Consider the following 136,194-nt stretch of genomic DNA (forward strand, 5'->3'; position numbering starts at 1 on the left):
TGTACCACTATAAGAGCAGTTCACAGGCAAATGTGCCATATCTTAAGGGTCATATGCTTCTATTACCACAAAATTACTAATTGCCACCTGTAGCTAGTGGGAGACATTGGTTTTATGACTGTTAGCGATCATGAACAACTAAGAATTACAGCTTAATACTGAGTGCTTAGAAGAATTCATGTGGAAGCACATGTGAAGATGTCAGAATGCCATCATGAGTATGGACTAAAAGGAGACACAAAGGTTGCCAGATATCCACTGCAGAGGATCTGTAAAGCCATCAATGTGTACCGGGACCTGCAGCACTTCTTCCTTTTTATGACAGTTCCTAGACATGGTACTTTTAATAGCAGTGTAAACATGTATCTAAACACATACAGTGAGTACCCACCTCTAATTCTGCCTGGAGCAGAAATACTAAGAAATAAGCAGTATAAACAGTATGCTATACTCCATCACAACCTTGATGAAACAGCTGAAATTTTCTCTAAAGCTATCTTATGTGAAAATCTCAATGACCTTGCGGAAAACAAGAAACAACGTGACTTCTCAAACTACTTCATTATGTAATTAGGATACATTTACTCTAACTTCTTTATTATATTCTTTTTCATAAATAATATTATCTGCTGCTTATGTTAGTTGTTGACCAGAGTATAAAACTAAAGTCGTCTTCAGCAGGCCACATTGACCTCCATCTGAGACAGCAGTGCAAAGATGTTGCAAAATGGCTTCTCCTACCTTAGCTCCCTGTGCTTGGACAGTGATTGCAAGTCCATTTCAGACTGGTTCCATTATGCTCTGAAAAAGTATGCATATGTGAAAGATTCACACCTACACAGAACACAGGTCTAGTGATGACATAATCTCAGGCTTCCCCAGTCACAAAAGAATTTGGAGTTTTTCTTCAGTTTACTGAGTCTTATTACAATGTCATTCTTGCTCCTTTTCTGGTCTCCTTGTACCAGAATTGAACAAAGCAATTAAAAATGTTCAGAACTCTGTATAATTCATTTATAAAACAGGAGTGTTCTGTTCTTTTCTAACACAGGCATATGCATGGATTACTGACTTGTTTTACAAGCATTATGTAGCACACAATTCCCTTGTTCCAGAAGTTAAGACCTCAGCTACAGACATGTTCTTTGGGACTGAAATTTGGCATGCATTGCCTCATTCATAAGCATAATTCTTTTGGCAAATTGCCTTTTATACTTCAACAAGTCTTCTTTATGAATGTGGCTTTTTACTCTCTGCATTTCTCCTTCACTTTTTTTTGTTGCTAAAAAGCCTTTTATATATATAATATAAAAGGAAAATACTCAAGTTGATACTTTTTACTTCATAGAAAGTAAAGCAAAGCCTCTAATTTATTCTTGCTCAAGAGAAAATGTTTTGCCTTGTTTCTAATCATTCTCAATCTATGCAATACTTCCTTCCAACTCTGAAATAAAGGCAGTAAAAAAATCTGCATTTAAATAGTACACATCAATGTTTAATCCTTCTGTGCATTTCAGGATAAAAATTAAATATTAATAAAACATTAACCTTTAATAAAAACCAAACTGCAAATGCAGTTGGACTGTATGTCAGACTGTCTATTTTAATAGAGACTCACAAAACGGATTCTGAAAAATCCACAGGTAAGTGAAGTTAGGATTGTCAAGAATCCTGTGTTGTACATTGTAGACATATGGGATTTTTTTTATTTTTATTTTTATTTATTTTTTCTTTTTTGAGTGCTTTGGTCTTTCTTGAGCCAAAGAATACTCTGTGTTAGATAGTCTCTTTATCCCACAGATGGACTGATGCTGGTTCTTTGCAGAACAAAAGCATTTTTATTAAAAGATCTGTTAACATCAACATCTAAACATCTACAAAATTTTAGAAACAACATACTGCCTCTTTGTTGGATGGGACAATCAGTAACTGGGCCTAGTGGGTGATAGCCCTGCCTATAGCAGAGGGCTGGAGCTAGATGATCTTAAAGACCTCTTCCAACCCAAGTCATTCTATGATTCAAGCAAAAAATGTAATGAATGTAATTCCTGGAGGAAATCAGGAGTCGTGCATGGGATGATGCACATTTCCATCCCATCTAAGTGATGACCATAGTGTCACATAAGGGTCCAAAGCCATGGCTCAGATGCTTTTTCAGGCATGGACTGTATACAAATTACAGTACAAAACAGTGAGGTTGGGAACTGTCTGAAACATCTAAGTTGGACAGCAGTAAAGAGATTTCACTCCAGCCTGTCAGTTTCTCCCTAGCCATTGCAGACAAAGTCCAAACAGATACTGTCTATCTTTTGTTCATGCACAGTATAAGCCACTTGCATAAATGGGAGGTACATAGTGATTCAGAATCACGTATACCCTGAGCAATAAAAGGGTTTTCTCTCCACACCAGGATGACGGGATAAATCAAGTCAGGATTCTGGGAAATACACAGAAATAATGTGTCCACAAAATAATCTTAGGAAAGATGGATACAAACTGGAATATTTTCCATAACACAGTAGTTTGTCCTTCAGCAACTTTTAATGCACTCATTGTGGCTTGAGATTTACAGAAGCATTCATATTTGGAGATCAAAAGCAGATATCAATAAAGTAACAAGAGCAAGAAATTGTGCGGCGTTTTTTCTTTTTGTCAGGAAGTATCCTTTCTGTCAGATTTCAAAGACAGTTATAATTACTCTGTGTTACCTAGAAGCGGATTTAAAGAACAAAAGGGAAAATTAATCTAACCTTAAGCCATCTAGAATTTAGATACATGTATCTGAGCTAGTTAATCTGGGTTTCCTTTAAAATCACTGGGAAAAAATAAATGAACTTCAGATATAAATTCAACCAGTGCCTGTACAAACAAAACAAAACAAACTAAAATGTTCTATGTTATCTTGAGATAGTCCATCCTGTGGAGGAACTCACTTCCCAGCTTGGACTCAGACTTCTAACTTGTAAATAATAACAGAGTAGAAAACCTGCTTTGGATTAAAATTTTCCATGAAGTTTCATACAATATTCTTCCCCACCATTTTGCTTCCCAAATGTATTTACACAAGGGAATGAACAAATTGTTCTCTTAGCCTATGAATGCTACTTGACTTGACCTGAGATGTTATTTTAATTTTGCACAAGGCCAGCTGATAAAATTTGAAAATCTTGTATCGAGTGTGAAATTACTCATATAACTCCAGGTTTTACTGCTTCTCATGCCATTTTTAATCAAATCCCCTTTACATATTTATTATCATCTTCACTTGGTGACATGACTCAAAGAATAGAAATCATTGCAGAACTGTGGACTAATTTCACCAAACACTTATATGAAGTTTGATCCGACATCATAAAAGCAGAACATGCTTTAAAGTAAAGAAATAGGGGAAGGTAATCAGATCTAGCATCTCTTAATGTGGACCTCAGCTTCATGTGTATCTTTAAAAATACTAATTTTTATAAAAAGAAATTACAAATATTTCAAATGTTAGCCATTAAATTTGATCCCCTTCTTAAGCTATTTATTTGTCTATCCTCACTCTTTTTACTTTGTTGCAGGTTATAAGCACATATACCATAGCTTTTATCCCATATATATTTACTTTCATATCACTGACAGATCATGAAGCGAACCTCTCTTCTACTCATCATTGGCATCTCAAGCCATGGCAGGCAGTTGAAACTTTAAGGTTCTCTCCAATTCTAAAATAACACTGAACTTCTTTCTGAACAGAAGTATCATACTCTAATGCTGGATGGTTTGTGTAATGAAAGAAATCAATCTATATTGAATATTACTTAGATATAATTGCTGAAAAGGAGTGTCACAATTGCATAGAAGATCTTTCAGGTTAATTGTGTGGCAATTCAATAACCTGTAAATTATTTTTCTGTGTTATTTTCTTCTTCATATTTCAAACTCCTGCCAATAAGCATTCAGATAAATGAAAGAATAATATTTAGGCGGGTACTGTGGTAAAATAGGAAAATATTATAAACAAATGAAATATCCAGAAGACTGAGTCAAACACACAGTGTACCTGATGCCATGAAGGACCAAAGAAGACAACTGACTTCAAATCCTACCCCAGATCTTCTACTAAAGTTATTGACAGCACTTGAGAAGCAAGAAGGATCTAACAATTTAAAATAGTGTTGAAAGGCTTGAAAAGGCTTGAAAAGAGTTTAACCCTGCTGTATCTAAGAGCCAGTGGAATCTTGCAGATTTCCACAGGAATAAATATCTATCCAGGTACATTGAAACTAACACTAAAAAATCTCTAAGAACTATCCTTAAATCTCCTAATGTTTAAATCAAAAAGTATTACCCAAAGAATGACTATCTGATGACTATTCTTTTTCTTCTTGGAGGAAAATGATATGAATTTAAATAATTATATACCTATATACAGAGTAGCTCTGAAAGTAATGCCTCCTGTTTATTTCCACAGAAACTACAGCAGACACAAATAACACAGTAATACTATCTCATAGAGAAAATTCTCAGTTACAAAACACTATTTTTCAACACAGTCACCACCATCAGCTATGCATTTTCACCAGCAGTGATAAAAAGTCTGCAAGCCACGCTTGTAAAAATTTGCATCAGTGGAGACGACCAATTGTCACTGTCACCACTGCTGAAACACACCACCCACTGCCTGACTGCTCACATCCACTGCTTGGTCTCCAGAAACATTCAACAAGTGTTTATGAATGTCAGTGGGTATCATTTTTTCTGCATGGAGGAATTAAGTGACACACCTTTGCTTCATATGCACTTGCCTGTCAGATATTACTTTGTAAACTGCCTATCTGCTGCCATCTGTCACAAGGCAACAGCGTGTAAGAGAATATTAGTGGAATCGTTCACTCTCTACCACCATCCCACCAACATCCATTTCTGGCATCATGGACCAACATAATAACATAAGAGGCATTACTTTCTGAGCAGCCCGCATAAATTCATATACTCCCCAGTTACCTACAAGCTTATAAAAAATATCCATTTAATTAAAAAAACAATATAAAGTAGATTTTTGCTTTTGATATAATTAAAACATATGACACCTCGATAAGAGAGAAAAAATCTCAAATGTTATCCAGCTTGTATGGAGAATTCTGCAGGATTTATGTTTGCTCTTGCCTAGGCTTCCAACTTCCCTGTTTTCTCCTGCAGCTGTTCTGCTGAGGATCATCAGACAGTGGTAGCTACCACAGCTTTAATCTCAATATTAATTCTTTTTAGAATAAGATGTCAGAGCAGCTAAACTCTCACTTGGAGCCATTAGTTTCACATAACTTTGTGAAGTAAGATACATGAGGTAGGGGAAGCATAGGCAAACAGCTGATTTAATGATTTCGGGAGGAAAAAAGAATAAATTAGGGAATGAGCCAAAATGAAGAGCTTTGTATCAGATTTAAGAAATCAAACCATTTCAGTAATGATGCTTTGCCTTTTTGAAGCCTTCTGGATTGGCAGATTTTGGAGTTGGAATTGGGTAGGAAGATTACAATGGAAACTAAGCAAATCTAGCAGGGCTGCCAGGATTGTAAATGCCAAGTCTCTTAATCCAAACAGCTCTGCAGCATTTGGCAACAATCAATTCCATTTGCAAAACAGGAGAGAAAAATAAAAATAGAAGAACTGAGCCATTATATAATTACTATTGAAGACTCAGTTCATAGAAGAGCTGAAAGAAGGTCACACCAAACTAGAGGCCAAAACTCACTGCTCTTGATCTTCTGAGCACCTCTAATTTACAGAGTTGGAAACACCTTGCAAATTCTCCATGTCCTTGCTGAGAACAGGATCATGCATTTTTGTTTCAGTGGTATTTGGGAGTATTTTCTTGGAACACCAATTCCTAGTATTGCTAAAAAGAACCATAGGTAATATTGAAAGCAATTTGGCTACAGTTTAGAAAACAGTTATACCATTTCCAAGGAGAATGGAAACTAGAGATCTCAATCATCTAAATTAATAGGCACTTTGGAAAGGAGTTGAAAAAGAGGTTAGCCAAGACCTTTGCTGTTAGAAAACATGGAATTTATGGTTTGATATAACCAGCTGTGTATGTCTTTAAGGCTTTATGATGTAGTCCAAAGCCAAGTGTTGATTTGTTGTAAATTTAAATGTTAAGAAGGCAGATTCAGGATGAATATACCACACACATATAAAAGAGACACCTGCTTTAGCTTGCTAAAGAAATAACTGAATATTTATTCCTAGGATTACATGGGCTAGGTGTTAGGGGAAAGAACAGAAAAAAAGCTGATTGGGAACATTTGCTATAGGTAAAATTTATTGCAGTATTAATAAGTATTAAAGTGTGTACCAATATTATATCACATACAGGACATTCCACGACATATCTACTAAATCAGTGTTCCTATTTGCCTAGTAAATATAATAACCAACCCTAGATACTTTGTCACTTGTGTATGTTGAAATAAACCTTTTCTCCTTAGCCTTGTTTAAGGGAAGTCTATTTGAAGTGTCCGCCGAAGATAAATCCTGGGTCAGATCTACAGCTGTGGTTACAGATGAATAGTCTTTTCAATTCCCTTCTCTGCCCCTCTCAGTTCATTCTGATGCTCTTTAGTTTAAATTGGTAACTGGGAACTTTCCAAATACTGATAGAAAGTTTGCTGAGACAACATTGTGAGCATTTGGCTGCTTATCTAAATGGTGTCCCAGTTTCCTCTGAATAGAAGAAATCTTACAAGGAAGGGATTCAAGAGCTGAACACGTTTCATTTCCTGAAAAGGCAGTTAAGAGGATATTAAATCACTGTTACTTACGAGGGATATGAGGTACTAGATATTGCATTTTTATATTGCAGAATGCATGGGTAACTACTTCTGTGAACTACCTTCTGATTGTATTAAAATATAAGTAGAAGGTCTATGTGAGCAGTCAGAAAAGGCATGATAGGGAAATTGCTACTATCATTTATAAAGCTCTTCAGACATACATGAAATAAAATCTTTCAGTATATAATTTATATAATCAAATAGATAAATAAGATAGCAGCAGAGAGTGAAATCGGAGAAAGTTATTTGCCAGTGTTCAGCCCATCTAATTAGTGATTTGAAATAGAAAGAATAGAACTTACAACAAAATGGTTTACTTTCACTTCCCGGCCATTGGCACTACATTGAGAACAGGATTTGATGCATAGAGTTTGAAAAGTATCTGTTGTGTCCCTTTACCAGTTAAAGACTATCTTCACACACCTGCAATAAGTAAATGAACCACCTATGAATAATTCTGCAAGGAGAAAACACTTTAAAGGCACAGGACAATATTTCAGAAACTCTATGCCACCAGCACCTAAGTCAATTTTACAAGCAATGAAAGAGCCAAAGGGTTTGCAAATGGCTGTGTGGCTATGCTTGTAGCCCTAAAAACGATATATAAAATGCCTGCTGAAAGACAAGAGCAGTGCTTGGTGTTGTACATCCCCTAAACCCGTCCACCTTCTCTCATCTGCTACAATCTGTGCTGCAGGGCTGCATTTATAGCACTGTGTTTTATTGCTGTTGGGGGAACTTCATTTCACAAATGTGATTTTGAACCCACCTATGCAGCTGACCCTATAAAAATCCTGTGGCATGGAATTCTGCAATGTAATAATATACTTCACTTTATTAGCTTCAGACCTTCTTATTCTTGTTGCTTTGATTTGGTTTCATTTAGTTTTATTTTCTTCTGAGAAAGAATAATACAAGAAATTCCCTCTGATCATTCCTCAGTCTCCTTTTCCATGCAGCTCATAATTTTGCATCTCTACATGAAACTCTGCCTGCCTTTTCTCATCTGAAAAGTCCTAAACAACATTCTGGCTCTTTATAGAGAAGATATTTCATTTTCTCATATCTGTCTTTTCCTTTTTTCTTTGTTGTATCTTTTTCTTTTTTTTCCTTTTCTTTTTGTTTTCTTCATTTTTCTTTTTTCTTTTTTTTTTTTCAGATGAAGAAGTGGAACTCTACACAAGCACAAAATATGATCCCACTACAGATTATTATTCTTTTTACTTCGGCTTAATGCTTTTCATGTTTTATTCACTGCTGGTTTTAACCATAATGTTCTATTTACCTTCATGACAGCTCTTGACAGCTGAGTGGAAATTCTAAAAAGATTGTGAACAGTGACTCTTAGATCACTTTCCAGAGTGGCAAAATCTAATTTAGAGGTTGCCTCTGTTTATGTGCAGTTAAAATTTCTTTCCCATGTGTTTGCTTTACATTTAACTAGAATTGCCTTCCATCTGCCATTGTATCTTCTTGTCACTCAGCACTGTGAGAACCTTTTGCAACTTTTTACTATGAATTTCAGACTGGAATGTCCTGCGAATCATTCTCTGTCATCTGCAAATTTTGTCACTTCACTACTTGTTCCCTTGTTCCCTTTTGTGGATCACTTATGAATATTTCAAACAACACGAATCTTGTACTGATTCCTTTGGTGACAGCTATGAATAATGGGCTTTTTTTCTCAACTCTTGAATCTGTTATTCCTCTTTCTCTCTTATTTTAACATTTTTGTTTTTAAGATCTTCAAGTAAACATTGGATTGGGATTTTTTTATACTTGCTGAATACTAACAGAGGTATGAGAAATAATGTGTGCTGAATCTTTTAACTCTTTACCACAATAGCATAGTTAGGCTAATTCCCATTAATTCTACTCTTTATGATGCATTTTTAACAATTCACCCAACTGATACCTTAACATATAATAATATAAATTGCACACCTACAAATCCATGGCCTTGCTAATTTTCTACTTTTTTCTGTTATGGTCTTTTTGGACTTTCCTAATGATTCAAAGATCTAATGCAAGAATAACTTTTGTGGCACACTCTAAATAGCTATACAGACAAAATATTTCTACGTATTAGGAACTCAATATACGTCTTTTGCTTCTTCCAATATTTACTCCATGATAACCTGTTTGCTTTTTGAAATTAAAGGAGCCATCTCATTCCACAGCTTGGCATTGCTCCTCCACCTGATGTTATTACCCACTTGCTGGCTCACTCTCTGGTGTTACATCTGCAACCACTGGCTCTGAAAATCTAAATGCGTGCTAGGACTTTTTCCTTGCTCAAGGAGATAAGCTAATAATGACACGCTCAATAGATGCTGTGGGAACAGCACTCTTTGCACACACATATGTTGCTGAGTGTGAGCTGAGTAGCTGATTGTGACATCTACAAGGAATCAAGACAAGTCAGGAGCTGAAGGAGGTGCTTCTTCTACAATAGCTGCTGCCAGCAGTTCAGGAGCTGCCCTCAGTACTGCCAGAGAAAATTCTGAAATTCTAGGGGCTGACCCTTCTGCTTTTCTACATCTTTTACAGAGTAGAATCAATTTAATGCACTGTGCATTTTGTTCATTATTTTTATGTATGCAGTGAGCTAAGCTTTCTTCTACAACAGGAACAAAAAAAAAAATTGTAAAGTGGTGTATCTTTGATTTTTCCTCATTAGTTTTCTTTCCTGTTTTTCATTCTACAGCTTGTGCATCTCCCAGCTCACTGCCATTATCCAGCTCTTGTGTCCAAAGAACTCTGAAATATTTTCATTCCAAAAAGAGTATTGATTACTTTCTTTCCTTACAACCTTTTTCTTTTATATCCACCAACTGATTTTGGAATTTGAGGAAAACATCCTCATGTTGAATAATATTTTGTTCCACTAAGAGAGAAGGTATATTGTTCTGTATAGTCATGTCAGCATAAGGAGGGAATAGAATCTGTCCAGAACTGTAGAGAATAGCAACACGTTACATTTATGTAGGAATTAAGTTGATCTTCAGCAGCTGGAAATTCTAGTATTTATAGTCTTAAATATGCCTTATCTCAGAAGCAAGTTCTCTTCAAGATTACTTCTTGATCTCTTCAAAGATTGTGTTTTTGTTTTTGTTTAATTCTCTGTGTCAAGATAATACAGATGAAATCATTCACTGAGATTATGTTCACTGTGGACATCATCAGCATGGAAATATAAAAGACAAAGTGCACAAATGTTAAGAACCATTACTTTCATTTGAAAATGAGGATTCCTACTGGGATGAAATATTCATTATGAAGTGTTTTTTTTTCTTTTTGTTATTAAATGAGATGGTAATAGTAAGTGCAGATCTCAGACGTGAAAAAAATATGTGAATAACATGGATCGTTCATTGAATCAGAGAATATCCCTAGTTGAAAGGAACCTAACAAGGATCACGAAGTCCAACTCCTGGCTCCACACAGGACCACCTCACATCCATATCCTATGTCTGAGAGCTGTGTAAAAATATTTCCTGAACTCCAGCAGCTCGGTGCTATGCCCACTGCCCTGGGCAGCCTGTTCCATGCTCTGCCCTCTGGGGTAGACACTTCCATACCCCCAGCTGCCCCTCCCTTGTAACAGCTCCATGCCATTCCTTCAGGCCCTGTTGCTCTCACGGAAAGCAGAGCTCAGTGCTGCCCTTCCACTCCCTGTGAGGAGCTGTAGCTGCCATGAGGCCTCCACTCAGCTCTTCTGCTCTGGACCCAACAAAACAATTTCCACCTAGACCCATCATAATTTCTGTAGCCCTACTTTATATGCAAATAGTTTTATGTCCTTCTTATGATGTGGTGCCCAGTTCTCGAGGTGAGGTTGCACAGTGCATAGCAGAGTGGGACAACCCCTCATGCACAGTGACAGTGATTGGTCTGGTGCACCCCAGGGTACAGGAAGCCCTTCTGGCTGCCAGAGCACACTGTTGACTCACATTCAACTTGTTGTCAGACAGAACTTCCAGGTCCCTTTCTGTCAGGCTACTCTCCAGCTTCTCATCCTCCAGACTGTATGTGTAACCAGGGTTGTCTCATTCCAGGCACAGAGTTTGGCACTTGCTCTTGTTAAACTTCATGCATTTGGTGATTGCCCAGCCCTCTGTTTTGTCAAGATTTCTCTGCAAGGCATCTTTACCCTTAGGGGAGTCAACAGTTCCATATCAGTGTTGACCTCACACCTACTTAGAATACTTTTATGTCCTACAGCCAAGTAATTAATGAAAACATTAAATAGAACTGGTCCTAAAATGAAGCCCTGTGAAACAGCACCAGTAATTGGCTGCCAGCCTGATGTAACCCCATATGCTATAATTTTTTGAGCCTGATCCATCAGCCAATTGTTCACCCATTGCACTGTGTATTTGTTTAACTGTATGCCAGACATCATGTCCAGAAGGATGATGTGAAAAGCAGTATCAGAAGCTTTGTTGAAATCTTGAAAGATTACATCAACTGACTTCTTTGTCTTCTGTGAGGGTAACCTTGTCATAACCTTGCCATATATGTAGAAACTACTCTGGAATTTTGTAGTTCCTCATCTGTATTTGTTCTTTCTTTTTCAATTAGCATGTATCTCAGATGGACTATTGTCTACATTAAAGATGAATTTTCTTTTGAAATGATGGAGTAGTTTGCTTTCATGATCTAGGTTACCCTATTTTAAATGAGGTCAATTATACTACGTACCTATTATAAGCAGTGTACTAAATAGCAGCCAAACATCACACAATAGGAATATCAGGAGACATTTCAGACCACGTTTTATCCACCTTCCCAAATGAGCCAACAAATTAGAAATAATCACTTCTTTGGGATGACTGATTGATCCTCTTATTCCAAATTTTATTAACAAGAAAATTAAGCTATTTTTGGAGCACAGTACATATATATTTAGGATAATTCAGGCATCAAAAAAGCAAGACAGCTATGGCACTTAAAAATGAAAAAGTAAAATCTATGAAATAGCATACCTAAGAAGAGTAAAGAAGAATTAAGCTAACTGAAATAAAGAATTTAATGGGTTGACCATTAGTAAGGAAGAAAATGAGATGTCAAATCCCAGCTCCTTAGGTGAGAAACAAAGAAAGAAAAGAGAAAATGAAATCATTATACATTTCAAGAAGTCTGAGAAAACATGAGCAAAATTTCAATGGAAATAACCAACTTTCCCACCCAAAACTGGGGAGGCCTTTTATTCCCACCCTGGAAAGATGACAAGAAATGATAACAATGACAAGAAGGAAAAAAATCTCAGTGGGGTACATCAAGACATATTTCATATCTCTATTGCAGCAATGTTTACCTTATTTCTTTCCTGTCTGCCTTTCTACTCCTGGGGGGTCAAGTGTGAACTTTGAATATCTTATTATTCTCTTCAAAATATTGTTAAGGGCGTTTCGTACCATAAATGCATAATGTTTCCAAATCCTCCATATCTTTTTTCTGATTTTTTAAAATTTTTATCAGTCTTTCAAGCTTGGTGAAGCTGGTCAACAGATGCAGAAGTTACTAGCTAAGCTAAGAATTGGCAAATGAACATCCAACACAATCATCCCAGCAAAATTTTTTCAAGAAAGAAACCCAAAAGCAGTAAAAATCTTCTAGCAATAAATTAATGGCAGTAATTTTAGACGCCAAAATGAGAAACTGTAGCAAGATATTTTGCTGAAGCTGATCCAGTTTTAATGAAAGAATTAAAGATTCATCAGGCCACAGGGAAAGAGCAAAAAGAATTATCACTCTGTCAAGTGGTTAGGGTACATGCTGGATGAGGAAGGATGATGCAGTTCCTTGAAAAACATCAGTGCTCAGAAAATAAGTGATGAGATTTACCCTCAGTCTGGATTGGTTGCAGTATTCATCTGTGATGTGTGGTTTGTCCTGCAGGCGAGGACAAAATTGAGTTTGAATTTCCTCAGTATTCATAAGAATTTTCCTCATTTAACTGCTGGCACTGCAGCACAGCTTGGTTTTGGTCAAGTTCCTATGTATTGACATCCTCCAAATCTTCCCTCTGAATCAAGTTCTGAAGATGAAGTGAAGGGGAATGTGATGGGGAAGTGATGGCAAACTGGGAGTGTAGGCAGGTCTTTAGCAGGATTCAAAACTGCTGTGAAGATGAGGCTTTCTCAGAAACAAGTAAGGAGTCTGCAAGCAAAGTGTAAAAGGTGGTTCACAAAAACAAATAGTAAAAGATGGTTTACAGAAGTAAATGTGCAGAGGATGTAAAAGAATGAGGATTGCAACAAGCTGGGATTAGAACAATGTGGGGGTGGAAGACAAAGATAAAAGTTTTGAGAACAAATCAAGGACATTTGGTAAGTAAGTGATAAGATGTCCACAAGACAAGTTAGAACTGGACTGGGGGCTACCCCTCCTGCAGGATCAAGAGTTTACAGTGAGGAAGAAGCAAGCCTTTACAAGTAGGACGATGAGCCCTCATCCCACAACCACCAGGAGGACACCCCCACTGCTCACACACACACAAGAGGGAGGGACCATATGCTGATGGGTTCTTGGAAATGTAAATGAATATGTATGTGAATTCCAGGAAAATCATTGATTATGTATTAGTTTGGCCTATATCTGTACCACACTTTTGCCCTACAGTGTGTAAGTTAAGTGGAGACATCCCCCTCGCACCAGGGCGTATGCACATTGCTAATAAACATACCTGCTCTATATTCTTAATCTGGCTATAGGGTCACATGTCCCTATATTTTCACGTCACAAGGAAAATCTTTATTGCATCATAGTCATGGAAAACCAGCTTTGATGACTTTGTCTGCATTGCCTATTTGTAGCTGGAGTTCAAACAAGTTAAATGCCTTTACTGTTTCGTGAATGTTTATTCCTAATTAATTGGGCTACAGAAGGTTCTACCAGCTGTAAGATCACATATGTTTCTGCAAGATAGATTCCCACTGGACTGCAATCAAATAATATTACTACTAATAATACTAATTTATAATTACATATAGACTACTAATGATTCTTAGCCATCACTTATTTGGATTGCTTTTCCACAAGAAGCGAGGTGGAAAATAGAATGCACTGCTTGCTTACGGCAAAAGAAAATATTACCTAGTGTGAATTTCTTCCCCATTTTCACATATATATGTATATTATAAATTATACCCATATGACATGATTAAATAAAATTTCTAGCTACAGATATATGGGTGAAAAACTTGAATGTATCCCTATGTAAAACAGAATTAAAATCTATATTTCAATTATGGATATATCTTCATGTGATAAGTCAGAAATCCCTATTACTCATTAGACCATAATTAATTGTGTACCTCTGGTAGAACATTGGGATTCTTGGACCGCTAAGTCAGACAAATTTGCCCCCCTAGCTACACAAAGATTTAAACCCAAATGGATTTGTACCATCACACATTATAAAATCATTGTTTATAATTGATTGATACTGTTGAGCATTTCTGAATATTACTCACTTTCCCCACAGCAGCACACAACGCCAAAATCAGATTACAGCAGGTCAGTGAAGAGTGCAAAGAATGACTGAAAAAATTCAATATAAACCACTCAGGGCCTTCCTGTCACCTATTTATTCATTAAGACAGTCTGTAGTAATATTAGAATAGACAATCTCATTGAAAGTTTGGTGGCCAGCGCTGTAGCCTTCCTTGTGCCTTTTAGTCCACTTAGGATTTAGGTGGGAATATAGTTCTTTATGCAGATTTAAGCAGATTCATAGAAATAATGTCGTAAGAACAGTGCTTTGCTTTTAAGTCACTGCACACTCTGAATTTCAGGATGTTGGTGAGAAATGGAGTACCTCCTCTATGAAGACAGGCTGAGGGAGCTGGGCTTGTTCAGTATGTGGAAAAGAAGGCTGCGCAGTGACCTCATTGCAGCCTAAAGGGAGCCTACAAACTGGGGGGGAATCAACACTTTGAAAGGGTTGATAACTGCAGAACAAGGGGAAATGATTTCAAGTTGAAGGAGGAAACATTTAGGTTGGATTTCAGGGGGAAATTCTTTACTATGAGTGTGGTGATTGCTGGAACAGGCTGCCCAGAGAGGCTGGGATGCCCCATCCCTGGAGGTGTTCAAGGCCAGGTTGGATGGGGCTCTGGGCAGCCTGGTCTAGTATTAAATGTGGAGGTTGGTGGCTCTGTGTGTGGCAGAGGAGTTGGAGATTCATGATCCTTGATGGCCCTTCCAACCCTGGCCATTCTGTGATTCTATGTGTGATTCTGTGAAGTGGGCTTGTAGAAGACAAAAGCGTCAAGGAGATTAAAATGCAGTCATAAAAGGAGAGCTCACTAAGTAGTCAAAAGAGCAAAAAAAGAAAACAGACAATCTTGGCTTCAACATGTGCCAATTCAGATGGCACACCAAAATGAACATCTGGCCAGAGATGGACGCAAGATGAAGCAATCCCCTTAATAAGTTTAGCTTGAGCATCTACCTGTGTAATAAAATTCCAGCAGGGAGGAGAATATGACCCTCTGATCCCTTTTTATCAAGGGCAACAGCTTTGCAAGGTGATGGTGTTTCACAGGAAAAGCAGTGTCAGCTTGTGAGTCTGTTTCATTACCAACATGCCTGTTAGCTGCTGGAACAGAGAAGCCTATCTTTGATCTGCAAGAAGTTGACTGGGAACACTGTCTGCTCATCTCATTTTAATTTTGCAAAATTACGGCAGGTAACTCCAATTTCACACCCTGCTTCCCTCACAACTTCTCAGTGAAGGTCACAGTCTGCTCTGGATGCTCAGAATGGATTTCTCCTCTAATCTCACCATCAACAACAAAGGAAATTCAGAACAGGTAGTTTCAGTACAAAACCTGTCTCTCCAGGACTGGGTTTTGCAGGGTGCCCAGGCTAGCTTTAAATTAGCTGGCTTAAATCCCCTACACACCGTAGATAGTGGACTGTGCAGTTGAGGCTAGAAAACCCTCTTTCTACTCTTGGATTGCACTGATGTACTGACTTGTTCTGAGCTCCAGGTAATTCTCCAGCAATCAGTACCAAAATGTGACCATGAAGGCTAGCAGGGGTATATAGCTGGATTCCTTTCAGTGTGCCAAAATCAGAGACACATTCTCTATGCAAAACCAAGCTCTGTACTATGTATACTATACAAACTCCCTGAAATTGCCCTGCTGCTACTTTTGTCTCTCTCCCTCTCTCTTTTTTTGTTTTTTAATATATACACATATATATTCCATGGCAACGATGACCTCTAGAAGCAAGACACATCATGAGGTATCCAATCTTAGGGTTTGAAGAATAGCTTTCTAGTCTTAACAGACTTTGTTTATTGATAGTGAAAGCAAATAGCTTACATATAGTCATCTCTTGTCATTTTAAGGCTTATGGAATATCCCTCCTGACTGTTGCTGCATCTGCTTCTCAGAAGTGCAAATAGCCCAAGGTATTCTCTTAACTATAATTATATTAATTATTAAAACATAACTAAGATTACATACTGGAACAGTTTCCTTCACTGATAGAATTCTTGTCTAACTCTCAAGGTCCCTAACAGGGAGACAAGCCAATAAATTCTGAGGCAATAATTGAAAACATCTAACCACAACATTCAGTGCAATTATATTGGCTCTCTGGATGACAGAATCGATTCATTGGATCAGTGGGTGAGTTTTTCCAGGTACTTCGTACTTCTTGTGTTCTCATAGAGAGCAATGTGTGCTGCAAATATTTTACCATTAAAAAAACGAGAGTGAGCAGATAAGTCAGAGCTACCCCTAGCATTTCTTTGCCACGGTAAAGGACAAAGGGAACCCATTACTTGCTCATGGTTCCCTTTAGGATGTAGATACACTGTTTCGGAAAGGACTAGTCAGTTTAGAGGACAGTGGAGTCATAGAAAATATCAGGGTTTATCATGGAACTGAGGCTAAGCAGAGCATAATTGCTGTCATTGCTGAGAACATGAGAACACTTTTCTCCATAAATGACATTTTAGCAAATTTACTATTTGTGCACTGACCTTACTTTCTCAAAGAAAATTAGAGACATTTGTTGAATAAGACCCGATATCCAGCTTAGAGTCCATGAGTGACATACGTTCTAACATATACAAGAGGAGGTGGTGATGGAGCCACTACAAAGGTCACCGAGTACATTTACAAACAAAGAAAGGCATCTACTAGATTGGAGCCCTAAGACTTTTCCATAATCTCAGACAAAACCTCAATAATGAGGTGTAGACAGCAGGACAAAGAAACCTTGATGGGTTCAGAAGGAAGAAACCATAAAAAGCTGTTATGTGATCAGCTGATCTGCGACCCAGTCTCCTGCACTCACTTTATACAACAACGGTATAAAAGCTGACTTTTTATCCAAAATGTTCTTCATGGTATGAACTTCCCTGCATGAGACATTCTGGACAGACTGGATCCCTGCTGGGAAAGCTTGGCTGACTCCATGATGTGGATTATCTACGAATAGAGAATTTTCTGTACTTACTTGTAGTAAATAGTTGCCTTATTCTAGAAATATATATTTGTTTTAGTGGTGCAAATTTTATAGTAGTTTTGTTTCACTTGTAATTATTCGTAGTAAAAAAGAAATTCACGGAAACAAATTTTCCATGTCCTTGTCTATTTCAGAATGGCACAAAATCACAGCTAAGATCTTTACACATCTGTGGGTTGAATAACACACATAGATTGTGGCCATGATTGAGAGTTATTATCTTTGAATTATTTACAGCAATATCATCTGAGGGTACAACTATGCAACTTTCTATTTCAAAAAACTTTACAGTGAGAACAACCCCTGAAGAGATTTCTTCTTTGGAAGCATTGAACTAAAAAAGATGTTTTAAGACCATATTAGACCTCACCAGAATGCCACAAAAATGGCTGGTGTTGAAGCATATGTTCCATGAAGGGAAAATGAGGAAACAGTGTTTGTTGAGTTTGGGAAGAGATGTCTTTGGGTAGATCTGCCAGCAGCTGAGTCTATGAGAAGACATCAGATTTCACAGGGGTGTCTGGTGGGAGAATGGGATAATAAACTGAACCTAAACTGAAACCACAGGCTAAGGCTGGGTATAGGAAAAAAAAATTAATGGAGAACAACCTCATAGAAGGTGAGGTTGCCCAGGGAAGCTGTGCAATCTTCATCCTTGGAGGTTTTCAAACCGCAGCTGGATAAAACCCCGAGAAATTTGGTTTGATCTCAGAGTTGACCTCACTTCAAGCAGGAGACTGAACTCAAGAACTCTTGAGATTCCCTTCAACATAAATTAAGCTGTGATCGTATGATTCTTTGAGGGGAAAAAAAAAGAAAGAAAAAAAAAGAGAGAGAAATGCTGTTCCTGTCGTTTCTCCTGCAGATTGCCTACCATTTTTTTCCAGAACTTGCCCCTGAATTAGAATCATGACTGATAAAACTGAAAATAAAACTCTGAAAATAAAAATCAGATGTGGCATGAGACATGACAGAAGAAAGAGATCCTCAGAGTTGGAACTATAGATAAAGAAACCTTGATATAGAAGCAAAATTGATCTATTGCAAGAAAGAGAAGAGATTCTGATTTCCTAAAGAGTTTTGTGTTCAACTGAATCACTGTGTTGTTTTGTGGTGAAAAAATAACTATTATCTTAGATTAGATTAAACAATGTAAATTTTTTTTGGTAGTGTAGCATAAGAGAAGATTTTATCAGTCATGTACAACACACAGAAGTTAGTAGCATGAATAGGATCCAAAATAAAAATATACTGCTTCTAAGAATTACTCTTACACTGCATCTTTTGCAGAAATTTCATTCTTGCAAGACAGTATGTACTCATTCTGAAATATGAATTTCAGAAAATTTTGTAGCTGAAAATTTTGATAAGTATGTAATTTACATTTCTAGCAAGCACAGATGCAAGAAAGAAATGAGGTTTAAATGAATTTCGTTCAAGAACATTGTCTTAAATTAGTACGAGACTACTGAATGTCAGTTACCTACCATAACTTATTTTCCAAAGAACTCAGCATCCAAAATATCGAACAAAAACATTGCCAGAGGTCTTACATTCTCTTTAACATTGTGATTAAAAATTAAATCCCCAATAAAGCATGAAAGAAAAAAAATACACATATTTTTTAGAGTAACCCTTAAACCTAGTATATGTTCAGATCATTCATAAGAAGATAACAGTTATAATTGTTTTCTCTGTCACAGTTGGATGCAGTAGGCAGGGAAACATTCTCACACTTCTTTAAATGTGAAAGTTAGCCACCTGTTTTCAGTTTAATAGCATCAAATTTTCACATTTTTGGACAAAACGCTTGATCTCCATTATCTGATTATTTATTATAATTCTGTGTATACTTAAGAAAAGAAATGTAATTTCACCTCTCTATCTGACGCTTTCATTATTTAAAATATTTTTATTATTTTTACTTTCTGTGTATTTCTAATTTCATCAAGAATAGTTATATAGTTGAATATCTACAGCTGATATCTCAGGATACTTACAGTGCAGTCGTGACCCTACACTAATTTACAGCTGCTGAAATTATGTCATTTTAATTGTAAAATCACTCTAACACCTACTTCTGCAATAGGCTTAGCAGCTCCAGGTACTACACCAAGTGAAGAACAAAAGACAATCCTGACTTGGCAGAGAAGAAAGAAATTCTTTTCCTACAGCTATCTCAAATACAGTTGACATGTCATAGTAATTAACAAGGTAATTAAGTCTTCATTTCACAATAATTAACTCTTTGTGGTAAAGGATTCTTCTGAAGAACTAGCCTGAGAATTCTTTGAGAAACCTGGTCTAGTAGGAGGTGCCCTTGACTGTAGCGTTGGTGTTAGAAATAGATGATCTAAAAGGTCCCTTCCAACCCAAACCATTTTATTGTTCTGTGATTCTATGAATATTTGCTATTAGCAGCAAAAGAGAATAGCAGTCATCAAGTATAAATACCATACCTTGCTGACAACGTGGTTAGTGTATAATTAATCACAATGAAATTTTTAATAGATAAAAAACAGAAAATCTTCTTCTTTTGAGACTAGTAGATTTTTAATGACTAAAAGTGACTAACATTTTGGTGTTGTATCTGAACAAAACTCATGCTTCCAGCAGAAAAATGTTCCACTTAAAAATCAGTCAAGTCCAAAAACTCAAACAAAAGTTTTGGTCAAATTTATAGGGTTGAATCAGAACACCCTATTCCAAGTTGCTTTTTGGCTTTGTTATTTATTAACTTTGAACAAGAAGGGTTAATATATACACATTAATTTGATAACTATGGCAGGACCACAGTTTTTTCCAGGGGACATTCTTAATGAAAAGTAAATATATCACCATAAGATAATTTAGTATTCTTTCAACTAACATTATATCATCAAAATTGTTCTGCATTTTCTTGGAGTCTAAGACTCAAAATTCCTGACTTCATAGGTCTCTGTCATTAATAACTGCTTGGCCTGACTAGTGATTCTCTGCTCTCCGTCCAAGGGGCTTGTAGGTAAATATTACCTAAATGTCAAGTTTATGAACAATTTCAGGATTAGGAACCTCAGTGAATTTATTTTTTTAATTAAAAAAAAAAAAAAGTAACCCTGATCTATGTTTCATGTCTAGCCCTTGATGTCATGAAATTATGTAGTTTCGTACAATAAGAACATGGATCTTGTGGATGTATTCACTGCTTGATCTTAAGGACTGGAAAGGCCAAACACTGTGTATCTGCAGGTCAGATGTTTTCCCATCTTTAATCTATCCTCCCTCAACTGGATACCTTTATTCTTCTGATTTTAGCACTTTCACATTCAAATTATCGAATTAGACCTAGACATTTTTAATTCCCATATGCTATTTTAATTAAAATTGATCAGCTGGTTGAATACATTTTATTCATTTAAGGCTACAGAACAATCATAAAAAATAATTATCTAAGAACAAGAAGTATTGTGGAAAATAAAAGAAAATGGTAACACCAGATTGTATTTTATTTATTTAAAGTGATCTGTAACAAATAGATGACATATCTTTGAAAATAAACCTTAACTACCCGTGAAATTGTTGAATATTTCTCTACAGTATTGCTGCATATTTCACTACAGTAATTCCAGCAGTGACCTTCAATTGATCCACAGCCATTTCTGACTCCCTGCTCTTGGCACATGAATATGTCCCATGATTAACTTCTTACTTTGTTCCTCACCTTTGTGTTTTCCTAAGCATTTCAGTTCTGCAGCTTTATAATCTTTGTTCTGACCTTGTTCTGACCTGTCAAGATACACTGAAGCCTGTAAGCGTGATGGTTGATGCATAGCATAACTGCTAATTATTGCCTAGACAAGCTTCTTGAAATGGGGACATCGTTGATATATCCTGCCATTTCCCTAGGATTATCCTAAATGCTGTACATGACTGACCATCATTTGCATCAAACTGACATTTTATACATTGTTCTACCATGAGAGTCTGCATACATTCTTCATTTTGCAACAGATCGTACCATGTGTTTCTCTTAATAATTCAAAGAAAGAACAAAGATGGTCCTATCTGCCTGATACAGACTGTATAATTATGGGGGCTGTTCCAAAAGTAATGCCTCCTATTTTATTGAGTTGGCCCAAGACGTCAGAGGCGAATATCAGTGGAATGGCAGTAGAGGTTGAACATTCCACCCAATATTCTGTTTCATTTTGTTGCTGTAGGACCAATGGCAGCAGTGGGGCAGTGGGGCTGTCTAACAAAATGGCATCCAACATGAAAGTGCATATGAAGCAATTCCTCCATGCAGAGAAAAAAGGCACTTATTGACATTCATTGACACTTGCTCAATATTCATGGTGACAGAGCAGTAGATGACAGCACAGTGAGGTGGTGGGTTTCAGCAGTGGCAACAGTGACATGAAAGACAAACCTCATTCTGAATCCCATGCAGATTTTTATGACTGCAGCATGCAGGCTCTTCTTCATCCCTAGTGAACATGCATACGTGGAAAAGCACAGTTAAAGGTGGTGACTACGTTGAAAAATAGGAAGCATTACTTTTGGAGGGACTTAATTAGTGATAATTGTTATATGTTTCTAGTCTCAGATACAGAATCAGAGCACAGCGTCAGTCAATGCCGTAAAATTAGGTTCTCCTAACACAGAAAATATTGTAGAATCACTGGAAATACTAAGCATTTTTTATTTATTTGAAAGGTACATGTAAAATCATCATCTTTGCTGTTTAGGGATTTAGACTTTTAAGGATACAGCTGTCTTAAGAGATTCTTCCACTTTCTTACTAAAATGAAAGTATCTTGTTGGACAATCATAGCTAAACATAACACGTTTTTTAAATGTTTTAAAACAAATGTAAGGCTTCCTTTGTCTACAATGAGTTCTTAGGTGGCAGACATTTTCAACTTCAGCATGTAATACTCTGACTTGTTATTATCACTAAAAAGACTTCTTCTATATAAAAATGAGGAATTAAATTATGCTGTCAGCCTCGCCTACAGAAGTCTAGTAGCATCAGTAAGATGGCACCAGAAGAATCTGGCACTACTTCTGTTCTCTGAATTCAACAGCCCTAGAAGCATGCAGCTCTTTTTAAGATGAGGATGGTTTTCTCTGTCATATTCAATAATTCAGATGTTTTGAACTTAACTAAACAGCATGTAGGGAATTTACTGTTGATGCTTACAGTACTGGAAAGAACCCTCTGGCAGAAAAGTTTGCTTTGCTGGCCATTTTATTAGCAGTTAGTAATTTGGAGGACAATTTCTGTTGGTATTTTATTTTGTCAGCTGCCCATGCAACTGATGTGTATTTGTTTACTAAGTCAAGAAAGTAGATGACTTTTTACTGCCTTCCTTTTCCTACTTCATGAAAGTGGAAATATCCAGTCAGGACAAAGATAAAACAAAATTCAATTTTTGGTACTGGAAATCCCCAAGACTGTACTTTCCCCATCTTTACAACAGCAATACAAATAAAATAGTTACAGTATTTTGTAAATACATTTGTGAGCAGTTATACAGTTGACCTTCCCAATCCATTCTCAGCTGTTTCCAACATCTGATGTTTAAAACTCTTTTAGATCCTTAGTTTCCAATAATTTTTCTGAAGGTACTATAAACTTGTACTCCTTCTAGATTATTTATACACATTCTAGACTATTGACGTGACAGATGTTCATCCAACAATACAGAAGTTAGAGTACTGTGTTGGTACATAATATAAGGGAAGTCCTTTACCTTTGAGAACTTGAAATTGTGTTTGAAATTAATCTTTCAACTGTTCCCTTAAGTTCAAGCCAGCCTAGATTTGTCTGGGCAATCATTTCTTGCAATAAAACTTCCTCCATGAAAAAGGATATACTGGGAGATACAGCACTGAAGCTGGGGACAGATTTCTCAGTTAGACTTTTACTATCCAATTAATGATAGAATTTCAGAAACTCATTTGCCAGACAGACTCCTGTTGTGCTGACAACTTGTTCTTACAAAAAGCAAACTGAAGATGATGGGTACACTGGGACAGGTGAACTACTAACCCAATTGCTTGTGCAATAGTTTTTACTAGAATTACGAACACATACTCCACCTACTAAGCTAACACTTTTTGAGAGCTTGCAATTCCTATGGTAAATAATTGTCTATATGACTGAATCTTACAGGCTTCTTTTCCTGTGTTTCAAGTTGATAAACCAAACGCTACCCAAAACACGACATCTATGCCTAGATTTAACATTCATCAAACAGTGGATATTTAGCACAGTGAGGTGGTGCCCCTTATAATTATTATTTTAATTGAAAGTACCATTTTTTTTCTTTTCTCTTTTGTATTTTTCCAGAACATGAATAGAGAGCTTCCATGTCTAAAGTTTTTAACTCTTCAGGATCATTGCTAATCCTTCTCATCTTTCAAATCACTGTTTGTGCAGGGAGAAGACACCAAATTCATTCACTTATATAGAAACTCATTAATCTCACTTCTTTCCTACTCTGACAAACAGTCTAATTTTCAAAAGTAAACTTCAATGCAAGCATGACACAGTTGTGTAAATGTGCCCTTCTTGGAAAGCATTACTAAGAAATGGTTATTTTCTGTGATAGCAACTACATGGGATAGGAGCACCCATTTTCCTGATTCTGCATTAGTATTCTGACTGACATGGAAAAGTCCTCAATCACTGATCAGAATCTATTCCCTAGTTGAGGTAAAGATATTTAAACCACATTTTGTAGCCACAAATTAATGGTTAGTGCAATACCGCTGAATAAGTGTTCAAGGTGTTCAAGGAAAGGCTGGATGTTGTGTTGAGGGACATGGTTTAGTGGGAGCTACTGGGAATAGGTGAACGGTTGGACTGGATGATCTTGAAGGTCTTTTCCAACCTTGGTGATTCTATGATTCTATGATTCTAAGGATAGAAATAGCGTAGGATATAACTTGCATGTCAGGCAAGGTTAGAAGTTTTAAAATGTAAATCACAAAATGTCTTATTCTCCTCAAAATAATGTTTTAATGTGGGCCCTAGTACTGTTGTGTACTGAGTGGAAAGAAAGTAATGAGCCTTGAAAATCAAAAGGGATGTCATGATGAAGGGAAAAATATTACTTGTTTAGGCTTGTTTTCCATTTTTTTAATTTTAATTTTTATTTTTATTTGCCTTAAGAAAGGAAAATGGAGAAAGGATATTGTGGATTTTCATGCAATTGGAGGGGAACACGAACATATACTTTCTTATGCAGATATTTTGGATTGAATATACTGAATCTTTCCATAATTCGGAAGATGAAGAGTCCTGTTCTTTTTATCAGTTTCATATTACATCACCTGAAAAAATTTTGTTTCCCACAAACAAAATATCTGGAATAACTGAAAACCCTTATTTGAACCTATGTACCAATTGGCCTTTAGAAAAAGTAAATGATTGGAAGAAATGTGGTGTGTTAGCTATCACCTGACACAGAGGTCATTAACCTTCATGAGCTCAGACAAGTAGAATGGAGAAAGAAAGGAAGAGAGGTTCTTTGACTACATTGATGTTATTCGGTGTTTCTACACTGCAGAAGTGGTACTAAAGCTCCACTAAAGTAGAATTGCTCTATTCAGAGAGAGAGAGAGGAGTCTGCAACACCCAGTGGAGTTGCAGATATATAAAAGCTGAACATAAGAGGAATCAGGTCTGGTCTCATTCATTTACTGAAAATGTACTATTCCCAAAGCACTGAGAATTAGATGCAAGTATTAGATGGAATTTAATGTGTCCTTCTCTAAAAGGTGGCCGAGATATTCTGAAAAAACATTGACACAGTACCCTGAGTCTTTGTATAAATATTTGCTGAAGACTCAGAAGTCAGCCAGAGAGGAAGATTGGAAGGCTCACATTTTCCAGTGCAATCAAAGAGAGGTTCAGAATTTTAGTTCTGAACAATCCTCACCTCCTCAATAAATTATACAATAGAAGATGGATATTCTCTGAATACTGGGAGTGGGTGAAATGTAGCATAAATCTAACTTTATTTTCAGACTACCTATAGTCAGATAAGTTGGTTTTCCACTGTGGTCTGTTAAACTGCTTTTTACGTGAGCATACAAACTGAGATCTAGTGATATTGGGAGTAGGCTAGTAAATTGAACTGAACCCTCACTAGCTTCCCATGGAGCCATTTTAAGAATCTTAACAGCTAATGTAGACTGTTTTCATAAACCAAATAATGTCCCAGTTAATACCTGCTAGCACTTTGCTTTCAGGATTTTTTCAGTCCGTTGTGATTCATAGAAAAAAAAATATAGGAAAAAAATAATAATCATTATGTAAGAATATCTTCACTCAACAAAAATGAGTAAGAAATAGATAGCGGTTTCATATATCCATGGATCTATAAAAAGATACAGATTGTTTTCAGAGCTGTTTACTTAAAAATGTTCTAGTGATCCAAAGAAATACACTTTGATTATTTCATACTACAAGCAAGTTCCCTTGGTATTATGGTGCGATGATTCAGCATATCTGATAAGATCAATGCCAATATGTCTACAATAAAGAAGGTAAAGGTGGCATATTCTTTGCTGAGAGATTAGTATTCATTTTGCAGACTACATTCTAAATAGAAAATATCATGGCATTTAAGATTTAGTACCTGTTGTGGCATCATAACGGATGCATCAAAAATCTATTAAAAAGAATTATAGTACTGTTTTTGTCTAATAGAAAAAACATAATTCACTTTATCACTACAAATTAACAAATTATTCCGTAGAAGGTTTCATTAAAATACCTTAAGTCAACTTTCACACTTTTCCAATTACTCGTCTTAAAAGTTTTCATCTCATAACTTACACCCACAGATTATTTGGATTAATGCACTAATGTCATTGGTGAGAGGCTTCTTTGAATGCTCTTCAGATGTAACAGGATTCTGTACATGTGTTCTCATTCTAAAAGACCTGCTCCTCCCATAGCACCTCCTTTGAAGTCTACATATATAGTTATTCCATCACTTATCCACAGAGAGCCCACAAAAAGGAGAAGAGCTTTACATGCAAGCATCAGTGTTAAAAATATCAAGTAAGTTTTCATGGAGCTGATAGTTGTCAGTCCAGTCACTTGTTTTAAGAGTGCATTCTGTATCTAGATCTGGAAACACACTGGTTATCCACTGATATTTTTCTAGATGTTTTATCATTTTGCCTTCACTGAGATTCTGTATGTCCCTGTACAGGTCCATGATTGACAGAATTCCCAGTGATCTCCTACCACAAAGCTACCCTCATGCTGATGCTGTTAACCTACCTGCCCAGCAGCAACTTCAGTCTTATTGCAAGATGAAGATGTGAAGGCTTTCCATCTTGAATCCCAGTGCTTCCTTGGCAACATTAATGTGAATTCTATCCTGTAGTATATAGCTTACTGCACTGAATAGCTGGAGCTAGCTTATGCTCAGCTACTGCCAAATATGTACAATTAACACCTTGTGATTTTAGCAGGGATAGATTTTACTTTACTTATACAATGCACGGTTTTGATTTTTGATGAAAATAGTGGCAGTAACACACTGATGTTTTAGCTGTTGCAGAGCTGTGCTGTTTGGAGTCAAGGATGTTTCAGATTCTCATGCTGTCCTGCTGATGGGAAGTAGTGAATGAATTTGTTGTTTGGCTTTGCTTGCAGATTCATCTTTTGCTTTACTCAGTAAGCTGTTCTTATCTAAATCCAGAGTTCTCACATTTTCATCTTCCTGATTCTCTACACCATTCCAAATGAGGAGAATGAGCAGCCATGTGCTTCATAGCTGCCTGCCAGGCTTAAACCACAGCTTCACAATAGGTTTTATTTCAATGAAATTTCATTTAAATCTTTTTACTCTGAATGCAGAAGAGTTGAAGTACATTGCATATTTTGGACAAACAAGGACCAAGTAACAAGAAGTAGCAGGAAAAGACAAGTACTAAAACTGAAATTTGAGTTCTAACTTCTGATCTCCAAACACAAAAGAGCATCACAGTCATTTAATCTCTCATTAAAGCTTAGTCCAACTCTCAGCACTTTAATGACTTGAGTCCCACTGTCTAAAACCTAGTAGAAACAAGGATGTATTATGTTTTTCAACTAGAAAAAAACATGAACTGGTTTCACTTCAGCTAAAGATTCTTTTTAAAACTTCTTGCATTTAGAAATCTCCTTCTGACAAAGATATGAAGAATTATTAATACTACACTTGGAAAAATAAATGATTTTTTCTCTCATTTTACTTATTTGAGGAATTTCAGACTTCCCTGTTGAACTGTAAACACTCTGCCAAGCTCTTTTAAACTTTCAGAGGTCAGATGACAAAATTATGAACCCTCCTATCCATGACACTGAGGAATATCTTTCAAAATTTATTTCCAGCTTGCTGCCCCTCGCAGTCTGTCTGGTGCTTAAGTTGATGTCAAATATATGCAATTGAAGTATACTTAACCTGTAAGTTTCTGTTAGGTCTGAGACTGTTATAATGAAACATTTAAGGCTAGGAAATTCCTTCCTTCCTTTAAGGAAGACCTTCTCACCAAAGGAGAAACATGCTAATGACCAAAATGGATACCTATTAACTCCGACATAGAATTTGCTGCTCCCATTTCTCCTTACTCTGTGCCATTTCTCAATTGCAACATAACAAGTGCATCCAGTTATATTCTTGCAAGAGAAGACTGGTGTCTATTTCCTCCTTCCTTGTCACTTGTGACTGTCAGACTTGAGTTGTGCATTCATGTTTCCTACCCAAAGTGCAGAACAAATCATAGCAGAATCCTCTAGGTCAGATAAGACTTTCAGGATCCCGACGTCCAACCATCAAGCTAATCTACCAAGTCCTGTCATTAAACCATTTCCCTTGGTGTCACTTACACACATCTTAAATACTCCTAGGGATAGGGGCTTGTAACAAGTTGTGGATCTGGGTGAAAAGCTGCACAATGAAGGAGTAAAATGAAGAGGACAACAAAAGCGTTGGAAGCTTAACTGAATGACCTAAACAGGCTCTCCATGGAATACACTGACATTTTTCGATGCCAGAATAAATTGTCACAGAATTATTTTCTCTTCTCACATTTCCACTTTGTGAAAGAGTTATTTGGCTTCGTCACACTGCAATGACAGAAATTCTTCTTGATGAACTTTGGTACTGACATTATAGACATAGCTGGAATTGCTTTAGTGCCAAGGACTTCCAGCAATAACAGATCTGCAGACCTGTGGGTGCTCATATTTTCCAAAGTTTCCCCAGGGGGTTCAGTCTTTTCAAGTCACAGTGAAACTAATCTACTTGCCCTTCTTAGGTTGTTGTTGGCTTTTATTTAGTTTTAACTCATTCTCATTTGTCTTCAAAGGAAGGAGTAACACTTGAAAAGAACATACACAATCTGTTGGACAACTTGATTTCCATTTAGGATAAATATGTATATTTACTGAAAGACTTTGTTACCTTTTGAATGTGGAAATGTTTTTGTTTTGTTTTAAAGTATTAAATGAATAAAAATCAAAGAGCTGGGGGCCTTCATAGTCATCTCAAAGAGTAGAACACATATGTCATTGCTCTCTTATTTATAATGGTTTCTTCACAAGGAAATACTAAGAGATGGAAAATAAACATTATTTTAACTGACAGATTGATCTTCTCAATAGCTATAATTAATCACAGTTACTGCTATAAAGTCACTGAGAGCTCTCTCTTAAGGAGGTTATATGGTAATGAAACAAAGTTATTCTCCCTCATGTTTCTTTCATAAATCATCAGCAAATATATATGTATATGAGTTGTCTTCCAGCTGAGCTTTTCAGGAGTTCATAAGCCATTTAAAACTATTTAAAGCTGGGGAAGCAAAAAAAAAAAAAAAAAAAAAAAAAATTTTGGCCTTTGAACCCTGCAAGGACATTTTCTCTTTGAGCAATTTATTCTTTGCTTAAAAATGGTTCAGAGTCATATGCAGAGAATAACATTTCACTACTGAATGCCATCTTAGGCATGAGTAGAATCCAGGAATTCCTGTCATATGAATCTGCTTTAGGTTATGTTTCAGCAATAGGTGCAGTATGTTACCATAAAAAAGTAGTGGCAGAGGGCAGTATGGTACAATAATAAAGATATTTTACCATCTGACTTGACAGCATAGAGCCAATGACACAACAGAGTTTTTATTTAATGTAAAATAGTTCAGGTGTGGCAAAGCTTTTCCAAGTACTGGCATCTGACCTCTGGTCTGAAGGACTGTTTGGAAACTTCTTACTGTTACGTTATCTTATACCTGCAATAAGAACAAAGAGTAGAGCCACTAAAGCTTGTCATCTGATTTTAGAGTATGGCCCATATTCAAAACACTAAACGGTAAATTATTTCTCCAAATACTCATCAGTTACCCTAAACATAGCCACACTTCACTCATCAGTATGACCCCAGAAAAAAATTATGAGTGGAAAAGAGAACAGTCTTCCCACTGTTGAGGATCTGGACAGCAAAGGTGAAGGTCTTACAGAGACACAATATGTACTGAAGCTATCTTTGCTCTTCTCCTGTTTCCTTGTGTGATCACATACAGTCTTGATACTGCAAAGTACTCTCTTTTTTTCCAGAACTCTTAAACTTGGTAAATGCACTTCTAAAATTAATTTATGCCTGCTTTACAGGAGCTTCAATGCCAGGAAAAGGAGAAGATAAAGTGTTAAATAATGGACTGAATAGAGTTCCCTGAGATACTTCTCTAATCTCTGCAAGTGTTGCACAACTGTAGTTGACTGCTATAGTCATAAAGGAAGATTCTTCTGAGTTATTGGTTGTTCTTGGTGATTATAATCTATCAGTGGTGCTGAAGCACTGTTTGAAGAATACTTGTTCTTATAGCAAATATGTACTCAGGATTAATCTCTGAGCAGCAATACAACAAGATTTAATCGTTTATTGCTCAATTTTCAAAGTAAACACAGCCATATCTTTCTTTCCCTTTGAAAACCTTTCCTATCTAGTTATTCAGCTGAAATATAAAAATCATAGGTTGCTATTTGCTGACAGGGCAGTGCTACATTTTCATTCTAAACAACAAAGGTCAGTGTTATGTTTGTCACATTCAGGTAAAATATACTGTATTATCTTTTTCTGAATTTCTGCTGTCAAGAAGAGAGTGTGGGATCATCTTTTTGTGTATATGAATGCTGAAAATTACCACTTTATATACAGAGAGAATAATTCTTGATGCTCCAAGAGGCAGGATACAGAATTACTGTTAACTTCCACTTGCCCTGACAGCATGCAAAGGAAAATAGAATAGATATATTTGTTTTAAGTACCTGAAAATAACTTCAGAAATTCCGGGTTTTGTTTTCTTCGTTTCTCCCCAAGATCTGACAAGGTCAGCATTTCATGGCTTTGCAAATGTTTTTCTAGTAAAATATATACATATCCATATATATCTATGGATAGAAATGAGGGAGTGAAAGAAATAGTATTGCAAGTTTAGAACTACACCCATATATCTATGGATAGAAATGAGGGAGTGAAAGAAATAGTATTGCAAGTTTAGAACTACACCCATAATTGAAGTAAAAGTACTTTTGAGAGATTACTGTTGACAGATCACAGAGTGATCTCACATCAAATAAACAAAGTTGTCAAAAGGCAGGTAGAGAACCTGTGGGCATCAAATATTTGTTTTTAACAAGATTCGACTTACTGGCAGAGTGGAAAATCCTGTTCTGACAGTCCTATGCACAAATGCACTGACCAGATGATAGCTATACCCTGTTCATCACCATTTGCATTCCTGGAATAGTCATGAGATCCAGGAGAGCCTGCACAGACATATTAAACAGATTGCAGCTGCATCTACAAACAGACTGATCTAAAAACAGTTGCAAAATGTGTCTCTACAAAGTTCCAAACTGATAACTTGGAATGTGACTGCACTCTTGGAGAGTAAAGAATGATTAAAGCTTTTCCTTATAGAGCACACAGGGACAATCACATTCCTGCTTTGGCGTCTGCAGCATTCAGAAAGAAGGAACAGCTGGAATCACCAGAAGTCATTCAGGCTGGATGGGGCTCTGAAAACCTGATGGAGCTGTAGGTGTCCCTGTTCATTTCACAAGACTTGGACAACATGGTCTTTAATTGTCTCTTCACACTCAAATGATCATAGGAGTCCAAATAGGAACTGAACATGGGGCTCCTAGGCTTCCAATACAATGAGGAAAAGCCTGGAAGCCTTGTTATCGTCTGTTTCCTTGGCACTACATACACTGGAAGCCTCTGATGCCCAGATTTTCCAGAGATATTCTACCTCACAAACTCATTTAAGAGCCACAGACTGAGACCCTTTTCCAGGACAGCCTGTTCTGGAAGCTGAACCTGTCTGCAAACTCTAGATTGCCTACTGGGTATAATTTATCTCTAATCTAGATCAGTTTGAACTGGAATTACATATTAAAAAAAATCATCTATAATACCATAACCTAATTGACATTGTTTTCTGAAAAAAGATTACTTTCATTTGAGTATTTTCATTCCTTAAAGCTTCTCATTGTCTGCAATGACATCAGTATTACTGCATTTTATCAAGCTCTTAACTCCCAAGTTATATGGGAGTTAATCTCATATGAAAGTCTCTGCTTTCTTTCCACTTTCCCTATCACTCAGCCTACAGCTCTTAATTAGAGCAGATATGGAGATATGGCTTATGGTAAAGAAGCTCTTTACTATGGTTTATAGTGACAGTTGCAAGAAAATGTCTATGTCCACCACAGGTGATTCTGGGAAGTAATTTGCCATCATGCAAATCAACTTGCTTACATCCTTATGTGGCAGACAGAGATAAAAACGCTTCATTGCCTTTTACTCATGTTTGTCAGCTGAATTTTATTGCCAGAGACTAAGTTATACAGGATTTGTCTATTTACTTATGTATTTTCTAGCATTTAACTCAGCTGTGCAAGTTTTGAAGATAGTAGTTCAAAGGTTTCATTCTCTATTATCCAGACTCTTGGTTATTCATTTACCCTTAAGTGAAGAAAGTGTTGTATTCTGATCTAGAAGCTATTTGTAATTACCTTCCACTGTTGTGAATACAAATTAAAAGCCTCTTTTTTGATGTTTACAGCCTGTTGGTTACAGATTAGAGATATCAAGATGTCGTTCACCTTAACAAAGAAACTCAGAGCATACTTAGTGACAAGAAAAGAAAACATTCATAAAGCTTGTAAGACTAACAATAGATGCTTATCTTCCTTGTGCAATTAGATAAGAAAACATTTCCAGTCAGATAATATGAATAGATGAAGGGACAAGTCTATCATTCTGTGTTTAATTGTCCATGGCATAATGTAATAAGTTTATATTCCAAGGAAAGCTTTGCAATGAGTTCACTGAATATATTTCAGAGCTCTGAAATTATTATTGATTCAAGGATGTTTTTACCGAATTGTACATCTGCAAAGAACATTTCGCATCAGAAAGCATCTGCAGAACAGTATCAATACTACACTTTAAGGCTACCTTACCATAATTACAAAGATATGTCACATTTGCAGTCAGATTATTTTTTTACATTTTATTTCTCAATTATTTATGCAGACATGCATAAATGAATATTTGTTCCCTTTCTTTCTTTTAGAAGTGGACCTTTATTTTGCTTCAGAGATGTTGTGAAAGATGCTGCTGTGACTTAATTCACTGTATCTCAATGTCACTGAAATTTGTTTGGGTTTGGTTTCACACTGGAGTATTAGAGCAGGCAGTAGCATTTAAATCCAGAAAAGTAATTTTGATGTCTCTTTCCTAGATTGGTCATTAATTTGGATTCTCCGGAGTGCCTTTCCCAACAGCATAACTCTGCCCAGGAACCACAGCAAAATATCCAGGACTGAGAGTGGTCGTGATGATCACTTCAGTTATTCAGAATACTTGTTGTCTACATCTTTTCTTCTAAGCTGTTTCAAGGATTTCCCAACTTTCTCTTTTCTCCAGCCCTCCCTCCGGGAGTCTTCCTCACTTGTCTCAAGAAATCCTTTTTAGTAATTGCAGTGTATCTTAGCACTACCCATGCTATGTTTTAGATTGATCACATCAACTCAATCCATGTAGGCAATCAAACAGCTATCTGATGGCAACAACTTTTTTAATCACTCATGACCTGGACTGCATTCAATCTCTTAAATTTGTGACACTTTGGAACTTATTACTGACATCCTGAAAAACACAGAGTAGTTCAAACTGTTGTGTGCGTGACTGTAAATGTAGCCTCTTTGTTTCTACAGCTAAAATTGCCACAGTTTCCAGAGGTGCTCTTTGGATCTGATCAGAAGTATGTTTTTTAAAGTAAATTTGTTCAAGGAAATATTTTGAATAAGAGAATTTTCTACTTAAATGGTTAACAACTGAAAGTTTTATGAAGATACTATTTTAATCACAAATATCATTAAAAACTAATAGGCTGGAGTATAGTGTGTCTAAGATGGTTGAATTCTTTCCAATGAATTGATCAAAATACATTAGTTTGACTTAAAACCATTGTTTATAACAGAAACAGATCTGCTAGCACTACATTTCAGTCTTCTGGAAACAATAATTAAAGAGATGTGTAATATTTCCCATAATTCCTATTGGATTCTTAAAATGTTGTGGAATCTTTCTACAGAAAGAACTTTTTGGGATGAAATAGAGAAAGAAAACCAGACCAGAACTGCTTCACTTTTCCCCAAAGGAAATTCAATTAGGGATCATATTGTTTCAGCTTGTTGCAAACAGAATTGCCACATTATCTTATTTGATGTCTACACATCAACATGCTCTTCTCAGCTGCCAAAAGATTCCATGTCAGATTTTTTTTTAAGAAGTCATTTTGTTGGCTTTTCACCTACATTACTTTTAAGCCAGAACAATGTTCATAGTAAAACAATGATTGTTCTCTTCTGCATCTTGATATTTTCCTGCTTAAAAATAGTGTAAATAACTTTATGATGTTGAACAAAGTGGCATATCCACTATTGCAAGGATGTTGCATAAGAATCATCTTTTTGCTGAATATAAGAATACATATGATGATGAATGCAAACAGTCTGTAATGTATTTGTAATTTATTTTTATTTAAAATTTATTTGTAATTTGATGAGGAATTTAGTAAACTGTTGACAGAACTCCAGCTATAGCATCCATTAACATCTTTTCTCTATTAACACTTCTTTTTATAAGTAAAACAGACAAATGTTTTAGATTATGTTTCTCCAATTATAATGTCTTCTATGGGCAGCTGTACATAGCCCAATCTGAACTTGTCTCCCAACAATTTAGTCTTATAACATTTAGAACAATATTAGAAAAATCTCACATTATTTTCATGTCTGATTCCAAACTGCCCTCAGTACATCAATACCTTTTTGATGTGTCTCTAGGCAAAGATAACCACATGTCTGAGTTTCAGAACAGGGGCAAAATGAACAAAATACATGCTCATTCAACTAAAACTCTATTGGTTAAAGTTTATATATATATATATGTATATATATTATAATATATATACATATATATATATAATATATAATATATAAACAACTAAGAAACATCTTCTGTAAGGAAAAAAAAAAAAAAATCACACTTCAGCACAAATGTAAACGTGTTTATTAATGACTTTTACTCCTAAATATCTATGTTATCTAGAGACAGCAAAGAGCATTTGCAGTTAAAATATGTTCTAGACAGATAAGGATGAATGTCACCCAGTGATTTACAGGTCCAAAGCTAAGCACTGGTCTAATGTGTGAACCACCCTTACTCAATTCTTTCTGTGAGGAGCTTATCAGTTCATAGCCTACACCATGTCTATACGAAAGAGTTGTTGATGAACATATGTTGAGAAATCATTGCAAATTGTTCACACATGATTAATTGCATGGAAGAAAAATGGTCTTAATCTACTGTAACAATTTATCACTCCATTTTCCTCATGGGTAGTGGCAAATCATCCTACCAGGGATTGCTAATATAAATAGTGAATATGAAATATTCTATTCCAGGTATTGACAAAGTTTTAGAACAGATGCTTCAGCCATTAGGTTACACAGGGGAAATTAAAATTGTTCAATAGTCCTCAACTTCATATTTTTACCAATGATAGTGAAAATGTGTTGGAGTGTAATTTAGCCATCTGGGGAAACTCAGTGCAAGAGGCAGATCTTATTTCTCTAGAGCTTCCTGCTCCCATATGTAATCATATTCCATTTACATATACACTACAGTGGAAGATAATAATGGTCCTAAGTCACCAAGAGGTTAAATCCACTGAGTACATCTCAGGAATCCTAACCATGAAAACTTCAAATAGATAGTCCCATTGAAGGAACTAAAATTAACACAGGGTTGTAGATATAATGAAGATAAGCATTGTTACAGATGAAGTAGTATAAAGGATTGAGCCTTTCAGATTAACAATTGATCTCCGTGGTCATTTATATTAAATAGGACAGGCAAGTTAAAAGGTTTTGTAGCTATTTACATATGCTACCCTTCACAGAAAAATACTATTAATACAAAATTAAAACTTACGGTACCTAACTCACTCAAAAGTGGAAATATGATGCAATATGCACAACACTTGATTGTGTCAATGTCACAGGCAGAATATAGAAGCTTCACTCATAAGAGAGAAGCAGTAATAAGTTCACTGAGTGTAGTGATTTAACGCAGATTAATCATAAGTAAGACAATAAGATTCTAGATGACACGGCAAACTTGATTATTTACTACATGGTGAATAGGGTTAAACACCTCTCATTGAGGTCACAAGGTTCAGAGAGGTCCCACTTACTTTCTAAGGTCCTTCTCAGAGGTGTCTGAGTGCAGCTAAATCCACTTCCACTCCCATACTTTGTTAACAGTTTATGTCTAAGGGATTATACGTGCACAATCAGTCTAAAATATAATTTCCACCAAGCAGACAAAGCTTAAGCAAACTATTACTACTCACCAAGTATCTGCATTGACAGGGAAGCTTTTGACATCGAGATGTAACAGGCATAACCTCAAGGGTCAAAACTATCATACAGCCAGGTGCTATGCAGATGTACACCAGGGTTTGTTGAACTGCTCGCTGTTTATGAGGTAAGATGGTTGACTTATAGTTACAGGTTCCCTGCGTGTTCAGTTGGCTCTCAGCTGTTGAACCAGGTGTCTGCTATCGGTTCTTTCAGCACCCACTTAGAGACACCATTATGGTGATTGTTTGACTTGGTAATAGCTTCATTGTTATCAGTCTGCTCGTTATCTGCATGATGAAGGTCTTGGGTGTAACTTTCAGGCTGAAGAAAGAAGCACATCATCACAGTCAGCAACAACAGAAATGCCAGTGTCGAACCTCACTGCACCTCCAGTCAAACACAGGTTTTAGGACTGAATGGCATGCCAAATTCCACGGATGTAGTGAGTAACCATGTCACATAGGATCAAAAATTTCAGTTGAAATCACAGTAGAGATAGCAGGGAACAAAAAGTGAACTTTGGGAATATCCAAAAGTTGCACCTATCTCTGATGTTCCATATGCTCTTGGGACAGAGTAAAGATAAAATATTTACCTTTATAACTTCCTCTAAATATCCATTTTTAATGACAAAGAAGACGTAGCATTTAAATGACACATTACACTTCGCTGAATCTTGTTTGAGAGGACCTTTAGGAAGCGGTGACTTAATTTGCATCGAATGTTTGCCCAAGCTCTAGTAGCCTTTCAGCAGTGGAGGAGGTGAGAAACGTCTTTACGTGCTACCGAGAACTAAGTTGTTAAATTAGCTCCCACATAGACAGTTCTCTGCTTTGTACTGCTCAAAACACTCGTTTATTTCTAGACTTCTGCTTCATTCAACTGCTCATTATTCAAGTCAAAACTTATTTTTGTTTTTCATGTTTAAAAAACTTTTACCTGTCCTTTCACATTCTCCCAAACATTTTCAGGAGGCATGATTTTTTTTTCTTTTTTAAAGAATAAATCAGTTCATCGAAAAGCATGTTTTTGAGGAGCAAATTTAACAAGCCACAAAGCTGCACCTCAGAGGGCCTGAGTTTCACAACAATACTTCCAATCAGCTTAATTATGTCCTACCAAAATACAGAGTTCTTAAGTAAGGCTTCTTGCAAACTTTCTTGCATAATGATGCTTTGGAGTAACAAGTGTACCCATCTTAACATACTGGTTGCATAATAGAGAAGACGACAAAATCCCTAACAGCAGTGAGAGCATGAGAAGAATTAAAAACATACATTAACTACATTAACATACATTAACTACAAAAGCATACATTAACATAACACTTTAAAAGATAACCAATTCCATATATTTATTTGGAGTACCTTAATAAAATGATTGTTATGATTAACTTTTTTTTTTTTTTCACTAGCAGGATAAATCTGGAGTTATTTTGTAGAGGAAAGATGAACACTCCTGGTTTTCCTTGTTTCAAATTGTTTATTAAAATTTAAAATTTTGGGGGAACAGAACTTGTCTGAATCATGGCATGATTCAGTAAATCTAAAACACAGCAAATTATTTTTCAAGCGAAAAAGTTCTCCCACTAATAGCTTGCTTCAAATGGAAAGTCCATTGTGATCTGGGGTTCCTGGAAGCCAGGGGATTTCATTTGCATGTACGTGTTCATTTTTATGCTCTGCATGAAATAAAGCTGAAAAGGAAAGCTATAAAACAAAGTAGCAACTTGCAAAACCAATGATATCAACTTGCATGTAATTCTTTTAAGTCAGAAAAAGAACTTGTAGTCTATCTTTCTACTTATGTCTCTTTGGATGAATTCCTTACATGAGCCTAGAATCTAAAGCCTGAAAACCTAATATAATTTGGGACATTGAGAGATTCTTGTTGCTGCAGGTAATAGATCCCATAGATATCCATGCCTTTCTCCTGGCCCAAGAAACCCTTCAGGAAACCCAGCTGCTTCCCTTTGAAAAGGCTTAGAAGCAGCTAAACCAGTGAGTTTGTTAGAGCATGTTAGCACTGGGACCAGAACATCAGCAGCTGGAATTACTACAGTGTTTTGGAAATTGTTGCTGAAACCATGCTTGGGTCACTTGCAAGGCAACCTTGTTATATGGCGTGTATCATAGCAGGATGGAATAATATTTTCTGTCCAAAAATTGTTCTCTTCCTGGATGTAGAACCATCATCCAAGTATTTCTTTTTTATCAGTCATTTCTGTTTAATGTATCTTCTATGAAGAAAGGCTGATAATCTTGGGCTTGTTCAGCTTGGACAAGAGAACACTCTGGAGAGACTTTGTTATGGCCTACCAGTGCTTGAAGGGAGCTTACAAGCAGGGCTGAATCTGACTTTGTATATGGGCTGATATTAACAGGACAAGGAGGGATGTCTTTAAACTAAAAAAGGGAGATTTAGATTAGATGTTAGGAAGATATTTTTTATGCAAAGAGTGATGAGGCATTGGCACAGATGGCCCAGAGAAGCTGTAGGCTCTCCATCCCTGGAGATCCTCAAGGTCAGAACTATGAATTTCCTCTCAATTCGCTTACTGTGAAAGAATCATAGGATCATAATGTTGCTTGGGTTTGAAGAAACCTCTAAGATCATCTAATAACAACTCCCCAAAGTACCCAGGTGCTTACTTGTTGCTAGACTTCGGCTCTAGTGCAAATGTGTCCTATCACTGTGCAGATTCACAAACAGAATGAAGACCAGAGTTACTGATGATATGGAAATAAGATTTCAGCCAGCTTAACCATCTATAATCTTTTTTTTTTCCTTAGCAAGTGATTTGTCTGATTTTCTAACTTACTTGCTGAACAATTATTCACTAGGATTTTTATTATTTCCATTTTTTATATTTTTCTGACAGTTTTTACTTTGTTAGAACAGTGACTCTGATAAAGACTAAGACTCTAGCTGAGAAGAATTTAAGGAAAAAAAAGTAGCATACTGACATTGTGACAGATAGTTTGGTCATAGAATCATAAACATTGGAAAAGGCTCTAAGAGTCATCAAGTCCAACCACCTACCTAATAACAATATTGCACCACTAAACCATGCCCCTGTGTGCCACATCTCTGCATTTTTTTAACATCTCCATGAACTATGAGTCCACTACCTCCCTGGGTAGCCTATTTCAATGCCTGACCATTCTTTGGGAGAAGAAATTTTTCCTAATGTCCAACTCAGACTTCCCTTGACACAACTTGAGGCCATCACCTCTCATCCTATTGCTGTTACCTGGAGGTTAAAAGGCTGACCCTCACCTCACCACAATCTCCTTTTGGGTAGCTGCAGAGCAATAACACCGCCCCTGACCCTTCTGAACATACATGCTGCCCTGCTAAAAGAAGTCCAGTTCATTCTCTCTCCAGCACACTAAGATATTTCCCACAACAACTATACCTATTTTGCATTATTAAATACTGTTGCCAAGGGTATAACTTCTTATCCTGCTAATGAAGCTTTGTTTAAAAGGCCTGCACAGATTATAGTGCCATGGTTAAGGTCCTGTCCTTGTGGATAGGAGACAACTTCCTCTTTAGTCAGCTGTCTTATTTGATGCTCAGGTGAGGTACCTGACCTCCAGATTAGCTGATTAGGATCTGCCTTTGTCTATATGAATATTTAATTCACTGTTCTCAATGGGAAAGTTTTCAGTTTGTCTGCAGCTATAATATCAGCTTGATTAACACATTCCTTGGTATGCAGGCACAAGTTCTTTCTGCAAAAGCAGGGCAGCTTGGTTGATTTTCCTGACATCTCAAGGGAATATTGTAACACAAGGTGGTATGCATTAAGAGCAGGTTTTTTGTGGGTTTTCTCATAGACAGTAAAAATAGGCCTACATAAATACCTTGAGAAGAAAATCCAAGAATTATTAAAAAAAAAAAAAAAAAAAGCAAAATTTCTTCTTAGATACTGAGGTCGCCAGTCTTTCCTCTCAGTTTGCATTTTTGTCCTGGCTAGTTTATATAAATCCCTGCTTCGGTAATTCTATCATTCCTATTTAATAAGGCTCCTTGCCTCAGGGGAATAACCTTGCTTTCCCAAAGGGGACCCACGGGAACTAAATCAAGGCCAGGGATTGACTAGAATGCTGGGCATCCATTGCTGTGCTCAGCAGTGAGCAAAGTGAATAATTCTGAATGTGAGACTCTAATTGGAGCTGACAATGTTTATTTCCTGGAAAGAAAATTCAGATGACAGGGGTGACTCCATTAATAACTTAGCAGAACTTAATCTTTGTTCCAGATATGTATTTTCCCTATCTGCTAGAAATACAGCACTCTCTTATTCTGTTCCATTCTAGACAGATCAGTTGTCAGTAATATAAATACAGTTTTGACATGAAATGTTAAGATTCTTCATATTTGTCATTTTTCTGTAGTTATTGCATATTGGTTTTACATGCAGTTTACATGAGTATTCATGGTATCTAAGAAAACTCACATCACTGGTTCTGTATTGACATAGAATCATTTCTAAGTAAAAATTAATTCTTATTGAATTCCATCTAAGAAATCTTAAATTAAAGAAAAATCTTAAATTAAGAAAAAATGAATCTATTTCAGTGGTGTGGAAAGAAAATATTTTGTAATTGGTGTAGTTCTCAGCTTTAGGCAATTCAAAAAAATATACAGACTTTCTTCCCTCTTTCTTTAAAGATCCATAGTTTTAATTCATATTGAAGATGGGCTGGAAGAATTAAGTATTGACATATGTATGCAGCAAGTATACTTCTTTGGAGTGTGGAAAGGATACTCCTGAAAAAAAAAAAAAAAAGATAAGTCTTTGTTGAGTTCTGCTTATGGCTGATGGATTCAAAGATATATTCTTCTAAATGTTAATAATTTAAAACCATGGAGAATGAGATGATGCTGACAGCCCGCATTTCTAACACTAAATCTGAAATGAGAGTGACAATCAAAGAGACCTCTAATTCCATTTTCGTAGACAAAATATTCTAAGTAGTACTGCTACAGAAATTGTATTAGAAGCCCAGAGCCTCAATCTTACTCAGAAGTCCCTAAAAATATAATTGTGGAGAAGATGAGTTAGAATCTGGAGCCTACAGTATGTGAAAACTTGTGCTATTACCAGTTCTCACACAGCTATCTTGGGCTGTGCTGTTGCAGAGCTGCATGATTACTACAAACAGCCTATGCCTGAATATAACTCTCTACTCACTCCAAGATGGAATTTGTCATCTTGTCCCTAATGCAGCCATTAAGGCTTCCTCTTTGCAGAATTAGGCAGCCTTTAGAAAGCAGCTGGATAATTAAAAGCAAATTCTTTATATGCCATCACAGCAGGATTATCAAGGACACAGAGTAGAATAAACATGCAAATTTCCTATGGACTGCTCTGTATGTTGAAGTTTTAAAGGACCTAGTGTGAATGATATAATTTGTGTAAAATATAACAAAAATATCATCATTATTGCCCATATTAAAAAGATTTGTATCTATTTTTACACACTAAATTCTGGCTGAAGTCTTGGGAGCACTTCAGGAGAGCTAGGGCAAAGCTGTAGCCGCACCACAGTAGACTGAACATTGCATCCTCCTACTTAATAACAAGGCATAGTACAATGTTCTATCACTTTTTTCAGGGGTTACTGTATTAATATAGTGACTATTTGCAATGTAATACATCAATTAACATTATACCTTGGATTAAATATATATTTATTGGCTTGAAGGATAAAAACACTAGGTATCATGTGCTTATTAAAGCAGCAATTTTATATTTTTTGTTATCTTTATAGTTTTATCTTTACAGTTTTTGTTATTTTTGCACACACATGCATATATATATGCATAGATCACTTTTTAGCTCATTCAAATGCTTTGTCTTTTATGACATATTAATGTATTTTTTCTTGTGGTTTAATAGCACTGCTGGGTTAACTGGAACACTTCTGCAGTGTGTTTGAAATTAACGTGGTGCCATGCAGCTGACAGAGGCAAAATCCCTGTGTTCAGTATTCAGATTTTTCCATGAGGTACCTCCATGTTAACTAGTAATTTTCCATACTCCTCTTATTCATGCAAGTGGATTTGCCTCTCAATTCCTATTGATAGAAACAGAAAATGAGATAAAACATTTACACTGAACATATATTTTTTTGGATTATATATGTGTGTATATTTTTGTTTTACATTGTTTTGTTTTATTGTCCATTAAAATGTGTATACCCTCAGTTTCAAACTGAATAGAGATTTCTGATTTCCCAAGAAGTGTCTTAATTATGTTAGCTATATAAATTACTTGGCACCCTACATATGCTTATATATATATATAAGTATGTTTATTTCTATTTTTATGTGGTTTTGACAAATTTGATCAATGAATAGTTAGCATAATCACGTCTATCAAAAAAGAAGCAAATGCCAATACATACTGTATTAAAAGCAAAGAGGGCTGACACAGACAGAAAGTAGCAGCTTCTTAAGTTAAAATTTAGCTAAAACTTCAAGCAGTAAGTTGATCTCTGCATCATCATGTTGTAAATTAGTGGCAAAGAGGACATCCAGTCTTTTTGGCTGCACAAAATAAATAATAGGCACCAATCATGCCTCTCATTTAAATGTGTTACTTAGAAGAATATTCTTTCAGCATCTCTGTTAGGTCAGATCCTGAAAACTGTAGGAAAGTCATGTTCCCCTGGCTTCACTGAAGTTTCTTTCCTATTTTGGCAGGTTTTCACAACAATATATATGAGGAACTATTGGGATGTCAATGGTGTAACCTGTATAAATAAACAACCAGAAGAGTTGTATGCCCTCACCAGCTGAGGCTGTTACTCATCTTTTCTTTGACAGTCTTCCCATCAAACAGGATTAGAGTTCGATATGGTTCATTTGTGTCTTAGTGGATACCTTAAATAGTTAACATAGGAGCAAAATGGGCTGTTACCCTGAGAAAATGCCAGTTGATGTATTTGATCCTTTTGAGCAGGATTCACCATTCCAAACAGACATATTGACAACAAAACTCCATTGTAAAATTTGGTTTTAGTTGAAAAGCATTCAATCTTTAGAGTTAAAAATGATACATAGCTGCAGGAATCATATCTGGGGAAGGCATTTCAAACCTTTTAAGATACGTAGTTTTGTTGCCAAGGAGAACCTTAAAATACACTGTGAGACTGAGCCTCAAAATAGGTCTATCTTCAAACAAAGTATAAATGTATGTCTCAAAAACTGTTAATAAGACTGTGTTTTCTTTCCAAAAAGAAGTAAGACTAGGTAGGTATTGCCCATTTGTTCATTTGCCAAGTAAGTGTATTAATAGGACCACATTCAGCACTTTTTGAAGAATTTCTTATTACAAATTTGCAAGTGCTCAAGTCTTCTGGCAGATAATTGTGTTTTAAACTTTAAATACTTTCATGATGAATTTTTTTGAGACAGGTGGTGGTTTGATTAAATTTTTAAGAACTCTGATTATGCAAAGAATATGAAAAGTATTGCATACATTTGTAAGCTATTTCTTAATAACATTTAAACATATTCTTCATGAAGTATGTTTTGGGGCTTGGAGAGTAACGTCCAATTTCTTTTTTAGGCATTACTATTTGGTTGTGTTTAGGTGGGATAAAGTTAAGTTAATTTAGGGCACGTATCAGAGATTCATCTTTGTCAGAAAGCAGAGTTTTACAAAACTTCAAGAATTTTTTTGCTTCAGTCTCATGGGATTTTATTTATATATTTATTTGTGATGGTGATCTGGGTTTGTTGTTGCTGGTTGTTTTTTTTGTTTTTGTGTGTGTGTGTGCGCGCGTGGAAGATTTAATTATACTGGTCCTCTAAATAAAAAATGAGCTTAGTACTATTCAGACATCATACCATAGCAAGAATCTCAAATATTCACATATCAGAAAACCTGATTAAACTGTAAATTATCATACATTTAAATATCCCAGTAGAAAGATTTAGTGAAAGAAATTCACTCCGATCAGATGTTTCATAAGGAGCATCGAGCAGTCAACAATACCTATTCCAACCAACATCTGAACAGTGAAAAAACACTTGCAATTCAGGCATGGATCTATAGACTCACCATGATTAACAGACAGCCTGGACATTTTACTCCAAAATGTATCAGTACTGTTTTTGTGATTGTTGGATTGACATGGAAAGCAAAAAAAACCAACCAACCAACCAACAAAACAAACCAACCACCTCTCATCCACTTACTGATAAGGTACACATATAGAATAAATTGCCATCTATAGTTGGTAACTTTAAAATGTACCCTGCAATGAATATCCTTTGAGTGTGAGCCTAAGTTTCTTTACATAGGAGAAGTAGGGGACTGCCTGGAAGCATTCAAGGCCAGGCTGGATGGGGCTATGAGCAACCTTGTCTAGAGGTGCCTCTGCCTATAGCAGGGGGTTGCAACTAGATCATCTTAAAGATCCCTTTCTACCCCAACCATTCTATGATTCTATGACTCTAAAATAGAGATTATCTGGGCCAGTAGAACCAGTCTTAACATAGAAATTTCCTTGATCATACTGGACTGCTCCTGAGCCAGAAAGAAATCTTTAGAGTTGTTAAGCTGATAAGAAGATCACATGACATTGTTGACAGCTCTCAGTGATGCCCTCAATTTACTGGGATACTGTTTATGGGCAATAGCTGAGAATTTCTATTTATTTATCTCTCCACTGTGAATCTCCTCAGGCTTTTGACAGAGAAAATACTCTGAAAGAAAAAAGCAATTTTTAAAGCTGGAAAACATGAATAGGACTGCCTCAAACAACAAACTCATTTGCTCTGCAAAAGTTAAGAGAATTCCTCCACAGTTAAACTGTTGGAGTATTCCTCTCAGCCTTAATGAATGAAATTCAGGATCTAGCGCAATTAGAGATAGTAAGAGATGAGAAATTTTTCTGCTTCAGAGCTCCAGAAAGTGAGTTTCTAAACCGGAATCTCTAACACCCTTGGTAAGATTCTTGACAGGATGATCAGTGCTGGAAGAAGTAACTACTAGAAAATTTACATTGCTGGTCTTTACCTGTTATGCATTTTTTTGCCACTCGTCTTGATATATCCAGTGTGAGCACACAGTTCTGGCTTTTGGATATATTAAACTCATCCAAAAGCTAGCTACAATGTGTTGTACATCCTTATTTGTACATGGCATGGATTATATACCTCTTGGTAAAGGAAGGTGACAGTTATCCCCATAACATACATTACTTGGAAGAAAATTTAGTACCAAGGGAAGAGATGGAAGAAAATGCTAGATAACTCGTTGCTGGGGATACAAGAAATGAAGGAGAAGGAAAACAAACAAACAAACAAACAAAACAGAAACTACAAAACTAGTTATTCTGACAGTGGCTGCATTCCTATTCCAAGACAACTGGCAAGGCGCTGAGAACAATCCACCAAAGATCACAGAAGAATCCCAAAGCTAGGAATAAAAGATGACTAGAAATACTGATGATATTAGAAGCCAGAATAAGCAGCAACCGATAAATAGGAGGTGAAAATATGGCTAAAAAAAATACAAAGAGTTCCCATGGGTAAAAACATATGCTTATCCAAAAGAAAAAAAAAAAATAATTTCCTGTTTTTATTGATCAGTCTTAAACAATGGAAACTTGTGTTTGCATCTTTTTTGTTGTTGTTTGTTTTCTTAAACCACAAATGTCTTTAGCCATCATGTTATCACAGAATGGTTTGTGTTTAAAGCAACCTTAAAGCCTGTGCAATTCCAACTCCTTGTGGTGGGCTGGGTGCTCCCCACCAGATTAGGCTGTGCAGGACACATTCCAACACAGCTTTGAGCATCTTCAGGGATGTGTCACCTACAGCTCTCTGGGTGGCAGTGCCAGTGTCTCACCACTGTCAACGTGAAGAATTTCCTCCTAACATCTAAACTAAATCTCTCTTCTTTTAGTATAAAGTCATGACCTCTTGTATTACCACTGCGCTTCCTGACAAAGCGCCCCTTCCCAGCTTTCTTGTAGACACTTCTGGCACTAAAAGACCACAAAGAAGTCTCCCTGGAGGCCCTTTTTTCTCCAGGCTGAACACTCCCAGTCTCATCCTGTCTCTGTAGGAGAGGTGCTCCAGCCCTCTGAGCAGCCTCATGGCTCTTATAGACCAATTCCAACAGCTCTTGTGGGGTCTCACCACATTTCTGTAGAATACAAAGTATTAAAATCTTCCAGTGAAATATGTTCTAGTGAAGCATAAAAACCTACCTATGTGAGCTACCTATAGTACCTATCTATGAAGTCACACCAATACAGATGCAATATTCATGCTCATTTAATATGCAGACTAAAAGTATAGGCTGCAAAATATTCTTATATACAATGAAATATAGAAAACAGTTATGCCCTAGAAACTAGAGATTGGCACAATAATGTTTTTTCATTGCAAGAATTTCTTTAATTATAAAATTGTATACTTTTTTATACTTCTTTCTGAATTATGTAGAACTGAAGATGACCATATTGCATTCTTGTAATAGTCAGTTAACTAATACTTTTTTTATTTGAATACATTTGTATCCATGCTTTCTTTTTATTTGCAGATTGTTGATAGAATTAGATACATTTCAGAATGCTTTCTTTCAATTTAGTTACAAAATCACAAAAAAAAAATCATAAACAACATTGAAAGTATTTTGATTTTTGAGATCAGTGAAATATATTTTTCAATTTAGGAACCTCCTAAGTCACTTAAAAACATTCACAAGGGCTGAGGAAAACAGACAAATGAATTCCCAGTTCTCTCTGGTGCACTGCACCTCATTCAGGGAGTTGTTTCCACAGATTCTAAGCCTAGCTATAGACCTATAATATTTAGCAATACTTGATCTGAACTTTGAGTCCAAATTAATAATGCTTTCCTTGCTACTAGACTGTTCTCACACCTCTCAAAAATGCAGCTATTGACCGTGCACAGCAATAGCAGTCCATAACTGCAGGACTGCTGAATGAAGACGTTCCTAAAAATCTTATTTTCAGTTAATTGTGTACACAGTGGGACACACACCAGCACCTCTGCAAATGTATAATTGGCTAAGATTGCTTAACTGCTGAAAATGTGTGAACTGATTCTTGAGACCAAACCTGTGGCCAAGTTGGAGTCAAAGTCATCAGGATCAACAACTACCTCAATGACATGAAGTGCATTACTGTCAAGCCTGAAGTCTTTTCACCAGACGTGCAGTCAATAAAACTAGGAAATCTTTAGTTACAGAGTTTTCCTCCGTGTTCAAAGATGAGACAGATTTCTCCACAGGGTGATTCCTCCCTTCCTCAAGTGTTAGATGACCTGTCTTTCAGGAGCACCCACGTTTCAGACAAAAATTGTTTTTAACACTGTGAAAAAGTAAAGCATTTCACCCCAAAGCTTTTAGTTATGAACAACTGAAACAAATGTGTGGTCAAAACTCTGTTTCTGTAAAGAAAGACCATGACACAAAACAAGAGGCAGTCAACAACAAAGAACAAAAGCCTCTTTGGTCCAGATGAATTAAGAGTAACCAAAAGACAATCTTGTAATTTAAAATGATCAGAAAACTTAACTAAAGGCAGTGTCATCTTCCTGGGATTCAGTGTCTGCAGTTCAATCAGTAGATGGTGGTGATACAATTCTCAACTACAATTCAAGACGCAAAAAACTTGCCAGCTATAAATTTACAAACTACAAGATTTTAGTGCACATTCAGGTGTTCTTTCATCCATCAGAAAGCGAAGTTGCAAAATTTCTGAAATATATATTAAGAGGTCTTGCTGGAAGTCTGCTGAATATTTCATTTTCAATCATCTAAAATTGTAGTTACAAAAGAATGCCTTTAAGCTGAAAATGTAGCTTTACAAGCAGAACAGCCCATTTAGGGAAACGACCAATGCCTTTCCTCCTATTTCTGCATTTCCAAGAGAATACTTCTAGCAGCTGGCTCTGCAGTTTTCATTTTTTAGTGTCCTATAAGATCCTGCTTGCTGAAAAATATTGCCAGTTACTAGTCACATAATCTGAAGACCATATACTTTATCACTGAGTGGCAGAATATGTATATATACATTAGAAAAAAACTGCTGACTCCAAACATGTTTATTGCCACTTTGAAGCAACTGCAGAAGGTCAAATACACAATGAAGTAAACTCAGATTTACCTAGGACAGAACAAACTTGATTGTGACATCTGGTAAAGACTGACATTACAACATTCAAGCCTGAATATAGCATTCATAGAATCTTCAAGGTTGGTAAAAACCTCTAATACTATCCAGTCCAACCATGCACCTAAATCAGGTCTGTCAGTACAACATCTAAGCACTTCTTGAACACCTCCAGAGATGGTGACTTCACCATCTCCCTGGGAAGCCTGTGCCAGCGCCTGACCACTCTCTCAGAGAAGACTAAGAGCACCTGAGTCCAGTTCACCCTGGCCTTGAAAGTCTCCAGGGACAGGGCATCATCCACATCTCTGGGCAACCCATTCCAGTGCCTCATCACTCCACTGTAAAATAAAATTCTAAGGATTTATCCCTTCTGTTTCTGCTATATATATAGGAGGTAAGATAACCAAGGATGGACAGTGTTACGTAAGGTAAAGACAGAAGGAAAAAAGAGAAAAACTGTTCAGATAAGAAAATATCTCCAAATTTTGCTTTCAAGGTTTCTTGACAGGGGAAAAGAAAGATGTCTTAAGTTCCTGAGAAAGTTAAAGAAAATTGATAAAAGATATGTATCGAGGAGGATTACAATGATCTGAAAAATGTAGCAGCTTGGAAATATCCTTTAGCAGTTCAAGGCTTCAGAGCTTACGCTGATTCAAGATGATAAATTAATGCTTACTTGCAGTTACACAATAGAATACACAATGATTTCCAAGAGTTCAAGTCTTGATCTGGGTTTTAGATACTTTTTATTTATTTTTCATAGTTACAGGAAATATGAAAGATTCACATAAAATGAAGAATAAGAAAAAAATCTCTTATTAGTTTTATTCAAGCTAACATTAACCACATGTTCTCTTATGCATTACATAAACCTCTGAACTTCAGAAAATAAAGATTCAATAGTAGTTTTAATATTTATAAAAAATGTATCATTTTAATGTAGGAACTATTTCGTTTTTCCTGTTCTTATTCTTTTAAAATTACAAAAAGGGAAAAAAAGAACAGAACATTTTCATTAGTAGAAACTCAACTTTCGGTTGCACATCAAACAGTGAAAGAGGGAGCTCAAAAGTTGTATGTACCAACTTTGTAGCTGGAAACAAGAAGGAAAGGAAAACAACGTTGTCTACTTCTCAGTTCTCATTGTCCTTTCCACTCATTAAGAAATGGGGAATAAAATCCAAGTATGGAAACATTGGTAATAAGCAAGTGGGTCTGGATGCCTCCATTTGCACTCAAAGAAGGCCTCTGGAAAAAAAAGATCCACTTCTCAGCTCCCCTGATCCTCATGTTTCAATCCATCATCAGGAAGTAGTACCGTAAACTCATCCCTAATTCACCTCTAATTTTCCTGTGTCAGGAATGTTCTGCCACCCAGATCCCTAAGATAAAACACAATAACCTGATTTTCTTTTTCCTACACTATTCATACCCTACGTTAACAGGCAGAAAAATTTATTCCATGGATGTGGAGCTGCCCCATGCCTATGCACCAAAGAGAAGGAACTGCTGACACAAGCAATCCATTTTAGTATCTTTTTTTTTTGAAGAAAGGAATGAGGGAGTCCTCCTCAGTTTCCTTCTTCTAGCATACTCTGACTGGGAGCAAGAAACAGGAACCTTCTGTCAAAAATGATTATTCCTCATCTTCACTTTAAAACCTTACCTGAGGCTCCAGGTGATATATGGGCCTCCTGTGTAGAGCCTATTCAAATAGTAAAGATGAACAAAGCTCTCCTCCTGATATAGAGACCAGCATAGGAACACATCTTCTGTGTGGCATGAAATACTTACTATTTTGGGGTCCTGATAATCTCAGTGATAGCAGACACCCTTTATACCTCCTGAAAATCCACTCTTGCCAAGGAAAAAACGCTTTTCTGAATATCTCACATCTGAAATCTTACAAAGGTGGTAGTACCACAGTACAGACATTACAGATAGGAAACTGGAAGATTTATTAATTCACTTGAAGCTGCAGAATGAGTGCAAAGTAAAGGAAAAGAGTTTCAGGGGTGAATTTACAACAGAATATAAAATAAGACAGAATGTATTCTCTGGCCCTGTGAGTAAAAAGCACAGCGAAAATAATGGTGGCTGAACACTTTTCTCTCAGGGAAAAGGTCCTGCTTCAATATGGCTATGGAGAACAGCCCTTGGATGCTGTTATACAAATGTGTTCAGCCACTCTCTGGAAGCATGCTAGATAGCCTAGGTCAGTACAATGCCAGGGAGGAATTATCAGGAAAGCCAATATTTATGTGCAATGACCAGGAACAGTGAGCACATTTTTGTGGTTAAAGCTGCAGTTGAAGAAGATTATAGTAAAAACAAACAAACAAAAAAAAAACCAAGATATTGGCATGAGCTACTGTTTCAGCCATTCAGCTGGAAGGGTATACACAAGATGGAGGCAGAGATACACGCTCAAAGGTGAAGAGTCAATAGGTATCAGACACAGTAAAAGAAATTCTTGTAAGATACTGTAATTAAAACCTTACAGTTGGACAAGGAACACAGTATATGACAGAATTGCTATCTGCTAAGATTTTCTAAACAAGACTTAACTTGGTCACCTGTTGTTGGGATCAGACATATATTTCAGTTTTTGCATTTAGTTAAAGCTTCACACTGCTTTTTGGCTGTAGATGACCAGTCCTTTCAAAGCTGTTTGTATTTCTGCAAAAGTACTGTTCTAATTCTGCTATGTTCAACAGCAGTAAATACATGCACAATCTTGCTACTAAGATTCCTCCTTTGTGCCAAATATCACCAACTGATGACTGAGACAACACAGACAGATCATGAAACAATTTCAGAAATATAAAGCAGCAAGAAGATAAACTCAACTCACTGTATGACTATATATGTCGTAAAGATGAGTGAGACAGGTCAAGCATGAAAATCAAGTCAGCTATGAATCCTACAATATGACTGTAACAGTATGGCCCTCAAATATGAGATCAGAAAAAAAAAAAAAAAAGACCATTTAACATCTTCAGATGTGCTCACTGTTTTATATATAGCAACATGTTACACAGCTATGCTAGGAATATTTAATTTGAAATTTAATTCTCATTAGCACATTTCTTGACTGAGGAACATAGCAAAAGGTGGAAAGGATGCTGGCATGTTACAAACCTCACAGTAGTGCCATAAAATCTTAGCTGACAAAACATGAAACTAATGATTTGATTAATGCTGTTATCAGAGTAGGTTTACCCTTAGAAAATTCAACAGATCAGGGCACTAATTTTATGTCTTCTCTGTTAAATGAGGTATGCAAGCTTTTAAAATTCCCCCTTCACACACAGTTTCCTATCAGCCAGAAACAGATGGGCTTGTAGAATAGTTTAATCAAACACTTAAGCAGATGCTAAGAAAATTCATCAGCAGTGAACCAAAACATTGGGATAAATTGTTACCTTTTGTTTAGTTTGCCTATAGGGAGGTCTCTCAATCACAAATTGAATGCTTCCTATACCTTTCAAAAAATGGTCAGGAGACAACTGAGCAAATTGTGTCATTTGTGAATTACCCAACATTGATAGCATCATATTTTCACCCAGATATCATCCTTTTTAATTTTGTTGTTCAGACAACTAAATCAAAGCCATGATCCTGCAGATAGATCCACACATCTAGAAGGATATAATATATACATGAATTATTTTCTATGATTCTATAATAGTAACAGTCAGAATAGGGATGGAGAACCTTGCAAGAGGAAACAGAAGGATTAAATCTTTTTAATTTTTGAATGCAAATGGAGAAATAGATGATGAACTGGTAGACGAGTGAATATTTGTCAATGATTCCAAATGCTTCAGGTTATCAATAAACTGTGGTGTTTTTTTTTTTGGCATCTAGCTCAACACAAGGAGAAAAAGTAAAACCAACCCCATGTACAGAGAGATTCATCAGAAGTACACAATTTGGAGTTAGAAATCAGACCAACACAGCGTAGAAGCTCTTTGTTCTCACAAACAAAGTAGACAGATAACCATCATTACAACCTAGCTGAGGGTCAGCACAGCTTCTTTGCTGTCTGTTATTGTCACTCAGAGGATTTTCCAAATTAGAGTCTAAATATCCTTTTTCAAAGAAATGTATTGCCTTTTCCCCCCAAGGAATACTATGGCTAGTGTAGTGTAGTAGATGAGACAGTGCACAATGGAAAAAGTCCCTTTTACAAACCTGTTCAACTTATCAATGAAAGAGCTGTTATTACATCTGCTGAAAAGATTGGACTCTGAAGTAAATTCACACATTCTTTTTTTAAATTTTCATCCTGCTAATCCATTTTTCTACTTGTATGGGACAATTTCATGTTGAGCATAGCATTTATTACTGCTTCTCCATATTATACGCTTCTTTACCCAGGAGGCTATTGCCTTCATGATGAATTATCCAGCTGGACTTCTCAGGTAATCAGCTCTCACAATGGTTCTCTTTCAAAATTCACATATCTGTGAGCAAATGACAAAAGCTGAAATAAAACCCTGAGTACCTGACACTTCGCTTTAATTGCACATCCCAGGCTTTTACTTTAAATGCCCAGAAAATTTACCTTTATTATACTGTTTAGCTTAAATACTGCTCCCAGATTAACATGTAATTTAAAAGCAACTATCATTTTCCTCTTGTAGAAATTATTTTCTCACAGTAACATCCCTCAGAGTTGCTAGAAATATTCTTGCTATACAAAGCAATAAATGTTTGCAGATATGAGTTACATTATAGTTTATGGTGATTAAAACATGAAATAGAATTTGTTATCTGGTCTTTGAGACTCCTGCAGTAATTTGAAGCAGACAGACCTAATGGCAAATAACGATATTTATGCCCCCTTTATCCTTAGGACTACTAAGGAAAAAAGGACTACTAAGGGAAAGCTAATATCTTTTTACATAGATACCTAGGAGATATACTGGGTTTTCTGTTATCTTCATCTGTGTTGCGCATTTCGTTAAGCACTATGACCAGCATCCTACTGAAGAAGGGCCAAGATAATGAATAATCATACTTCTATTTTGGGGGGGAAAAAAATATGTATCTGTTCTTCATGATTGTTGGCTTTTTATCAGGTATAAGTGATAAAGTGCACTCTCCAAATGGAAAAATCTCATGCATAGGCATCCTGTAAATCAGGTGTCTTTAATTTTAGGACAACAACTATAAACACAGATCCAAGAAGAAACTAAAGGATCAGGCCATCACCTCAAAGGAGCCCTAAAGAATATCCATGTGCTCCCTCTAGGCTGAGAGACATGGGAGTGGGAAAGGCATATTCACAGCAGACCTATATACTCCATGAAATGCCTCAACAGAAGAAACCAATGTGTATCTACACCAGACAGTAAACAACTCTAAAATCTCCTCACAGGAATTGTTTTTCTCACTGTAAGCCATTCTTAGACACTGTATTGCAGAAAGTTAACAAAAAAACTAATGCAAAATTCTCTCAAAAGCATTCCAATACAGAATGTGATTTCATTTTTTATTGTCACAGCTTTTATTTTGTATGTAGATGAACTAGAAAACTTGACAGATACAGTTAAAGGCGATTGTTCTGGAGTTCTTGCTCAGTTCTTTTCACATTAGACATGTGACTGTGATCATAGGAATTTGTTTATGCCTCTGTCAGCAAATATAGTTTAGACTTTCTCTGAAAACATTCATCTCAACTAATCTCAGGCATAAGGGTTCAGTCACTGAGCTTGATTTAACTGAACGCATCTAGCTACTCCATTCTTATGCCCATATTTTTGCTTAGTGCTTGAGGTCACTGTATGTGGGCTCTGAAGGGAATAAAAAAATAATAAAAAGATTTAAAAAATTTCATAGCTACATAGACACCACAAGAAGAAGCTGTTCATATCATGGCTGAAACTTGAAGCTGGTGGGAGTTTTTCATCCACTGACAGAGAGACAGTCCAAAAGCATAAATTTTAGTGCTTGAAAGGATTTATCTAGTAAAGCAACATTGAAAGAACTCTTGTAGGTCCAGACCAACTGAAAAATTCAAGTTATAATATAGGAATCACTTATGTCCCCCATCTGAATACACGTGTTGAAGAAAAAGACACAAACATGGCATAGGAAAACATTAAGCTCTTTTTCTTTTTTAGTCTAGCAGATAGCTCTGATCAGGAACACACACAGGACTTTCCAAATTATTTTTTCACTCAAGCTGTATTTGTTACCGTATACGTATTCAGTACCATCCTATCTATTTAGGACACATCCTCGTTATGTAAAAGATTGAAACAGAATGGTGCTTTTATGAATGAAACTCATTCATCAGTTTTTGGCACATTATCCTTTCTAGATTAGAGTTGTTCAAACCTTTCTTTCATGAGGTTCAAGTACACTCTTAAGAGAGCAACACAGCACCGTAATTTATTCCTTTATTTTGCATAACACTTGTGTTTTTTGTTTATTTTAGGGGGCATTCTTAATGTTGTGTAGAAAATGAGCATTCCTAACGTTGGGAAATTTCTGCCCTCCATTGTAGCACCTTTAGTTTCAGAGTTCAGTAGATCTAGTTTTAAACTGTTATGTTTGGGAAAGAAAGAGGACTATTCACGCTTCATTTCCACAGCACATCCACACCCTTTTTAGACTGAGCTATTAATTTACCCTAACTACATAAGAATTAGAGGAATAATCATTTTATAGCATTAATCAAAAGACCTACAGACACTTTCAGTAGAGTCAGCATAATCATTGAGTAAGTTATCTCATTCTACACCTTCCATTCTGATTTCCAGTATATAACACTTTGAAATAACAATTTCCACTTGATAACAAGCCTTAAAAATGGGCTGTCAAAGTCAACCTATGATATTGTGAATTCCATTTTAACTTAAGGGAAAAAAAATTTAATGATTTCTCATTGTAAACTTTAGATAGACATAAAAAAGGAAGGATGTGAGAAATCACAGTTTAAAATCCTAATAATGTTGATTAATTACTAATAAAAGTATTACATTATAATCTCATAAGATATTGAAAACTTCGAACTCTTTATATAAAAACTTGCTACCAGGACACACATTTTATCAGTTCCAGATCACTTTTGTTCTTAGAAGAGAAAATATCTTTATAGCACACATAAAACTTTCTATTTGGAGAAATTGCTCCCATTTCTGGTGACATTGACCTCTCTTATGCCGCAGCTAACAGCAACACAAGGGAAGACCTTTAGTGCACCATCTCTAACAGATTTCATGACTTGGTGGTTTTTTGCAGATAATCCACTGAAATCAAACTATCACTAATGAACAGCTTCCTTTCAAGATGGGAGCAAACCAACGATAGGACTAAAAACTCCATAAGAAGATGTTCTCTATTTTGAACAGAACATTGTTTTTTCTAAGAGCATCCACATGAATGAAATTTGTCTCAATTTACTTCTTCCCTACTCCTGCTGTTTTCCTAGTCATACCTGGAGCCTGGGCAATTCATTACACAAACACATTTGTATGTTTTAATACAAATTTGTCTAATTATGCTCTGGATTTGTCAGCAAATCCATTTAAGTGGTCATTTCAGACACATGCTAGCCCAGAGAGACAGATTTCCTGTGTATGGGAGCCACAGCTGTTGATTTCTCAGCTACCAACAGCACTTTATCAGCAGCATTATATTCCCACAGCTGATGACTAACACTTCTGCATAACTACTTGAAGATAGTGTGAGGTACTACAATGTTTAAATACCTCAAACAGATATGAAAAACATCACAGAGAGATAAGTAACCAGTCTTGATAGACAGTCCTGTTATTCCTATCCAGGACTATAAGAATTGCATCCAAAATTTCATATTATCATTTAAGCAAACAAAGTAGAGAAGATAGAGAAGATGCTTCATGGAAAAGATGTGTATTGCTGGATCTGCCAAAAGTTACATTTTCCTACTGATTTTTCTGTTAGCTCTAATTTAAAATAACCGTTTCATTACACTGCCAAGAATTCCTTTATATTTTATAAACCAAGTCCATAATTTCAATTCTCCATATAATATTTTTCTATAGCTATTTTTCAGTTAGCTATAGCTTTTCAGTTATCCTTAGTCAGTTATCACAAAAAGCAACTCCCTCCACTAATCAACAAGTGAAAAAATTCACAGCTTCCTTGAATGTTGTGAGACGTCAGAAGAGGGCTTACTGATATTTCATCTGAGCACCTAACATCTCAAAATTTTCATCCTCAAAGTCATAGAGAAGTTCTGATGTATTCATTTACAAGTTGGACAAACATTCAAATAAAAAATATTTATGAAGCTTGTGCAGCAATCCTGAATTTTTTCTATAGTAAGGCATCAAGGAAAACTGGAAGTACTTCAGTAGTGAGCTCTGTTATATTTTGGAATTCTATGCTTTTAAATGGAAAACTCACCCCACCTACCTCAAATCAGAAGTTAACAGAAGTTTTTTTTTGTTTTTTTTTTAGTGCTCAAATGCTGGTTTAAGATCCATAATCTAACAGGAGCATCTAGGACATTACACTTCTCAAAGTGTTTCTCTGATTTAATGTTGCCACTCTACTCTTCCTCTGACCATTTTCTCAAGGGTTATAATAGAAATAGACCAACTTCTCTTGGTGTGGCTTACCATTGTGTTCAATATGACTGGAGTGATTTACCTGTGAAGTAACAGGAAGAATTTTTGTTCAAATAAGTGTCTCTAGTTACCATAATAGCTGTCAGTCCTGTTATTATACCATCTTTGATGATGAAGAGATTGCAAATAGCTGAACTACTTTTGATGGTCTGATTTATTTGATATTATTCTTGACTTTCTTGGTAAATAACCAAGACCTTAGAAGTGTTATAATAGCAGGTTAAGTTCTCACTTGAAAAATTTGGTTTGAGAATATCTGCCCTTAAAATGTTTTGTATTTGTTTTCTTTCCCCTCTCAAAAGTAGCTATCACAACTAAACTGAAATCTGATTTAAGAGAGAATGAGTTATTTTGAAAATATAAATAATTCATAGCTTTCTATTGGCTTTTCACTGAGAAGTTTGCATCTCTACATAATTGCAGCAGTGATCAATAGGAATGATTATTAGAAATTCACTTCATAGCTACCAGTTCAGATCTTGTCCTGAGGAAATGAACTCATGATCTTTCAGCTGGCTGTATACAAAAATCTTTGGCCAGGTAGATTCACATTACCAGCAGAAAAACAATTCAGTTTTGTTATAAAATAATTTGTGCAAGTTTGAAGTGTACTGAGTGATTATTTGATGCATCATTCTGAGGTTCTTTGTTCTATCTTTGTTCTGAGGTTGTTCTTCTTTCAGATTCGTTGTGAAGAATGCTGTGTGTAGGCAGCTAGTTATAAGAAGAGGTGGGATTTTTGCTACAAATCTCCTAAGGACTAAAGCTTCAGAAAATACCTGCCATTTACCACATTCCCTGACAGGTTAAAGCAAGGATCTGTAGAAAATTTGAGCTTAACAGTGTTTCAGTATATACTGTTGGCTCATTCCCCCCTTCCCCTCCTCTCTACTGAGGATGTATCAAACTGTAGACTAATATGTAGTATAAACATGCTGGCTGCCATGTTCAATACAGTGCTTTCAGAAGTTCAGGGAGCCAGAAGCAAATAATCTCTTTCCACATGAAACCTATAAACCCTTGTTTATTCATTTACAAACAGAAGCCAATTACTAAATACAGAGCTAGTATCAGTGATAAAAAACAAAAATGAACAATCTGAGAGGAAAAACAATTCTGAAAGTTAAAGTTCCCATGGCAACGTTGACTTGGACAGCTTGCTACAATAATGAATAATTTCTGTTCTTTTAAGTGGGAGATGAAGGCAGTGAGAACAATGATGGAATGCAAACATGGACAAACACCTACACTTTGATCAAGCATGCTCTGTCATATGCAAGTAACTGAAGATGAAGGTTTTGAAGGTGTTTAGGAAGTATATAATCATCATATGTTGTTTAGTTACCATGTAAATCTACTACTGTTTTTAATTTCTGGTTTGAGGGGTACTCTTGCAGCTGTCAGCTGAATCTACCTTGAACTTCTTTAAGCCAGTCCTGTGGTGGATCACTTCCCAAAAACAAACACTGGAAAATCTGAAAAAAGCTTAACTGCATGTTTTTAGTTGCTTTCTCTATCTGAGTTACGCTTTAGTGTAAACCAAAATAAATAAACAAATCACTACAGCACCTTAATTTAGTGATGTAAGATTCTGATCATCTCCAGCAGGATAACTGGTTCCACATTCCTGAAGTTCAGCTAAAGTTCCCAGAGATAATTCAATATGCATAGCATAAGACCATAAGATAGGCATGGAAATATTTATGAAGTATAATAAAGAGGTTTCGAATGCGAAAGAAAACCAAACAACCACAGAATTGCAATTTTGAGAAACTGTGTGTAAAAGTACTCTTTGTCATATACTTCTGCTTAAATCTTCACTCAAAATTTTCCGTATGCATTGCATCAAGACAATCCAAAAATTGTATTTTATAATAACAGCTTCCTTCCCCAAGATTTTCCTTCATTTTGGAATCTTAAAGCCTATTTGTAAGTCACAGTAAATTTCATCCCATTTTAGCCTTGTTCTGCACTGATATACATGTTATAAGAGGAATGTGCTACCAAATGATAGAGCATTACAGTCCCTATTAGATCTCAATAGAAAATCACAGATGTGTCATTATTTCTTAATAAAGAAAACTATGTATAAAACAGGCACTGGGCTGCAGACAACAGCCTTTCCTCTAAAGGCCACCAACTCTTGTCACAGAAAAGGGGTTTAAGGACAAGATCTCAGACGGATGAAAGTAGAAGACAGTTCCTGGGTCGACAGAGTTCCAAAACTGTGCTTGGAGCCAGGTTACACCATTCAAAGCACCTCTTCAGTTGATGAAAGTAAAATCATTTATCTATACTTGTAAAAGGCTTTTCTGTACAGGAGGTTCTATTCACCTTTCTCTAAAAAGTTAGTCTGCAAGGAAGAGTTGACAAAGGCAAAGCTTGGAAAACCTGTCACAGTTACGATTCAGATTTTGAGAATTGACACAGTGAGTAGAAGGCAAGGAAGGAGACAAGCTTGTCATTCTAATCATCACAAGTTTTATGAAATGCGAATAAACAATTTCAAAGCATTCTATTGTCACAAGTGTCTTTTATACTTATAAGCTGGTAAGCACTCCTACTTGTTCCTTGAAATGTTAGAAATATTAAGCATAAGACATGTATTGCCCTGTGAAGAAGCAGCCTACTATCCTCAATATTATAGATATTTAAACAAACTTCCCCTTTTTGTATGTTGATATTCCTCAGTAATCTGGCAGGGACATAACCCCCTCTCTTCAGCATCCCTCCTCTTTTCCTACTCATGTCTGGTTTCATTTCAGACGTAGAATATAGTACCAAAAAATCATCTCCAAGAGAACGCTACAGTCGCCTCCAGCTGGTGAAGACCTGAGCTTGTATATGACAGTTTCAAAGGTGATGATAGACTGTAAAGCAATGACTCTTTTTCTCTTCAAGGGAATGCAATGAGAGAAACCTTACTCTTAGTTATCCCCCTTCCGTATTTTATTGTTGGGCTTTATTATCATGTTTACTTCCCATTAGTTTAAGCTGCAACTAAAAATTATAGCAAGGTTTTACTTCTATCTCAGCATTTTGGATTTTGCTCTGGGGTCTTCATTACAAATAAAGCATCAAACTAACAGATTAAGCTAGCTATATTTAGCAACCTATAACTTTAGCTTGTGTTTTACTTAGTTGAAAATATGAGCAACTGCTGCTTTCCTGCAAGCAACAGGAAAGAAGAATAAACTAATATACAAATCCTCAACAGCATTCATTATTCTTACCTGACTAAAACATTCTGCTTGGTCTTTCGTTGAAAGATTTTCAAACTGGTTCTGCTTTGAGACAAGCCTATTTCATATATATTTTGAACATAACCCTTTATTACTCTACCCTTAAGTTTTCAACATAGTTGTGATCAAATTGTTTCACTTGATGGTACGAAATTCTAGATTATAACAAATCTCATTAAGCTCAGATTTACACTATACTACTTGGAATTTCAGTTTTGAAACCCAGTTTTCATAAATATCAAACTATATTTGCAGTTACTTGATTTCAAATACACTAAAACTGTGGTTGAGAACATGCTTGTGGCTGTATAGTAAATTCTAGTACAGTTTTTTTTGTCAAAAATGTTATAGTATGCATCTACTACAGATAGACCAATATATCTACACTTCACGAGAAGAACAGTGCACACTCCCCAGAGTACCTTGAAAAACTGAAATATCTCTCCCTTTCCAATCGCTCTAAATATTCATTCCATATTACTCAAACTTCAGTGGACTTCTGAAGTAGAGAAGAGCTCACAAATAATGATTCTTAATAGATAAAGGACAGGCAAATAACTCAGAATGTGGTAAGACATAGGCATATAGAGTCAAGGCAACTTCAAACCCTAGCAGTCTAAACTGTGCATAGATGTTAAAGGTAAACTGTTAAGGCCTCAAGAAAGAGAGTAAGAAATAGAAACTCCAATGTTAGCTGGATTCTTGTGTCACTGCAAGCCTCACTTTTGCCTTGAGTATCATATGCTGTGAAATAAAAATACAATTGTTCAAAAGCAAGGTTTTCAAGCTGTTTGATGTGCTTTGATAGTCCTTGCAAATCAGCCAGAAATTTGTCTTCAGATGTAATTAGATTTTGAAGTCACTTCAGAAAGTAACCTGGATCATTTGAGAGCAGGAGTCATAGCTTAGACTGTTATACTACAGTCATTCCAAGTGGAAAGATGTCATTGTATTTAAGACTCCAGCTTAGTAAGTCTTAGAAACCTTGAAATGAAAACATCGCTTAGTCTGTGCATTGCTATCTTCAATAGTAAGGCATTCAAAGTCTCCTCATTTTGATAGATTGAGTGCATAAAGTAAAAGTTTCTGATCTTAAATGTTCACAAATTAAACAGGCCAGGTGATCATTGTCTCATTGTACCATGATACAGGCCAGCATTTCCTTCAATTTTAAGAAAGCCAACAATAACTCCCATGGGGCAGAGGTCTTTCTCTTTATTTTCCCTGTAGACAATATACATGCAGTTGCAGCTACTTTAAGTTACACTGATCTGAAGAGCTGGAAGCAGCATCCTAAAGGAAACGAGGAAGCAAACTATCTCAATAGCACAACAAAGCATTTTTCCTACTGGAAAACTCTGTACTATGAAGCTACTGACTAGCATAACAATGAATTAAATGTAGGGTTGGGTTGAGTGCTTTTGAAGATCTTTGTTCCCCTGCCTAGAGGAAGAAAGTCAACACCCATCTCTGACAGATACTATAAAGATTGTTAAAGACGGGATGAACATTGCAAAAATTTTATATAAATTCCAACTATCATTGGTCAACAAGCACCTGGGAGTTCTGTACTGCTTTTCAAATATTAAAGTCTGGTAATGACATTTTTTTAATGTATTATGTTGGTATAACTTCTTGGAGAAAAATTTGGAAATTATTTCCTGAACTATGAAGAAATGAAATCCTATCAAGGCATGCAAGCAGGACTGAAGAAACAGCAGAACATTTCATACAGCATTTTAATGCACTATAACATGTTATATGACAAAGCCCATCCCAAATAATAGTTCTCAAGGCCAATGTAAAAGCAAGCATGCTGGATGCATGAGAGGAACCTGCCACCTACTTGCATGCATCAGCAGAACAAAGGCACATCCCATACATGCATTTGGGTTCACTGTGTCTTCGAGCTTGGAGAAAGGTCTGAGGAGTCATGAGATCTCGACCATACCTCCCCCTTTCACAAACTTGGTTAATTAAGGATTGGGCTAACCTAAGCAAGCTAGATACACTAAGTTTCAAGATGCTGCAAAAAGAGAAGATTCGCCATACTGACAACAAAGCAGGGAACTGGGGCTCTCATTTCTGTAGTTTTGCTTAAGTCCAAAAATATTCTAAAATAAAAAAAAGTTGCAGTGAACTGGAAAGTAAAGATTTATGTTTTGTGTTTTCCTTTTTTTTTTTCCCCCCCTCAATATTTATATGCCTTTCTTTGTTTCTGAATTCTACTTCAGTAATCCAGACTGAGTTCTGAAAGGTCTGGGGGCTTCTTTAAATCCTTACCATGCTACCCATCAGCTGATAATTCAAAATTTATGAACGCTGATAATAATATATACTTGTATGAAACTTTAAGGGCAATGCCATTATCTCCTTTAATGTTAGGCTACAATAAAAAAAAGTCACATAAGGTTGATTAATAACTAGCTTAACACCAGCTTTAACATATTAATGTCCCATGATGATGATTCCTTTTCAGTTTCTCTTTCCAGCAGAGAATAAGAGGTATCTCCAAATATCTCTTATAGAGGAAAACTAGGACATACCACATATTTGACTGTTGCTTGCAATACTAGGTTTCTTTTTGTTTTGTTGCTTAAGCTAACAATTCAATTTAAAAAATACTCATAGGATTAAGCTGCATCTAAATTGGTTTTGTAATTATTTTGCGTTTTATAAGAAATACATTAAACCAGCACAAGAAAAAGATGAATCAAATATATCATGCAGGCTATTTTACTCAGATCATAAAATGTGGACAAGTTACAATGAAATAAACATTATTTGCACTTTCCCTTTTATTTTTGCAACTGCTATCAGACTTGATAAGGCAAGAATCATGAAATACAAAAGGTGTTAGGAGGAAAATAATTAAGTTTAACATAGCCAGAAGCCAACACTTCACTACAGCACAGCAGAAATTTTATGTTAATGAGAAGGCACATCTTCTGAAACAGTTTCACAACTTTAAATAACAACTGTTTTTCCTTCTAGGCAAGCAAACAATAAAAGTTATTTTCTAAGTTCTGATGTCCTGCCATGACCTACATATAACTTTCAAAACAGGACTACCAGATAACTTCAGCAGAATTAGACTAGGATCTCAGATTCATTTTTCTTGAAGGTATAATGTTAAGAACCATGTTACACCAAACAAGACTTCAGAGAATCACAGAGGTTAGAAGGGACCTCTAAATATCATCAAGCCCAACTTCCTTAGCAAAACAGATTCCTTACTCCAAGGTCAAAATAGTCCAAGACAAAGAGGGACTGGTCAGTTAATACAGTAGCTGGTATAGAGAAGGATGCCCAAGGAGCACAGAAATGGCACTTGAGAGTCAGAAAAGCAGCGCAGACTCACCCCACACAATCTTAAGTAACCTCACCTCTTGTACTAGCAGTCTCACCCACAGATCTCCTGTGGGAGGATCACACCAAGAGCAAGCACTGCTCCAAGACTATTATTCATGTCACACACAAAGATGCTAAGCACCAATTCTAGTATTGACCCTCAGAAAAGAGCGCTCAATCAATTTCCAGTTAAAATTCAAAATTTAGTCTTGCAAATCAGCTGTTTTTCTACTCACCTTATGTTCTACTTTCTTGACCTTCCCATTCCCAACAAGTTGTGGGCAACATCTGCCATATTTTCATCATTAGAAAAGCTTACCCAACTCATCATCCAAAACCATGACTTCCCAATATTATTGAACACCAAAAAAAAAAAAAAAAAAAACCATAGCAGAGCTATGAGGAATTGAAACTCCATGCATTATTATCTTCCCTTTCAAGTAACACCCCTCCACATGTGGCCTACAGATAACGTTATAATCAAGATCAACATTTCTAATTCACCTTCTCATATTATTTCATAACAGAGCCTTACCTGTTATATGCCATCCTTAGATTAATAGAGTTGTGGTAACAGTAAAGAATATCTAGATCCAAATGAGCATACTTCCTCTCAGTACATATATATAGAACCCAAGACATATTGTCTTTTCCACAAAGGAAATCCCTCTGCTAGTATTTTTCAGATAGGTAACTGATTGTCTGTAAAAAAGACCAGATTTAAATAAACCAAGATTGCTACAGATCTTCTAAATGCAATAAATATCATATTATCTATGAAGAGATAGTGATCACAGATATCCAGCAAAATATCTCAACACCAGGATAAAACTGGTATCATTTAATTGGTATCATTTATAGTTACTGCGCAAAAGAGGGTCTTACAATGTACTCCACAGCCAACTACCTAAAAAAAAAAAAACCAAAACATAGAAACAAAGAAAATAACAAGGAGAAGGAAAAGGGAAATCCCACAAGCCCATAAGAAATTTAGAAGGTTAAACATCCATACCTAGTGTCTATAGGCCTTAATTTCAAAACTATTCTTACCATAAAACAAAGAAACACAAGAAAATTCTATTCAGACACATATTCCAGAAAAAAAACTCACCCACAGAAGATCCCAAGAACTTCTGAATTTATCCATCTTTCTTCTCTTCTTTATCAGTAGCATCCTGCCACCCCATCATTTTCAAAAAACTGCTACAGTGAGCTGGTTTGTATTATATAGACATGGACTTCTCCTGCTTCCAGGAAGGTTTACTTGCTAATTAGACGTTAATTAAAATGAGCTGCAGCTGGTTTGAGACACTCCCCTCTCCCCAACCCCAATGCCCAGTTTCTAATTTCAGAACTAATGAAAATTCCCACAACACAGTATGGTCTGGATGCTTTTCTTGAGAGCTTATCTATCATTTCTTTAGTATTACTTGCCCCTTTGCCTGCTTACCTCAGCCTTCTCTACGTGTATAAGTACGTAAGTACATAATTTCAAGAATATCTTTTTTTTTTTTTTTTTTTTTTTCCCTTCAGTTGTTCTTTGCACTTTTAGGATATATTCTTGTATGCAGTATTGCTGTTTTTTTCTTAAGTTGGAAAATTATTTCAGTTGTTGATTTGATGAGGGCTTTGATTTGAAGAGAATGAAAGGTTGACAATAAAGGCTTGTTAAAGAACAGCGCAGATGTCTTAGATGATTCCGATTTACTGCTGCCAATGCTCTTTAGCTGAGGCTTATAATATCTGTTACTCCACAAGAACTGAGCCAAAGGCCTGCCTTTCCATTAAATGGAACCAAATTTCTTTTTTTTTTGCATGTGTGGGTGATGAGACAAATATCCACAAAGGATGAGGCTAAAGCTCTCAGTCTCAAACTGAGATTTATTACCTGGAGTTATATGTTTCTGCAGGGATAAAAAGGCTGGCCAACATATTAACAGTCTGTGCGGTTGCATCTAACCATGCTTCTGAATATATGTCAATTGAACAAACCTCATTTTGTTGTACTCTTTTTCTTGTCATATTCCTGACTCATCCTCTCAAAAGTTAATCTGATACAAGCCAGAAATACACTAAGTTCTCCAGGTAATGCTTTGAAATGATTGCTCTACTAGACAAGTATATCTTTGATGATAATTATATGCTAAAGAAAAAATTAACTGAGGGAAAATAAGAGAAAAAAATAAGTATGTGGATGTGTTTGTGTAATTCTGAGAGAGCAACTTGAAGTCATGATCTACTTTTCCTACTTAAGAAGTGAGAATCATTTCCCACTTACATACATCCCATAATAGAATTCAATCCATGCAGCATGAGAGGGAAAAGGTGAAGAGAAATATAGGTTTCTTATTCTCTCTAGAAGAGTAGATCATAAGTGGCGCGTAGTATAAAAAACTTTTCAATATAATGACAGCACGGCTGACTTAGCTGCTGTTAGTTCTGGAAAGATGGTTCTTGCGTGTGGAGCATGCAGCAAAAGGTAATTACAAACATACCCAAGTACCATTTTTTTGTGAGAAAGAAGTGGTCTGGGCAGACTCCCCAACTTAATCAGAAGGATTATAATCATCTCAACTTTAATCTGCAAGCTTAAAGAAGTCAGTAGGGAGCCTCTTGTACCATGCATAAAAGCAACAAATTAATAAGCATTCTGCATTGGTTTCAAGCTCCTCCTATAGTGCTGTGCAAGGTGGAAACCATCAATGAGCCGTTTACCTCACTGTCCGTTTTCCTTACTGTTGTTGAATAAGATATCATGTTCTCTTGACTTCAATTTTTGGCTTGCAAAAACATGTAAGACCTGCAGCCAAGTAGGACATTATGTCATGATTACACACTGTAATAACTTTACTTTTGGTAAGGTACATATAAAGTGTATGCTAATCACAGTAGACTTAGTGCCATTCCAATAATTTCAAGAATTTCATTTCAGACTTTGGAGTATCTGGATATATATTGTGATTTTATTTCTAGAGGTAACAAGATTTTATGTCATGCAACAACACATACATTCCTCTCTTCATCAAAAGATAAACATTTTGGGTTGATTTGCCCCCTCCCTTCACATTAAAACTAAAATTCAAAATAAATGATTGAAATGCTTACATTCAATTACACTAATTAGTTCATACTCAGAATGGAAAAGAACTACATCATTTCAGAAAAAAAAAGGGGAAAAAAAAAAAAGAAAAAGAAGAGGAATAAAACATTCTTCATTTTGAAAATATCAAAATTATCCAGCTATTAAAAGTAGATAATAGGAAATAAGTATGTAGTAGGAAATAATAATTCATAAAAAATTCACTTGGTGGAAATGAAGTGAGATCTTCTACTTGCCTTGGTACTTCCTTCTTACCTCTTCCAGAAAGAAGTTCTGATATAGATCAGAATACTTAATTATTAATTCCAGTGGAATGGCTATTCTTCATAACAGTTTTTGTTTTGATTTTGTTTGGTTTTGTGTAGGTGAAGGTGAGCTACTACTAAGGTAAATATATTTGTAACCCAAAAGGAGGAAGGCTAACGAAGGGCCAAAGTAAAAAAGATCAAAGTCCTAGTGCAAACATTGTTGGACCAAATTAGAAATATTTCAGTGAAAATTTAAATATGCATGATTCCATCCTAAACAAAAGAAGTAATAAAAAACTGATACAAACATTCTATCCCATGTGTGTTTCCATCTCAGTACCTAATTTAGAGAAACTACAAGTTAAGGAAAGTGTTCAGATCAGACATAGCTTGTAGACAGTTTCATGAGGCAGCATCAAAAATCACCTTTGTTTTCAATTAGTTTTCTAAGTAACCATAATACAATTTAGCATTTGACATGCAGATGACATTTCTCATATACTTTTTAATCTATCAGCTTTTATTGTTCATCAGTTGTGGTGACTTATTTCTATACACCCTCTTTCTCATACTTTCTTTTTTGAGACTGAAGTGAAAAAAGTCCTTCAATATCCATCTACTAGCAGTTTGTTTCTGCCATTGTGTTTGTTTGTTTATTTCTTTGTTCCCACTAGAGTACAGTCAAATATCTTTCACAATTTGAGAGATCCTCACAAACGTAATCCTGGATCTTTCTGTTTAGAGACACTGCCTAACTTGTCAAACTCCTGTTGTGTGTGGATAACTTCCCATAAACTCTTTCTTTTTTTTTTTTTTTTTTTTTTCCATGTAAATCTACAGATACTTGTGTAAAATTCAGTGAAATACTTTTAATAGTATCCTCCAAAGATAGTTATGTTGGATTATATTGAATGCTCTGTGTGCAGTCAACAAAACAGACAATTGTTGATTTTACTTCTTGCCAGACATTTTAAAATTGATCACATCAGTGTCTTCTGCTCCTTTTCCTTCACAGAGAATTTCCTTCACAGCAGACAAATGCAGTCCATTGAATGACAGAATCTGCCAAGCTACAGTGAAATTTCTTATCGAAAATTCAGCAGCCATCCTCAAGCAAAGACAGCACCTTCTCTTTCTTCAAAATGAGTCCTTCCAGGAGAAGTTCATCCTGAATGTTGATGGTAAAGAAAAGTCTTCTAAGAAATAAATAAGTTTTAATTTTTTCGAGGTCTCTCTGTCTGAAGAGTATGACAGAAGGAAGCAGACATGGGAATCTGGCCACTTAATGGAAACACAGAAGAATAACTTTGAATAGAAGCACTTTTGAAAAAAAAAAGCACCATGTGCAAGATGTGTTTAATCCAAGCAGCTGATTAAAATTCTCATTGCAAGAGAATGAAAATAAGATGTTAAAATAAATTAATAGGATTTGAATAGCTAATAGATAAGTGAAATGAAAAATTCTTGAAGGAAAATATATATTTTTTCTAGGCACTTTACTGGTCATGTATTTTTATACACATTTTTATGCATATAAATTTTATTGCAGGAAGAAACTATAGAAAGAAAATCCCTCTGAAAGTCTGCTGCAGAAAGTAGTTTGGGTGAGTTCCTTGTGTTGAGTCATTCTAAAATATATGGAATTATGCCAGAGGAAAGAATTGATTTCTCTGTGTACATGAAGTATTGCCTTGAAAATATTTTTGTTTTTTATATATGTGGCATAATATTTGTGACAGCACACAACATTACACATACATAACATTTGTAACAGCACAGTGTTAGCAGCTGAACAGGAACATTTATCTATCTTCAAATGTTTTAGATTTTTATGTTTTAAGTGAGATTTGGAAGTAAGAACAATAATTTTCTGTCTACAACAAATCAATGTGAACAATATTTAAAAAGCATTTGAATATCTGTTTAACTTAATTGAAAGGTGTAGTTTGGCACTCTTTACAGTGGAAAGCTGAAGAGTGAATAATAAATAAAATAAAATATCAGGAGAAGATTTTGTTTTCTTATTGGAGTAAAAAAAAATAATTTATTTCACAAAGAATTGGCCTTTCGTAATTATTTGGAATTAGAGGGGAGGTAACATCAGGGAAAAAACAAACAAACAAACAAACAAAAAAAGCGAAAGACCCCATGTAATTTGAGAAATCCCATTAGAAAGATAATTGATTCTAGGAAAAAACATACATTTAAAGAGCAAAGATTCCTTCTATAGTAAAGAATTCCACAAATATTACTCCAGTGAATACGATGGTCTCTCGGTTTCCTTTGTGTTCTCTTGATGTTTTCTCTCTCTTCTAATAAATATTTCAGGGCTCAGATTTGCAAAAGATTTTTTCCATCAGCTTAAATTATTAAGGTAAGGGAGTAAGGGAGAAAAAATAAACTTCAGATAGAATAATCTTCACAGAAAATAATCATGGAAATTAACATTTTCTACGACGAAGACTATGTACTTTTGATAAATACCTGTATATTTACATATACTTTCTTTTCTCTTAAATTATGCATCAGCTGCCATATTCTGTAAACAAAGAAAATCTTACTTCCTAAAATATTTATGAGATGTCTTACATATTAATAGGGATAGTAGCTTAATTCAAATGAAAAGTAAACATGTTTATAGTATGCTCATTTTTTCGTGTGTGATGCAGACCTGAATCAATCAAAACATTGAAGTTATTGATGAATTGTATGGTTCTCATGTTATATTTACTTTACAGAACTTGTATATGCTGATTTAAAAGTGTATTTAAAACTATGGCAGTGTTATCACATCCCATAGAAGGTATGAATGACTTAGCACGCTCAAAGATAAGTCAGTGAAATTGATTTCCTAATATTTGGTGTTATTTTGTGACATAACTGGAATAAACAGCTAAAGAAGTAATAAAAATATGAAGTTTGTTAAGTAGTACTAATATATATGCCTATATATGCGTGCTTTTGTGAATGGATCTGTACATAAAAGTTGTGTGCTTGTGTTACAAAATGTTGAAGTAGATGTTGTGAATGTTAAGTATTGTTTCTAACATATTATAAATTTCAACACAGCAGCTGAAGATGCAAAAGAAATAAAAAGATGATAAAGTCACAGCAGGGAATAAAATCCAAAAGTCATTAGACATTGTTAGTTACTACTCAGAAAATCAAGGGATATCTCTATATTTCTTTAATAGAATATGAACTGTATGGTTTACTTCGCTAGCAGTCTGTTGATTTTTGGATGAAAATGAGCATAGAAAAACAAATAGCAAATTGACAGAAAGCTCCCATAAATGTTTAAAGTGATTCAAAAGGGGATTGTGCAAATTCATATAAGATTGGTCTTTCATTTTTTTTGTTAAACACAATCATATGGATAAACCCGTATCTCAGAAAGTTCTCAGGCTGTATATAGCTAGGAGAATCTGCCCAGAGAACAACCAGCAAATCCCTATTTCGTACAATCCATATATCTTCTATTGTCAACTGCCAATATATCAGGTTAGAAACAACTTCTAGTCTGTCTCATTCATTGACCAATTGAAAGAATTGAACTGTCATCAATTCATTGATGCTATTGAAAGAAAAGAGAATTTATGTACTTCAGCACTTTACTGAGTTTGCAAATCTGTTCTGAACTTAAGGCTGAACATGTGATTAAATTATTTGCTGATTTGGTGCTTCTGGAAATAATTCTGCAAATGATTTATTGCAGAACTCTAACAGATTCCAGGGATGACAGCACAGACAGTTTATTGGAGTATACCTTTATTTTGCTCTTTTTTTACAGCTTGACACATGAAGTTTCAGATCTTTGAACTAAGAAGTGCCTATTTAAAATTTTCAGGTGAAATGCAAAAAGTATCCAATCCAATTAAAAATTAATTTCTCAACCATGTTAACTTACAGGTCACTCACATTTCTAAGAAGCCATAAATAATATATTCATTGCTAATTAGATGCACATACCTTATCATCATATCTCCTGTTTAATGAGCAGCTTGAGAACAGTACGGTAATTTAAAATGATAAGCTTTGTCAAAAATGAGTAAATTAAATGAATTCTTTTCAGGGGGCATTAGGAGAATTCAAGACAGGAATACACCACTGAACTTTCTCTTATGGGTATTTCTGACATTTCAAAGTTATTCCATACCAAACTGAAAAAAAGTGCTTTTTTTATTTTTTAAGAAGGCAACGACATGTCAATTTGAATCCACCAATCTGTATATCCTTACTGCTTGTATTTCAAGCATCTCCTGCAGTGTGCTGTCAGTACATTGGATTAGAAAGAACTTTTAGTATAGCAGATCTTAAGTTGCTGGAAGAGAAAATGAGATTTTCTTTCTGAAGACTTCTGAAGGGTGAAAAATATTCCACATGGCCTTTCAATGTGGCCCACGATATCCTGAGGGAAAGCAAGGTGAAGAACGGCTTTCATCATGGCCATGGCCAAACCTTTGGCTCTTCACCTAAGCACATATGAGAATCAATAATGCTCTTGTTTTCCATAAGACAACTCCACAAGTGTATTAGAAATGTAAACTTAGCTACATTAAGAGGATTCATCTCACACAACTTGAATTAACTGGGTTTTCTCAGAGGTGTTAACTCCAACAGGAATGCAGAGAAATCTCTGCACTGTAAGCTTCTAAAATAAGACAAAATGATTTCTATCACAAAAGCCTTGAGCTGTTAAGCATAAGATTTTTAGATTTCCCCTCCTTCAGGAGATATGAGGAGAACCTTTTATATTTAATTCCTTAAAATTTCTTACAAAGTTGATATATATTTTTAAAAGAGACAAAACTGACAGAATCTGGGAATGTAGAGATGATCTTTTTACATACATAGTGCAAAACAAAAATGGAAATAAATCATCAACTAACAAAGGGATTATGTCAGCTAACTTGAGATTCCTAAAACAAAGCTTTAATTTAAGACAGATGATGAAGATGATGATCAAAGTCAAAAGTAAATGGGAGACAACTCCAGAACATAAGGTAGTTTGGGAAACGTGGTTTAGGATATCCATTGGAGAGACCCACCTTTCTGAAAGTGTCTGGCTTGTATAAAATACCTATGTTTTAAATATAGAAAGTGAGCTGCCAAAGTGAGAGTTCACCTATATAAATATTGATCTTGTGTGGAGCCAGGAGTTGGACACAATAATCCTTTTTTTTATTTTGCCCCTTCCAACTTGGGATATTCCCATTCTATGATTCTAAATCAGAATGTAGTCATGGAAAATGACAGAGAACACAAAGGTATACAAATATGATTTTGCTGGTAATTTAACATGGGTTATTCTGAATTTCTCAGCTCGTCTGACTGAATATAAAATCATTTCATCTTTAAGGAGAAGATAAGTCTAGAGAGTGTACAGTGCAAAGGTCAAGCTTAGAAGAGTAATGGACTAGCTATCTTTTGAAGGTCATTGCTTTCACTTTTTTACCATCCCATTCTTTCTTCTGCTCAAACAGAACATATCATATCAGTAGCATATGATGACACTGCACATATTTGCACCTTGAGAACTCAGAGTTGGGCTTGCACAGGATTTAGATGGAAATATCCTGAGCTTTAGGTCCTACTTATCCTCAGTTCTTCAGATACCTGACTGTCTTTTGGTTGGTGGAGATTTAATTAAGTTTGAAGTTCTTAGCCCATCTTAACTTTAGATGTACCTTTGTCCTAACACAACTTCATAATTATTATTAGATGGACAACTGTTCTCTGTCAGTCCATTTGAAGCATTCAGTGTCAGTAGGAACTGTGAGACTGCAACTGGGAAAGAAAACATTGTGATGTGTTCAATAATCATTTAAAAGTTTGTCTTTGAGTAGACTTTAAAAGTTGTTTCTCTTACCACTGGAAAGATAATAATTCTACTAAACTAAATGTAGTAGTATTCCCAGGACCAATAAAAAAACACAGTAAGTATTTCTGAATGAATTTGCAAGACAATCAGATATCTCTTTCCAGCAGCACTCATCGTTCTGACTTGAAATACAGTAAATATTAGTATGAAATTAAAGCATAACATTTATTTACTTAAAAAAAGTGATATTGCGCAGCTCTTCTGGGTTATAAACTCTTGGGGAATGCAGTTTGTCAGATAATTCAGTTCTGATGTGTGGCCCAAGTTGTATTTGTGCCAGACCTTAAAGACAGTTCTACTGTAATATACTCCATGTTTAATAATTTCATCTAAGTTAAAACAAAAAAAACAAAACCACAAAAACATCCACACTCAAAAATTGTAATTGAAACTCTCCATTTTTTAAAAAGCAAATAGGCACAGTTAATGATGAACTCATTTCAGGTCCCAGTGTTCTGAGAAGGAAATACAAAGAAGCACTGAGTCACCACGCAGAGGCAGGATGCTAGACCTGGAAAGAAATGTTCATTAATATACATTGTCAAATTAAGTGACACACTGGAAATTCACAGTATAACTTGTGCATCTGTGATCTTATATCACCACAGGACAGACCTAAATTATTTTCACTAATGCCTTCATATTATTTATTTACATTTGAATCACGAGTTTTCAATATTTTTCAATTTTTTGTCCCCTAATTTTCTAAATGTATGTTTCAACAAATGTAGGCCCTTGGATTTTAAGGGCAGTGCAGTTGACTTGCTGTTACTACTCATTATCCTTACAGGATCCCTCAGTTTTCCAACAATTTCTAAAGCTCATTTGGTGGTCTGAAAAGCACTCCATTAGTTAACTACTTTTCACTGATGCTTATCCTTAACTGTATCTCCTGTATTTGTAAACAAATTGAGACCTTTATAACTTACCTGTAAATAAACACATGTGAAATTCTCTTTCAGAAGAACATTTTACTTCAGACTCTGCTGAAGAAATTCACTTATAAACAATAATATAGGTATACTAATAATATAATTTCCAATCATTACTTACACATGAGATATCAGTACACTGAACATGTGTGCACACCTCAAGCTATATGAGAATTCTATAAGTAACACAGAGTTCAGCTCAAAATTTAAAAAGGGTACCACTGGAAAAAAAAAAATGGAAAAAGGAATAAAAATATCAACTACCATACTTATTCAATTTAAAACTAAAGGTTTGAGTTTTTAATCTTGCTGGAGAAATAGAAAGTTTCTGTCTCTTACTCCTCTGCTCAGGTTTCCAGGTATTTGGTATTGAGATTATTATTGGTACTAAGGATCTTATACTACAGCTGGATACAGGATTACTTAGTACATTGGAGAAAAGTGACCAAAGCCTTTCTTCTCCTAGATCTCCACATAAGAAGTTTGGTGACATAGAGAAATACTTCAATTTCACTAAATTATAGGTTTATATTCCATTGTTCTAATAGTAAATAAGCACTATGTCTTTTCACATGTTGTTACTAAGAAGTGTAGTTTCCAGGTTAAAAAAATCTTTAATGGTAATTATTTGAGTGGTCATGAAAGTTTAATGAACGGGATCAATCTATCTTTTCTTGTGATTGTAAGGGGATAGAAAATGGAAAAGTGCAGAGCAACTATTTTTTGTATTTTGTTACCACTTAACACATAAAAATAAAAATATTTTAAAAATGCAAACATTTCATCCAAATACAAAAAAAAAATCAACATATTTTCAGGTTTGTTTTTTTTTTTTTTTTAACTTTCTAACGGTGCTTTTCCTTTGCGTGCCTTAAAATGAATTTCTAGAAAATTCAACATCCATTGTGATTTGACTTTACTGAAATACTGTTCTGCTAACATTTCTCTAAACAGCTCAGTAGGAAAGCTTTTTCCTTAGCTCTGTGCTACAGGTGAAGAGAGGGTAGTAGAGAAGTTACTTGTCCTTTGTCCCACCACATGCAGTGGCTGAGCCAAAAAGAGAGCTATGAACCTCTAATGTCCCATCTGACTTTGGTTGGTTAATTTTCCTCAGCACCACAATTCTTTACTCCTTGAATAGTTCACTCCATTTCTAGTTGCTCATTTGAGTGCTTATCTAACCTCCAGTTCTTCTGCCAGTCATATTTTCATGTTCTTCACAGTGCTGAAACAGTGTAAGTGATGTATCACTCATGCAATTTCTTTACCTTTCAAACTCAGATTGATGAGGTTCTTATCCATGTGACATTGGTAACTACTGTTTGATGCAGTATGCTAGTTTTATAGCTCCATGCACAATTTGATGTGTATCACCACTGTGTGAAAGAAGAACCAGCTGATTTATATTTTCAGTTGTTCATTGGGAAAATCCTCAAGAATTTGAGTTTAGCCTTCCCTTTAAGGAACTTATTACCATTTCTAAAATTACAAATCATTTTTAAATTTATATGAGAATACCACTATGGGAATAGTGTTCTCCAAGAATGCTACAGCAAAGGTTACTCTTCTTGGAGGTTTTATGTACATTGCTAATCTACGGTAAATTTTCAGCATCATATTGAAAAATACAGAAAAAAAGCTAACATAGCAACTACAATCATCACTATCATCTTCCTCATAATGAAACTCACATTTATCGTGAGTATACATTATACTTGTGTTGACCATTTGTGACTTATTTTGGAGGACTGCGAATGGGGCTGATACAAGATAACAAAAAAGTTTTTATTAGGGTATGAAATTACTTGATCCATCTGTTTCTGTAACAACAATTCTACACAGGGTTAAATTTGTCCACAGTGATCTCAGGCACTATCAAAATGTGATTATCTCATACTATATACAGATAATGATTCCTTTTGAATTTTTCTTGAAAAGATATGCCTTTAGCAGGAATAACTCAAAGGAGAGAAAAAAAAGCGTATGCCAAGAAATATAAAAATGTGGAAGAGAGAAGAAGATATCATAGAAGAGTTCAGTAAGAGATGAGCACATAATGTGTGTTAGTGTAGAAATGTAGATGATTGTGTAACTATTTATCTGTGTTCTCAGCTGTATGTGTATATAGTTTATATTGCTACATACAGAGATAAAATTTCTCAACAAAATAGAGAACAAAACAGTAACACTAAAATCTTTATTGCTTTTTTAAGGACGAACCGGTTTTCTGCAGAACACGATTTTTCTATCTTTATCTGGGCTGCAATAATTCCTATTTCTTGTTCCTCATAATAACAGTTTTGATACTAACTTATTCCACTGGCAATTTTTACCTATAGCAGACATCTTCAATAGCTCTCAGACTGCAGATGATTTTGACAGTGAAACACCTGTAGATAATACTATTCTGACTGTAAATTTATCTGAAGTCTTTTTTTCCTGAACCATCTACATTACTGTAATTTTAGAATGAAAGTGACTTATCCTCTTTGCAAAACCGCTTACTCAACATGCTGTTAAAAAACTGTTAAAAAATATTATTGATGCAACATTCTTTCTAATCAGAATCAAAACTGATCAGATAGTTATCAAAATTGTCCAAGGAGGCCAATGGTATCTTGGCTTGCATCACGAACAGTGCTGCCAGCAGGAACAGGGTAGTGATTTTCCCCCTTTACTCAGCTCTGGTGAGGCCACACCTTGAGTACTGCACCCAGTTTTGGGCCCCTCGCTACAAGAAAAACATTAAGGCCCTGGAGAGGGTTCATAGAAGGGCAAAAAAGCTGGTGAGGGGTCTGGAGCACAGGCCTGATGAGGAGCAGCTGAAGGAGCTGGGATTTTCCAGTCTGGAGAAGAGGAGGCTCAGGGGAGACCTTACTGCTCACTATAACTACCTGAAGGGAGGTTGTAGTGAGCTGGGTCAGTCTCTTCCCTCGTGTAACAGTGATAGGACTAGAGGGAATGGCTTCAAGCTGCACCAGGGGAGATTTAGGCTGGATGCTAGGAAATATTGCTTTTCTGAAAGAGTGGTCAGGCAGTGGAATGGGCTGCCCAGGGAGGTGGTGGAGTCACTGACCCTGGAGGTGTCCAATGAATGGCTGGATTCTGTGTTGAGGGACATGGTTTAATGAGTACTATTGGTGATAGGTGGATGGTTGGGCTGGAGGATCTTGAAGGTCTTTTCCAACCTTGGTGATTCTGTGATCCTGTGAAAATCTACCAAAAATTCTCAGAGTAGTTTTTAATCTTGATTTTAAAGCAACTTCTGCATGAATTCATGATTTAGTACTGTCTTTGCTTCAAAACAGAACTAGCTAGGTTTAGTTTGCGGAAGAGAGTTAAACTACCTATATTGGGATTAATTGCTTCAGAAGTGCTGGACTGTACTGCTTTTGGTTACGGTAGTTACTTAGTAAATACACAGATAAGGTTAATGTCTTTGGAACTGTCAGGAATCTGCACTCCCCCATTACCTGTTTCCCCTTTCATGTTTGCCATCTCCTCAACATTAAAGATTCATCTGTGACAGTAATCACCAATCTTAGATGTTGTAACAGCAGTTTGTAGTTGCTCATGAAATTCCTCATTGTAATACTGTTCTTAACTAAAAAGGAACCCCACACATCCTGATTCTTCTGCTTTTGCTTCCTCGTAGAAAAGATAATTCTTTTGGATATGATTATTGATGATATTTTTTGCCTTTTATTTTCTGACAAAGCAGACAGCCTGCAAAAGGTAAAACTGAGCACAGTACTTAGATTCAATCTATTTAACACATATTGTACCATGTGAATATGAAGCATGAAAATGTGTGCATATATTAGCTGAGAGCACCTCACTGACAGTCTTACAAGTCTCAATTGGAATGTCAAGTTGACATAGTTATTTTAACACTCACAAAGTGAGAATCCAAAATACCTACTTATTAAGGTTCCAGCAGAGCAAAATGAAGAACCAGTAAATCGTTATTCATAGAGTTGCACCATTTTCCCCATCTATAAAACCTCTGAGCAAATTTTGAGACTGAAGTGTTCTCAAATGCCAGAACAGAATAAGATGATTATTGAAATTTAGTTTCCAAGTTCTCCAACACAGACATTTGTTTTCAAAGTGTGAAAGAAGTGTAAAACAGCATAGATTATGTGTTGTTGAAGGCTGATCTTCCTACTAGGAAAATGTCTTTATTCATGCTTCAATCTTTACAGTCCCCATAGTAATATTTTTGAAAAGATTTTTTTTTATATCTGCATAGGAAGTTGCTTACAAATCCTAAAATGTTAAGTTTGCAGTGAAATGTAAGCCCAAAATGTACTTGAAAATATTTTTTTTCCACATATCCATTGATAGGTATGTTTTACTGAAAGGAATATGAAATATTTGATTGAATATATGTACATCCTAAACTTTAGTCCATGGCATTCTACTCAGAATCAAAGTATAAACAGGGTTGGAAAGGACCTTTGAATACCACTGAATTCAATTTCTGCTCAGATAAACCCTAATTTTAAAGGTAGAGAAGGTTGTACAGGGCCTTGCTCAATCTATTTCTGACTGTTTATGCAGATGGAGACTCAAACACTTTTTGCAGTAACTTATCCCTTCTCAGAGATTTGGAGTAGATAAGGGAAAGCAGTAGTTAGATCTTTCGCTTAGCCTTTTCTATTCCATAAGCCGAGAAAAAAAAGCACAATACTTGCTTTCCCTATGTATTTCCTCTTGCTTATTCCACTAGATATCTTAGTATTCCCCTACCAGACTCACTCAAGTGTTGCAGTAATGAAAACACGATGATGTTCTTCAGATGCAGACTCAGAAGTGTCTTACTGAACATAATTCAAAAGCTAACTGCAAATCTGCTTCCTGTTGAAGTTAAAAGAGGAAAACTTTTATTGTACTAATCACTATTCCTATCAGTAGATATACTGATGTTTCTGGAAATATATGAACTTACAGCTGGCTAATGTATTTAAATACTCTGGAAGCAATAAAACTAAGTTCACTACATGATTCTTCCAAGTCAAGAATTACTCTTATCAGTAGATCAATACCGAATCCTGTTTCCTAAATTCCAGCTAGCATCTTGGATATCATCTACCTCTTCATAAATATGCTGAAAAAATTCTCAATTGACTTCAAATGCAATTTTTACCACATTCCTGAAGAGGAATTTCTCTGTAAATAAGCACGCCATTTCATTCACAGACACCAGTCATTTTAAATTACAGTTGGAGACAGATTATGAATATTGTCTCCATGAAAACTGATGCTTTATTTACTACTGATTTATTAGCATTTGTATAAGTTAATTGAATAAATAAGCATTTACTTAAAGGAGTTCTGCTATGTAGAACTCATTCAAAAGAGAAAATAAGCACATCTCCAACCTCAAAGAAATACTTATGTATGAAAAATGCATTCATACATACTTCCATATTAGCTATAATGTGTATATGCCAAAGCGCACTTTATGGTGGTTATATAATTGTTAATTCTAAATTAACTCATTTGGGTTTTTTGTGAACATACATTTTTCGTATGTGATCCCTTCCTTTAGTCTTCCAGGTTTGTACAATGGATACAACGTAGTTTGTGTTGTCTTCACAGAGAATAGCTATTTCATGGTGATTTATTGCATATGCTTTTATATGTTGTTACGGTTTCTCAGCTCCCAGTGTTTCTTTTACTTTAAATAAACCTCAGATTCTTATAGTGTTGATATTAGGAAAGAGAGACAGGAAAAAAAAGAATCTCCTTACCAAAACAAAAAGTTGGCTAAAGAACCAGTAATAACTTCTGTTTCTTAACTCTATTCTATCTACTGAATTAAATGTGGTAAGACATGGTACTGTTGTGATTATACCTGGTGGTTTTAGGGAATCACAATCTGTGCATGCAATCTCTACATTTAAAGGACAGATAGACAAATTCTGAAGAAAGACTATGTGAGACCTGAGGATTACCTGGACCTTTTGGAACTTACTTGCTTTTTATTCCTGAATACTGCGAAGCAAAAAACAAACAAACAAGCAAACAAACAACAACAAAACAAACAACAAAAAACAAACCCAGAAGTCCTAATAAAAATCTTGTAAATGAAATATAAATCTCTGGGCAAATCTCAACTGATACCCAAATATTTTGTGTTCAGAATCTACGAAGCTAACTTAGAGTTGTAATGTGGATACTCCCATAACCCTTTCTCTTCTAAAGAAGATCCTCACTGAACTATCTATTCCAAAGTTCACTACAGTCTCATCTCTAAGTTCAAGGAAATGATTTATCACGACAGCCAGAGGTCTAATATGCATGATAACATAAGGCAGCCTGAGGGTTCTTGATTCTAGAAGCAAAAGTTCAGAATTCAGACTCCCTACAAGTCCTGTGAGATACTGGACAGTAATTTAAGTACTAAAATAGTCTAGTTTCCACTGTGTTTGAATAAATAAATATATATCCAGTCTTACTTTTTAAAAGTATAATATGCAAAAATACTTTCACATGTTGCGAAATATCAATGAGCAAGCAAAAACTTCTGTCCTCAGCCACTTTCTCAGCCTGTACATAGGTTTCACGAGCAATTTAGAATATAAGAACAGCCCAAAGAGTGATATTATGGAAGTGAAATGTAATTTCATTAGAGAACTGTGAAATTTCTGTATTTCTATGAAAGATTTTAGTTCACAGTTTAGCCCATGTAAACATCTATAGCAAATAGCAGCAGTGAATTCTACAGCTTTAGACACAAGAAGAATTAAGATAGTAACTACGATAGTAACTGCTCGTCTGGTCTGTACTTCCTATATCCAACACTTATTTGTTGCTCTTCTCATTCTTTCAAAAAAGCAGTGAACAATTTTGTATTCCCTTTATCTATGTCTCTCCTTATAACATCGGTCATATGCCATATTATTGTCTACATCACCTGTGTATCATTTCCTTGCCATGTCTCGTGTCCTTTTCTCAGTTGAAAAGTTCCAATCTGTCAAGGCAAACTTCAAGTTGGAGAAGAAATATTGCAGAGATTTCAAAGAACTGTATCTTTCCCATAGAGCAAGCTTTCTCTTCTAGAAAATACACTCCAGGAATTGTTATGTCAAGGTAAAAAGGCAATTGCCAATGAATAAATTAAAGTTTGTGAGTTTGTTAGTTGTCCTGCTAATATTGAAAATCTGTGTAATGACTTGATATAGGAATTAATTTGAAATCCAAGGTGGCATCCAAAATCTTGGATACAAATGTGCAGGAAATATTCAATGAAAATGAGAGAGGATTAAATCCTAGCAACACAGAAGTCAGAGGGAGTTCCAAAGCCTGTGGAAATGTTCTCCCTCCTCAGTTTAGTGAACTCAAATTTTGCATACAGAAAAGCCAAGAGGCCATGAATTCTTGCTTATAAACAGAGATCGCTTCCAGCAAAAGTGAACTGTCCCATTTCCCAAAGATATCGAAGTTACAAGGATGAAAGACAATGAAATATTAACACAAGAAGGTGCTGTAAAATTTAAGTGGATAGGATTTTAAATTCAGCATACTAAAAAAATACAAAAGAAGCAAATTTTGCACCACAGGCTAAATAAACTGTGTTGCCTTGAGTTTTTTTGTAGTGTATATTTCAACTAGGCAATAATATGTACTGAATTCATTGAAATATTGTAAAAGTCCAAGGTACTACACTAACCAGAGTAGAATATGAACATGTTAAAAACAAACAAAAGGACCTCATGTGAGTTTTAAAATCTGTATTCAGTACTTCTTGTCAGTGCTATTCTCTGCAGGAGAAAAAAACAAGCAAACAAAGATTCTGGGGGAAAAAATGTGCACGAATTAAAATTTTGGGGGGGGTCATAGTTAATTATAGTTTGTTTTCTTGTAACTACTTCTCCATGAATATACATAAGCCTAAAAATCCCATTATGGTTTAATTATACAGCCATTAGAAGAAGAAAATTGCTAATGAAAGCATCTATGAAAAATGCATATCATTTACAGATCCTTACATAGTATAGCACAGATATTTTTTTTTCCAAATATCGTAGCAAAAAGATGACTCTCTGAGGATTTCAGCATTTCATTTAATAGCTTTTATACATTACCAAACCTTCAATTACGTGGAATTATGAGAGAGCTGGAAATGGAAACCCATTTGTGTGCCATTTTATATCAGGCATCAGCCATATTACAGGATGTGGGGTGGGCACATTCTCTCACCTGAACTGTTGTTTTACCATCTGGATTTTTTCAGTCATAAACTTCAAAATATTTCACTGAGGTATATCATTAACCTTCAACACAATGCTTTAAGGTTTTCAATCTATAGTTTTCCTACCTTTACAATATTGGCAAGCTATGTAATTGTCTTTAGCCTTTACCTGTTAGCAGTATTTCATTTAATGATTGTTTGTCATCTGCAATGTACCAATTTGATCTTTGCTGAGTTAACTGAACAAAGCTATTTACGTAAAATACAGAATGCATATGCTGCTATAACAATCACAATAGATTTTCTACAGGACATAACCCCAAACTACTCGTTCTGCCAAAAAAGTTGTGGTTTTCCACATTTTTATTTCCTACCAAACTAAAGTATTTAAAGATTATAATCAATATTTTCAAGTGCTATTTAAAGTTATTAAGAGGGTTAAGCAAAGACTATTCTTTGCATAGGCATGATGTTTATACTGGAATTTCTTATTCTGTGCTCCAAAGTAATGAGTATTTTTCTTTTCTACAGCTCCTGTGACCACCTTTTGTTCAGACTGAGAAACTGAATTTAATTTGTGTACAGAAACTGTACTGCTTTAAAAACAGTTCAACTATATGCAGGTGGCAGCTGATACTGACTTTCCCTACTCAAGCATTTGGGCAAATCCAATAGCTTGTTTCCCATGCCATATCTATATTAAATTCAAAGCATGGGTAAAATTTAAAGAGCAATAAAAATGAATAGTTAAAACTTTGTCTGCACAAATATTTTGTCTTCATGCAGAAGAAACGCTCTGTCTGTTTGAACGGATTCCTTCATCTATTTGACTAGTATGCCATAATAAGAAGGAGAATGTAACAGTATGTTTGACATGTAAGAACTAAAAGTGCTCAATTGCTTTTACTGCTTATGAGTCCCTGGAAAAATCCCAAACCCTTCTAACATGAAAGTCCTAGTTGTCTGTGATCCTAATTATGGAGGGCAAACATGGAAATTTCTTATACTTCAGAAAATCCAACAGCTCAGTTTTAAGTGACTTATTGGAAATAAATAAATTTGAATTCCTCACCCAATTTGGACAAAAGTGGTTTTGAAACATGAAAAGAGCTGCAGACAGCCACTAGAAAGAGAAGCAACTCCTCTAGATATATTTCTAAGAGACAGTAGCAACTTCCATGTGTTTCAGAAGTGTGCTGATGAAGTCAAATCAGAGATTGGAAATGGAGATTTTTTTAATGATATCATGATATCGGAGATTTGGAAAAAAAATTAAATATATATTGGCATATTAGTGCAATAGGTCAGAAATATTTTCAGTGGGTACTGGCTGCTATTCAACTGAGTACAGTTCCATAACATCTTTTTCATTGAACCCCTTTTTGCTATGTTTCTACCACAGCAGCTCATAGATAGGTTAATTAATAATTCAGGAAAACAGATTTTAAACCTGCACTCAAAAAGTTTTAGTGTACAGATATCTGGCTCTGTAACAGCAGGTATTAGAAGAAAGCACATAAACCATTGCAATTTTTTTTTCACAAATGAGAAAATTCTGTTTATCCTCAGGGTGTAAGTGAACTGAAAATCACTTCTTTCTGTGAGAGATATTTTGTGGCTATAGCATTTCAGAGATATCCACTGGCAAGAGTAGATGACAGAATAGCTTTCTCCTCACAGAAAAGTGAACACTTAACATCTTATCTTTTAAAAAAACCCAACCAAACATAGAAAGATTTAAAAAGTTAAGAACTTCACATGAAAATATCCAGACCCAAACTGTAATTGTTTACTTGGTATAATGACTGGTAAAATAATGTAAGTGCATATTTAAATTCTAATGGCAAAAACAGTAAACGTGGAAGGCAAGAAGTTATAATGAACAGATGTGAACCTTTAGAGTAGACAGACATGAAAAGAAAATTCAGTAAAATTTACAAATAATTCTGCTTTGCTGAATCATGAATGAGAGGAAGAGAAATGACTTACAGGAGCACAAAATTGAAGTTGAATAGACATAAAGGAAAATATTACACTAATTTTAGTTATGCTATGCTATAAAAATGAAAATGTTCACAAATGTTCACAGTAATTTGAGGAACAGAATATGACACAATATTGTCTAATTTTGTTTTGTTTATGCATACACATAAAATTAGCAATCAACTAAGAGGAAAATTAATTTTTATCTCATAATGAAATTTAGCCTACATATGAATTTACTTCATTCCTAAATATATTTGCTGATTAGGTAATTGATAACCTACAGTAATTCTGATTTTCAGTAGTCAGGTGCAATGAATAATCAACAGTCCCACTGCCAGGAGCTGTACAATGGGGCGAAGAATGGAGTTGGCTATAAACAGGGAGTTATTCACATGTCTTTTAATGTGTTCTGAATGAAGTGACCTAAGGAACAGATTTCAGAGATCAAAAATTACATAAATATGTTCAAAACCAATCTTTTTTCTTCTTGAGGTTCATGAGTGACTCAAAAATAAAATGTAAGTTTCAAACAGTCTTTCTTGTACAGGATGTTTATTTGACCTACTCCAGATCTGTTTCTGCCACATTAAAGTAATATGCATTTACCTTCAGTCTGTTTTAAGTAAAATTAGAAGAGACTTTAGTTTTTTTTTTTGTTTGTTTGTTTGAATTTATAAAGCTTGCTGATTTTGCCCTCAAATGGATACCTAGGAGCCATATATTCCAAGTTACTTGAGATATCATTGGCTTTTTAGTATAAATAACTGCTTGGAAATAGATGTGCATTTATACTTTCGTCTTTTTTTTTTTTATACAAGTTCCACATATAACAAGTATTTCCTCTTGAAGCACACACACACAGAAAAGAATAATATTGAATAACAGTTCTTAACAGATTGAAAATTCCACATTGAATCCTTTCAATCACAAACAAATGTCTTGAAAGCATTTCAGTGTGAATCAGGGTACATATCTAAAATAGAACATAACATTTCAATAGCTAAAGCAAACAAAGATCACAAAGCAACATTTCCAGACTTACTGCATGATGCAGAGGAAATGCATGTGGTATCTTAAGGCACAACGGATTCAGTCTCCCCCCAGTACAGAATTCATACTTCGGGAAATTGGGGAAGGCCAAATATCAGCTTTTTACTATTTCTTTTGGACTCTGAGGGCTATTGGCAGTGGGCTGCCACCTGTCACCTGGTCTCAGATTCCTGCTTAATTTTTTTTAATATACCTAGCAGCCCTAGTTTCTTTTTTTTTTTTTGTATACATGCTCCATCTACTTCAATTAAATTCTTTATAGCTGCATATAGTTGTAAAGTTGTACTACATTCCAGTAGGCAAGCTTCTAGAGTGATTATATGAGTTCTCTTTTTTTTAAAAGATATTACACCATTTTGTCTCTTATTTGTTTGGCTCAGCTGATGGAGTGCATGGTAATTCCATGAAGGATGATTACGAGTTTTTTCTATGTGAGTAGATCCATGGTAATGGATTAAGCAATGAGGAAGACCTCTGTGTTTTGTTGTTTTTTCTTCTCTTAGTAAAGCATTCCTTTAACCAAAAATTCTTCTGAAAATACAAGGGTGATATTATTCTCACAGTATATCCCAACTATTATCTACAGTATTCTGTTGGCTCTGATGACAATGTCTTTTCCCCCCAGATATGGTCTTGAGCTCTGACAATTTCAATCTGATTTCAAATTCTAACTGATTTTTTTTGTTTGTTTATTTACTTTTTTAAATTCAAAGACAAAAGCAAGCATTGTAGAATACCTATCTGGGCAAAAACCACAGAGCACTCTTTGATCTGTGTACATGCATAGATGTGCCAGTGACAGAATTTGCCAGTGTACTTCATACACTCTAATTAACTTTTTTTATGAGGATGCTCTTTTAATTATTATTTACATGGTGAGCGTAGAGATAGACCAAGACAAGTTGCAAGTGTTTTCCTCTTGCTGATACCTAATTATTCGAGCTCATTTGAATCGTGTTATACTAGAAGTCTTGTTAAGGGCAAAACAGAGTACACCATGTATATGGAACTAAAGATATAGTGTTAGTACAATTAAAGACTTAACACTTTATCTAATACCAATTACTTAATTAAATACAAAATTACAGGAAAGTTTAATAGATAATACAGTTAAAAATGTTATACAGAGACTTTCATCTGTATTACCTCTTTCTTATGAGGTTTTCTAAGCTTGATTGTACTTGCTATTGTTATAAACTAAAATTAACCAAAAGACGGTTTGTTAATTGTCACTCTATGACTAAACAGTTGCTACTTCAGAGAAAGAACCTCAATTCAGAATAAACTAAGACAAGCTCTGACATCTCCTTCCAGTACTTGAAGGGAGCATATTAACAGGAGAAGGAATAACTGTCTGAATGGCTTGTTAGTGATAGGAAATGCGGAAATGGTTTCAAACTGAAATAGTGGAGGGTTCTGTTAGATATTAGGAGGAAGTTTTTCACTCAGAGAGTAGTGACACACTGTGACAGGTTGCCCAAGGAAGTTGTGGTTACCTCATTCCCAAAGGCATTCAAGGCCAGGCTGGATGTGGCTCTGGGCAGCCTGGTCTGGTGGTTGGTGACCCTGCACATAGCAGGGGGTTGAAACTAGATTATCGTTGTAGTCCTTTTCAACCCAGGCCATTCTATGTTTCCATGATGAACTCCTGAGACTCTACACTTTCAAATCAAAATAAGGCCAGTAATAGACAGAACAAAAAAAAAAAAAAAAAAAAAAAAAAAAAAAAAAAAAAAAAAGTAAAGGTGTTTAATATTCTATGGTCAACATTAATTTTTTATTTTTCTTTCCATCAGAGATATAGCAATTCATCACATGATTCCCACCATCATTTTAATGTTTCCACCAATTGATGGTGGGTCTAAAGACTTCATTTGTTTCAAAACACACTTCTGACATCAGATGGCAACTAACCAGAAATTTTATTCTCCCTGTGCAACCAATGTGATAAATATCTTCCTACACACTGCTGGCTTCATGCAGCCTCAGACAATAGAACAAAGCATAATGACCTGGATCCGGCATGGAGAAATATGTAACATCAACACAAATTTTGCCTTCTGTCCTTTGCAGCTTTGGATACTCAACATTACTCAGTGTTTATGTCACAGTGACGCCAACAAAATTTAACATCATACATTGGTCAGATTGCATAAAAAAAGTCTGTTTCTCTCCCTTTACAACATAAAGAACTGAATAGCTTAGCTCAACTGTAGATGTCTGCACCATAATGAGTCAAATGTGGTGACTAAGGTCCCTTGCTAAACCTTTAATTCTAGTCTTAATATTGCTTGAACTTCTTCTATGCTTTTGACTACAATTTGATATCCCTCAGCAGCATGCTGCTAGAAAAAGAAACAGACAGCTGACTACAGGAAGTTCTTGTATTTCTTTGATTACTACCTGTACAATCAATGAATATACAGATGGTATAGTATATCCAGGAGTTTGGCTAATACAACTATTATACTAGAGTAGGAAAAAAAGGACACTCACCCTATGCTGGGCTCATGCAATAAACTCCAGTGGAGTGGATCTCCAGAAGAGATCCTTCCCTACCGGCAGTCAGCTCTTACATGGGTCTAGGAGAGGTGGAGCCAGGCTCCACCCCTTCCTGCAGCTCAGGTGAATTGCCTTCACCTGTGCTCCCATGGCTGACTCATTGCTCGCCTCAGGTGATTAATCAGAGGTTCAAGCTGTGATACATACAGGCCCCATACACTGCCAAAAATCTTACAGGAATGAAAAAAAAAGAATAAGCTTACCTAAAACTTACCAAAGATTTAGTGAAAAATCAATAGAGAAGTCTATTTTATCCCATACAAGTGAATATGCTGCCATTACTGGTTGTTTACAGAGCTGAATGTTTGCAATATTCATCCCTGGATGCAGTTTTAATTTTCCTAAGAGACAGCTGATTGTGCATGCACGTATACTCATACACATTGAGACAGAGCACCCATAAAATATTTTCATTTTTTTCCATCCATGGTATCATTTATCTTATTAGTTGTTAGTGCAGCAGTTTCCACTTTAACAGTAATCATGACACATTTGTTACTTGATTTATTTGAATAGCACTGTCAAACACTGCATAAACAATACTGTTCTGGGACCTGGCCAAAACTTTCAAATTGCATTTTAATATTTATGTGCCTTCAGACTCCATGAGGAGAAATGCACATACTAGCTTGCCATTTGAACCACTATAATACCAAGCCAAATCAAGACTGTTTCTTCCTACAACTTCTGTAATTTATCATGATAATTCTCTAAGCTGATCCTGAATATTAAAAAAAAAAAAATATTATTTTACATTATTAACAACTGGCAATTTTGGAAATATTATTTAACTGAAGTAGGGGTGCTTGAATCTTCCCAGACTGGCTTTCTAAATAGCTGCTGATCATCTTGACTTCACAGCACCTAACTTCACTACTAATTCTTAAAAGCAATATGAGTAGAGACAGCATGACTTCCAGAGTTTATTTTTTGAAATATCTTTTGTAATACTTCTCTTCATTTTCTCAGTTAACGTCATTCATTAAAATCAAAACTTTTTTTTTTTTTTTTGTTAGCCATTAGCTCGTGATACATTAGGACCACTATGTTTGTTAGCTGCACATTTTTGATTAGCTGTCTCTAAGCGCAACAATACTTTTCTGCAGTTAGTAAGTCCCACCATAAGAATTGCAATAATTATAGGATATATTCTTTAGCAGAGCACTGATTAGTTTCTTGTTACTAATGACAAATTATACGAATATTCTCAGTGTTTTGTTCTTTTTTCCATTCCTCCATGGTGGTTCAGAAACCAGCTACCTAAATGACATTCTTATGCTAGTAAGCTCGGGCTTTTACTTGTTACACTTCAAAGCTTCTTTTTAACAATGACCATCTGGACTAAATCTCTTATGTTCTATTGTATGTTAAATTATATTGCTGTGCCAACCATATCACTTAGTGTGAACTGGTCATTATATGACAGAATAACAAGAGTAATTACTCATTGTTCTTTGGAATAATAACGATCCTTACATGGAGAGGGTTTGGTCCCATTGTCTCTTAGACAAAATTGCCAGCTGTTAGATCCTGGAGTCAGTATAGAAGTGAATACAATTCTTCGAAACATGTCCTGAAGGCAATGGGATTGGTCAAGGGCTGATGAGTTCCTACCTGAGGAGTCCCTGATGTCACTGGCACACAGCCCCCAGGGAGCCACCAGCCCTCACCATACTACAATTTCTTCTCCTCTTTTCAAGATCTTTAATTTCCTTAATATGTTAAAAAACATGAAAGAGAGAGCATGCATTTCTCTTCCTCTCTCTCTTTTTCAAGTAGCTGTAATGCAGTTTCACTGACTGGAAATTAAGAGGGATAAGAGGTTCTGGTGGACAAATTGAACATGTTGAATATGTGTCCCTGTAGTTATCAAGGATAACTACATCATGGGCTGCATTAGCAAAAGCACAGCCAGCATGTAAAGTAGCTATTTCTCTCTGTTTAGAACTTGTGAGCATGCAGTGATCTGCAGTGTCCACCTCTAAGCAAGTGGCATAAAAATAGCTTCCCAGTATTGATGGTGCCTAGAGAAAGCAGATCCAGACTCTTCTTAGCGGACAAGAGAAACAAGAAGCAACAGTCACAAGCTGCAATAAACATTCTTACTAGATTTAGGAGCAAAATCTGCATGAGAGCAGTTAAAAACAATGTGAAATTTCCATCTATAGAGATTTTCAGAATTTTACTAGGAAAAACTCAGTAAATTATCCAACTTGCAGTCAGCCCTTCTCTAGCAGCAGGTTGGATTAATAAACTCCTGAGGTCCTTACAATATTTCAGATTTTACAATTACAGTTATTGTCAAGAGCACACATGTTTAGTACCAAGGGAAACTAATTGGTTTGCTCAGAACTGGATGAAATAACATGCAGCGAATTAAAGGTCAAGGACTTAGATCCTGGAAGCAAACCAGAAAGCTAAATTATCTGCCAATGTAATGAAATGTTTGGAGAAACACTTAGAGCCTACACCTCAAAGTGAACCTACATGTCTCACGGAATGCAAATGAGGTTACACTTGTACACAGACACTGCCCCTCAATAACGCTCCACTGCATACTGCCTTGAAGAAGCCCCACTCTGTTCAGCCTAGAAATCTTAAATGACTTTTCTTTTACTGAATCAATGTAAATTGGTGTGATTAAGTAGTAAAGTGGGATTTCAGATTCATTATTTTTCTGTTTCTGTATTAAGCTGAATACAGAATTGTCAAAGAGACTCCCATGATTCAGATAGCTTTGTAAATGAAATCAACACTAGTATTACATCTAATATCTTTACATACATTACTGTTTTAAGTTCTGCAATCTGTCTGCTACAGTACAGCCAATATTGTATTCCAGTTACCAATTTATCACGACTGACATTATTACTGCTCTTGTCACCTTGAGTGCCTTACATGACCAGATTGCTGTCTGCTGAGACAAAGCATGTGATGTACAGCAACTATTATAATAGAAAATTTATCCTTTGTACTCTGGAAATGTTTGTTTTATGCATTCTCTAACAGTTTCAGCTTATTTTCACACTCGAAAATTTTTTCCTAACCTCCATTGCACCACACAAATTTGTGGAGGAAAATGAATCTAGCTTTAAGGTTATTGTGTTTCATCATTTTTATTGGGATTCTGACAATTAAAAGCTTCTGGAACAGTGTAGTTAAGCAGTTCAAAGAAAATCTTGAAAGTGTGATCCCTTACTTATCAAGAAACCAAAAAAAAATCCAGGAAAGTAATAGATCATTTTCCATTTTAAGTTCCTTGCTATTTTTTTTCAGGATCTGCCTCCTGACAGAAAGAGCAGTGTTTAAGTCCCCTCTCTCCTTTCTTCCTAAGTTCCAATGACTGCCTCAAAACAATATGGTCCATAAATCAGATTAGAAATATCAGATGATTGTATTACATCACTGGAAGAGCCAGTTATTAGGAGAACAAGAAGGGCAAACTGACACAATCAAAGAGTATACTGTATATTTAATGGTCAAAAATCGCACTAGGATATTCTGTTTGCTATATTTTGTCTACATCTCCTTCAGGAAAATGGGACATTTTTACTGATTTGTCTCTTTATAAATTACCCATATAAAAAATGAACTCTTGATGATATTCTCTTTATAAAACTTTATGCTGTGGATTGAATGGTTCATTCTCAGAGCTGTTGGAATCTTCAAAAGAATCTTAAGTGAGTTTTTCTCCAAAGCTCTATATCACCTCTGTTAGAAAAGACAAAGGCAAAGGTGATTCTATGATTCTATGATTCTAAGATGTATGTAAAAATCTCCACTTTAACTCCATAAGGAAGTGACGCAAATTTTGCCAGGTTATGTATCTCATTGCCTTCATCTATGTATCTCACCAACTCAATCTGTGAATTCAATTTTTTCTATTTTGCTTTATGCCTTACCTCCCTGCCAGTCCCCAGTCAGTCTCTGATTGTCCAGCCAAAGTTACTCAGCGAAGATCTTAGCCAGTGAACCTCAAGAGAAATTATAATAATGTTATTTAGTCAAAGTTTCTTGCTCTGGAAACACGCTGGAATATTATTTCCATATAATTGGGACTCTACAGACTGCTAAAATGTAATAGACCTTTCTGCTTCCCTGAGAGGTTGTTTTTTTGAATCGGACACAGTCTATGAAAATTATTCTGTCATCTTTCCACGAAAGAATTACAGAGCGTGATCCTTTTTCTATAATTAATTACTCTCCGAGATGTATTTGCTGCTTAGGTTCTTGCTAAAATTGATGCTTTCATGTTTCTTTCTGTGTTAAGGGAGAATATGTATTGTTCATGGTTCTTGGTGTTACAGACTTGGAACAGAGTTGACATTTCCTATTCACAGCAGTTAATCCACCTGTGAATATGAATATCTAATCCTTTTAAACATTTTCCCTTTGGAAATGTTAATGTGTGCATTTTCTTGTGGAAAACCAGTACTTTTTTCTTTATAGCATAATTAGAAAAAAAAAAAGGTTTTATTTTATAATTGACTTCTTATTTTTTTCGACATTTGTCATTTATTTTATTTTACCATATCATTTATTGTTGCCTTTTTCAGCTTTAACTTGCATCTTTTTTTCTGCTATTTTCTCTTGTATTTTTCATGCAGCATTTAGTTAAAAAGAATAACTAAAATAACATTCTAATAATAAATAGAAAAGTGCAGATGTGGCTCTTTTAAAATTTTATGGTAGCATTTTATTTGCTTGGGTTTTGGATTCTAAACACTACAATGAAATATTACTTTTACATTTGAAAGCTAAAGAAAAAAATACATAAATTGATCCTTTTATCTTCCAAAAGTTCTTGGCAATGACAGACAGTGCAAGCCAATCAAAATTTATGTTCTGAAGACCTTTGGTTTTATAGGATCATGTACATGGATCATGTACAGAATGCACCTAATAGCATTTGCTTTGTTCATTAATAGTGTAAGGCTGCTTTGTTAGGTAGGGGAGATAGCACATCTGCAAGCAAACCTAAAATATCATTACGAAACAATGATCTTATAAAGAGTGTGCAGTGCCAGGTAGAGAATATTGACTATGTAATACCCAACAAAGTTGGAAATCTGCCTGACACAATTCTCAGGAGCTGACTAAATCTTCTTACTCTTAAAACTAGTTGACTTCTGTGTGACTGCACAAACAAAACAATTCAAAGAAATAATTAGGCTTCATTTCATAAGCTGGTGTACCAGAGTATTGCCACGAGGAAAGTTATCTGGTATTGGTGTGACAGAGTTGAGTTGAGTTTTAAAGTCCACAAAGGTGATGAAGGGACTGAAGCACCTCTCCTATGGGAAAAGACTGGGAAAGTTAGGACTGTTCAACCTCCAGAAGAGGAGGCTCAGGGGATCTCATCTTGTAAAGGTGAGGTGAGTACACAGATGGTGGTGATGGGTTTTATTCAGCAGTGTCCAGTATGAACAGGAGGCAAACTGGAACACAGGTTCAATCTGTGTTTTATGTTTTAGCTCATGCAAAACAGTCTCACAAATATTATTAATTTATATCAGTTAGCTGTGTGCTATAACTCTAAGTTACTTTAAACTTGCAAAGATAAGCTTAGAGAAGACAATATAAAATTGTCTATCTTGCATCTGACATGGGATAAAAGCATGTTATGGGACTTAGTGCTTGTGTGAGTCCTTTGTCTGACTGTTAAAAATTATAAAGAAACTATACAGAAATGAGATACTGTCTTTAAATGGTTCTTCAGATACGTTTTGTGCTGATAGTTGCAACTTTCCTTCCTACTTGATCCTCAATCCATGTGTCTCTGTCAACCTCCAGTGCTGACCAAACATATCAAACTAGTATAGTACTCTAACTGATCTCAAACCAACACACCAGCTCCAAGACTTTCACTCTGAACCAGCACAAACTTCTCTCATATTTCCCTCAGTCATACAAATAAAGATTTGATAGCTTGCAGCTAAAGGAATTTCTGTGTTTATGAAGAGGAAGTAGCATTTTCTGACATGTTACATATCCACAAAACAATCATGTAATTTGGACAGTTTGCAAATGTAATGGTATCTGACATTTGCCAGCACAGTCTGTTATAAATGAAAGAAACCTTTAAGCCAGCATATAAACAAAAGGAATAATACCCACTTCGTTAATGCCAAATTATGTCATTCAGATAGGAGAATGCTGGGTGAAAAGTAACAGAATAAAGAGTTTTAAAAGAGCTTACTATACTAAGTAATGAAATCATTCTGTTTGTTGTTTTTGTTGTTGTTTTTTTTTTTTTTTTTAATCTGCCATTACTCAGGGATAATATGTATTAATTGTCATAAATTATTATCACTATTCTATTTTTTATTTTATTATCACTTTCTATTTTCACAGAAATTGTTCAAGAATTTGATCTGTTATGGAAAATCATCTTACAATGGAATGCAAAATTACAGTCAGTAAATATGAAGCTAAAAGACTTTAGTCTTCAGCTCTGCTGAAAATGTCATTGTAAGTAAGACAGTGTGCCATCATTTTGATTCTCTCCCTGGAGTCCATAAATCTACTTTGTATTTAATTAGTATTTATATTGAAAGTAAAATACGCCGAGAAAGAAATAAAGATTTCATAATGCAAAACTTCTGCATAGTGTGAGAACAGTATTCCTATAGACAGGATTTTAATTATTCTTAGCTTAGTATACAGAATAATTCTTATTGGTACAACTACAGAAACCTGAAATCCTGCTTTGTTATCAGCTCCAGGAATACTGTACAAAGTACCAAATTTGAGAGTGCATTATTCTTTGGCTTGATTGTTATCTGGATTATTCAACCTATTACAATGTCCAGCAAGTACTGTGCTTTAGGTTTCAGCCATGAAACTGCAATCATACTATGTACGGAATGGAAAAGCATAAATCAGGGTGACAGAGGGCGACAGAGCACTGGAAAAGTGGCCCAGAGAGGCTGTGGAGTCTCCTTCTCTGAAGATATTCAAAATCTGCTTGCATTCATGTGCAACCTACTCTATGGAATGTACTTTCGGAGGCAGGTTGGACTAGACAATATCCACAGGTCCCTTACAATCCCTACAATTCTGTGATTCTGGGAGAGAGGGGGGGGGGGGGGGGGGGGGGGGGGGGAAGAAAAAAAGGAACAACAACCCAACAACAACAACAAAAAAACCCAGATATACATAAGTTCACTGAGAGCAATTCCTAAAAATCGTAGGAATTCTCCATATGCGGATGGAGAAGGGATTCAGAATAAGAATTAGAAGGCTCAGAAAACAAGAAACTCTATAGAAGAGTGTATAGGAATGAGAAATTCAGTGTAGCTGTTTTAGGAGCTTTTGTTTGTTGCTTCGTTTTTGTTCTCTCAGAAGGCACTATCCAGAGCATGACAGTGCAGATCTTGTAAATTTGAAGGTAGCTGTTGTTTGTGGCTTTTGTGTAGATAGATAAGCCAATCTAATGTTCTTCTCAAACTAATAATTTAATGTTAAATCAGTTTAGAATATGTAGCACATCAGTTGCATATGGGGAAGTATGTACAATTCCTCCACACTTAAAAGATGATTGAAGATAAACTCTGCTATAAATTATAGCAATAATAAATAACCCTCATTTCTTCAGTAATAAATTCTACTTTCAAAGTAAAAGAATTATTTAGATAGAATGATAAATTGAATTAAGAGACAAATACGAAAAAATGTAGCTAATGAATCGTGAATCTATGATTCAGTCCCCAGAGGCATATTGTACCCAGTTTCCCATTATTATGACTTGGATTACCCATTATCTCACTCCAAAATAAGGCATCTGGTCAATGCTAGCCCTTTCAGCATGCCTTTGAGTGCATAGAGAAAGACAAAATCTCTCCATCTACTTCTCTCAAAACCTTCAAGATTTCCCTTTCCCACATCAGATAAGAGGATAAAAATGTTTGTTCATATCCGTACAATACCTCAAGACTAATTTCAGCAGAATATTTCCTGATGTAAAAAGAAAGAATAAAAAGATGAAGGAAAAATTAAACTGCTGGAAATAAAGTCAATGAAACAATGAAACAGAGTAGTGAAAGCAGAAGCTGAGTTCTTGGAAACCTATTTGCACATAAACATTATTTTAATTATTTTTACCCAATGTAAATTATATAATTGATCTGCTTTCTAAACCTTAAAATCTTTTTTGCAGATCTTCAAATAGGAAGATATTGCTGAAGTTACTGGGATAAATAGAATCTGGCTTGACAATACTATGAAACAATACTACAAACATAAGCGTTAAAATTGTTTTTTTGGTCAAAATTTGATGATAAAATGAAACCTATTTTGAGTAGCTGATAAGAAAATGGTCTGTTTATGTTTACATGCATGTATTGTGGGTTATTTTTTGTACATGAGGTGAGTACATAGTTCAGATTCTTCAAAGTGAGAGGGTTTTTATAGACCTTGGAAATGATGGTCATGGCTCTTCAGAATTTAAGAATAAAACTGCAAAAGAAATCCTTCATCGATAAAATTCAGCATTCTAGCTTCTCTGTGATATTAATTTAACTGTTAATGCAAGGAGAAGCAATGCTATAGGAGAGAAAGAGAGAAGTCAACATAATATTTTTGTTCTACAGCGTGTTTTTTGTCCTTTCCTTTCCTTTCCTTTCCTTTCCTTTCCTTTCCTTTCCTTTCCTTTCCTTTCCTTTCCTTTCCTTCCTTTCCTTTTTTTTTTTTTTTTTTTTTTTTTTTTTTCATACAAAGAAAGCTAAATGCAACAAAGTAATCAGGTTACAAGCCTCAGGTTAGATGGGATTAATCCAGAACTCAGTTTGGAAAAGTTTAGCTGCTATTTATCCTAGAGAAGAAAACAGATCTAAAATGTATTTGGACAGACTCTTGAATTTTAAGGTCTCTCTGATCTGACATCCTGCGTAACACAGATCAGAGAACTCTGCCTAAGTTAATGGATTAATCTGACAGTAGCTAGTAAAATGCATATGTAGAAGAGTAGAAAGAACTCATGGTCGCTATATTATAGACATACAAGTACTGAAAGCTTGACAGCTCTTTATTTTTAAAACATATGCTTAACAATCCATCGGCAGAGAAAATGCAATTAACATAGCAGCCTCTTCCCCCGTCTTTCTGTCCCCAACAAATAATGGCCAAAATGCCTGCAAACACTTGACAAATATGAATTTCTATGTATTCTAGTACTTGCTTGTTTCCATTATCTCAGTGAACAGCAACAAGAGCATGGTGTTAAGGCCTGACAGTTACCCTAGAGAAAGAATAACAATTAACTTTGTTTCCAGCCAGCATCTGAGGCAGGAAGAAAATCATTGTGAAGTTTCTGTTATTTTTCTCATTAGCCTGTGCAATATGCCAAGAGCTGGATTGTGCAAAGAAGGCTTTAGAGTTCCAGCTTATTGCTACACTTAATCAGGGTAGCTGCACAGCTTGTATGTTTCTTAAAGGATTTAAAAACGTAAATCCAAATTTCAGCGCATCTTCAGCTGCACCTAAAATTAAAATTAATCTTTCTCCTTTTAGTCCGTCTCATCATGTGCACTGTATCCTTCCAAACTAAATTAATGATAGATGTGCTTAGGAAGAATTTGAGGATTTTCCCTTGCTCCTACCATTTAAGTAATGTCTGTGACTGACTTCGAAGTTAAGGACAGAGGTATCACACTGAAAAAACAATGAGTTTCTGAGGTTTTAACAAGATTTACCTTCCCTCTGCCACACATCTGAACTCCAGACATCTGAGGTGTGTATTTTAAACAACACACACTAAATCATATTTCATTCATTTGAACAAGATTGTTGCTACTTGAAAAACTTTTTGTGCCGATAACTCTTCTGTGTGTGGGGAAATGCACACAGGGGATGCAGAAAAATTGTGTATCAGAGGTTACAACCCCAAACTCCTCTTTTATATTTCACTCCACAGCAATTTAGAAAATAACATTGCTTGACCAAGATCCAGTTCATGAGGCTATTGACTGGACACAAGGCTGTGACCTGCTCATGACCAAACAGAACAAAACGTCAAATAAAATGCTAATACAGTATTTGAAGTTAATTTGGTAGTGAAAAAAAAGCAGGTTAAACTAGAAAGTTATTTTAAATTTTAGAAATTGACAAAAGCACGCAATCTAAATTATACAAAATAAATCTAAAATTTTGCAATCCCAAAATGATGTTTTTCCTTATTTCTGCTTGCAGTTTTTTGATGGTGGTGTTGTTGGTTTTGTTTTGGGGGGGGGGGGGGGGGGGAAGGAGGGCGGGGGGAAGAAATTTCAGTCAAATTCAGCCTGCAAATATTCACAGTGAATTATTACAATTTCTTTAATTTTAAAGAAGAGGCAATGATCCTTTTTAAAATTTCCCTCTCTTTTCCTCTTAACAAGTCTCTGAACTGTATGCTGATTTACAGACTGTTTGGGATGCATTCGTTTTACATCTTTACAGAATAAAGTGTACAAGAAGCCTCACCAAGCTTCAGACTGTGATCATTATGTTTTAATTCAAAACTCTAGACCATATTTTTTTAATATCTGACTTTGCACATAGGTGCTGCATTTTTCCTCTACAGATTCTACAAGATTTGCTGCCTCATCTTCATGTAATGTCAAGTTTGATATCCTGCATTTTTGTTTACATGCCAAGGTTTTGTTAGTGGGATGCTGCTGAGGTGGCCCAGCAGCTGCCCTGTGTCATATCAGAACTGGCTCCAGTTGCTCCTAAAGGGACAAAGCACTGGACACCACTGGATATTGGGAAAACTTTTTCTCAAAATGAATGGTGAGGCATTGGAACAGGCTGCTCAATGAGATGGTGGAACCACTATCCAAAAAGGTTTTCAAGAAAAGAGCAGATGTTGCACTGAGTGATATGGTCTAGAGTGATCATAGGCATGGGTTGATGGTTAAACTACGTGATGTTTGTGATCTTTCCAACCTTAATGATTCTATGATTCTGTGATGTGAACAATACCAGTTGTTCTACCTGGGAAGGTAGATTTAAGGAAGAGAAAAACTGCTGTGCAACTACACTGGAAGAGAGAGGTAAGAAATGGGAAAAAAGCAGCCCTGCAGCCACCAAAGGCAGTGCAGAAGTAGGGCAGAAAGTGCTCCAGCCACAGAGCAGAAGTTTCATGCAGCCCAGAAGAGACCCATGATGGAGCAGACGGTCCCCCTGTAGCCTATGGGTACCACTTGGAGCAGATCTGACCACACAGACGTGGAGCATTATAGGCTGTTTTGCATTTGCAAAACAGAGTTTTCACTGCTATAGTCTGCTAGTAGTTGGCAGTAAAATACATTAATGTCTCTTATGCTGAGTCTGTGACAGTGTATGATCTCCCTGTCCTTATCTCAGTCCCTGAGCCCTTTCTCACTTTATTTTACCCCTCTCTTTCTCTGAGGATATGTTATAGTGGTATTTAGCTGTCCATCAGGGTGAAATCACCACAAGGTGTATACATATACATACATACACATATAGATAGAAAGCATAACTTTACTATACGTACTTTCTGTACATACAGCTTACTTTCACTAAATGATACAGTAACTTCTCAGAGAAAACAAAGCTTTAATTTTTGCTCGCCTTTTCCAGATTTCAAAAACCTTTTTAAAGGTTTTTGATGTTTTGACACATTTCCCCTGCTAAGATTTTCAAAAGGTTCATTTATTTATTTATTTTTAGACTTTCAGTGGAAACAGAAGCAGGGAAAGAGAAGAAATATTAACATAAAAATACACAGGGGTATGTAAATGGCCTTTGAAGTCTAACTTCAGTGATTCTTTTCTTTTTCTTAGAATTGGCTCTGTTCATTTACAATCATGTCCCTTAAAGAAAGAAAGTAGGGAATGAATTAAGAACCTGCTTCAATTAGTTTATTCATTCATTAGGAATGCACTTCTGGGCCAGAGTAGCTGAAGTACTAAAAGAGGAGTTTCAAAGATGAAGGCTTCTTTTGCAACATAACCCAGATGTAACAATAATTGCATGAAAAATATGATGCATTACAACCAGATTATCGAAGGAATATATTGAAATGATGCAGAAAAATAAAATATTATTTGAAGATTAATTTAGGTGATGTATATTTTACCTTACCTATTTTTTTAATTGAAAAAAACACATTATGAATTCACCCTTATGTGAATAATTTTAAAATATGATTAAAAATATAATGATAAATTTTCTTGTCCTGACCAGATACAGTTTCACTTAAATCAGTAAAAAATCTGTTACCAGTTTCACAACACTCTACAATATCTGAAAAGCTAGTAATGATCATAAAATATTCTAAAACTAATTTTTATATTTCTTTACCTCTCAAGTCATATGAGATACACAAGTTAAAGCTTAAATCCTGATTTAAGACTTCATACAGAACAGCACAATAAATTTAAATAATTTGAATGAATGATCATGTTGATCTCATGAACTGCGTACATAAAAAGTACAAACAATATCAAAGATAATAAAATAGCCACCAACAATAACAGTAACAAATCCAGAAGCATGTTTAACTGAGAAAACATTATACTCCTAAACTATACGCCACCAAAACTTATTAAAATTGAGATTCTGAAAATAATTGCAAGTTAAAAGCTAATCAGCATCTCTTATATCTATTTAAAAGATATTTATTTCTCCTTACAAAAAAGAATGACAAAACTCGCAGTAACTGGAATCAGTTTTAGTGAAGTTCTGTCCAAATTAAAAGAAGGATCTGGTAGATATATTTTTTTGTCGTTTTTTTTGTGTGTGTGACTAAGCAAATAATAATTAAAAAAACTTTCAGCTGTGAAGATGAATTATTCCCTCTGAGAAACAAATTTGCTTCTTTTGCTCTATGGTGAGATATGAGTTACGGTTCACTGGAAAACAAACAAAATAAAAAGGAAAATAAAAAGAAAATTTTATACTTTGCTTGGGGAGTGAGATACTTTATGAGACAGGTAAAAATATGCATAGAATTGACTGATGCATTTTCCCTCAAATAGTTTTAGTATCTTAGATTTTTTAAAGAATTTTAAATGCAAAAAATATTATTTTACCAAAAGTGATGGTACAAGGGTAACCAGAATCTGGCAAATCAAACTTAAAATACTTTGAATGTTATATAAAATTGATGAATTCATTTACTTAATCATTCCAAATAACAGAAATTCAGAAATCTATTTCACTCCCTGGCTATGTAACTCCATTTTGAGAAAAGAAAATAAATATTTACTGGTTCTTGAAATGTAAAGAGTTTTGCCTGTCAAGATAAATATTCACTTGGCATCCTGTCACAGATCCAATACACCCATTGTGCTTTGCCTCTCAAATAACCAAGGCATCTAAATGGCAGTAGGATCATCTCATTAGGCAACAGCATGTCTAACATAGGTCAGCCAAATCATTCTCCTAATTCAGTCAGCTGCACCAATTGCATTGCTCTTGACTAGAAGACAATCTTTAAATTCATTCAGACACCAAAATTTGGGTTTATTAATGATCAGCTGACTCCAATCTCTGTATCTTGGGTTTGTCTATTAAAAAAAAAGAGTATATTAAAATAAAATGATAATCTATTCTAAGATGAAAAAAATAGTGCTTCCATGCAGAACATTTGAAGGAATTAATATAGTTTGTAGGAGTTGAAGGAGATACTCTGAAATGCATGTATCTTAAAAACTCCTGATATTCTAAGACATCCCTTCAGATAAATATTCTGCAAGAAATGTCCTGTATCTCACACCTATATTAAGTAAGTTTATGAAATCTTTCCAACTGCATAAAATATGTGATTACTTTGTTCATTCTGTATTATCTAAAGGAAGTAGGTGTGTTTCATGACATCCCAAATGTTTGTATGTAATATAAGCAAGTTATTCATGTTTTATATGTAAATATATATATATATGCTGGTGGTGAGGTATTGGAAAGTTCCTAGTGATGTGAGTGAGCTGTAATAATGGCATGGAGAACAGAGGAACAGACTAGGAGAGTTCAGAGAAAAATCAGGACAAAAAGTGTAGATATGTTTCTGGTAAACAGGAGAAGACGACTTTAAAACACCTGTTCTTTATTGACAATTTCAAAGCCCACTTATTTTTTATTATGAAGATCCACTGACTCCAATGATGTTGGAGGCACAAATTCTGAATTAAATATCCCTGGATGGTGCAGAAATCAGTTTGTAGCCGTGAAACTTCCATCTGATAACGACAGAGCTTTAGGTAAAAATAAGACTTACTATCCGTACCACCAAGCCATACCAACTTTTTTTGAGATCTTATAGTTAATTCACATTCCCACTGGTTTTCTACTTTTTAAGAAGTCAACTATTTGAAATGATTAGATAGCTTCACTGGTGTAATATGGAAAATGATACTAATGTAATTATGTAAAAAAAGAAACGGAGGCCACTGTAGGAGAGTAGATCATGAGATCATCAGGCAGAAAAGACATTTATGCCTGCACAATAAACAGGCATCTTCCTCCCTTGGCATGTCCTCCTAAATACTCTGTAAGCCAAGCAACTGGCAAGGAGCATTCACTACAGATGGATCATCAATAGCTGATAAAATACCGTACAGCTGGTATGGTAGAAACAGTTGAAATGATCTTCGCTTTGTGCTTACCAGATTTTTTTCCCTCCACACACAGAAGCAGGGAAGGTTTTTTTCATGACCAGCAGCAATAATCTATATAAACTTTCTTTGTAATCAAGAGGGTGTTGGAGCAAACTGCCCCCATGCTGCTTCCTTTCCCCTTGCCCTCCTGCTACTGAGTCACTTTCAGATGTACTTGAACATTATCTCCACTGTAAATGGACAGCAGATTGTTTGGGCTGTGATTAAATTAGGCAGGCACAGGTGGCATCACCTATTGTAAGTTTGTCAATTTTTATGACTGCTACAGCAGCTGCTCTTCTTTATCTTTTAATAACTCAGCAAAGAGGAGAGGGAAAGGATGCTGAACCCACGAGGTGAAGTACATGAAAAACCTCCCATTGGTATCAGAGGATCAGGATATTACCTATGTCTTTGCTCTGTGACAGCCTTCTTCCCTGATTTCCAGGGGAGATTTTTGGATGAAAAGTCTTTAAATCAGCAGTAGGGAAGAAATGCTCTGCAGTGTTTGCTTTGTCCTTAAACTTAAATTCAGTTAATGACTTGGGAAAATTTACAGAGCCCTGTAAGCAGGGGTTGCTCTTTCAGAGAATTCTCTTAAAACATTTCTTTATCCAGTGATTTGGAAGCAATAATCCTTAGATTTCATTACCATTTTAGTTAGTACAAAAATAAATTAGTTTTGTTTCTTACTCTAATCAACACAAGCTGTATTATATATCTGAAATTTGGATTATTTTATTCTCTTCTTGATGGCAAGCATTCTAGCTTTGCTCATTGTTACTAGTTTCTTCTATTTATAAACATACCATGTACTATAGGACTGTAGAAGATATATTAATATGTGAATTTGGTAACATTTTTCTCCCTCTTCCATTGTAGGATAGGAGACAAGGAAAAAGGGGAAGAAGAGAGCAAAAAAAGTTAAGGAAAAGAATAAAAAAAAAAAAAAAAGGCAGTAAAGAAAGCACATGGGTTGAGACAAAAAATATTTAATAAGTGAAAAAGTGGAAAAAGAGAAGGAAAATGAACTAAACCAAAGGCAATTATTTACCACCTCCCATGTGCTGACTGATACCCAGCCAGTTCCCAAGCAATAAATGGCAAACTTCCCTAAGCTATTCAATTGAGGCCATATGGAAAGCACCAATTAAGATAAAATTTCAAATGTTTTACTGTGAATGAATGATAAAGAATAACAGCAATGAATCGGCCATGGAAAAATGAGAGTACATTTGCAGTAAGACTCACAGCAACAACTGATCTGAGAAAAGCTCACCAGCAGAGGAAATACAGAGATGGACTCCCTGCACAGAAGCTCTAATATTCAGTGCCAAATACAAATTTTAGCAAACGTGATGTGGTAAGGATTTAAAGGAATAACCCTTAAAACAATAACCATGCCACGACCACAGTGTGGTGGTTGTATTCATATAAGGGTGATATGCACCTTTGGCATGAGCTGCAAAGGAATTTAGGAGATTACAGTAGTTAAATGTGGGAGAAAACTGTATTCAGACAAATTGACTTATTTACCCAGAACCTGACTCTGTGTATCATAGTTACAATAGCAAAATATCACAACGGTGTCTTTGAAATGAATTGGAAATATTTTTCCATCCTAAGTACTTGATTATAACATCGTGACTTCATATTTGTAAATTTGTTGTGCATTGATCTGCACCTTTGCAAGAAAGCCGAGTAAAAAGGACTTGTTAGACATCAGGTTACTTTTCATCAGGTTAATAATTTAAAAACCATTAGTATTTAGAAGAATTTGGAGTAGTACATTGCTGGCATGGATTTTGGCTTATATTAGCATCCACATTCTGAATGTAGAGCCACTGTCCAAACATCTGTCCATATCAACTGATCTATACCTTCTTTCCTACAAATAAAGTATTGGCTTCATATCATTATCATGATTGTTGTTATTTCTAGACAAGCATAGATTCTTTGAGTAGGCAAGCCCCATCCCATTTCTGAGATCAGATGTAATCTCTGGAAAGATATCTTAGTATTACTAGGCAGTCATTCACTTTCCAACCCTGTGAAAAAAATTGATATTTTGTCTCAAGCACAGCACAGAGCAGGACTGCAGGACTATTCTGAATATCCAAACAGTAAAATAAGTGCAGAAGCATAGAAAAATAACCACATCCAGCAGAAAATTAAGTCCAGGGAATAAGAGAAGGAAAAGCATGATAGATATTAAAAAAAAAAAAAAAGGGGGGGGGGGGGGGAATTATCAACTAGATATGGAACATGTAGTTAGAGTGCAGTGAAGAGATACATTAGTACTGGTTACTGCTCATTTTATAGAAATATAGATATCCATCTGATCTTTTGAGCAGGTTTACTAGCCTGTGTTTCTGTTGGCTTGTGATTTTGTGTTATGGGATGTGGCATTTTCAATCCAGCCACAGGTATTCAATACCTGGATTTACTTTGCTCTGCCTTACATAGACTGCTAGACCTCTAAGGAAATATTAAGCACAAAAATATTAACTTTGAACACAAAAGGGTTTATTAGAGGCCAAATCTAAAGCCTGTGCAAATCAAACCAGTCTGCACTGACTATTCTTTTCAGGCTGTCAGTGTGTTTTCTGACACCTATGTTATTTGTCCTTTTTAGAATTGTGGAATCATCAGAGTTGGAAGGCATCTTTAAAGATCATCTAGTCCAACTCCCCTGCAGTAAACAGGGACATGTACAGCTAGATGAGATTTCTCAGAGCCTAGTCTGGCTTGGCTTTGAAAGTCTCAAGGAATGGGACATTCACCACATCTCTGGGCAACCTGTGCGAGTGCCTCACCACCCTTACTGTAAAAGACTTTTTCTTTATATTGAACCTAAATTTACCCTTTTTAAGCTTGAAATCATTTCCCCTTGTCCTACCACCAAAGACCCTGCTAAAGACTCTCTCCCCTACCTTCCTGTGGCTCCTCGTTTGATACTGACATGTTGCTATCAGGTTGCATCCCATCTCTTCTCCATGCTGAACATCCCCAGCTCTCTCAGCCTGTCCTCACAGGAAGGTGTCCCATCCCTTGGATTTTTCCTCTGGCCCTCCTCTGGATGCACACCAACACCTATGTCCTACGTATGTAGGAATGGTTCTGTTTTCCTTGAAGAAGAGAAAAAACAAAAAACAAACAAACAAACAAAAAAACAACTGCAAATGCCTCTTATCTTATTTGTGGATAAAGACAAAAGAAAACCCTGAAAACCATGATTTCTGGGAGCTCCAAATTCAGCAAGTGATTCCAAAAATCACATTTAAGTAGTTGTAGTGACTTTTTGTAGATGTGAGATATCATGAAACCCCAAGAAGTTTCTTTTAAGATTGCTGTTTTGATATTGCCAAGAAATATTTCTAAAATGAGATGTATTTTAACGTTCATTTACAGTTATAACTTTGACAACGTTGATCCAAAAGCAAATGTTCCAAACCAAATTCACTTTGCAAAAACACACCAGAGCATTATGTTTTATTCCACTGCAAACCAAATATAAATGTGTATATCTGGAAGCTACTGCAAAATGGAATTATCTTATGGCCAGCTTTATCCAAATATTATAGGCAGGTGGTTCTTACCTGCTTTTTGGAATGAAAGAACAAACAGGAAAAGAGAACAAAACTAACAATGTCTGGAATTGTTTGGGCTGAGGATTTCATGCCAATTGGAGATCTCATGTTGAATTCATGTTTTTTTTCACTTCAGTTTATTTTGTTCAGACATGTTAAATTTCTACCTATTACCAACTACACTGAGAGGGTTTTTTGGCTTTTTTTTTCTTTCCCTAATCTACAAAGCTCATAAAGAGTACTAATTAAGGCAAAGCAAGTCTTATAAGACAAATGATAAAGCACTTCAGGTCTGAGAGGGAGAAAGCCAGAGTCCACTAGGGAATCAACATCAGAGTTGCAGATTCTGGTTTTCCATTCTAAAGTTCTTTTACCTGACATTCTCAATTTTTGTTTTTTCCCCATATATTTCATTCTCTCACTTGTTTTCCTCTTCTGACAGCCATGCAGGACAATGATTTTCAAACAGTAATATGTTATCACACAGATATATTTTATTTTTAATATGATTGTTTATACGACTGATATTTCAAAGCTTTCACTTTGCATTAAAAATGTCTTAATGATGTAATTAGCTAGATTTCTTGGGCTCTCCAGGATTCATGTATCCTTTCCTGTCCCCAAAAAACATTCAGTCATTTGGAAAAATCCACTGCAATTTTTAAGATCCTCCATGGTCCAGCTTCATGCCTTATTGATATTGATCAACCCTCATGGTATCATTTTCCAACCAACACCAAACCAACTCTGGTCTGGTGTAACTTTCACATTTTTACACCTTTCTTAGTTCTTTTCTTCTGTTCATCTCATCAGTACAGAATATTAATGAGATCAGGTTTGTCACTCACCGTAGCAGCACTCCTGTTGTTGTCCTACTCGTATACAAGCTGGATATCTCCTTTTTGGATATCAACCTTCTTTTTGGCCCCAAGCCACTAGACTGATGCTTAGTAGCTCTGTGTATTTCTCATTTGCCTTTCTTAGGATGTGGTAAATTCTTTGGAAGAAGCCCTTTTTTGTCTTGAGTTTCTTCACTTTCAGACAACCGTTAGCATAGTTTTGTCTCTACAAAGAAAATCAGGTCTGAACAGCAATGTTGACAGTGGTGCACACAAACTATAGTGTAAGGCTGCATCCTGTATGGATGAACACAGACATGATCATGATAGGATCACTTCCAGTGCAAACCAGTTCCAGAAGAGTGATTAAGGAACATTAAGACATGCAGCTGTTACTGGTCCGGGCACAGTACCACATTGGTATACTTATACTCTGAAGCTGAGCTATCCCTTGGTAGCCCTGAAACATGCCAAATACACTGGCTTTCTCTGTCCTTACCTATGGAGATAAGCTTGTATGAAAGGTATGGGTGTTGACCACATTACTTAATCGATTTCATCACTGAAACTGATATAGTTCAGTAATCTATGTTCTGTTCTCTACTGGATCATTTAGAGTCTGACGATCACAACAGCTCTGTAGTACAACTATGCCACTTTCCTTCAGATTTGCATTTAGCAACCTACTCCTGTCTGTTTGGACAGTTTCGCAAGGAAAAATTTTGTTTGATTTCAGAGATGAGATGATATGAAAAGCTGAAGGGGAATTATTGATCTGAAAAGTTGACTGCAATAAATGTGCCTAAGTTATGCATAAAAATTCTAATTGAAAGGGAAAAAATAAAATAATGATAATTTTTAAAAAATCTAAAGAAGCACAGCATTTATATCATTATACAGCCAATAAAATTTTGCAACATTTCTTTCAGTTTTCCAGGAATTGCATAACATTAACCACGATATGCAAACAGAACATGGTAAACTGAGAGTAGTTGCAATCTGTAGAAGCCTCGAATAGAAAAGGTCTCTCAAAATACATTTGTATTTATGAGACCCTAAAATACTGGTATTTCTGAAGACCCATTAGGCTTCCTTAACATACAAGGGTTACCTTACTTATAGTTAAATAAACGTTACCTGCAAGTACCAAGTTGGACAAGTTTTTCTTGAGCAAGATGTTGTATGTAGGTCTACACCATTCTACATTTATGAGAATTGTTTAACTCAGAAACTAAATGAGTTTGAAATGAAATATTGAAAATCAATTATAATTTCTATGGCCACCATTTTACACCTGAGGTTTGATGGTCCAGAGCAGCTGCACCATGCCTGAAGCAGTATAGTAGGTCTCACATAGCACTGAAAATGGAGCTCACATGCCTAGAATACAACATTCATGCTTTGTCTGTTAAATTTGCTTTGGTGAAACTGAAGAAGTTATAGCATTTTGTCTTTTTTCCCAAAAAAGACTTTCAAACTCTGACTTCCTTGTGTTTCTTAGATTGACAACATAAAGCTCTTATTTATTTAACTGTCAGGTGGTGCTTGTTCAATAAATTAACAGAAACAGATGGAGGAGCTCATCAGCTGAGCTCAGTGTAACGCTCTCAGTAATGAAGCAATTATTTTCAGTAACAGAGATCCAGCCAACCCCTCCCAGTTCCTGTTTGTTCACAGAGATGCAGCAGCACCTGTAATATCCTCATCTCAATTTTACATCATTTTGAGAGAATTAAAAATTATCTAACACATGATATAGTTGCTGTGAAATTATCTTTTGAATTATTAAAGTAAAATCTTTTTTTCCACTGTAGTCCATTACAAGTGTTTTTTTACTTTTCTTTGATATGGGTAGGTTGGGAAAAAAAAAAATCAAAATGAGGAGATAATTCTAACACAGGATTGCAATGCTAGAGCAGATTAGTGGCAAATTTCCAACAGAGGGATATAAAATTTTACTCAGGGGTCTCCCATTGATAAGCTGTGTGCAATATAATAAGAGAGGGTTTTTTTGTTTTGGTTTGTTTTTTTTTTTCTCTCTCCAGTAGAACTTTGAGCCATGGAATAAATTCCTTTTTATTGCTCTCAGGCAAAGCATGCAGGATGATATTTCCCACTCATACTTCCCATGTAGTAATGTATTACCTAAGAAGGGACTCATGGAAAATAAAAATAATCTTGCAGGACCTAAGCTACCCTCTTGATATATGAGTGTTCCCAAGGAAACTGAAAGCTAAGGACATCAACAACAGCTACATACAATCCAAAACCTGACATCTAGGACAGACTAATATAGACAAGTATTAACTCTTTCCCCTAGATTTTTTAGGGAAACTTCATATTGAGGTCAGAGACCAGAGGTTTTTTGAAAATAATGCAAACCATTGCAGACCCCTGAAAATGTAAGATGTGATGAGTGATGTTGAAATTCTTTCTGTAACTGTGATTTTCCATCTGATGATATTCTTTTCAATAGATTTTTCAAAATACTTTCAATAATTTAAAAGCATTTCATTACTTTTGAGTCTACAACTCTTAAGAAATTACTATCCATAAGAAGAAAATCAAGATGATAGAAAATAGTTTTGTAACCAATCCTTAACATTTATATTGTCTCCTCAGTACCAAAGCAAATCCTCCAGGTGTATTAAACTCGTAATTTTATATAATACTCTATAAATCAGGATGTTTAAAAGCACATATATCTTCAGATACACTCTATAAAATTGCCTTTTGGATTACCAAGCAGCAGTGCAGGGAAAAGAATAAAAGCAATCAACGAATAAAGAAGTTGCAACTGAAAACTTGACATCCAAGTCATTATAAGAAGGAATCTCTAGAGACATTGAATCAGGACGGGGGGAGCAAAAGTCTAACCTATTTTTACACTGATGTCTGGAAAAGTGATGGCCATACAACATGATTTCCTGATATAACAGGCAGCATTATCCTCTGAGCCAAGAAATGTTTTCACTCTGACATTCTAGCGTGTGACAATAGCAGTCCCCTATGCACTCAGTCAGCCTCTGAGAGACTTCTCAGAAAACTGCTTATCAGAAGAGAGTTAGTGTGTGTGTCACAAAATACCAGTAAATCCAGGAGCCATAGGATCCTTGGCAGGCTTTTGACTTTTTCCAGTAATAAGCATTTTCTTTTCTTAAAAAGAATATTTATCCTAAACAAATATGTGTTTCAGTTCTTTTGATCAGAATAAGTGGTTCAACACGGGCCCATCACAGATGTAAGAGGCATTGCTAAATAATGCACAGAAGCCTCTGGCTTTCAATCTGTCTCTTCTTTTGAGTCATCCTTTCTGTTTATCAGATCTACCAGTGAGGCATGCAAAACACTTGGATGCCGCAGTAGTTGGCTACTATGACAGAAAAGACACTTGCTCAGATTGCTGTGCATGTGGGCTGGAAAACCCTTCTCAGTTATTTTCTAGGACTGCATTCTCATATTGATTTAGGAAGGTGGCTAATGGGAAGCCATTCCCGGAAAGTCAAAACAGTCCTATGAAATGAAAGTCGAATTGAAACATCCAGCTTGTTAATCCAAAACGCAGGATCACTCACAGAATACATTTAAGTGTTGTCTAATTTGAAGGAGCACCAAGATTGCTGTTTTCTTCCCAGAGCTCACAGAGATGAGCAAATTATCTCAGCTTAACCAGTTTCTAGGGTAGGTGAGCCACAGTGACTGCCCATGTGCATCCTATTAGAGGCCAATGCGGGAAGGAACTTTTTATAAGTGCATGTAGTGCATTGTCTCTCTCTTGAACAGACTCAAATTTTCCCTTGGGATTCTCTCCAGAAGGATACATTAATAAATATGGGGCCAGAATTGGAGAACCTGAAAGGGTTAATTCATCTCCCAGAAATAAAGAGAAGTATCAGAGCAAACACAAGACTGGCTCACGTGTGCTCGTGGGCATAATTCCAGTGACTGTATTAAGCCTATTGATTTATTCTCAAATATAAACAGACATTCTTAAATAATGTTTACATGGGACATAATTCTTTTTTCTTTCTGGGTGTATATTGCAAAATACATTGAGAAAAGAAAAAAAAAAAAAACTTCCTGATGTATTTAGATATACATAGTTTCTTAGACCTGTATAATTCCTGAGGAAAAGATTCTTACTGAAGGCAGTATTTTTCCACAGGATGTATTTTCCCTGCTGAAGCATACAATGCCAACATTTTTTTGTGCTAATGAAAAATATTATGAATTTCTAAATATTACAGATTAATATTATTTAATATTAGTAATTGAATGTCTTCGTTAAAAAGCAGTAATTTTGCCCAACCTGAAAGTTCAATGAATAATTTCATTTCAATTACATTCTAATAAAAATACTGAAAAAAATATTGATGAACTACAATAAAGAACAAAAATTAGGCTTTGAAAAACAAAATGCTTTGTTTCAGTTTCATTCTTTGCTCTTCCTTAAGGTGGCAGTACATTAGAATAAGAAAAAGCAGCATCACTAAGAAATTACTGTGCTTGTATATTCCTTTTGAGAGGAAATCTTCATTATATTCAATGCACATTCATGCAAATCAGCCAAAACATAAGTGAAGTAACTACAAGTTCAACGTACAGGAAAAGTAGGTATTCACAGAGTCTGCAATCAACTAAGATGGCACAGACTGTTTAAAAATGTTGGTGGTAAGAGAAGAGTTCATAGACCACGCTGTTTATTTTGTTTGTTTCTCTTTTTACATTAGCTCTCGCTATTTCCAAGTGCTTGAAGTAGCAGTGCATAACAGATCAGACTTAGCACAAAAAGACTGTAAACTAGGATTTAAGATGCATGTCTAGACTGCAGGTTTCAGTGTCTTGTTATTCACACTAATTTCCGTGTAATCTTTCAGGAAAACTGTTCATATTTGATGTGTGTGTTGCTCTGAAGAATATTTCAGAAAATACATGCTTTTCATAAAGAAATTTGCATGCATTCTTTCTTGTTCCATCTGTTGTTTTGTTGCTGTTTTTTGCTTATTTGTTTCGTATGATACTTAGCTTTCATCTGAAACTTTACTCTTAGCTCACAGTTCTTTGTAAACATCTTACATATTTTCAGTGGGGAACTTGTTTTATTCTCATTCATCCGTCTTTAGTAGTTATTTTATCAACAACTGATTAGATGCATAGATACAAAGCAACATACGATGGAACTGCAAATTCAGTGCTCAGAGAGAAGCAGCAGTGTTTTCTGTAATCCTGGTTACATGTGAGACTGCGCTGATTGCTCTCTATGCTTTCTTCCATGTAGTTCTGTCGAATTCCAGGAGATGAGGAAAAAAAAGTTGTTTTAGCATCATCAGTCCTAATACAAAAAGGCTTATCTAAAGGCCAGTGACTCACTATTGATTTCAGTATATGTTGAATCCATGTCTCCAAATAAACTGTACCACATTTTAAGTTCTTTTAGACTGCAAGCTGGTGTTGTAACAGAACTAAATCAGCACTCAGCCTTTCCAAGTACAGAGAGGTTCATCCAAATACTGAATGCTATATTTTGCCACTGAGATAATAAAAGTTGAGTGTGCTTGGCAATAGTAAGATATGCTTCACAGAACTAAGCTCTTGATTCTGCAACCAGATTTCCTTGTGAACAGGATATTCCAAAGGTTACACAAGTTGAGTTAGGACAGATAAGGAAAGAATCATGAATATTCTAGACCAGCTGTAAAAATAATCACTAGTCACTAGTAAAAAGAATCCCTAGTCACCCCTATCCAAAATGCTTGTTGAAACCACTCCCGCACACATTTCTGCCATGAGCAGTTTCTGGGGTTTCAGACAAAATATTTTATGGCAGACAGCTGTTAATCAGTGGTGTCAATAATATTCTTTTTTTAAAGGACCCATTCAGGATTTATTCTCTATTTTCAACAGCAGATGATTTCCTTCACTTGCATACCTTTCCTCATTTTTCTCTGCCAGGAAACAGCAGCATGCCTAGGACCTTCAAATATATCGTCTGAGTTTTCTAGCACTAGAAATCCCCACTCATCTGTCACCTTCTAGACGTCCCATTTCACCATAGCATCACTGAAATCTCTGAGATAGCAGTAAAATGCTAAATAATTTTTGAATGCTAGACGTTTTTAGTTTTGCAGTCCTCCATGTTACATCAGAATGAAATGTTATATATACTTCACGTGATATAAAGCTCTGTAAGTTTGAGAAAAAATGAAAGAAGCAGAAACTATGTTTTCCGTCACATAGCAAACAGCAGAAACAAATAGTATGCAGCATCATTTTTTGTGATCCCTCCAAGAAATAGATCAATAATAAAAATACGTTCTATTTTTATGAATAGCTGTTGGTATAATTTATTTGGATATAAAATCCATATTTCAGTCAGGCAATACATACTTCTTGCGGACAGCATACAAACTTGGCAAGGCAAACTGGGTCTGATAGTGGATAAGCAATTCTGTGTTCATAAACTCTAATACAAACTACCCCTTTTCTTCCTTGAATATTTCTTAAGAAAGACATCAAATCTAACAGTGGAATTAAGGTGGATTAGCAACAATTCGGCCCATATTTCTTAAAGGTACTTTGCTGGTCAGCAGAGGCCTATGGTTTCTAAAAAACAGAAATTCAATAAATCATTGCTTAGCTCTTTCCTGAGATAACTTCGTGCTTTTTCCTTCACTTTCCTCTTCCTCTGCTTTTTTTTTTTTTTTTTTTTTTTGAGTTTATTTATTTAAAACCCCTCTTCCCAAATTTTAAGCTGTATCAGCTTTCTAACAATCATGCTGTCATATAGATTTTTATCAGTGAAAAATAACTGTACTTTTTTAAGACGTTACATTGCTAAGAGAGAAAGAAAAAGAGATCCTTAATTTCAAGTTGATAAAAAAAAAACTTTATGTAATTCAGGCTATAATCTTCCCCTGTACCTCTGTCTTGAGCATAAAAAAAGGTTAACTTAATTAATACTACTTTTATATTCTATGTCTGCAGTAAAAAGCTACAGAGAAATTATTAAAATAGTTTTTCAAGCTGACCATGAGAGTAAGAAACTTATAGTCATTCAGCTATTCTATGGCTTGTGCCAGAACTTCTTTACATTTCTTAAGGGATAATCATATTTTCAGTAACCAAATTGCATCTCATGAGGCCTTGGCCCCTCTGACATTCTACAAGATTGAAGCCTCAGTAGCAGTTGTTGCTTTGAGTTGAGAAGAGCATCTACAACAGCAAAGCACTTGCTGAATGGAGTCACACATTTTTTCTTATAGTCCACTACTGAGAGAAGTTAAGGTAATATTTAATCCAGTTCCTTATTCCATCTTGATCAGACTAAGAATTTCTTACATGTTTTTCAGAAGACTATGAGTTCTACAACTGTTGGAAACATGACAATAGATTAGAGGGATAGCAATCTGAATACTTACGCCTTTGACTCTCATCACCACCACCACTCACAATGGTGTCCTAAAGTCTGGTACCATCTGTACCAGGATCTAAATATTGCTTCTGTTTCAGTAGTTTCCTGAGTGTAGCTACACAACATGGAGTGCTGCTGTGGCATCCCTAACTACAATAACAGGAAGTTCAATTGCAAAAGTAGTGATATGATACTAAAAATACGAGCTGCAGGGGGGGCCACCAGTAGAAAATTCTGTAGACAGCATTCAATATCATTATCTTTTTTTCAGAAATCTAAATCAGGAATTTTCTTCTACTTTCTTGATAAGATATCTATTTATTAGTGCTCATTCCATTCAGTTAGGTTTATCACAATTATTTTCTCTCTGGTAAATTTATTAAATGATCAGTTAAAATTTATAAGCAATAATCCCATTTTTTATAAAATATTTCACGTAAATCCCTCACTTTTCATTGATGTTTTATTTTCCTGCTGTTTTTGGAGCCAAATTTTTTAAGCACAGCATCAAAATACAAAGTTAGTGAAATCACCTAGATATTTTTATTTTTCCAAAAGCCAGCTTTCCTTGTAGGCTGTTGATTTTGTGAAACAACTGATTTTTTCTGTATCAAACTGAATCAAAACATTATCACATATAGCTAACCTTAGCAGTATTTTAGATTTTTCTGTTCCCCACTAAAGATTTTCTCCAAAGGTAGAAAATCTTCTTTAAGGGTAGAAAATCCCTTTCTCCAAAGGACAAAATTCTTCATTGTGAGGGTGGTGAGACACTGGAACACATTGCCTCGAGTGGTCGTGCATGCTTTTACCCTGGGAGTGTTCAAGGCCAGGCTAGACTGGGCAACCTGGTCTACTAGAATGTGTCCTGTTCTGCAGCAGGGGGATTGAAACTAGATGATCTTAAAAGGTCCCTTCCAACCCAAACCATTCTAAAATTCTAAATACCTGAGCTTCTTGAAAGTATAGATCTCTTCAACGTTTTTCAGACCAGTTCATTCTAATTATGCACCGTTAAGAAACCCTGCACAGACTGAGGGATAGCTAGAGCTGGACCTTGACAATTAATCATCATTGAGGTATATGGGATGGGAAGAGTTTAAATAGATCAGTTTCTAATCTCACTGATAACAAGGCCATAAAATCATTTCTTTAGTCTAGAATACTTCCTAAATTCTCTAAAGAGAAGACTTCACCTTTCTCAGATCTCTAAGATTATAATGTGCTTTCTATAGAACAATAATAACTTTATCCATGTCAAATGCTGGGAGTATATATTTAGATGGTATTATGTACATTCACAGCATTAATGTATGTATCTTTCCATGTTCACATCCAGAATACAGATAGCTTTGGGCCACTTTTAACCTCAATTCCTTGTATTCTCACTGGCCATTTGTGGTCTCCTGACTGACTATTTACTTCAAGCCAATAGGGATGTCAGACAGGAAAACAATGGGGGAGAAGAGTTGTGTAGAGAAAGAAGCAGCGACGCTACTGGCTTCATGAACTCAGATGTGAAAACATAACCTTGAATTCATCTGCAGAGGCATATTGGTCCCTTTCCAAGAACTTCCAAACACATCATAAAGATTGGAAAAACTTTATACGTTTTTCCTCAAAGCTTTAATTTTTTGGTGGATCAATTAAAGCCAGACCCCCTAAAATTTAGAACAATTCTTCCACTTGTTATTTGGCAGGCTCTTGCCATAATTAGTGAGCATTTGTCTTTCTAAAGTAGCTTAGGATATAATTTGTCAAATGATAAATGATGGTTATAAATCTGATCCCATTTGCAAATTCCAGGAACTCAAATAAGACAAATGGGGGGCCTTCATCAGTGAGATAATAACACCTAATCATACATACCTTTTTAAAAATTTTCATAGGTGGTGTGCATTCTCAGAGCTTGGAAGACAACAAGGCTTCAAATTAGCAAATGCTGGTTGATGGAAGAAAACCTAAGCCTGCTTCTTCACGTACATTTTTCTTCACAATATTCTATTGAGCTTTTTTATCCCATTAGGGCTTAGAATTTCCCTTTTTGCACATAATGAAATCATTAACTCTAGCTGGCAAATTAGCATGGCCTCTCATTGTCTGCTCTACACAGTGTGCAATCTCTCTTGAATGCAGGCAACCATTCTATAACATCACTGTTTTGTGCTTAAAATGTTTCCTTTGTAACGTAATTTGAATGCTAAAAGTATGTTGCTGAAGCAGCATAGTTTCATGAAACCGAGGAATTTAGAAATTTGAAATTATCTTTCCTCTCCCACTGTCTCATTGGTAATATTTTTTCCAAGTCACCTAAAACACAATGGCAATCTTCTGCATCTTCTATGTTCATTTTGGGAAAAAAAAAAAAAAAAAAAAGAAAAAGAAACAGTCTATATGCACAAAACATTTTAAAGACCAAAATTACTGAAGATTATCACTGTTACAGAAGGAATATTTTATTTTGGCGTTCTTTAAATGTAATCACTACCTTAATCCAGGGTACATGAGATTCACTGTCAGACTGGTGTAACTAGTTTACATTGGTCCGTACTCACAATTTTTTGAAAACTTTGCATGGACGTGAGGTGTGATCTCAAGCTTATTAAGATACACAGAGAAATTCTTGCTGGCAAAAGCACATTGTGAGAATCTGGCTCTCAGAAAGACCATATGATTGCCTTTGGAAATGTTTATCATAAAAAAATGTTGCCCGTTCATTCTTTAAGAGCCTTTCCATCCACAGACTACTGCGATTAAAGGAAGCACTAACCAGCACGATATTTTAATCCTGAAAGGCAAAAATAAAACCAACAAATTCAGACCACACAAAACAACCAAACCCCATGGGTATAGAGACTATAGAAGAACATTCACCAGTCACAAAAACAAAGAATGCAAATGATGGAAAACAGCTCATTTTAACCTACCTAACCTAAAATTGTCCAATTTTTACAAAGGTAAAGGGACAATTTCAAAAAGACATGATAGAAAAGGAAAGTTTTCACAGGACAACCATGCAAAGAGAAGAAATGAAAAAGATACGAAGAATGCTTGTTATAAAAGGACTGTGCACACCCTATTTCTAAAGAATGTCCCAGACATCTTCTGTCAGTTTGATTTTTTTTCCATTTTCTTTTCTGTTGTATGTTTTCTCATTATTCTTGTATTGTCTATCACATTATTTATACTTGTAAAACTATTAGGCAAGATATTGATAATTACTAAAGAATTCTTATATTATTAAAGTTTATATATTATTAAAGTTTATATGTTCTTTAAATTGAAAATAGAATAAAGAAACCCTTGTCTGTGAATATTCTAGTGGCTTGAGCAAGTGTTTGTGTCGACAAAGAGCAATTGCTTTCTACTGCATTGAGTGTTAACAGCTTTCATAGTCCCTTGCTCCACTGAATTGTGAACCTCTTGGCTCTGTTTTGCCAGGGAAATTTCTCTGCATTTGGTCTGTCTTAATAAGAGAAGGCACTTTGCCATTCACCATTTGCATCCATTTTTTCTTTGCTTTATCCATCTCCATAGATAAAAATAGGCTCTTTAAGAGCACAGTAAACTGTGGTTCTCCAAATGCAATCAAGCCAGTTCAGATTAGGCAAAACCAAAGAGCTTATTTATTGTTATGAACTGTACACAAGAAGTGGTTTAGAAAATGAAACAGATTAAATCTTTAAATAAGAGAAGAAAATAGACTGATGGAGAGCACAGCTCTGTAACAGCTAGATGGAAGTCAGCCTTTTTCTGACATTCAATGTAATTTGAGGAGGGAGAGGGGACAAGTAAATGCATCCCTGATATAACCTTTTAATTCCAGCAGTGTTCCCTAGGGCTTGGAAAGACATTTCAGAGTCCCGTGGCTCCACATAGCCTTGACAGGGCCACGTAGATGTCAGTAGAAGTCCACCCAGATACAAATGGTGCAAGACTCACAGCAAGGCTTTGGGCAGGTTTAAATCTGGTCTAAGCATACATTCCATACAGTGTATTAGGCCAAATGCAATAGCAATGTGGGGAGGGAGGAAATTGTTCTTGTATTTATTTTACTGTGGATTTCAGCCCAGAAGTTAATGGAAAAGGAATTCCTACCCAACTGAGACTCCAAAAGACGTTCACAGAAACCAGACTTGCTTGGTACAGAAACTTATCAGTAATTCTGAAGTTTCAATGACCACCTTGCAGATTGAAGTCCTCCTGAAATTGGGTCAAGTTTTGTCTAGTTCCTGCTCAATTCTATTTAATGCTTGTTAAACTATAGGGTTTTGGCCTTGAAATATCTGAATACCTGAAATATGCTCAATACAGAGCCTGAAAGGAGGGTGAAAAGCAGCAAAAGCCATCTCACCATCTGTCAGTAGAATTTGCTTTCGCAGCATAGTGTCTGTTTGGTGTATTCTCTAAATAAAATCTATTTCCAAGTAATCTAAGACGTTGTGAATAGACAAACTTATTAGCACTTGTCGTGTTCTATATAGGAAATACTGAAAAAAAAATATCCTCCTGTGCAGTTATAAAGCTCTTGCAAAGAAGCCAGGAAACATGATGGATTTGTGCTGTGTGAAAACAAGTCACACTTCAGTTGTATAAATTCTTTGGAAATATCCATGGGCATACAGAAAGAACCTATAACAGACATAGATAAAACAGATTCAGATCCCCTCATTGGGGGGCTTCTTGAGAAGGAATTACGGATCTCTCTTCTCACAGAATTAGAAAGTCAGAAATCATGCGTATAATACATGGGGAAGTTGTGCTGGAATAGTTTAGATAGTTTGATCTGGTACAGGAGTACATATGAAGGGGATTAAATTCTTAGCAGTATTAGATAGATGGCCATGATCAGGAATAAGAGAGTGCAAGATTAATTTTCTATCTGATTGTTCAGAAATTATGCTACACCGTGTCTATCCAAACTGAATTCAGCTGCCACTGTTCTTCCCTTCTTTGGAAAAAAACTCACATAGGAGAGTTCATCCTGTAGTTTTATTGCTGTGGCCCTTTTTAAAACATATCTTCAACTCACCTCACACCCTAGATATCTCTGAATCTCTTTATCTTTACCCGAGAGCTAATTTAGAATAATGATTGCTTATCTTCCATAGAGCAGAGTAACCATTATAGAGATCATCAACCCATATCTCTACCCTGCACCTTGAGACCCACCACAGTGATGTTCTCCAGACTGCTCATGCTGCTCACACAGACAGTAAAACTGGAAATATGTGGTTAGATATGTCTGTTTGACACTGAAGTCAGTGTGCATCTCAGCACCCCTGATGCCTTAGCAAGCTGCTAAATGATTTAGGACACACCAGACAAACTCAAATAGGTAATCTGCAGTCTGTTCAGGAGGCAACAACTTTGTCAGAAGACAGATGAGCCATGGATCATATAATCACTGATTCAGAGACTCACCTGAGTTCAGCCACACATATATGCAAACTTTTTTCGCAACAATTGTTTTGCAAATCCAAAATCTGTACAAATCTCAAACAAAATAAAGGCATTCCATCTTGACGTGGTCTAAGACAAAATGCTTTTACATTTTGAGCCCCATACAACTAGCTACTAGAAAGAATCAATCTTCTTAAAAATATAGCCTCAATTTTGTTGTTTTCCAGCAACTTTGCACATTTTAATTATTTTTTCCAGATTTATGACAACGTGTCTTTAGCCAGTAAAAATGATTTAAACGTTACAGAAAAAGTACCTTTAGAGAATTTAATCAGAAGTGATGTTTGGACAGAAGTGATTAGTCCATCAATTATACTCTCAGCTATATATCTGTGGAATATTTTTTTTGCTTTCTAAAAAAAAATTATACTTGCTTGTGATGGAGACAGCATTGCATCTGAAATGGCCACATTTTGTTTTGGATATGCTCTGAGCAGGAAGACAACAGGGAACAGCAGTGCAGTAATGATCTTGACATTTTCCAGCACCACAGATTATCCTGTAATACAATACCACAGAGTACAAACAGTCCTTTTTCCAGAGATCTTTGATTCTCCAGAATTTCCAGGTTGCCAAATTTCATTATATTTCTACAGCTGTTGACTTTGTATGAGCACACAATAAACTACAGCACTGCGCTGTTGTATATCTGGAGAAGGACTGTGTCAGTTTTTTTTTTTAATGGACTAATTGCTGTATACAACAATACCACAATCGCTCTTCTAACGAGTCTGCAAACTCTTTAAAAGTGCTCACTGTACTCTGTTTTTCAGAAGGTGCCAAAACATAATCGGAACACTAATTGCTACATCTACACTGAAAAGTTCTGCTAACAAAGCTTTGTCATTTCAGAGCAGAACAAAGTCACATCACCAATTGACTTTTATGCCAGAAAGACCTTTTGTAGGCACAGTTCTGCTGACAGAGGGAAAGTTGTATCAAATTAACTTGAATTATTCAAACAAGTGGTACATAAATTTGGCAGGAAAAAGAAAAAGGCAAGCAAAGCAAATCATAGAACATTATGCAAAAGATCAGGTCCCACTTCAATTTTTTTTAATTTGGGGGCCAAAAAGTACAACACAATTAATATTTACACTCCTTATTTAGCCCTCTTTCTGTCAAAACGTGATGGTCATATCCAAATTACCTGATATTTTTAATATTCACTTCCACTCACATCCTTTGCAGATACCATCTGCTAAATGCAGCCATGAGTAGAATGCAAACTGGACACAAGGTGGATACAAAGTAACAATTGAACAGTCTTAATGAGTCTGCTTGATTCCAATCTTTGAGCCTATTTATTAGTATAAATATATTTTGGGATTACATCTCTCATAGACATCACCAAATATCTTGGCCAGTTTATCTATGAGAAGACGTGCACTCCGCTTTTTAATTAGCACATAAGGGCAGCTATACTATTGGTCCTTCGTAAGTTTGGAGATCATCATTATTTAGGATTCAACTCCATTTTTTCCCCTTTGTCTTTACTATTTTTTTTTTTTTTTTTTTTTTTTTTAGTGGCCAGTACAAAGTTTGCAGCTAACATTATTTGTCATCCTCTGTTGTTAGGGCTTATGCTTGTTTGCTACTCACAGTGTCACAGAGGCCAAAGACAGCCAGACCCACTTTTTCTTTTCAGTATCAAAAAGAATCATGATAGTGCCATGAATCCATCCAGACCTCATGAAAGAATGTTAGCACCTAACTTTGTCTTACGTCTTTCATTAAATTAATACTCTATTTAAAAAAAAGAAAGAGAGAAGAGTGGCTGATTAAATCATCTCAGTTTTTTTGATTTGCATGGAATTGTGCTTATGGTAACTCAGAAAACAATCACCTCTGATTAATATATATTATACAATTAGAAACATGAACAAGCTTTTTCAGTGTAGCCAATTAATCCAAACATTTCCTTGTAAAGTCAAATCTCATTTTCCACGGACATTTTAATCACTTTTTGAGTGCTATTTACATTTAGCAAACGTAAGCTACTATAATTTTTTATTTTAGTAATTATTTTAAGTAGGCTTGGTTTTCTGTTTGAGTAATAATTTAGGTATTAGATATGTATATGTCATGCACTTGTTTTGGGGAGGAGATTATCATGTTACCCCTGGGCGTTTCACTGAGCTCATGAACACCTCAGGATTTGAACCATAAAGATGTAACTTGCAGATAAGAAAATCCCTGAGCCACAGGCAAAGGAGAACATTCTAGGAACATTTCATGCTTTCCTGTTCTTATATCTTCTCCAGACATCCACTACTGTCCTCTGTTGGAGAGAGGGTACTGAGCTAAGTGTGCTTTACTATGAACTACTACAGGTATTATGTTCTCAAAAGAGTATAATCACAGCAATAGTGCTCTGCTTGAGTTAATTGTTTTTCCTTTTCAGCAGGAATAATTAATTTGTCTTTGGCAGTAACACAAATACATTGCTTCTTGATTCAGAGCTGGATGGATCACAGGTAACTTAGTGTTCCTGCATCAGGCTGTACTGCTCAGCTTAACTTGATGTTCACTCAAACACCTTTTAAAAAGAGGAGTACTTTTGATACAGAGGGGCTAGTACATTCATTCTTTATTTCTTTTTAACCTTTATATCATTTTCATGATCACAGCACTCATCTTGCAACATTGCCACGAGACTCAAAAAAATTAGAAATGCTCATTTTAAAGGTATGGATATTAAAGCGTATAAAAGAATACAAATACAAGGGATCTTTGCATTCATACAGTTTTAATTACAGATTAACTACAGGTTTTTTTTGTTTGTTTGTTTGGTTGGTTTTTTTTTGCATTTTGCATTGTAGAGGGAACAAAAATGAAAGTGAATAGCTCTAAAAAAGAAAAACTAAACAAAATAAAAATCCAGCCCTGAAAAAAATGTTCCAGTGTATTTCACTGAATATTTTATAGCTTCAAGTTATTTTATAGTTTTTAAAATTTCCCACACTGTGATTTGGCTACCTGTGTTCACTAGTTAGCAAGCTACCTGAGCAATGGTTTTATCTTCAGCCAGTCAGTAACTTGAAAACTAGAATAAGCAAGGAGAGAGTATGTCTTCACTTCTGTACCTACAAGAAGACTAAAGGATTTAAATTTGAAATAGCTGAAAATCAATTTCAGTTATACTAACGTGCTTAAAGTCAGATAGTAATAAATTTTAGTTTCCTGTTTTGATTAGCATAAATGTAGGCACAAGACACATAATATGAATTCCCAATTCACATTCAAAATGTAAAACCCACTCTCCACTACTATTTCAGTCTATTTTGTTCTTGAAGACTGACTTGGTAAATAAGCAATATATAAACATCTTTCATTATCACTGGCGAAGAAAGGCCAAGAATCATTATTTGAGTTGATGATCATTTTACCTGTACTTTATGCTATAGTTCTTCTACTGCTGTGCTCTGGCTCCTGGATAAATTCTTAAAGCACTGCCATAATCTTTCATTATAATATACTTATTCACTACAAAGTCATTGCACAATTTCTTTGTTTTTCTAGAAGTCCTGATGGGAAAATTCATTTGTTGTATCCCCTAATGCACTAAAAAAAGTAAAGAAATATAGTCATCTTGTAAGAACTCTGAAGCACTTCCAGATGGACTGAATAATACAGGAAGTATTTACCATCAGTCTTGTATGATACAGTGAATGGCAGATGGCGCAATAAGCAAAGGAGAAACTGGATTCACCAGTAATGTGGTTTCAACACAGGGACTAGGTACAACAAATGGTTCTGCTTTTCCACATGGATAATGGAAGCAAGTAAAAACAAACCAACAAGGAAAGAGAACACTTCTTTCAATATTCTTCAGGAGACTCTTGTTACTATAAAAACATATCCAATCCTGATATGCCAAAGACTCACCCATACAGTAGCTCTGACAAAAGCTGGATCTTATCCTATATAACTGTTACTATAGCTGTCCTTTTTATAAATCACACTAATTACAAATAAGTAAATGCAAATTCTGACTTTTATTTACTTTCTTATTTTCTTCCCAGATCCCTTCTGAAGTAGAATTTATGTTTGAAATTTCAGTGTTATTTTTGTGTTCTACTTTTATCTGGATTTGTGATCACATGTTGCATGTTTATGTTTCATAAAGCATTTCAGAATTATCATGAACTTCTTCACAGCTTTTCACAAAATACACTGCACCTTCCAGCTTTGTAATCTTTTTCAAGTTTCTTCACTGAAGACACTTTTTTTATTGACAGTCAATTCAATAAGTAAAAAAAGGTCTTTAAGCACATAATTCACAGTCTAAGAAAAGCTTGAGAACAGTCAAATATTTTATTCCTCCTGTGCTTCATTTTTAACCAGAAGCTTATGAAAATGATCTCACTATATGAGCAATTCATATTTTGAAATCACCTTTAATTTTGATGTTTGAGTGCCATTAATGGTCATTAGCTATTAATTCAGATTCACCAGCCATTTGGACAGTATAGAACTTAATACTTCTTTTCTAGTTAGTTGCACTGAGAAATACTAGCATGAAAGTTCATTTAGTCACTCACAAATCCACAAAAGTTATTTGTCTTTTCAGTGCTATGTCAGTCATGTTCCTCTATTTTTATTTCTATTGCTTCTAGAGAAAAGAACTTTTATTCTTCTATAGTTCCAACCCAAAAGGCCTTACTATTAAAGTAAGGAATGTGTAACATTACTCAAATATGAAATACCTATACAGTTGACAAAGCCTTTCCACAAGTATACCCTTCAAGACAGATGTTCACAGGAAACCAAATGGACAATGACCTAATGAGTCATGAAACTATACTTATGCACAGAGCATATGTATATGCGTAGTAAATTATCATGCAGAACTACATGATTTTTTAAGCAAAGCCAGTTCCTGAAACAGGTAGCATCCCTCCTTCCCCAAAGACAGCTGAAGAGTTGTGGACACATTGTAATTCACCAGTCTTGACCAGCCCCCTGAAGCGATGGACCACTTCAGAATCACATCTACAAAAACGATCCCTGAATTCTCAAAGATACCAGCCTTAAACCAAAACCTTGCCACATATACAATTCACAACTCGCTGTGTTGGTTCTGGACAATCAAAATTCCCACACTTAGACTAGGTGCACAAATCATGGTCCTGGCTGAGAACAGTAGACAGTGGATACAGGTACACTAGAACAGTTTATTTCTGACCATCATTCCACTTAGTTGTTTCTTCCCTCAGGATATCTCAGAAACAAGCTACAGACTGAGACTATTATTTCAGCATGCCTTGTATCATCTGCTGCCATAGATTAGACAGATCCATCATAAATAGAATTAAACTTACAGAACACAGAAAGAAGAAAACAACACAAAAAACCCTGATGTTGAACACAGAGGTATAAAACTGAGAGTGAAAGTAAGTAAAATTTATTTTCTTGCATTCAAAGAAGGCACTCAAGCTTCATCCATTTTCAAGTCATTGTTGATGTTACTTAAATCTTCAATTCTTCTTTAACATAGTTAAGTTTGGGGCTTTTTTTTATTCCAAAGAGAAAAAAGATGACATTTTATTATGAATTATTAAGTTAACATTATTTCCTGAGATAATCTCAGATTTATTTTTCATGTTGTATGGTTTTGAAGAGGAAAAGTTCCAAGTGACAGCAAGTCCTTCCACTGCAGGGACTGGGGATGTAGAATGGAGAAAAAACGTGGAGCCAATATGAGAATGAAGCAAGCTTAAATAAAGGAGTGACTGTAAGGAATATTAAGAGTAAATACATGGTAAATTTGTTAATAAAGCTTGAAGTTAGCTTGCTAATATGCAAAGTTGTGGGGTTTTTTTTGACATCATAATTTACACCAGTGACTAACAACGTGTGTTTTACAAGCAAGTGAAACATTTACCCCTCTTTCACACAGACTTGAAAAGCTGTGAGAAATACGTGAGCAGACAGTGAGCACACTACCTGAAGATGACAGAAAGCCTCAAATAATCATTGTCAATAAAACTGTCTTTCTATTGTCAAGAATACGTGAAATATTGACAAAGCGGTAACTTCGAGTGACTGATGTGCATTAGCAGAACTGTGCATGAAAGGTATCAAAGGTACCTCCCACAGTGTAGCTAGCTCTACCTATTATTAATACCTGATTTTAATAAGCATTAAAATTCATGCAAACACTTTGAAATAAGGACAAAAACTGCAAAAAACTCTTTGGGGTGTAAACTAGACAAGTTAGCATAAAAATTAGTTGATAGATCCTGAACTGGCATGAATCAATGTGTCTAACTAGAAGTCAAAATGATTAGGTATAATTAAACCATTTGAGTTCATAATTCCTTCTTTTCCCCTTGAGAGATTAATTTTATTCCCCCAAAATCTAAAAACGGATGAGAACATCTTGTTTCATTATAAATATTCAAGGCAAAACAGGTACATCGTACACATGGATGTGATCACTAGTAGGCTGAATTCTTTGATTGAATAGGCTAGGAAGAACAGTTCTCTGGAACACAGTTTTTCCTATTTTCTACATTTTCTCATCACATATGCACAGGACCTTAATGCAAATAATGGCTGGGGGATAAGATGTACGCACATATATGCAGCAGTAATCCCAGAAGAATTCTTCATCTGCGAGTAATTTACAAAAGATGGGCTTCTGCCTTGTCTCTAACCAGAACAGTTCAGTTACCATTCATTTCCTGGACAGTGTTGATATATACATTAAGATAAATCTGAGGGGAAAAGTAATAACTTGGTTACATATTAAAATTAACACCAAGTTGAAAAGAAAACCTAAATCCTTAAGCATTAGTACATTCTCAGCATTACCATAATGAGCTGGGGGAAAAATTATAGATCATCTCAGAAACAGCAATCACCCTAATCTAGTGGGTCGAAGCACTCATGGCAGGGAGTTTGAAACTGGATAATCTTTTCCAGCCTAAGCCATTTCCATGATTCTGTGATTGCCTTTCTCCCTTTGTTTGCTACAAACTTGTCCTCCCTGAGATTTCAGATATTATTTTTTCCTTCCTGCCACATTTTGGGATAAGGGTGGTACCACCTGCTGTATTTATTTTTCCTACTCTGGGCTAACAAGATCCACTACAGCTGGGAAATTCTGACCAACCTCAGCTCATTCATCTGGATTTGCAGTCCAGACTAGGCAGCAGGAAAGCTTCCTCGCTTTTTTTATCCTATGCTTGAAATATGGCAGTCTTTTCCTCAGTATTGCCAGACACAGCATAGCACATCTCCTGCCATGAATACTTTTTGGCAGAAGAGGCAAAGCTCACGTCTTTACATTGCATTTCTCCCCACATGCTTCTTTTCTTCCACATCTCGATCTGCAGTGAGTCACTGTGATATAGATATGCAGCAGTAAAGCTGTTGACAGAACTAAAAAAAAATTGCATGCAGTGTTGCTTACATAGTGATATATAATCCAAATAACACAGCATTAAAAGAGGAACCACTATACTGTATATTTACAAAGCAGCTATGCTGACTTTACTTGTAAACAACTATGCAGTCAAATTGCTTGCTGACCATATTTATTATACTGGATGCATCTACAGATATAATTACTAATTAGATTATTTACTCCAGACTATCACGTGACCTGTATTTGCTGTGTCTGTCTCATTCTTGAATGCAAATCAAAAGCCTAACTAAACTTCAAAATGAAGCGTTGACATTTCAGATTTGAATGGCCATGCTTTCTCTGGAAATTCAGAAAATGTACTGCAACATGCCTTCTTGTGGAAGTAAATCAGTTTGGCTTTATTTTTATGTTTTGTCAGTTTTTGTGGGTTTTTCTATTTTTGTTTTCTTTTGTTTGTTTTAAATTAGAGAATATAAAATCTGTTGCTTCAACGTTCTGGACAGCAGAATGCTGAATAGATGTGTAGAAAATGAAATGGCATTTGCAGTTTTTCCAGAAAATCTGCAACAGGATTTAGACATGCTGATTTCTAGAATATTGTACAATAAGTATTTCAAATGCACTGGAAATGTAGCAAACCTTGGCAAAAAAAAAAAAAAAAAAAAAAAAAAGCAATCCAATACGTAAAAAAAGAATAGTGATAGGCATTGAAATCAACATTGTCTTTGCAGCAGAGATAAAACCATCAATACCATCACTGTCCCGAGATACTTCATAATATCAATAATTGCTAATCCCCAATCTTAGATTGAGTGAAAGCTTACTGAAGTCACCCCAGTGAAATCTGATACCTTCAAGAAGATCAAGAAGTCGAATAGCACCAGATGTAGCATCATGCCAATAGTATTATGTCACACAACAATGATTAATTACAGTATAGACAATCAATGAGGCATATTTCTCAACATCCTTGGCACAGAGGGCGTGTTTACTGAATAGTATAAATGAGAGTTCATCAGAAAAATGGAAAGTCTGCCTAAAGTAGAGCAAACTGCCTTATAAACTTCAGAAATTGTGTTTTTTCTTTTTAATTTGTAAATGGTGCACAAATGGCACATCTCTTTTCATACATGTGTGTGGTTGGAAAGTGCTCAAACATTTCATTACACCATAATCCAGTCAAGTGGTTTCTGAGTTGTTTTTCTTACTTAATTCATTGACTGTTACTCATCGTTTGCATTGTACAATGATCTTCTGGACATTTGAAAGTAAAATCTACTGAAACTTCTTGAATTCACGTAAAGATTCTCTTCTCAATGATCCCACTTGACATAACAGAAACTGTTAGTGCAAAATAAGCTTCTGTATTTTGGTTCATTTTTGTCAAATATTACTCCCATAAATTTTCCAAAAAGCATTTTTACCATTTTAAATGTAATTTGCTCAACCCTTACATAGAAGGACAAAGCCAGTTCTAAATTAAATAATAATAATAATAATAATAATAATAATGATAATAAAAATTTCCTCAATCCAGTCAAAGAAAAAAACAAAAAATTTACTTACCTGTGCCAAGAATCAGAGCTTACTAAATACTCCAGAAAGAAGGATTGCCAGCTATAGATCCTCCTTTTGTAGCAGCTAGCCCTTAAATGAGCTTTAGGGAGGGGTGGAACCAGGTTCCACCCCTTCAGGTCACAAGTGGATTGCTTTCACCTGTGCTCCCAGGTCTGGCTGTGAGTCCTTTCACCAGGTACTCAATCATTGGTTCAGGATGTGACTTAGTAATTCCCATACAACAGTTGCAGTGAAATTCTTTTTAGTGCATCTCTTACATGATGTATTAAGTAGTGATGTGAAGGAATATTGCTAGGAGATAGATCTTTTTCTTAAGATGGAGACTCAAAAGAACCGTAGGTACCAACATTTTTAAAAGGGATAACAGAACTACTCTGGTAATTATATTCTTGTCAGCCTGACAATAGATTCAGATCAAAATAATAGAACAGCTGACAAATGATTAAATTAATGAAAAATTAAAAGAATAAAACAATCGCTGTCAATCAACAAAGAAAACAGATCTTGTCAAACTAACTTTGTATCATGAGCAATATTAAAAAGTTTGGCTGGTAAAATCAATGTCACCACTGTAACAGACTGCTGAATTTTTAATACACAATTAAAACAACAACAACAAAAAAATACTACAAATTCTCTAGCCCTCAAGTTTCATCAAATAATTGTGAAAGAGAACTTGTCCATAGTTGCTGCATTCACTTGGTTCCGAACCACAAATTCCCTGTATATGAAACTGTTATGTGACCTAAGCCAATGATCTAAAACTGTGTTTCTAGATTACTAATAGTAAACTGTTAACTCAGATGGCAAATAATTTATAAAAATATAATTAATTTTATAAATAGTATATATAGAGACAGGTCATTTCTACAGATACACTTGTGTCTGTGATTAAGCAAGCGCATTTTATGAAGTGTAAAGTCACTTGTGCCATGGTTGTTAGCCATTGATACACGGTAAGTAAATTCATCTCTTGGAAAATCAGTTCTGAAAAATAAATAATTAAGAACATTTGCAAATCCTCAGAATGAACTTTCAGAGTATTAGTAATCAAGCAATATAATATATATTTTGGATATAGAAAGGGCTTATTAAGAAGAAAAGAGAAATATGATACTACATCCAGCTTCTGTAAAGAAGAAAGTTTCTAGAAATCTGGGTTCCATTCTTCAATCAATGGCTGAAAAACTGCTGAAAAAGAGAGTGAGCCTAGAGAATAGCTTTGAGAACATGTGAAAGGATTAAAGATTACAGTGAAGAATTTCAGTAGGTCTATATATTTATCTTATGGAAAAAAATGAACTATTGCATAAATATAGTCTCAGAGAACTGGAGTGTAAACTTGGAATGTGATACTAAAAGACTTTGAGACTTTACATCTATATGGTAACTGGAAAGCCAAATCAGATTCTTGGAATGCTTCTAACTTTTCTGTGGAGAAGAAAATACCAATGTCAGCACTAAATGCAACTCATAAAGCCAGACATGTCTTCCTGAATCTGGAGAAAATTTGGCAGAGGTCTGCTGTTGTTCTCTGACAGACAAAAGGAAAAAGAGACTAGTATGGGATAAGAAGTTACACAGTAGTTTATTGGGACATATCTTATTTTTCCACATGAGAATTTGCACTCATTAAGTGCCTGCAAAAGACAAGCTAGATTCTTTTAAGACCAGAAAAAGCAAAAAAAAAAAAAAAAATCTCGATCTCACCTGTACACATCACATAGACAAACGTTTTCCAAGGCCACCACTGAGATTTTTCTAAAACAAAGTATCCAGATTGATTCCTTTAAAAGATTGAAGCTGGTTCTTCTGTGACACAGATTATCTTCCTGAACAAGGTAATCAGCTGCTCACAGTGATGTGTGTTGCACGTCATTAGTTAATGATACACACCCCTGCTCTGGAGACATGCAACATTTCTCCTGCTGGATACACTTATCGTTCTCTTATTGCTAAACCTTTACACGACTCTCATGTGTCCAATCAGCTTCTCATTTCCTTCATTTTAATTCCTCTGACACCTTTTTCAAAATGAGTTAGGTGTTTCATGCTGAGGTTACTAATATAACAAATAGAGGCCTGATCAAACTCTGAGTAGCAGGCTTTCTTTAAAGCTCTAATACTTTAAAGTTTAGGCATCTGTATTTTTATCAAAGAGCCACAATGAAGGCTCCAGGGTCATCATTATCCTTTCAGGCTGAACACTAGTCTCTGCCTTTATTTCCTTTTCTGGGTGACAGCTCTGAAGGGCTGACATTAATCACCAACAATCTCATGATAGCATGTAATTGCATATATCAAAAAAAAAAATATTCATCCCAGGGGCAGCTGTCAGTGCTAGAACACTGGATATCAACCCAGTTAAATCCTAGCATGGAGGTAATTTTTTGTCACTCAGTCCAGGGAAGTGAATGACATTAATGCTCTGTCCCACAAGTAACCTTTATGTCACCCAGCCTCTATCAAGTAATTAGAAGAATTCTGAGCATATCCCATGTCAATCACATAAACTCAATACACTGATCTAAACACAGCCTCATGTGGAAGTATGAAAACTGTATTTCCCCAAACATAGTTTTTTTCACTATGATTCTGTTGGGGAAAAAGAGAAAAGGAGGAGGAAAAAAGCACTTAATACATGCAGGATTGCTCTTTTAGATCAAAAGGCACAGTGATCATGAAGGAATAGAAAAGTGCAAAATATGTTCCTGTCTTTTATATAAAACCATTTGGTTACTAGTACACAGATCTATTTAATCAGAAAAGGGTATGACATCAACTATTGGTGCATGTGGAAGTGAAAGTCCAGCTTCGTGTTCATGGAAGAAGTAATTCACATGACATTGTCTCAGTGCAGTACAAGACAGTTTTCAACACACTAGTGCTATAATTATAGGTTCTTTAATTAGCAAAGAATACTGCAATTAGTGTCTTTGTGCATTCTAGAGATCATTACTGCTACGTTACCCATACTCTTCTCTTGCTTCAGTGGTTTCAAATTAAGTATAGATCACATTCAAGGTTCCTCTTTTAAAATTCTACATTGGCTAGATTAATATTATGATTTAAATATCATCTGATACTGTAGCCACTTTCCTTTTTTTTCTTGAGTAATATTTTCTGTCTTTTTTAGTTATACTTTTCTTTAGATATTTTTTCCATATGCGTTACAATTTGCCCAAACTTAATTTAAATTTTATGTTAAATGCAGTTGTTTATGACTATTTCTAGTTTTCCAGTTTAATTCTGGCTTACAGTTGTCTATGCTGAACTTCAATGATGCATTTAGCTTTTCCAAAAGAAATTTTTAAAAAATCTCATTTGGCATACATGGTGAAATCTAGAAAATACACGTGTTTTGATTCTTGTTGCTAAAATCTATTCATGTCAAAAGCTTGCACCCAATTTGTTTTGTTAATAAGCTGCATTGTAATGGGTACTTTCTGCATTCCTCTACCCAAGATAGAACCTTTAGCTTCCAGCATGCTGCATAGCTGTACTTATATGCAGTTTTTCATGGACTTTGCATTTGAAAGCTGTATTACCTTGTCTTAATAAGGATCAGTTCCATCTCAAGACCACATTTCACTCTCTCTCTCAAAAAAAGCCTGATCCAAAGCAAATTAGAGTGAATGGGTGTTTTCATTTTTCTTTCATGCTGTTGACGTGGAGAGACTGATAATCACATCAGAATTCAGAACATTTTTTGCCTTGTCTACTGTTGAAGCTGCCATTTGGGATAGCACTCACCAGCTGAAAAGCATATATTGTTACCCACATATGTATTTGACCTCCTGTCTCAAGAGTTTTGTTTTGTTTTGAGAAGAGAGAGATAGAGGCTTTTAGGACTTCTGTTACAAACATCTATTTTTAGAAAGGATGTTTTGCACCCTAAGAGCATCTGTTTCCCTCCATTTATGGCAAATGAAGCCTAGGATACACTTAATGTAATTTAGACCCAAAGCTAATATTGTCAGATAAAATCCATTTGGTCTCTCTTATTTCACAATCTTATAGTTCTCCAGGACCAAGATCACAGGATTGTTTTTAAATGCACTTTTTGCAGGATTTTTTGCCATGAAAACTTGGAGTTTCAGATCATTTAAAGATGATCTCTGCAAAAGAATGATCATATGTTAAAGACAAGCAAACATACATGCATGAAAGACAAAATTATTCTAGCAAACTTTGAATTCTGGTATTCACAATTTTAATAAACGTTCCTGCTGAATGTGCATGTATTTTTATCTTAAATCTTAATCCTTTTATCTTAAATATTGGAGTTTGGTGATAGTTTCAATAAAATTACAGGACATATGGATAGGCAGTGTGGGAAAAAGTATTCTTTTCACTTGATATTGCAATGCACTAAGAAAACATATACCAAAAGAAAAAAGACTTCCCAGCGTTACATGAAAAACGTAAGACCTGCACTTTGAAACAACTTCTAGGAATTTGTTTCAGGGGTTTTAACTACACCTGTGCCCTTTTTCAGTCTGCATCAAGAAATTAGATTTAAAATAAATTTTTACCTTTTAGCTTAATGCTCTCTCATATGAAACACTTAGAGACCATCTGCCATTTTAAGCTAGTGTTTATTTTGTTCTAATGATGGAAGACAAGTAGATCAGTATTATCAAGTAAATCTTTGACAATATCAGCAATATGCATCTTGTTGCAGCATTATTTTGTAACACAGCAATTCATATTTCCTTCTTCATTAAAACATTTTATCATGTTAATTACCATTGTGACAATTTAAATATTGGAACACGTACAATTAACTGCAAAATATAGTCCTTTAAGATCACCTTCCTCAGCTATCACTTCTCCAGAATTCAGCTGGATTTAATATAAGAACCAGAAAGTCTGTTACTGATATTAGCAATTCAAAGTAGTAATTAAAACATAAACTCTCTGCAACTTTTATGCAATAAACTAATCAGCAGCTGTTTTCTCAAGCCTTATACGAATATCCTAAAATTAGAGAGACTCCCATCCTCATTCAATGAATTCCGTAAAAAAACAATGTTTTTTCCTGTTAAGAATTACATTATTGCTAATATGTAAACTGTTTTCTTTTCTTCCCATGATTAAAAAGATAGATGCTTAAGGATATGCTCAAGAATAAAATATGTTTATGTCAGTAGCTTGGACAGGTCTCTCAATTGCTGTCCCAAACTGCAGTTTCCATTTAAAAACAAAACGAAATAAATCCTATACATATATCACGTACCCAAATACAAATTATCATCTTTAATGTTGGTGTATTCCTTTTTTCTTTATTTTTTCTTTTTTTTTCCTCATGGTACAACCTTTAATTATAGTGAAAACAATGCAATAATTGTAATAAATGCAGATTGGGAAGCAAGTATAACCAATGCAGCAAGCGCTTCCTTGATTTGCAGGACATTTTAGTTCTACCTTCTTGGTCCATTAATATTAATGACACTTTGGGAAATATACATATTAGAAAGGTCCATATTCTGTAGATCATTGCAGTCATGTTGCAATGCATAGTGCATCTGCGTCTGTGCATGAAGAACCACGTAGAAATTCAAAGGGAAGGCATTCTCCTAAAGCATGTTTGGCTATATAGCATTGTAAAAAATTTCCTCTTCATTGCTTGTGTGAAAAATAATCAATCACGAAATAATCAATGTCCTAAAAAAAAAAAATTACTTAATTGCTTCCCCCCTTGGAGGGGAAAACATAAACCTTTGATATATATACACTTTCTGGGTATACATTAGTGCTAACAGTAATAATTTTAAGACCATAATACATTATGTCCAAAGAAAATGGGGAAAGAAATAGGAGTTATTCAGAAAGAGAGAAAAAGTTAATTTAAGAGTGGGTAGGCTAGGGCAAGTCAGGGTATTCAAGCAATTCAGTTGTTCTTGATAACTAACTATAGTGGAGAATGAGTACATAGTTTCCTATGCCCACTCAGGATAAGGTAAAACTATTTGAGAGCTGTTCCCAGTATCCAACCATGCTTCTTTAGTGGTGAAGTCAGCGCATTTCTCCCAGAGAGCAATTCCTGCTAGTGGACTGAAGTATGTCTGATTTATCCTTACTCAAGGCCGTGTGCTTCTGTTGTTTCAAACAGAAACAGAAGAACGATTGATCTACGGATATTTAACTGCTCAATATGCACTTGATTTCTATATTCCAGGAGGAATTTTAAGATTGGGAAGTTAAAGGATGTGTCCAGCAGGGCAAAAAAACAAAGCATATAAATGCTTCTGTTTTATTTGACCCAACAAAATCAGAGAAATCACCTTGCTCAACCTATTCCTCATGCTTGCCTACAGGCAACAACTAGTTTAACCCATTAAATAAGGCCAAAGCAGTGAGGCTTTTCAGTGAACCTGTCTTATCATTTACAGCATAGCTGATCTCTCTTGTTCAAAATCAGAGGAGAGAAGGCAGCAATAGAAAAGCAATATGTCCCCAGTAGTATAGCCATACAACAGGTGTGAATCTCACCACAACAGATGTATTTCTGCCAGACTTTTTGCTTTAGACTTCTTTTGCCTATTTCATATCTACTGCATGCATGCAGTATTCTGAGCAAGTTGAAGTTCTGAAGTTCTGTACATGAACAGTGGTAAACTAATCTCACCTCAGATCCAGAAATTCCTCAATCTATCTTCAATATTTTTTCTTTACAATCCTTATGGAGAGTTATTGAATCTGAGTCTATGAGAACTATTTGTTCTTACAAATAACACAAATACTACTACTGAAGACAGAGCCAACAAAAGTCGTTTCTGAATGAATTTATGAATCACATATATCAACTTGGAAACTTAAAGATAAAAGAAAATGAAAACTGAAATATGACTTCGGGCCATGGAGAGAGAAAAAAATTACAGTCCTTGTGACAGTACCTGATAACAAAAGACAGATCCACACTCTATAGATATACGCTAGAGCTCTCTGGTGTTGTGCTCCTTTGCTTTTATACAGAGAAAGGTTTACTAGCAGTAGATGAAAGAGACTTGTAACTCTCTTATGCAGCATGCATATTGATTCTTGGTGCTTTAGATACAGAAATCAAATCACAATATTGAATTTTTCACAGTGATTCATGCCCTGTTCTTCTCTGTAACCTATCACTTTTTTGGAGTATACAAGTAGATTCTTACTGAGCTCAGTAGGATCCATTGTGTTAACAAGAATAGGAAATTCTGTTGAGAAACACAAGCACATTATTCAGAATTTGTGTAATGTGTGTGTCCTGTGGATAATTTTAAACAGGTTTTTGTAGTTTAAATGAATATATGAGAACTATAATGAAAGTAATGCCTCCTATTTCAAGACCAGGTTGAACTGGGCTTTAGGCAACCTGGCCTGGTGGGAGGTGTCCCTGCCCATGTCAGGGGGTTGCAAATAGATGATCATTAAGGTTCCTTCTCTCCCAAATCATTCTATGATTCTATACAGTGGGATTTTGTGTTTGTAAACATTACTGTTCAACACATCCCTTCTTAGCAAACTCCTTTCATGTGTGTTTGTAAGGATGAACAATTGTGTTGATTACTTTTCCAGATTTGTGAATTAAGGCATAGCCGCATCAAGGATGGATTTCAACTTGCAGATTAAAACATCCAAATGTAGATGTCCAGATGAATACGTTTGCATGTAATCTAAATGACTAAAACAGTCATTACAGTCCCT

The 136,194-nt window shown here is 35.5% G+C and overlaps 2 long non-coding RNA genes across 2 annotated transcripts; one reads left to right on the forward strand and one right to left on the reverse strand.

The window, feature by feature from the left end:
* Window positions 1-40,552: 40,552 nt before the first annotated feature.
* On the reverse strand, window positions 40,553-64,914 carry LOC125692080 (uncharacterized). Its single transcript, XR_007376438.1, has 3 exons — window positions 64,802-64,914; window positions 64,226-64,392; window positions 40,553-41,076 (listed from the first exon to the last, which is right to left on the reverse strand). It is a non-coding gene; the product is annotated as an uncharacterized LOC125692080 (long non-coding RNA).
* Window positions 64,915-65,073: 159 nt separating this feature from the next.
* On the forward strand, window positions 65,074-69,990 carry LOC125692086 (uncharacterized). Its single transcript, XR_007376444.1, has 3 exons — window positions 65,074-65,163; window positions 68,054-68,219; window positions 68,588-69,990. It is a non-coding gene; the product is annotated as an uncharacterized LOC125692086 (long non-coding RNA).
* The last annotated feature ends 66,204 nt before the right edge of the window (window positions 69,991-136,194 follow it).

The sequence above is a fragment of the Lagopus muta genome, chromosome 4 (assembly GCF_023343835.1).
Source record: "Lagopus muta isolate bLagMut1 chromosome 4, bLagMut1 primary, whole genome shotgun sequence".
In the NCBI taxonomy this organism is placed as follows: domain Eukaryota; kingdom Metazoa; phylum Chordata; class Aves; order Galliformes; family Phasianidae; genus Lagopus; species Lagopus muta.